The 139,590-nt window shown below is 59.0% G+C and overlaps 2 protein-coding genes across 3 annotated transcripts; one reads left to right on the top strand and one right to left on the bottom strand.

The window, feature by feature from the left end:
• The first annotated feature begins 19,320 nt into the window (after nucleotides 1-19,320).
• On the top strand, nucleotides 19,321-30,895 carry SLC29A4 (solute carrier family 29 member 4). Of its 2 annotated transcripts, none has more exons than XM_068968886.1 (11): nucleotides 19,321-19,492; nucleotides 19,972-19,977; nucleotides 22,308-22,433; nucleotides 22,716-22,829; nucleotides 23,286-23,414; nucleotides 25,875-25,949; nucleotides 27,170-27,417; nucleotides 28,095-28,230; nucleotides 28,336-28,523; nucleotides 29,150-29,390; nucleotides 30,377-30,895. In XM_068968886.1, exons 1-11 carry the CDS (start codon nucleotides 19,321-19,323, stop codon nucleotides 30,517-30,519), a joined length of 1,578 nt encoding a protein of 525 aa, XP_068824987.1. In that variant the 3' UTR covers nucleotides 30,520-30,895. The 2 variants fall into 2 exon arrangements, with proteins under 2 accessions (XP_068824987.1, XP_068824988.1); XM_068968887.1 differs by having other exon boundaries at nucleotides 23,323-23,414; nucleotides 25,880-25,949.
• A 3,976-nt stretch (nucleotides 30,896-34,871) lies between these two features.
• Nucleotides 34,872-115,663, bottom strand: TNRC18 (trinucleotide repeat containing 18). Its single transcript, XM_068967339.1, has 29 exons — nucleotides 115,477-115,663; nucleotides 96,547-96,702; nucleotides 93,969-94,127; nucleotides 91,808-93,550; nucleotides 84,334-84,436; nucleotides 83,885-84,090; nucleotides 83,206-83,352; nucleotides 82,569-82,759; nucleotides 80,901-81,330; nucleotides 78,398-79,387; nucleotides 72,242-72,417; nucleotides 71,682-71,818; nucleotides 71,381-71,509; nucleotides 69,765-69,936; nucleotides 67,938-68,298; nucleotides 64,384-64,659; nucleotides 59,874-60,116; nucleotides 53,808-54,226; nucleotides 50,050-50,202; nucleotides 49,663-49,804; nucleotides 47,861-47,978; nucleotides 47,363-47,438; nucleotides 46,954-47,062; nucleotides 41,737-41,853; nucleotides 41,294-41,458; nucleotides 39,672-40,963; nucleotides 36,284-36,520; nucleotides 36,105-36,179; nucleotides 34,872-35,775 (listed from the first exon to the last, which is right to left on the bottom strand). Exons 1-29 carry the CDS (start codon nucleotides 115,661-115,663, stop codon nucleotides 35,569-35,571), a joined length of 8,916 nt encoding a protein of 2,971 aa, XP_068823440.1. The 3' UTR covers nucleotides 34,872-35,568.
• Between the last annotated feature and the right edge of the window lie 23,927 nt (nucleotides 115,664-139,590).

Below are 139,590 nucleotides of genomic sequence, written 5' to 3' on the forward strand. Positions count from 1 at the left end.
CGCTGGGCCAACCAGGATTCTCCCCTGACTTGGCCCAGGGGAACGGGCAAGGGTCAGGCGTCTTGGGAGGGGACAGTGGTGGCCGTGAGCCGGAAGCTGTGGGCGGCCAGAGATGGACCCTCACCCTTGCTGCCAGGATTCTTGTCCCTGATTCCAACCGCTTCCGAGGCCCAGCTCCACCCACCCTGGCCCCGGCCCCGGTTTGATTACATGAGCTGGGCTGACATCCCCTGAAACTTCCCGAGTCCTGATCTGGGCCCCCAGCTCGGCCCAGCCCAGCCCGCCCCGTGCAGCCGGAGTTGAGGTGTCCCTTCCACACACTGACCCATTTCCTGGCTTCAGCGTCACCTCCTTAGGAGTCTTCCCTGAACGCCAGTCCACGAACCCACTCCAGCATCCTCCACCGTGTTTAGTGGAAGTTGTCACCACAGAAGAGAGAGACCCACTTGCGTTCATCTGCTCCCTGTTACTGCGAAAGCCACGAGGGCAGAGGCCTCGTCTGTCTGCGTTGATCGGGACCCCTGGCGCTGCACGTTTCAGAAACCCAGTTCCAGCTGCCTTGAGCAAGACAGCGAACGCGTGGTTTGCGTAGCTGGGGCATCTCCAGAGATGTCGCCAGGCCTCTGGGGCTCTGTCCATCCATGAGCCTGTCTGTGCAGCCCTTTCACGCTTGCAGCCGGGGTACAGTGGTCACAGAGGCCACGGAACAATCTCCCCAGGCAGGGGGCCCTCTCCCACATCCACGTGACCGGGCTCAGAGGGGCTTCGGTCTCCTGGTCACTGCTGAGTGAGTCACCACAGCTTGGGGTTGGAGCATCACGGCTGACCCGCTGTCACGGGACTGGTTCAGTGGAAAGACATAAGGTCACTTAGGGGCTCCTCCAGCTGAAGGACAGCTGTCGTATTCTCTACAATGACCATGTGACTCTCCAGTGCCCACACCGGCTGCATAGGTTTGGCCCACATGTGCACTGGACTGACTGCGTCCTCCTAGACTCAGCGGAAACCCTAACCCCGGGTGTGATGGTGTCAGGAGGTGGGGCCTCTGTGGCCATCAGGTCACGAGGGTGGCGGCCTTGTGAATGGGACTTGTTTAATCGCTCAGTCGGGTCCGACTCTTTGCGACCCCATGGACTGTAGCCCGCCAGGCTCCTCTGTCCATGGGATTTCCTAGGCAAGAATACTGGAGTGGCTGGCCATTTCCTTCTCCAGGGGATCTTCCCCACCCAGGGCCTGAACCTGAGTCTCCTGCGTTGGCAGGCAGATTCTTTACCACTGAGCCACCTGGGAAGGCCCCAAGAATGGGATTAGTGCCCTTATGAAAGGGACCCCAAAAGAACCCCAGAGGGCCCCCTCGCCCCTTCCCGCACATACTCAGGGAGAAGCCATCGTCTATGAACCAAGAGCAGACACGGGACAAGCTGCCCGCACCCTGACCTTGGACTTCAGCCTCCAGAACCGCAAGATATAAATCTCTGTTGCTTAAGCCTCCCAGCCCGTGTGATCCTGTTAGAGCCGCCCGAGCGTCTGTGACTGATTGGAAGGCGGGTAAAGGAGTGAACACATAGCTGGCTCCTCCTTGCCCACCTCCAGCTCTCAGGGAGGCCTCGGGGGACCCGCAGACCTGCTCCGCTGTGACCCGGGACGCAGGGCTCAGCCCCCGCTTACCAGCGGGAGAACCCGAGCCCAGTTAGCGGAGGTCACGTCTGTCCTGGTCTGGACGCGGGTTGGAAGAGAATCTCCAGACCCAGAGTATTTCAGAAAGGAGTGAGTTTATTAAGAACTGAGAGCAGAGATAACGAGGGCACCGTCAGCTGACCTCCCACCAGTCCCGGGAGAGCCGACCTCCTTCATGGGTTAGTAGCCGATGTTTACAGTCTCAGGACAAAGAAAATTTCTGCCGGAAGGGTGGCATCAGGAGATGGGTGAGGGTGGGTGTTTTTACTTAATACAGGGTTAGGAAGCTGGCCAGATTCGATCAGGGGAGCCCATGGCAACGGTTGCTATGGGGCTCAGTCAGATCCAGAGACGACCCTGGTGTGGGGCTTTGCACCTGTGACCTCGGCACAGGGCTCCACAGCGCTGTCAGCACTCCAGGGCCCGTGGCCTTGCATGCCTTCCCAGAGCTGGAAAGAAAGCCAGGCCGGGGCTGGGGGCTGGGGTCGCTGACCTCCGGGGCCATCAGTGCAGGAGGTCACGGGAGAGAGCACAACTGGGAAAGAAGCCGGGGGCTCCGCTCCAAGGGGACGTGTCCTGCGATGCTCAGGCAGGGGAGGGGGAGCCAGCAAACCCAGAGCGGCGCGCGCAGGCAGAGACGATGGCCCGGGGCAGGCCTGGAGAGGCGTCTGGGCACAGGGAGCCGGGGGTGGAAGGCCTGCTGGGAGAAGACGGGGTGCGGGGCGGGCTGACCATGGATACGCCTGGCGGGGACTCCAGATGGTGCCCGAGCAGCTTTTGGCCCGTAAGATCGTAAGATAGCCCTGGCTGGTGGTTCAGAGGATCAAGACTCCACCCGCCCTGGCCCCGACAGCCCACTGTCTCATGGGTGCAACGACCAAGGCCGGGGTCAAGGCGTGACCCGCCCACGATCACAGGCTGGGAAGCTGGGAGAGAGAGCGCCCCAGAGACCCTCCTGGGCGGCTGCCACCTCCCCTCAAACCGGAGAAGCCACAGCTCCCCGAGCCCCCGGGGGCTCGGAAGGCAGCCACCGCCATCAATTATTAAACATCCCTTAAAAGCCCAAGAAAACTGAGAGGGGCTGAGACAGGGCAGGCTGGAAGCGATCAGACCCCACGCGGCCTTCGGCTAAAAAGGGAAAATTAGGCCCGTGTGGGGGTGGGGCATCAACCCACAAACCTCAGAAGCTGGGAGCTCCCAGGTTTGAGCCTCCCTGGGCGAAGGACAAACCTGCTGCGAATGGAATTTTGCAAACCACGGGAGGGTGTCTGGGTCTCCTGCGTCCCTGTGACACCCTGAGACCAAGGCGCTGTGACATGTGACCCCCATGTCAACCACATGGGTTGGCGGGTGGGCGGAGGCCTTGTCTGAATCCTCCGCCCTCTTGGGCTCCACAGACAAATGCCCGAGGACCCAGAGGTGAATGTTTGGTCAAGGTCAGGGCTTGCTCTTTCTTTTTTCTTATTTTTTGGCTGCTCCACGGTAAAGAATCAGCCTGCCACGCAGAAGCTGCAGGAGAGGTGGGTTCAATCCCTGGGTCAGGAAGATCCCTCTGGAGGAGGACACGGCAACCCGCTCCAGTAAGTTTCTCTGCCTGGGAAATCCCACGGACAGAGGAGCCTGGCGGGCCACAGTCCATGGGGATGCAAAGAGTTGGACAGGACTGAGCAACTGAGCGCTCACACACATGAGGTCGTGAAAGTGGGCCATCAGGAGAGAGATCCTTCGAGAAGGAGGAGGTTAGGGCAGACACACGGAAGCATGACCCGGTGAGGACCCACGGAGAAGACAGCCGTGGGCAGCCAAAGAGAGAGGCCTCAGGGGAGACTGACCCTGCTGACACCTTGATCTTGGACTCAGCCTCCAGAAGTGTGAGATCACAAGCATTGTCTTTAAAGCCGCCCGAACTGTAGTACTTGGTCACAGCGGCTCCAGGACACAAATGCAGAGCAGACATCGATCGTCTGTCCCGAGGAAGGCTCTGGTGGGCCAGACTCAGGCCGTATGCCCGTCCCCACCCAACCACCGTGCTCCAGTGGGTGCTGTCTGTGACCGGCCCCCTGCTGTGTGACCAGGGGCAGTGGGACGGGGAAGCTCTCTGAACCAACACACATTATGGCAACCCCAGCCCACCCCCAACATTTCAGGGCCTGCAGACCACCATCGACCCCTTCCTTTACAGGCGGATGAATGGAGACAAGATCAAGGTCACCCAGAGAGTCAAGGACAAGTCTGGGCTTTCTCTGGGAAAGCCTGAATCCTATTAAGTCCTTAAACGCATTATCAGGGGACCTACGTGCATTGAGTTCCTAATCCTCCAAGAGGGTTAGGAGAATTCAGCCAAGATAAGCTCCTTCCAGGGACAAAACACCGCCCTCCCCCAGCACTTGCTTCTGGGAGCTGGCACCAGCCCCTGGAGGATAGAGGCCCCGCAGCAAACACCCCTGGGCCTAAGGATGCTACCGCCCATAACAAGAGCCACCGAAAACAGCAGAGGTGTTCTGAGACCAGCAAGGCTTCCCCAAGGACAAGGCGTTCTGGGCTGGGAACCCACGAAAGAAGGTGTGGAGTCCGTAATTCCCAGTCAGATCTGCTCCTCAATGTGCAGGGACTGAGGCAGGGGTCAACTAGGGGAAACAGAGCCAGCGTAAGGCAAACGTCTCCAACTTCCTAAGGACCTGGAAGGCCAGGTATGAGTGGAGCTCCCCGCCAGGATGTGGGTGTGGCAGGTGGCACTGTGTTGACCTCCGACCTCTGGACCCTGATCCTGGCCAACCCCAGTGGGTGAAACACAACACATGTGTGAAACCAGGCATCGCAGGCTGCGTGCACACGCACGCAGGGGTCCCCTGGGTCCCCCCCGGGTCTCAGGGTCCACACACCAGCCATGCGGCCGATCATCAGGGGCCTAGGACTGCTCAGACAGGGGGAGCCAGGGAGTGGCCTGGGTCAGGGGTCCCTGACCGGAGCTTAGGAGAGGTTCTCCTTGGCAGTGTCCGCCTGGCAGAATCTGGGAATGAAGAGTGAGGTGGATGGAGCTGGCGGCGGCCAGCCCTAAGGACCCCGAGAGCCTGGCTAAGGAGCTTGGGTTTGTCCTGAGGGCAGGTGGGAGCCATAGACGGCTCTGGAGCCGTGAGTAGCACAGTCAGCTTTATGCTGGGAGGGACGCCACAGGCAGAAGAGACGGGGGTGCAGAGCAGTGGCCAGGGACCAAGGAGACGGATGGAGAGGGGACCCCGGGCTGGAGTCCAGGGCTCAGGAGTCAGGAATGTGTTGAGGGACCCTCAGAGGAGAGGACTGCAAGACCCTAGACGTGGGGTGGGGGTGGGGGGGAAAGAGCGGTGTGCTGGGACACCTTAACAACTGGCTCTCTGGGGTGACAAGCCCTGACCTGTAGCCTCTGCCAATGCACCCGCCTGGGCCGATTTCAGGGCACCCACACGCCGTCATGGAAAAGAGTCGGCAAGAGGAATGCGGTAACCCACCTGGATGTTCCCGCCGTCCAGATATAGTGGACATGGTCTCAGAAGCTTGCTGTTGTTGCTGTGCAGTCGCTAAGTTGTGTCTGACTCTTTTGAGACCCCACAGGGTGCAGCCCGCCAGGCTTCTCTGTCCATGAGATTCTCCAGGCAAGAATACAGAGTGGGTTGCCGTTCTCTCCTCCAGAGGATCTTCCCAACCCAGAGATCGCACCCACGCCTCTGGCGTCTCCTGCGCTGGCAGTTGGATTCTTTACCACTGAGCCATCTCTGGCGTCTCCTGCGCTGGCAGGTGGATTCTTTACCACCGAGCCCCCGGGAAGCCCCGAGGGTGTGGTGCCTTGATGGTTGTTGTTCCCTTGCTCAGTCGTGTCCGACTCTTTGTGACACCATGGACGGCAGCACACCAGGCTTCCCTGTCCTTCACCATTACCCGGGGTTTACTCAAACTCAAGTCCATCGAGTCAGTGATGCCATCCAACCATCTCATCCTCTGTCGCCCCCTTCTCCTCCTGCCCTCAATCTTTCCCAGCATCAGGGCTTTTTCCCAGTGAGTCAGCTCTTCTCATCAGGTGGCCAAAGTATTGGCGCTTCAGCTTCAGCACCGTTTAATTAATTTTTAACAATGGCTGAGTTCAACAACCGTCGAGCAGAATTTCCTAAGAAGGTAATTGTCGGCTCGCAGAGCTGACAGGAGTACCTCCAGCACGGCGCTGGGAAGCTGGAGTGTGCAACCTAGAAGTTTCCCTCACTAAGTTCTTGGAGGGGTAGGGGGTGGGGGTATGGAGGACTGTGCCATTGCCCTCCAAGGACCACCTCCAGCCTCGTCCCCTGCCTGAGGGACTGCCTGGCCCCAGATGCCAACCACGCCCAGAGATGCAGATGCGCGCCCCTGGTGGAGACCCCGCAGCCCAGCCCACACCCCCTACGTGCTCTGAGAGCCCCAGCGGCTCCTCTCCCCACCTGCTGCACCGCAAGGAGAGGGGGACCCCCAGCTTCAGTCTGCCCTGGCTGTGGTCCCCCCACCCTGCAGGCTGAATATTCTCCAATTGCCCAGGGGGAGGGGTATCTGCCACCACCAGACCACGCCAGACACTGGTCAGCTGTCACAAGCCCTCTGCGCTGAAGCTGTTACCCTCAACAAAGCAGCCCCAGGGAAACAAAGTGGACTTGGACAGACTTGGACACAAGTCTGCCCCGGGAGGGACAGCTCAGCCTTACCAAGAAGTCCTGCTCGCCTGGCGCTGGCTTCGTGCACTCTGTTGTTTCATTGTTGGTTCTGCAGATCGTGGTCAAGAGCCCCAGTGGCAGGCTTGACGGCTGTCACAGGTGACTAGCGCAGTTAGCTGCGGTGACACAGATACTGCTGCCAGCCCATTTTACAGACGGGGCACAGAGCTCAGCTCAGCAAGGCTAAGGAGCGTCACAGGTCCCACGGCTGGGAGGTGGAAGACTCAGGTCAAACCCAGATTTGTCTGATGGCAAGGCTCAAACCCAGGCTTCGCAGGTGGCTCAGTGGTAAAGAATCTGCCTTGTCAGTACAGGAGACATGAGACACGGGTTTGATCCCTGGGTCGGGAAGATCCCCTGGAGGAGGGCATGGTGACCCACTCCAGGATTCCTGCCTGGAGAATCCCATGGACAGAGGAGCCCGGTGGGCTACAGTCCAGGGGGTCGCAAAGAGTTGGACACGACTGAACGACTTAGCACGCATGCACACAAAAGCTCAAATCTAGCCTCTCTGCTCTCCCGAGCAGGGGCAATGACAAGGCATGGCGGGGCGCCGCGTGCCGCAGGCCACGGTCTCTGGGGATCTTAACAAGCAGCGAAACGGTCCGGGGATGAGGCGGGCATCGATAAGTCCCTCCCTCTCTCTGTCTCCATCCCCATCTCTATTGCCATCTCTGAAACATCCTAGTCAACGACCTCACCCCCCCTTACAGGGACCACCGCCCCCTCCAACACTGCTTAGAGAGCGGTCTAGACAGATGCTCTCCTGGATGGATAATCATCCATCCAAGGAGAGGTGTACCTTGCTTGGTTGACTTTTCTGGATCAGTGAATTACCGTCTTTATAATCAGAGGAGACAATAAAGCTATTTTCAGCTCGGGAACAAATGAGTGCAGTGGCGAATCCAACCCCAAACTCTGTCCTCGTGGCTGGCAGCCTCCCCCTGCCGGGGAGGGGCGCGTCTACACGGCGAGGACGAGCGAGGCAGGCAGGAAGCCTTCAGGAGTGCCAAGGCTGGATGGGCCCCCCTCAGCGTTACCGGGGCAGGTCCTGAGAGGGTGGGGGCGCAGCAGCCCGCAGGGCCCCAGGGCACCCCGCACGGCTCTGCTGGGCACGGCAGCCCCAGAGACTGACTGCTCGGGTGTTTTCTCAGCACATGGGAACAGATGGCTCCAACTCCCACCCACGGAAGCCAAACATTTCCCTGGTTACCCTGCTAATTTGCTCACAAGGCTCCTCTTGTAAATAGAGAGTACAAAGGCTCCTTCGCACCGCGTGTCTGACGAGCAAATTCTGACTCCACGGGGGAGAGGCCTCAGAGAGAGCACAGCAAAGTCCCAGGTAAGCCCCAGGTAAGGCCAGGCGTGGGCCAGGTGTGGTCCAGGCGTGGCCAGGAGAGTCGGCCATTCAGGGCCATCTTCCTGCCACTCCCCAGAGCCTGGCTGGGAAAACTTGGGCCAGCCTGTGGCACATGTTTCCTCATCTGATCTGTGAAATGGGCGTGTTGATGGCAAGGGACCCGGATGCAAGCCATCACGGGTGCTCCAGGAATCCGAGGATCTGGGAGTCTGGTCGCCCTGCCTGCCTTCCTCTGGGGTCAGCTTGGTGGCCCCAGGGTCCAGTGCCACTCTGTCCCCAACCCCAGTGGTAGCTGGTTCACCCAGACCCTTTTACTGACCGAGACCTTCTCCAAACCCAGCCCCTAGGCTCAGAGACGGGCTGACTCCTTGAGGCTTCTCAGCTTGGGCAAATGTTCGACCCTGGGCCAACGCCTTCCCTCCCCTGGGCCTCATCTGTATACTCGGGAGTCCTCAAGCCTCCTTCAGAGGCCATGAGGGTCCAGTGACCCCCAGTGAGTGCCCAGGGTCACCCTCAATATGCCCAAGCCAGGGGGAGGCTCCAGGCGCAGGGAACAGTGGTGCTGAGCCTTTGTGGGTGGATAGCAGTTGGCGGGATGGGGAGGGTTGTGTGGACGGGGGTGGAGGGAACTAGGTGGGCAAAAGCTTGGGCAAAGAGTCGCCTTGTTGTTGGGGGAGGGGAAGCCTCAGGAAATAGGGTGTGGCTGGGACCTCAAGGGAGGGGCTGGGGGGGTGGGCGGGAGCGTCATGGCGGGTGGCTCAGAGCTGCAGGAGGCAGAGATCAGAGCTTGGGGTGCAGCAGCCAGCCCAGGGTCCGCCAAGGCTTCCATCCCCCACCGTCCTCAGTGGCTGTAATGAAGAGCTCTTCCAGCTAAAAGCTCCTGGAGCCTGGCCAGCAGCTGCTGCCGCCCTGGCCAGCCTCCAGCAGGGCCCCAGGGAGCCTTTATGCCTGCTCACTGCCTGGCCTGAGGTGTCCTGAGGGGCGGACCCCAAGATGCCACTGATGGCTTGGGGCCCTGGTCCCGGAAGCCTGGTCCCCAGGGCGCCTCCCTCTGATCTCCAACCCCAGGGGTCTGGGGGGGCTCTGGGGAGCAGTGTGCCCCCACCCAGGACAGACAGGGGTGGCTGAGAAGGGACAACATCTGCCTGGCCTTGCTGTGTGACTTGAGCAAGGCAACTGGCCTCGCTGAGCCAGGCCCCTCCCCTCCTAGACTCACTGTGAGGATCTGAGCAATGACCTTGGCCCAGGACTGGCTCCTAGCGCTGTCAGTGCCAACCTCCCCCGACCCCGCCAACCCTGTCCTGCTCAGCACCACACACGCCATCCCTGCCCTCCTAGGAGAGAATCCTGGGGGTTTATTTATTCAAGTTGCCTTTTTAGCCCAGAGGGTTGGGTCTCATTTTCTCTAAGTTGACACCACGATGCTCAAAGGCAGAGCACAGCCAGGGATGAGCTGAAGGTGCGCGTCCCAGCATGGGACGCCTGCAAGGCTCGGGCGGGGGGTCCCGGCCAGCCCAGGGGGCCTTTCTGCCCAGGTCAGAAGCCTGGTGCCGGAGCCTGCCCTGAGGTGACCGACACCACCCATGTCCTGGGGTCACTGTGAGCGTGGAATCCGGCTCGTGTATGGCGTGACTGTGCAAAGACACGCTGTTCCCTCACCCCCACCTCCCCACTGCCCCACTGGCTTCCCCAGCTCTCAAAGGGGGCTCCCGGGCCCCTGCACAAATTAGAGGAGGTGAGAGGGGAGGTGCCCCGGGGGGAGACCCTCGCCCCTCCGCCGTCTGTGGAGGCCTGGCCCTGCCCAGCATGGCAGCTGGTGGGCCCGGGTCAGCGCCCAGCCTCTGTCCGGGGGGCCTTCTGTCTGCCTCTCCCTCCCCAGCCCTTCTCACCGGTCTCTGCCTGACTCTTGGCTGCATGTCCCAGTCGATGGGAAGATTCTAATGGGCTTTAAGTTAATAAGTTGAAAATAAATTAGGTTTGGGCTCTGCGGGAAGCAGATGGACTGGAAGAGCCGTGGCAGGGGTGGGGCGGGGTGGGGAAGGGGAGTGGTGGGGCGCACCACGGGGCCCCTTCTCCCCCCCCGCCAGCATCCCAGTGCATCACTGAAAATATTCTCAACATAAGGAAGAGGCGGAAGAATCATGCTGGGGCCCCCCAGCGGCCCCCCAGAGGAGCCTGCCTGGACCCCACTCTATTTCTGAGAGTACAACTCTCCACCCAGCAACCCACCTTCCTTCAACGCAGTCCAAAGCCAGCTGCAGACACCGAGACACTTCGCCCCCACACCTGGAGAGCGGTAGCTAGAGGTCAATATTTGGGGATTTTTCAGACAAAATTTACCAACAGTGGAAGGCACGAATCTAAAGTGAACATTTGCTGAGTTTTGACAGATGGACATGTTGGATTAGCCAAATCTCTATCAAAATAGAGAGCATTGCTCACCCTGATGCCTCCCCCTCCCCAAGGGTAAGCCTCGACTGGATCACTGGGCATTCTTCTTGTCTATTCTAGAATTTCATGTGAATGGAGCCACACGACGGAGCTCTGCACCTCTCTTTCCTGTGTCTGTCTTTTCCATTCAGCATAACTGCTCCTGATGTCATCCGGTTACTGGGGGGAGCAGCAGTGTGCCCCTTTTCGTTCCTGAGTAGGAGCCCATGGTAGGGCTGGACCACAGCCTATTTAGCCATCTTCCCTTGCAAGGCCCCGGACTGTTCGCAGTTTTCTACTATTATGCATAAAATCTGTATCTGCCTTTTTGTGGACATTTATTTTTGAGATTACCTTGAGTCCGTCCCTCCCTCCAAAAAAACCAAGCCCACTCTGTAGCTGGAGGGGACAGGAAAATACCCCAATACACCTGCTGGTCTTTGGGTTGAGCACATCCCCGCAACACGGAGTCCCACTGGGGGGCCATGGTGGTCTAGGAGGCACCTACTCCCTGGGAAGGGATGGACAGTGAGTAGGCAGGCTTGGTAGCTGTTGTCACTGCAGAGGTGGGAGTTATTCTAAAATGTTCACCTTGGGCCCAAAGTGCATCCCCCGAGATTCATGCACAAGGGCACCCACCTGGAGGGTTGGTTAGACAGGCCGCCAGCAGGAACAAACCCAAGAGCCTCCAGGAAAGCCATCACCCGAGGGAAAGATCAAATGTAGAGCACTGCCAACAAAACATGGTCTTGGGTCAAGCAAAATCTCAAAGTACCATTGTCAGGGGTAAACGACGTGGTTAAGAGATATTTAAGGGGACTTCCCTGGTGGTTCAGTGGCTGAGACTCGGCACTCCCAAGGCAGAGGGCCCCAGTTCGATCCCTAGTCAGGGAACTAGATCCTACATGCTGCCACTGAGATCAAAGATACTGTATGTCTCAACTAAGACCTAAATATTTAAGGTAGTGGCTTGAAATGTTCTCAGTTAGATGAAAAAGCTTCTAAGAATCTTAAAAGCAGGCACCTCAGACTTTCTCTGTTAGACTAGAGAGCTTCTAAAAATGGTGGGGACCTTGTTCCTCAGCCTAGCACTGAGAGATGTGTGGGTGTGGCTTTTACTTACTAATAGTGGAACAGATTACAATTTGATACATAGGAAGCCCACAGCATTTTTTTTTTTTTATATCAGACTGGGCTGAGCAGCTGAGCCAAATCTCTGCTTCTGGGACAGAGCCCACTAGCCTACCCACCTTCCCCCCCATTCGTGACGTGTGGGGAAGGTTACAGGGTGGGCTCTGGGTGTTACCCCTGCAGACCCTGAGGGATCCTGGGAGAGTCAGTACGAGCAGGTCAGCTTTCAGGAAGCTCGCTCTGTCCATCTCGCGAGCTGGGTCGGAGGGCACAGTGGGGGAGGCCAGGAGACCAGGGAGGAGGCCCTGGTAGCATTCCCCCGACAGGTGACTTTGCAAGGAGCTCTCGAGGCCGCTGAGAGCAGCGCCCAGCGCTTGTCGAGCGCAGGCCGGGCAGGGGCCTTGGTCCCCGGCGGTGGCAGCCGCTGGTCACTCGGGCATGAAGCAGACCCCACCCCGGCCTCTCCCTGTGCCAACTCGCGCCTTCACGAGCCTGGGTGACAGAACAGGGGTGACGGCGGCCCCTCCCTCAGCCCCTGCCACAGCCCGTCACCTGCTTGTTCCAGGAGGCCTTAATTGGCTGCGTTTTTCAGCCTGGCAGATGGCGTTTCTCCAAGGGAAGGCTACTCACAGGGATGGGAGGACAGGCATCGACGAGCAGGGTCTTTGCTGCCGTCAGCGAGGCTGGGGTGTCGTCGGCAGTGACAGCGGGCCAGGCCCTGGGGCTCACCCAGCCCGGCACCCCCACAGAGAACACTTTCCTGGGTGCTGCCACTCACCCCCGAACCCTCAGGAGGCACAGCCAAAGACTCGGCTCTGACCCGATGGCTGGGGGCCTCTCTGGGCCTCAGTCTGCCCGCGGGTAGGATGGGGATGGCTCAGGGGTCCCCGCACAGGGCAGCTGGCGGGGCGGGGGAAGGAGATCTGTGAGCGTGCACTGAGGTCTCAGCAAGTGTCGGTGCCCCCTCCCTGGTGCAGCGTGTTGGGTATTTCACTCCTCACAACAGTCCTTCCAGTTCTCCTTTTCCAGGTGAGACACAGAGAGGGGCGGTGCGTGGCCTCAGGTCACACAGCAGGGAGGCTGAGCTCTCGCCAGCTGCTGAGGGCTGAGGGTCCCCGTGGGGGAAATGAAGTCTTCCTATCTTCCTCAGAGGGTGAAGCAAGGTCCTTGGGCATGAGACCCATGGCATGGTGCACAGCAAGGTGACATTCAAGAGCAGGGCGGAGGGGACAGCACGAGCCAGGGTATCAGTTATCACAGCCACAGCCGTGCCGCGTAACAAACACCCTCCAGAGGCCAGTGGCGTAGGCAGGAGGTGTGTGTGGGCTTCACATGAGCCCTACGGAGCTCGTGGCTGGACTGACCCTGAGGAAGGGTCCTGATATGGCAAGCTGTGGGAGTGGCCTGGCCCCACTCAATCCCGAGCCCTATTCAAATGCATCCGCCTCTCCCAGGCCCACTGGAGCCCCCACAACACAGCCCTGACCACCCCCACAATATCGCCAGCTCCTGCTAAGGTCCTCTGGACACGAGCAACGTCAGTCACCCTCCCAGACCTTGGCCCTCATCTAAACCCCGAAGTCTCTCCCAAGTCTTAGCAAACTGAAACTTTTCTTAGCAAATAGAAAAGGCAGGGAACTTTCCTGAAGAGCCGGCGGTTAGGACTCCGGGGTTCCACCCACAGGGAACCTGGTCAGGGAACTAAGATCCTGCGTGCCCTGCAGCATAACCAGAAACATAGTCAGGAATATAAAGATGGTGATGCCTCTCCAGTCCCCACATTCAGTGGCGACTACGGTTTAACATTCTGCTGCGTCTCCTTCTAGTCTTTCCTCCACGCAGAATACATATACTGTGTGCAAACCGTGTATCAGGCTTGTCCAAATAATGTGAAAAATTCAGTGTACAAGAGGGGACAGTAAAAAAAATCAGTGTCCTTTCTCTGATCCCGCCCCCACCATCTCCTTTCTCAGAAGCAATCGCTATTTGGTAATATTTTATTACGGTGTTATGCTGATATTCACAGGTGAGGCTCGCCTATTATTTTCTTAGAGAACCGTGTTCTTCAGGTTTACCAGGCTCTTTCTTTTCTCCTGTGCTCTGAAAGGATGACGTCGCACTGTGGCTCTCCTTTCTTTAAAAGTTGGGTAGAATTCTGTAATTTTGTGAAACTGCCCACACCTGGGGTTTGGGAGCAGAGAAGACATAGTTCTTTAACAAAATTCTCTATTTCTTCTCCAGTAAATGTTCTATTTAGATCTGATTTCTCATTTGATGGCAGCTTGTCTGCTCATTTTTATTTTCCCAGAAAATCATTTTATCCAGTTTTTCTAATTTGGGCCACAAAGTGCTAAGTATCTTTTGTATTTCTTCCCACTTCCTGTTTATATGTCATTTGCTTTCACATGGCCAGTTTCCACACTAAACGGTACATCCTAGTGGTGACAAATTATTCCACTAGTTTTCTTGTCTTTTTTTCAAATGTAACAATCATGTCATCTGTCTCCCACCATGATGAATAGTCCTTATCTTCTCTTCTTGGATAACGAGACTATTTGCAATGTCTGGCTATTATGGCGAATGTTTTTGTTTAGAAAGCCTTTTCTGTATTTTTAGAATTATTTCCTTAGGCTAGATTTTCCAAATCAAAGGCATCTTTTTTAAGCCAATTTACTTTCTGGGAGGATTGTTCCAATTCACACACCCCTACCCCAGGAATCTAGCCTTAAAAACCTCCTCCGACTAAAACACTCCAGGGACTTTCCTGGCAGTCCGGTGGTTAGGACTCCTTGCTTCCACTGCAGGGGATATGGGTTTGATACCTGATCAGGAACTAAGATCCCACATGCTGCTCAGTGTGGCCAAAATAAAGAAATAAGACACGCCAGGGGCTCCAACAGAACCCCTGCTCAGGCTGGTTTCTGCCCTCTGCCCCTCTTCTCCCCCTCCCCCCACCCAGTGGCTTCTCACTTTCTCTGTTCCAGGTACACTGATCTTCTTTCTGTTCTTGAATAGAATGAGGTTTTCTGGCCTCGGGGCTGTGCACTGGCTGTTCCCTCTGCCCAGAGCACCCTTCCCGCAAACCTCCCCCCCAGAGGCAAGTCTCTCCCACCCAGTGTCACCTTCTCAGAGCGGCCTTCACTGACCTCTAGACAGTGACACCCACCCACCCCCGTAGGCACATGCTGCTGTCTCTCCCACCACTGTTTCTCTGTCTTCCAGGCATTTGGAGCTTCCAGAAATGATTGCACTTGCTGATTGCCTGTGAAACCCCATGGAGGCAGGGACCCTGATGGGTTCCCTGCACCTGGAACAATGTCTCACAGGCACCAAATAATTTTTCCTTGCACCAGGGCAGCTCCACCAGGGCCTCCTGCATTGGCCCTTTCAAAGCTCGAGAGCCCTGGGAGACACCAGGCTCATTAACTCTGAGATTAACGACTTTGAACCCCTGGCCCTGTCTCCCAGCCCACCCTCTGCTCACCAGAGGTGGGTCACCAGACAGGAGGAGAGGCTAGTCTGGTGGGGAGTGAGGGAATGGCGTCCAGGTAGGAACTTGGCATGGTCTCTGCCAGGCACCTGTGTGGATCCCTCCTGGGGGGCTCAGCCCTGAGTGCAGGGCTTCCCACGGGCACGTTCATCCGCCTCCCACCTCTCCTCCCCTTGAGGTTGGACGCCTCTCCTGACAAGGAATTTTCCCTCCCTTCTCCCGTCATGGTGGGCTCCTCCCAGGTCACAAATGAGCAAACCGAGGCTCCCAGAGAGGTGCGCACAGAGACCAACAGCCCTGGGGGGGTTGTAAGTCCATCCACCTGGGAGGAAACTGAGGCTCCGAGATGGGAAGCCGCCTCCGCAGCGTCTGATCCCAAGCAAGCGAGCAGGAGGACCCCAGGGCAGGAGTGGGGACGGAGGCTGCAGAAGCCCCTAGACCTGCTTGGAATGCACAGGGCCTCCTGCTCGCGGACTCCTACTCATCCTTCAAAACTTGAATCTGGTCACCGGGTGACCTGTCCCACCCACTCTTCAAGCACCACAGGCCTCCATGTGAGGGACCCAAGTTGGGGTGGTGAAGGGGGCAGAGGGGATGGGGAGCGGAGTGGGCCTGGGCACCCAGGCAGGGAGGTGGGCATGGGCAGTGGTAGCTAGATCAGCCTCAGGTCACCCCGAGGTCGCCGGGGCGGGGGTGCCCCCGGACCTCAGTCTCCGCCCCTCCCCCTCCCCGCGGGCTCGGAGGGCGTGGGGGAGGGAGGAGGGGAAGGGGCGGGGCTCCGTGCGGGGGGCGGGCCGGGGCGGAGCGCGGGGTCCCCCGCTGTGCTCGCCGCGGCCGCTGCGCCCCCCGGACGCGCTCGCCGACCCGGGGGCCGGCGGACCGGGACCCGCGGAGGACGCCGGCCGCGCCGGGCCCGAGGCGGGGTGCGGGGAGCGGGACGCAGCGGGCTGGGGCGCGGGCGCCCAGGGGTCCCGGCGCGGGGGCGTCGGGCGCGGGCGAGGCCGGGCTCCCAGAGGACCCCCCCACCCCCAGACCGGACCGGACCGAGGTAAGCGGCCATCGCGGGGGCGGCGGGCTGGGCGCGGGCCGGCCGGGACGCAGGGACCTGTCGGAGCCTTTGTCTGAGGCGCGCGCGGCCCGGCTCCGTGCTTCCCCCCCACTCCGCGCCGGCTCCGGCCGCCGAGTCCAGGGGCGCGGACACCGGGCACCCCGGGCACCCCGGGACCCTCATCCTCCCACCTCATCCCGGGATGAGCGGGCTCCCACGCGCACCCTGTCCAGCCCCCGGACCGGGCCAACCCGCCACCAGCCCCTCTAGGAGCGCAGGACCCAGACCCGGGAAGTGGAGAGTGGCCGGCGGCTCCAGGCCCTGCCCGGCCGGGCGCCACCTCCTCCTCGGGCACATCCCAGCATCCTTCCAGCTGAAGTTCCTCCCTGGAAGTTCCTCCGCCCTACCGCGCCCCTACCCCTGCCCGCCCCCTCCCAGCTCTTAGGAGAGCGGCTGAAAGAGGTGGGGCCTGCGCCCAGAGGTCACCTCCCAGGGGTCCTACCGTCTGTCCTTCGCCCAGGAGCGCCGGCCTGCGAAGCGACTGCGTTGCTGTGGGGCTGGTCTCGCCGAGGGAGCCGGGGCTGGGGGCACTGCAGCACCAAGGCCAGGGGCCAGGGGCGGGGCCAGGCACCCCGGGCTGGCGCCTGTGGCCGGTTGGCCAATGCAATTGCTCCAGCCTCCTACCCTGCTCCAGGTAGGGGGTGGCCCGAGGGCCTGGAAACCCACTTTCCTGTGGGCAGAACCACCAGGGAGGACTTTGGGCCAGTCTGGAAGGCTTGGCTGCGGAAAGAGCAGCAGAGAACTCACAGGCTGGCTCAGATAGGGGGTCCGGGTCCAGGGCCATGCAAGGGCGTCCAGCTAGCCAGGGCCAGGGGCTCACAGGAGCCTGAGGCCCCAGGGAGACTAGCCGGCTGGCTTTCCAAGCAGATCCCAGGCTCCCTGTGCCCTCTGGCTGGAGCGCAGCCCCTGAGGGGTGTCGGCCTGGCCTTGGGGTTCACACACCCAGAGCCTTCACAGTGCCCTGGGGGCACAGTTAGAACTCAGTTGCCTCTGAAATGGGGGGAGCCAAAGACTGTCGGCCTGGCAGGGCTCCAGAACACGCTGTGTGGCCCCTGGACCTGGCTCTCTGTGCCTCAGCCTCTCTTTCTGTGAAGCAGGGGCCTTCAGGTCTGCTGGGGTGTGGAGAAGACCCCCGTGCCCCTGTGCCTGTCCGTAAAGTTTAATTAAAGCGGGACCCAAGGAGGAGGGGCCGGGGGAAGAGCTAGGCTCAGGCCTGCCTGTGTGCGGTGGAGCTGGGCGTGGGGGGGTCTGGGGGGACGGCTTGGAGACTTGCAGCCCAGGAGAGGGAGGGGCAGCCCCCTCCAGCCAACCCCCCTTGCCCTGCCAACATGAGAGGTCATATCGGGGGTCCTGGAGCCACTGAGCACCTCCCAGGAGGGGGCCTGGAGGAGCACAAGGGCACAGTGGCCCAGGCAATGTGAGTGGCGGCTGCCCGTCTCGCCTGCAGAGCGTCTGGGAGCAGCGGGGTGGCCTCCTGGCTCCATGCGGAGCACGTCCGCCTCCCGGGTGGTGTGGCTTCTCGGCCAGGCTGAAACCTCAGCACAGAGGCCGGGCGTGTCCCGGGCGCCACGTCTGTCTCAGGAACACAGGCCAGGGGGTCGGAAGCGGACATCGTCCAAGGCTGGAGGGAGAGGTGCTCGTCGTTGCAGACCCTGTCCTGGGCCCACCTGGGAGGCTGGGTGGCTGGGGGACCCAGGGTGTCCAAGCCTCCAGGGCAAGACCCTGCCCAGGGCCACAGCCTTTCACTCCCAGACTGAGCTCCATCCTGAGTCCTGTTCGGCTCCCCAGCTCCGGATGTGGCAGGAGGTCCAGGGCTGAGCCTGGAGGGGGGTCACGCCTGGCTTCCCGGGTCCCCCAACACACATTGCTCCTGGGTGCCCATCTGCCGGTCAGCCTCCAGCCGGCAGGGACAGAATTTCCCCAAGACCCACCTGGAAGCAAAGAAGGCTCCAGACTCTGAGACCCCAACTAAAACTCTCTATGGGGAGCAAAGAAGCGGGGGGAGCCCGCCGGAGGCTGGGGAGCAGGTAGGCAGGCGGGGCTGCTGGAGGAAAGGAGATGAACCAGGCAGAGGCGGGGATGGGCGTGGCTATGGGCCGAGCTCAGGGAGAGTCAGAGCAGCTGTGGGCGCATGGGGTCCCTCGGGGAGCGGTCCCTCTCCCCGCTGCTTCTGTGGGTGCCCTGACCCATGCTCCAGGGGGAGGGAATCAGGAAGTAGGGGCGCCACACTCAGTGCCCGATGCTGCCACGTCCCATCTCGGTCTCCGGTTCCCTACAATGAGTGTGTATCCTCTTCACAATCAGATAAATGATTAAAGGTTGTTACAAAAACAAACTGGTCAGTATTTTAGGGAAAAAAGCTAGACACCGAACTTCTCCAATGGTGCTGGAGAAGACTCTTGAGAGTCCCTTGGACAGCAAGGAGTTCAAACCAGTCCATCCTAAAGGAAAGCAGTCTTGAATATTCTTTGGAAGGACTGATGCTGAAGCTGAAACTCCAATCCTTTGGCCACCTGATGGGAAGAACCGACTGACTGGAAAAGACCCTGATGCTGGGAAAGATTGAAGGCGGGAGGAAAAGGGGGCGACAGAGGATGAGATGGTTGGCTGGCATCACTGATGCGATGGACATGAGTTTGAACAAACTCTGGGAGATGGTGAAGGACAGGGGAGCCTGGCATGCTGCAGTCCATGGGGTCACAAAGAGTCGGACTCGACTGAGCGGCTGAACAACAACGTCCATTGAGGATCAGTTAGCTCCTTTCCTCCAAAGATACAGATTTGAACTGAGGCAAGAGCCAGAGAGGAAGGGCTTCCCGCCACCCCACGGTGCTGGCCCCACAGCTGCCTGTGAGACTGGGGTGGCAGGACAGAGGAACTGTTCACCCAGGAACGTTCATTTTCATCAGCTATCAAATGAGTGGATGTTGGAACCTCCTCCCAGAAGGCAGTGGTTCATGGGACACTCGAGCGCCGCACTGGCACACAGAGTGCTCAAACCACCCCTCCCCCCCACCGCATCTGTTTCCCTCTCAACCGTACCCGCCGCCGCCGCCCTCATGCAGTCCTCCAGTCTTGTTCCCTGCTGCAGCCTGGGAGCATCTTAAGACACAAGTTACGTGACATCACGTGTCCGCTTAGGTTTGCATCCAGCGCACTGTTTCAAGATGGGCGGGATAAGGACTCTGCAGTTTCAGTGCTGAGGGCCCAGGTTCAGTCCCTGGGTGGGGAGCTAAGATCACATAAGCCATGTGGCATGGCAAAAAAAGGAAAGAGAGAGAGAAAAAAAAAGAGAGATGAATAGAGAGGACAGATGGCCCTGGGGGGCGCGGGCCTGGCAGCAGGGCAGTGGGGCAGTGGTCCTCTCCTGGGCTCCCCATCCGGCCTCCTTTGCTTTCTCTGCAGAGCGGCCACCATGGGCTCGGTGGGTAGCCAGCGCCCCCGGGAGGCCAGCATGGCGAGCACGCCGCACGGGAGCGTGGTGATGAGCTTCAGCTTCGACAGCGGCCACCTGGAGGAGGCGGCGGCCGAGGCCACCCAGGCCCAGGGCAGTAGGACCAGGAGCATCCCGATTTTCACGGACTCTGGTGAGTGAGGGGCAGCGGAGGGTCGGCCTTGGGAGTCCTCCCGAGCCTTCCTGGGATGGGGAGCCTCGGTGGGGGGGATCACTGAGCCCGGGGGGCGCACTGGTCAGGATGGATTAGACCTGCTGCAGTGACAAGGGAGCCCACGGTCCCGGTGCCTTCACCAGCGCCGTGTGTCCAGGCGTTTCAGGGAAGCCTCCGTCTTAATGTGGGCTTCCACGGGGGCAGGTGCACTGACCCGTGTGCAGACTTCTGTCTGCAGGCGACGTATGTTGTGTTGGCCACGTTCATTAGCCAGAGCCAGCCTTGCTTCACTTCAGCGAAGTACCCAAAAAGACTGATGTGAGATGCCAGGAGCCTGTTTACTCCCTGAATGTGTGTCCTAGGGCAAAGACCTCAACCTCTCTGAGCCTCGGGTTCCCTCGGTGGAGGAAATAGGCAGACTTGCAGAGTGGGCAGCATGCGGGTCTGGAGGCAAGCAGATTTGGGTTCCAAAGAGCTCCCGTCTCTTTGTCTGCTCAGGGACCTTAGGCAAGTCATGGAAACACACTAACCCTTTCCCCAGAGGCTGCAAAGTCCTGGTGCGTTGATGTTCACACCTCTTCTTTGCTCCCCGAAACTTAAATACTGAGATGCAGAGTTAACTGTTACGAGCACACCTTATGTTGGATGATTCAGGGGTGAGAAAGTGAATAAAATAAGAGCATTTGACTACTGTAGCCCGCCAGGCTCCTGTGTCCATGGAATTCTCCAGGCACGAACACTGGAGTGGGCAGCCATTCTCTTCTCCAGGGGATCTTCCCGACCCAGGAATCGAACCCAGGTCTCCCACGTTGCAGGCGGGTGCTTTACCGTCTGCGCCACCAGGGAAGCCCTAACACGCATACACACACGTGCTCAGATCAGAATGAGGAAGAAATGCCTGAGCAGCCAGTCCTGTCTGCCTAGTCACACACCTGTAGCCGGTGTTTATAACCCCTTTCTCCCACCCCCCACCCCATATTCCCTGTGCCCTCCAGCAGCACCTTAGCCGGTCAGGGCTCTTTCCTGAAGGCTCTGGAGCGCTAGCAGTCCCGCTAGACTTGGGTTGGTGTCGTTTTCCATGGACTGTATCATGTAGAGCGGACATCCTGAGAGAGGCCGTAAGGAATCTCCCGTCTTCCAGACCCACACATCTGGGAGCACCCGGATGTCCCGGACGGTCAGGATCAGCCCCCCTGCCCCCAGTGGGCACAGCAGTTCTGTCCTCTGCAGGATCACTGTGTCTTGGGGTGGAGCCATCCCGCCCTTTAGAAGGAAGCCCCCTGCACCAGTGGAGCCTGGAGACATGGGGTGGGGAGCGAGCGTTCTGCTGTTGTTCAGTCCCTCAGTCGTGTCCGGCTCTTTGCGACCCCATGGACTGCAGCACACCAGGTTTCCCTGTCTTTCACCATCTCTCAGAGTCTGCTCAAACTCATGTCCATCGAGTCAGTGATACCATCCAACCATCTCATCCTCTGTCGCCGCCTTCTCTTCCTTCCCTCAATCTTTCCCAACATCAGGGTCTTTTCCAGTGAGTCAGCTCTTTGCATCAGATGGTCAAAGGATTGGAGCTTCAGCTTCCGCATCAGTCCTTCCAATGAATATTCAGGACTGATTTCCTTTAGGATTGGCTGGTTTGATCTCCTTGCAGTCCAAGGGGCTCTCAAAACTCTTTCCAGCACTGCAGTTTGACAGCATCAATATCACTAGTTAGGGGACCTCTGCAGGTTGTAGTGATTCCGCCTGCTCTAACTTCCACCGTGGTTCGTGGGTATGAGAACACTAACTCTAGGAGAACCAGCCCCATATATTGGACACGGACTTAGAGTGTAGACAGCCTCCCAGAGAACACTGTCTCAGCCCCACTAGTTCTTGACACCCAGCTGGCCCTGTACTGAGTCCGCAAAAAGCCATTTCAGCGTTCTGTCCAGCTAGGCGCTTCGGCGGCCATGATGATGAGGGTTACGGAGGCCGAGAGGGTCGCGGAGGCGGTGGTGAGGGTCAGGGAGGTCGGGAGGGTCACGGAGGCGGAGAGGGTCGTGGAGGCGGTGGGGGTCGTGGCAGCGGTCAGAGTCGCGGAGGCGGTAGCCTCTTGGTGCCGGCGGCGGTGGGGGTCGTGGAGGCAGCGGGGTCACGGAGGCGGAGAGGGTCACGGTGGCGGCGGGGGTCGGGAGGCGGTGGCCTCTTGGTGCTGGGCAGCGGCGTGGTGAGGGCTGCTCTGGCCTGGCGTGGGTGGTTGTGGATCTGGTGGCTGCAATGGTGATGACTCCGGCGGCAGCGGCCGTGAGGGTGGACAGTGGCCCGGTGACCATGGCCCTGGCTCTAGTGGCTGCCGTGGTAATGCTCTGCCAGCCTCGGCCCTGGGATGGACGGCAGCCATGGCGACTGCCGCCCGGGTGAGGAGGGACCACGGTACGGTGATGGTGGTGGTGGTGGTCCGATGGTGGCAGCAGCCACAGTGTTTTGTGACTTTCGATACTGGCCGTGCTGGCAGGGGTGTGGGCAGCCGCGGCCACAGGGATGGAGAGTGCCCACCGTTGGCGTGGCTTCAGGGGCTGAATGTGGCAGGCGTGGCCATGCTGATGGCGGTCACGGTGGCGGCTTCGGTGGCAGGGACACCAGATGGTGGGATGCCGCGTCTGCGGTTCGGTGACACTGAGTGGCTATGGCTGTGCTGGTCACGGAGGGGGGTGGCGTGGTTCACCGTGCCCGTGGCGGCGGCCTGCAGCCCAGCCTGGTGGCCACTGCCACACACGGGCCTGTCCACCTCTCGCCCAAAGTCTGGGTTTGTCGGCAGAGGAGCCGGTGCCTGACGACCGCTACCACGCCATCTACTTCGCGATGCTGCTGGCTGGCGTGGGCTTCCTGCTGCCCTACAACAGCTTCATCACCGACGTGGACTACCTGCATCACAAGTACCCAGGTGGGCCCCAGCTGCGCCCTGCCGTCCCCGCTGCCCTGCTCGCTCGGCTCGGGCCTGCTGCCTCCAGAAACCCTCGGGCAGCACCCTGCTCTGGGGGCCCATTGTCTTCAAACTCTAGCTCGGCTGTGAATTGCTGTGTGACCCCAGGGCAGCCCCTCGCCCTCTCTGGGCCGTTAGCCCCTTTGGGGCAGAGGGAGGAAGCAGTGCTCTGTGGGGGCAGGGGCAGTGGGCGGGGCTCCTTTGAGCCCCGGCTGCCCCCTCAGCGCCCCCCACCGCCCGCAGGAACCTCGATTGTGTTTGACATGAGCCTCACCTACATCCTGGTGGCGCTGGTGGCTGTGCTCCTGAACAACGCGCTGGTGGAGAGACTGAGCTTGCACACGAGGATCACCGCGGGTACGCTGCCCGCTGCCCACCGGCTCCCAGCCTCCCCTCTGGCCACCACGCACCCCTCCATTCCCTGCGCCTCGCTCTCCTTGTCAGTCAGATGGGTGCGCCTCCTCCTAGGAAAGGAAAACCAGGTTGGGCTCGTGGGGTGCAGCGCATGCCGGCATGATGCCCGTACCTGGGGAGGCTGCTGTGTGCCCCACATGTGTCCCGGGGCCCTTGCTCTCCTTTGCTTTTTCTCTACCATTTGTCTCCATGGTAACATTCAGCTTCAAAGTCCAGCTCAAAAGGCGCCTCCTCCAGGAAGTCTTCCAGGTGCCCCTCTGAGACCTCTAAGATGTCCTGCCCTCGCAGTCCTAAGGGGAACAGCAGAGAGAGAGCACTCAGACCTGGCCCTGTGTGGGGGTGAGGGGGCTCCCCCAGCCCACTGCTCACTGCTCTCCGCTCTGGCCCCTCCCCACCCAGGTTACCTCTTAGCCCTGGGCCCCCTCCTCTTTATCAGCATCTGTGACGTTTGGCTGCAGCTCTTCTCTAGGGACCAGGCTTACGCCATCAACTTGGCCGCTGTGGGCACCGTGGCCTTCGGCTGCACAGGTAGGGCCAGGGGGCTGAGGTGGGTTGAGTTGTGTGCTGGGGGAGTGTTATACAGGGTGAGCCAGGCTCAGGGCTGGTGTGTGTTCACATGCACACGGGTGTGTCCACTTTCACACATCACACACTGCACACTCACAGGGCTGTGTGCGCTGGGCACGCAGTGTCGGAGCACCCGTGCCGCGCACATGTCCACATGCCCAAGTCTTATGCGGGCATTAAGGCAACTCCCTGGTTTTCTCAGGCATCAGCTGTGCTTCACAAACTCTCAGGCATATATTTCCGTGTCAGTGTTTCTCTTGGGCAGTAGCTTTCCAATTTTTTTTAAAAAAAAGCTTTTTATTTTGAAACTATTTCACACTTGTGAAGTTGCAAGAATAATATAATGAGTTCGCATATACTTTTCACCTTATTGTTGTTCAGTTGCTAAGTCACGTCCAACTCTTTGCGATCCCGTTGAGGGCAGCAGGCCAGGCTTCCCTGCCCTTCACTATCGCCTCGATTCACCAGTCGTTAATATTTTGCCACAAATGCTTTCTTTCCTTCTCTGGCTTTCTCTGTCTCTCCCCACTTCTAAAGTAAGCTGTATGTATAAATTTCCCCGTTCAGTTCAGTTCAGTCGCTGAGTCGTGTCCAACTCTTTGCAACCCCATGAATTGCAGCACGCCACGCCTCCCTGTCCATCACCAACTCCCAGAGTTTACCCAAACTCACATCCATGGAGTCGGTGATGCCATCCAGCCATCTCATCCTCTGTCGTCCCCTTCTCCTCCTGCCCCCAGTCCCTCCCAGCATCAGGGTCTTTTCCAATGAGTCAACTCTTCGTGTGAGGTGGCCAGAGTATTGGAGTTTCAGCTTTAGCATCAGTCCTTCCAAAGAACACCCAGGAGTGATCTTTAGAATGGACTGGTTGGATCTCCTTGCAGTCCAAGGGACTCTTAAGAGTCTTCTCCAACACCACAGTTCCAAAGCATCAATTCTTCAGCGCTCAGCTTTCTTCACAGTCCAACTCTCACATCCATACATGACCACTGGAAAAACCATAGCCTTGACTAGACAGACCTTTGTTGGCAAAGTAGTGTCTCTGCTTTTGAATATGCTATCTAGGTTGGTCATAACTTTCCTTCCAAGGAGTAAGCGTCTTTTAATTTCATGGCTGCAATCACCGTACATATATATAAATGTAAAATAATGAACGTTTTCTCTTTAAACCATTCAGGAGTTACTCCAGACATCATCACACTTTTTGCCATAATACTAACAGTTCAGGGTGTTTCACTATAGTAACAGTAAACCTAAGACCTTTCCCCATGAACCGTGTCTACAATTGCCCAAATCAGGACACTGCACACTGACACCACACTGTCATCGAATCTATAACCCATGTTCAGATTTCACAGGCCGTCCCTATAATGTCCTCTATAAGTTTTGTCTTTCTGGCCCAGGACCACGTGCTGCATTACTGGTCTTTAATCCAAGTGGCCTTCAGTCTTCCTCTTTTACGGCAGCAGCGTTTGCAAAGGTCCAGGCCAGTAGTTTTGTTGATCACGACTTCCATGAAGAAATGCATTTCACATTATGACTCAGCAAACGTGTGTGTGTGTGTGTTTATAAATGGAATCAAGGCTTTGTGAAATCATATTCTCAATCCAGGCTTTGTACACAGGTCTGCTCTATTTTTTAAAAAATCCTGGTGACAACCACGAGAGCCTAGGTTGCCAGTCCTGCTCCGGGGCTTCCTTCTAGACGTGGAGTCATTAGACTGTAGGGTGTGAGCCAGGGTGGCTTTATCATCCCCAGAGGCTGCTGCAGTTCTGTCTTCAAATATATATATACTTGCTTGCACCGGGTCTTAGTTGTGGTGGGTGGGTTCTCTTAATAGTTCCCTGACCAGGAATTGATCCCAGGCCCCCTGGATTGGGAGCGTGGAGTCTTAGCCACTGGACCACCAGGGAAGTCCCTGCACTCGTGTCTTATTGGTCAGGATGAGAGAGGTTATGCTTGGTAACAAATGAGCCCAGAAATCTCAGTGGCTTCGCAGAGCCAGTCTTACTCCTGACTCTTGCTACACATCCAGCCTGTCCCTGGGGGACCTTCCACACTCGCTGGTACTGACGGTGGCGCTCCATTTGTAACACGTGGCCTTGTCTGTAGCTGCCCCTGAGGGGAAAAAAAAAGACTGGAAGGCCAGGTGGGCTTTTCCTGCCTGGTCCCGGAGTGATGTGTGTCATTTCTGCTGGGCTTTCAGTGATCAGAAGAGGTGGGGGAGCCTGGCTCGCCCAGGGTGGGGACACGGAAGGCAGGCCGTGCTGTTCCCGCCACCCTGCACAGTGGCTGGGCCACATCCCTCTGCCCCCAGCGGTGTTCATGTCCTTTCCCCACCCCTGCCAATACAAGTGTTCTTGAACTTCTGAACAGGGGATAAGTGGTGTCTCACGGTTACCGCTTTCTCTCTCTCTCAAGTGCAGCAATCCAGCTTCTACGGGTACACAGGGATGCTGCCCAAGAGGTACACACAGGGGGTGATGACAGGGGAGAGTGAGTATCTGCAGACCCCAGGAGTGGGCGCTGGGCTTTCTGGGCTCTGAGACCCTCTCCCTGGGACTGAGGTGGGGCTCAGGAGCCCTGGGCACATGGGGCAGGGACGCCTGGCTGGAAGCAGGGGCGGGGCTCCCAGACGAGGAATGTGGCTGTGACAGGCATGGCCTCCTTGGTGTGCGGTCCTCCGGGATGTGAGGCAGAGGTGGGTCTAGAGTGTCTCGGAGCGCCTGTGTGAGGCATGCGCTTTGTGTCTGTGTGTGCATGTGTGTGCGCGTGTGTGGGGTCAGCCCATCCACACACGTGATGTCAAGTGCCATCCCTCAGCACCAGGCTCTCCTCGCAGCCCCAGACCCATGAGCCACCGCCGCTTGGCATCTCAGACTCACTACCCCAAGCCCACCGTGTCATTTCCCAGGGCCTCAGTGAACTGCACCCCCACACTCAAACCTGAAAGTTACTCAGCACCCCATCCTTCTGCAAGTTGTGTGGGCCTGCCTGCCTGCCCTCCGGCTGAGCCCTTCTCTCCAGCCCCCAGTCCAGGCAGCTGACCCCCTCATGCGGTGCCCCTCTTCTGCACAGCTGCAGCTCCACCCTCCACCCAGCCCCAAGCAGCAGGGGCCCCCAGGAAGGTACCTGGCCTGCTGTGACTCCCCACCCACCTGGTTCCAAGCGCACAACTTCCTTTCAGCTCCTCAAATAGAAACACGCAGAGCTCATGCCAGCCCCCTGCCAGGGATGCTCGCCCTGCCCTCCTCCCCCGTCTGTACCCCCAAATCCTGGTGTTCTTCTATGCGACCTTGGGGCCTCTCCCCTCCAGCCTCATAAGGAAAGGGCCTGTGTGCACCGTCCGCACTGTGTCCTCAGGGCGGGGCGGTACTAGGCACACAGCAGGCACTCCATCTATGCTTCCAGTCGGGCGGGAGGGGGTGTGAGCAGGTGGCGGGCTGGGGAGGCGCGGTCTGCGTGGATGCATCCTGTGGGCAAGTCTTAGGGCTGCGGTTTAGCTTGTGGGGCGGGGCCGAGCGGGAGGGCGGGGCCGAGCGGGAGGGCGGGGCCGAGCGGGAGGGCGGGGCCGAGCGGGAGGGCGGGGCCGAGCGGGAGGGCGGGGCCGAGCGGGAGGGCGGGGCCGAGCGGGAGGGCGGGGCCGAGCGGGAGGGCGGGGCCGAGCGGGAGGGCGGGGCCGGGGCGGGGCGGGTGTCACGGCCCCTCCTCCGCAGGCACGGCGGGAGTGATGGTCTCGCTGAGCCGCATCCTCACCAAGCTGCTGCTGCCGGACGAGCGGGCCGGCACGCTCATCTTCTTCCTGGTCTCCGCGGGCCTGGAGCTGCTCTGCTTCCTGCTGCACCTGCTGGTGCGGGGCAGCCGCTTCGTGCTCTACCACACGGCGCGGCCCCGCCACTGCCGCCCGAGCCGCAGGGCCGGCTACCGCGTGCACCACGACGTGGCCGCCGAGGACGTGCACTTTGTAAGTCGCGAGGTCGGGGTCTGGGGGCTCCGGGCACGGCCGCCACCCTGTCCCAGCCGCGGCTCCCCTCCCGCTGCCGTCTCAAGCTCCAACTCCTGTGGCCTGAGGCCCTTTCTCACGGGCCCTCCTTCCTCACGTGGACCACGGTTCCAGTCCCCGGCGGCACACATGTCTGGGTCCTGAGCCCCCTCTGGCTATGACAGCCCACCCCTGAGGCCCTAACATTCCCCCCCACCCCCGCCCACGCCGGCTGTGATGTGGACCACACCTGCGGCCTGAGGTCCGGGCAGAGCTGTCCTGGGGGCTGGGGCGCGCTCTGGTGGTGGCAGGGCCGCCTAGCCCGTAGAGGGCCCAGGGATGGCAGGTGTGGGGGCTAGGCACAGGGGAGCCGGGGAGCCGCCCAGGAGGAGCGCAGGGCAAGGGGAGCCAGAATGTTCTCAAAGGAGTTGTTCCCGCGAGTCGCCCTCACTGGGCCCTGGGCTGGGGACACAACAGTGAGCCAGAGACCGGCCCACTGGAGGCCCCCCTGATGGTCAGGGAGGTTCCCCAGATGGCTCTGGGCTGAGACCTGACCCGTGCGGCCGGAAGGGCGTGGGGGGTGGAGGGGAGCACAGACCCAGAGGCTCGGAGGCGGGGACCCGCACGCAAATCCCGTCCCCCTTCCGTCCTCCCTCCAGGAGCACCAGGGCCCAGCGCTGGCCAACGGCGGGTCCCCGAAGGACAGCCCGGCCCACGAGGTGACGGGCGGGTGCGCCTACACGCGCTTCGACGTGCCTCGGCCAAGGATCAGGCGCAGCTGGCCCTCCTTCCGAGGTGGGCGGGCCGGGCCCCGTGTCGGGTCTGCGCGCGGGGCGGGGCGGCTGCTCCGGCGGGTGCCCCCTGGACTCGCCGCCCTCTGACCCCGCCGGCCGCCCACAGCCCTGCTCCTGCATCGCTACGTGGTGGCCCGCATCATCTGGGCGGACATGCTCTCCATCGCCGTGACCTACTTCATCACGCTGTGCCTGTTCCCGGGTCTCGAGTCCGAGATCCGCCACTGCGTCCTGGGCGAGTGGCTGCCCATCCTCCTGATGGCAGTGTTCAACCTCTCTGACTTCGTGGGCAAGGTGGGCGCCGCCCCGGGGGAGGGGAGGGCGCCCCCAGTTGAAGATGCACGTGGCTCCGGGTGGGGAGGGTGGACCAGACCAGGGCAAGAGGAGGGGCAGATGGGGCCCCGGGCTCACTGGTGAGGGGTCTCTGGTAGCACAGGTGTGGACACACGCAAGGGGGCAGGAGCACCCAGAACTGGCTAGCCTGTCATTGGGCTTTTCTAGAGGAACGCAAGGTTCAGAGAGGGAGAGCCATCTGCCCGCGGTCACACAGTGGGGAGGTCTGAGAAACTCCGAGCCAAGCTTAGGTAGCGGGTGCAGCTGCCGCTGCTTCCTGCAAAGTGATACAGGTGGGCCTGACTCCTTGGGCTGCTGTGTCCTTGTTTCTCAAATGGGGTCACGAGCTCACCTGGTGAGGGCGCTGTGAGAACTGACGCAGGACACGACTCGTGTTTAGCTGGGTGCCGAGCACACCGAGCACACCGCAAGGCCTGTGTGTCGCCATAGTGAGGGGTTTGGTTGGTTTCTGGAGGCAAAAATGGGAAAGGACAGGGACACGGCCTGAGCCGGGAGCGTCCAGGGACAGGAGTGGGTCTGGAGAGGCGAGGGCAGAGACTGGGGCCCACAGGTCCGTCTCCCTGCAGATCCTGGCAGCGCTGCCCGTGGACTGGCGGGGCACCCACCTGCTGGCCTGCTCCTGCCTCCGCGTGGTCTTCATCCCCCTCTTCATCCTCTGCGTCTATCCCAGCGGCACACCCGCCCTCCGCCACCCGGCCTGGCCCTGCGTCCTCTCCCTCCTCATGGGCATCAGCAATGGCTACTTTGGCAGCGTGCCCATGATCCTGGCGGCAGGCAAAGTGGGCCCCAAGCAGCGGGAGCTGGCAGGTAAGGCGCCCCCCTCGGCCCACTTGCCTGTGAGACTGTCTGCCGCCAGACAGGGAAACCCAGGCCGGTAGAAGTCAAGGCCACACCGCAAGCAGTTGTGTTTGGGTCCCAGCGACGAGCCAGCTCACAGCGCGTAGGCTGGGACGTTCGTCAGCCCCCTTCCTCATCTGTCCCATGACGACTCCGTGAGCCCCTGCCTCGAGGCAGGCACTGTCCTAGGCTCCAGGGACACAGCGATGATAGACGCAGTCCCTGTGGTGATGGGGTTGACCGTGAGAGCCGACAGAGCACACAAAGACGTGCTGTGCTGGAGGAACGCAAAGCAGCGATGGGACGGAGGAGTCGGGGTCGGGCCTCACGGTGGAAGCAGGGCGGTCTGGCAAGGCATCACCGGGGAGGCGGCTTGAACAGAGCCCTGGAGGAAGGCGTGAGGGGCCAGCCACGTGATGGTGCAAAGGAAGTGGCGGGACTAGTATGTGCAAAGGCCCCCGGGGGCCAGGGACGTGGCGGGAAGAGGGGGGGAGCCTGGAAGGAAGCGCTGGTTCTGGGATCTGTTTTGACTGTAGGGCCTGCAGGGCCAGCTGACTGACTGGGAGATGGAGCATGAGAAGGGGGCGGGGGTGTGGTCAAGAAGGACTCCCAAGTTTGGGCCTGTTTCCAAGGGCAGGAAGGCTGGACGGTTGTCAAGTGAGACAGAGGGGGGGTGAGTAGGGAAGGGGCACTGGAGGTGGGTTCTGGTCAGGGTACCTGTGGGAAGCCCGGTGGACACTCCAGGTCATCCTTGACAAGGCAGGAGGCTGGAGAGGAGGTGCAGGCCAGGCTGGGCCGCCCAGCACATTCCGTCAAGGTGGGGCAGCCCTTGGGCGGCAGGAGCTGGCCGTGGTCACCAAATCACCCCCTGAGGAGCAGGGCTTCGGCTCCAGTGCGGGCTGTGGCCCGCCACCCGCCAGGACCCCCCACCCGCTGAGGCCCGGTCCTGCCCGCAGGGAACACCATGACCGTGTCCTACATGACGGGGCTGACGCTGGGCTCGGCCGTGGCCTACTGCACCTACAGCCTCACGAGGGACGCCCACCGGAGCTGCCTGCGCCCCTCCGCCGCCAACGCCTCCTTCCCGGCCGGCCTCTGAGCCCCACCCGGGGAGGGCCGCCGGGACTCCCCGCATCCCTGCCTGTAGTGCCTGGGGGCGCCCAGCCGCCTCCCTGTGCCGAAGCCACCACCTTCTCCGGGCGCTCCGGCCCCAGGGCTCCGCCCGGCTCTCGGACATGCTGCCCAGGGTGCGGCTGTGCTCCGCGCTCCGTCTCACGCCTGCCCCCGCCCCCCACCTCTGTCTGGCGGGCCCTGCTCTGTGGGGTTACTCACAGCCATCCCTGCCCGGGAGAGCAGACCGCCAGCCCGTGTCCCCTCCTGGGTCCGCTCTGAGGGCCCCACAGCCCTGAGCCCACTGTCCGCGGCACCTCCTCCTCCACTGGGGACCCCGCTCCCACAGGCTTCCCCCCACACCCTCGCTACAAGGGAGCTGCAGCCTGGGTGCGCCCACCCCGCGCCAGCACCACCCAGGCACCCTGGTACCCCCCTGACGCCACAGGCCTAGGGGTCTGTCTGCCCAGGGAGCCCGGTCGACCTCCCCGTTTCCTCCAGCCACCTATGGTACAGGAGGGGACAGTTTGAGAGCCACAAGCAGGGCCCACAGCCTGGCTGGAGTCACATCCCCTGACCTAGGCCTTGAGCCCTGTCCAGAGAGGGACAGATGTGCCCAGGGGTCCCTGGCAAATAGAAGGGGGGCTGTCCCTCCAGAGCTCCAGGCTGGCTCAGCGCCCCTAGCTGGGGGGATTCCCCGGGCATCCTGCCAGCAGCGGGCTTCTCCAGGGGCAGGACAGGCGCCCTCCCACCCCCTCCGGGTCCCGTCCACCTGTCAGTCCACTGACTGTACCGCACTGGCCATTAAAGATGAAGGCAGAGCCTCTGCCCCACCACCGCCTCCAAGTCACGTCTGTGCTGCTGCCGTCTCTGCCCGCCGGGGTGGGAGGAGGGATCCTGGTGGGGCAAGGCTGGCAGCGACTGGGACCAGTCTTCCCCGCACGCACGTGGCGGGCCCAGGGCGGATCTGTGAGGAGGGGCGCAGACAGGATGCACCCTGCGCTTTCAAGGGCGCTTGGTGCCCTTTAGCCCCAGGGCGGTCAGAGGGGGCGGCTGGCACCCACTGGAAACGGGGGCGGAGAAGGCCCGGCAGCTCGGCCGTCGTCTGGGGTCAGAGCGAGGAAGCGGGCGGGGGGCGTTCTGGGGTCAGGCCTCGGCTCTGTCGCTGACTGTGGCTGGAGCAGATTCCTCCACTGTTCTGTGTCTCAGTCTCCCCAGAGCCGGGTCGGTCTACTCTCTGACGTGGGCGCATGGGAGGAGGGTTGGGGAGGCGGGGACCCGGCCCAGCCCATGCGGGGCGATGCCACAGGGTCCGCTCCTCGGGGCTCCGGGGAGGGGAGGAGGAGGAGGGATGGGGGATGGGGGAGCGCGCACCAGCCCATGACTCAGTTTCTCTAAAGCGCGAGGACCATCCTGGATGGAGGAGCCCATCCCCGGCTCTGCAGACGCTGAGCTCGCCGCCTTCGCCATCGGCGCACCATACTCTCCACGCATCGCCCTCAAACAGCAAAGCCATCCGTGTCCCATGCACGCCCGGTGCGCTGAGGCGCTGGGCGGGGGCCCGTGGGGTCCAGCCTGAGCTGCCCAGGGCCGGGCGGGGGGGGGCGCCGGGGTCAGCGGCAAGACCCTGGCCCAGCCTCCCCTGAACCTGGCAAGAATGCGGGTTCTCCATCTCGCGCCGGCACAGGGCCCCGCAGAGCGTCAGCACCCTCGTTCTCTCTTCCAGAGTGGATGCAGCTGGGAGCACTCAGCTCCATAGGTTTTTGGTTTTTTTGGCTGCGCGGGCCGTCGTTGCAGTTCAGGGTCTCCGTTGCTGCGCGTGGACCTTCTACAGTTGCAGGGCCTATTCTCTAGGTGCAGTGAGCAGGTTGCTTGGTGCAGAGAACGGGCTCATTAGTTGCGGAGCGTGGGCTTAGTTGCCCCGAGGCATGTGGGATCTAGTTCCCTGGGCAGGGATCGAAACTGCGTCCCTTGAATTGCAAGGTGGATTTTTAACCACTGGGCCAACAGGGAAGTCCCTAAGGTAATTATCGATATTTTCTTATAGCCCTCTTGCTAATTGCCTGGGAGTTGCGTTTTATAGGTCTCTTTTTTAAACTTTCTTTTGTTGTGATTTGATGCTTGTTTTTAATGTTTGTATTCCTGTTTCTTTTTGTGTGTGTATTATAGATTTTGGGTGCTTTTTTTCAGCTTTAACATTTTTATTGAAGTATAGTTGACTTGCGATGTGTTAATTTCTGCTGTACAGCAAAGCAATTCAGTAAATATCTTTTAACATATTCTTCCCATTATAATCACAGAATACTGCGGTTACCTGTGCTGTCCAGTAGGACCTTGTCACTTATCCATTCTCTATGTAAAAGCTTACGTCTGCTAACCCTAACCTGCCACTCGGCAACCGTCAGTCTGCTCTCTATGTCTGTGACTGTTTCACAGTTTCATTTGTCATATTTCAGATTCCACGTGTGATATCATATGACATTTCTATTCCTGAGTTCACTTCGTATAATACTCTGGCTACAAATGGCGTTACTCCATTCTTTTCTACGCGTGAGCAGCATTCCATTGCATGTGTGGACCACATCGTTATTCATTCATCTGGCGATGGACATTTAGCCCATGTCCTGCCTGTTGTGAACAGTGCTATGAACATAGGCGTGCATGTGCCTTTGAGTTCTAGAGTTTTGTCTGAATCCACGCCCGGGAGTGGAATTGCTGCATGTGTGGCGTGTGCCCCCTGGTGGGTGAGGCTGGCCCGAGGCTGCAGCCGGCTTCCTGGAGGGCAGGGCCAGAGGCTGGCGCCCGGGAGCTGGGCTCTGCTGGCCTCGGGTCCGCAGGCCTCCTGTCCGCTGATGGGCCGGGCTGCGTCCCCCACCCAGTTAGTTGTTCAGGAGGCGGTGTCCTAGCACTGGGGCGTGCAGACTGTTGGGTAGGACCAGCTCTTGGAGAGGGTGCCCCACGGCTGTGCGCACCAGCATCCACGTGGTTGGAGTGCCCAAGAATGGCTGCTGCCCGCGTCTGTATCCCCAGGGTGAGCCATAGCTGCCCACCCCCTGCCTCCCCAGGAGACCTGCCCCCCGCCAAGATGTGGGAGACCTGGCCAATCTCCCGTCAAGGTACGGCTTTCGCCCCCGAGGCCTGGAGCACAACAGATTCCATGTGTGCCCTTTAAGGGTGAAGTTTCTCCCCCTAGCCTGTGGAACTCCCAAAATTAACCCTTGCTGGCCTTCAAAGCCAGATGCTGGGGGACGTGTCTGCCCGGTGTAGGACCCCGAGCAGGGGAGCCTGGTGAGCAGCTCAGAGGCTCACTCCTGCAGGGGTCTTTCTTCTCCAGTGCATGGCTCAGTCCCTGGCGGTGTGGAGTGGGCTGTATCGCACATCCACCCCTCCTGCCTGTCTCATTGGGGTTCCTTCTTTGCATCTTCAGTTGCAGATCTTTCTGGCAGGTCCTGGTCCTTTTCACTGGTGACTGTTCCGCAGAGTTGTGATGCTGGTGTGCTCACGGGTCATGCTCTGCCATTTTGGCCCACTCCAGCCTGGCCGGGAGAACTCCACACTGACGGATACAGGCCAGCCTCCGCCCGGTAGCCACTGACCGTGTCTGCTGACCAGCATCAGCGAGGACAGCGTCAGTGCGGCTCAGGAACTTTCCATTTCCACTAGACTGTCGCTCGCCAACAGTCGCAGGCGACCGGTGGCTGCTCTCCTCCTGGAAATGTCAGCCTCCCTCCAGGAGCTGCATCCCAACGCCAGGCCCACCCCAGCCCCTGAAATGAACCATGCCAGACAACCGTACTTTTCCAATTATAGCTTTTTCTTTTTTCTTTTCTTTTTTTTTTTTATGAAAAAGATCACACAGAATTCGCCAACAAACAAAATTCCAAAAGAAACTTAAAAAAAATGGAAAACAATAATTCCCCCAAAAAACAAAACCGAACTCTGGCTTTTCCTTCCCTTAAGATTGTCTGGACGAGGCCTCCCGTCCCCTGGAAGGCGCGGGGGCTGCTAAGTGCTTTCGTGGGCTGAACGGGGCGTCTCCCCTCTCAGCCTCTGCTCTCCCTAGGTCCTTCTCTATCGTGGGGGCAAGTACAGTACAACTGGGCCGGGGGCGGGTGGGGGGTGTGCTTGGGACAGGAGGGGGGCCCGTGAAGCAGGGTGCTAGACACTCACAATCTAACAGGAAATAAAAAATAATATTCTGCACGTCAGAATGTGTTCGCTTTTTTTTTTTTTATAATTTCGTAGCTATTTTTTCACAGTTTTAAAAAGTTTATATTTATATATATTTATATATATTTATCTTTATATATATAATTAAAAAGTTGACTCCATTTAAAGGCGTATGATACAGGGGAGAGTCTCTTGGTACAATAAAACTGTACAGGCTAAGAACTGCCGCCTCCCTGCGGGCATGGGGACGAGGCTTCAGCACCATGGGCTTGTCTGTAGTGTGAGGGTCTGGACCGGCGGGTGGGCCCTCCCCGGGGCCTCAGGGCATGCAGCCCCCTCCCCCTGGCGCCTGGCCAATGCTGCTGGACCACCCTCCCACCTGGCTCTACTCCCCGAGTCCAGGCCATCCTGAGAGGGTGGAGGGTGGAGGCTGGACCCCAGGCAGGCCCGGCCAGGTCAGTGAGGCTGGGGGCAGGAGGCCAGCCCGGCCCCGCGATGGGAGGCTCAGGGTAGGCGCTGTGCTGAGGGGGCTGGGCACCAGGAGGACCCACCAGTGGTGGGAACCTCCGAGCAAGCGTGAGTCTGGTTGCTCAGACACCCCCTCCCACCAAATCCCCAGCTGGCATCGGCCTGAGGGTCCTGGGGCCTGGCCTGGCCAAGTGCTTACAAGGTGCTGGGGGGCCCCGAGGGGCCAGCAGAGCCATACCCTGATCGCTGAGAGGGGAGGGGGTCTGGACGTGTGCACATGTGAGCACGCACGTGCATGCATACGGGCACACACATGTACACACGCGCTGGGGAGTCCATGGGCACCCCTGCATGCACACAGCCCGCGCACACGGCCGCCGAGCCCAGGCGGGCCGCCGGCTCAGCAGAGCACGGGCACGCCGTCGGTGGAGAAGATCATGCCCGTGGTGGGCTCGTAGGTGCCCGCCAGGTAGTACAGGCCCTCGCTGTCCTGGTGCTTCTTGGTCTGGAGCATCTGCTCGTACTGCTCCAGGCCCACCACCAGGCACTTGTGCGACACCGTCTGCACGTCGTTCTCGTCCACGTGCGAGGACTGGTACAGGGCGCGCTGTGGGCACACGGCGGCATCAGGGGGCAGCAGGCGAGAGGGGAGCCCCGGAGAGAACCCAAGAAACACAGCGGGCGTAGGAGGAAGGCAGCCGGAGACCCAGAGAGAGCCCCTGGGACAGGGACACAGGCAGAGGCGGAGAGAGCCCCAGAGACGGATACAGAGAGATAGAGACTGAGATATCAAGGAAGGGACAGACGCACAGAGACCCAGGGACCTGAGGAAGACGACAGCAAGGGCGACAGAGGCGGAGACCGGACAGCAGTCAGAGAAGCGGGTGGGAGCCCGAGTGGGCGGGGTCACGGGAGGCCCCACCCCCGCGCTCCTACCTCCATGAAGTCCTTCCTCTGGCTGGAGGCCCGCAGGGAGGCAGGGAGGCTGCGGCCGGACTTCTGGTCCCAGGGCTGTGTGCACAGACAAGGGGCTGCTGTGAGCCTGGGCCCGGCCTTGCCTGACCCCTGGCCCCTAACCCGGCCCCCAGGCCCCAGAGCGGGGCAGCCCGGCCCACCTGGCCCTCGTGGAGGCGCTTGCCCGGGCTGGTCTCCTCGGGGTGGTAGAACCACTTGACGCGGACCACCATGTTGCTGCCCCAGGACTCCCACATGCTCTGGATGCGGCCGATGTAGGGCAGGTTGGGGCGGCCGGCCGACAGGAAGACGGCGCAGTCCCCGATGCGGATCATCTCCTTGCCGCGCACAATGGCCTTGTAGAAGAGCTTGCGGGCCTTGCCCTTCATGCCGCGGCGCTGCAGGCGGGCGGGCGGGTCAGGGCGGGTGCGCCACCCCCACCCCAGGCCCTGGGTTCTGCAGCGGCAGTGCAGGGCGAGAGGCCCCTGCCTGCCCCGTTCGGGAGCCCTGGCTCACCCCCGCGGCAGAGTGGGCCTCCAAAGGGACTTTACGTGAACTAAGACTCCGTGCTAAGAGCCGGGTCGGCGGAGGGCTCCAGGATGCCCCCGCTCCCCGCCACGAGCTACAGCGCTGCAGACGCCACACCTACTGCTGAGTCCCAGCAGGACCCCCACTCCTCCCGCGGGGTCCTGACACCAGCCTCTGAGGCAGAGCCGGCCCCTGCTGACCTCCAACTTTCAGACAGGGATGGGGAGGTCGCCCCAGCCCCGTGCTCTCTGCTCCACTGGACATCGATTCCACTCAACACTCCCAGAGCCCATCACCCTCCGGGCAGCCTCAACCTGCATACACCACCCTGAGCAGCAAGCAGTGCCGGGTCTCTGCACCAGTGGGCTCTACCAAGGGCCAGGGAGGGAGGCCTGGGCAGTGTCAACTTCCAGGCACAGCCGACTGCCCCCCACATTACCCCAGGAAAGCCACTGACAGAGATCACAGCTTGGCCAACAGGATCCAGCCCTGGGCTGGTGGCTGGACTGGATTTCTCTTAATTCTCTCAACAAACACTCCCTGACGCCCTCTCAGCGCTCCTGCTGGGACAGGCCAGTGTGCTGCCAGCTCCAGCGCTGGGACAGGCCGGTATGCAGGCTCCAAGAAGTCAGCAGACCGGCCATCGGAGCCCAAACTCTGCCCCAGGCAGCCCCGCGACCAGTCACTGGCCCCAGGCCAACGCTGCCCAGAAGCCAGGCCGGCGCAGCTCTGCTCTGCCCTCCAGTGGAGCCCGCGCGCCTTCCCTTCAAACCGAGTCCTAAAACCCGCCTTTCCCTTCTCGGATTGGCCACTAGGCGGTGCCAAAGGTGTGGGGTTTTTTTTTTTTGTATAAACAAGGAAAACCTGCATCCTAGTTTCCTACCTTACCGAGCTGGCCCTTTTCTATTTTTAATTCACTGAGTCCCTGGTGAGACTTTTTTGTTTGTTTGTTTAGCCACATCACAGCATGTGAGATCTTTGTCCTCGACCAAGGATCGAAGCTGTGCACCCTGCGGTGGAAGCAGGGAGTCCTAACCACGGGACGAGGAGGGAAGCCCCTGGCAGACTTTCTTACCTGTTCTGTAAACCGCTCAAAGTGTTTTCAGCTCAAGGCATGTTACAAACTGATTCAAGGTGAGATGGGTGGCTAAGACCTCTAAGCCGGCTCATCTCTGACGGCAAGTATGTCAGGCCTCCACGGCTACCTTCTTCAGACTCAGCGATGCCCCCTTGATCCATGGAGTGCCTAGTGGGGCTGACCCCGTCCCTGTGGCCAACACGGGACCTGATCTGGCCAATCCAAACAGCCCACCCTCCTTCTGGCCACTGTGATTGGCTCGGGGTGTGCTCAGGCCCTAAGCCAAAGAGGCTCCACCCACTTTCCCTGGAACCCTAATTTTTAAAAAAAGATCCTTCCCTCCCACTGTCACTTCTGAGCTAGCAGGTCAGCTGAAAGCTACGGGGCTGACTACTGCCAAGAGGAGAGGAGCTGCCGGAGAAGGAGAGCAGGACAGAGAGAGAAGGGAGCACAGGTCTGAGAGGGATCTGAAGACAGCCTTTGGGCTGCTGGATCTAGCTGGACCTGAAGCTGGGAACTGCAGACTTTTCTATTGCGTTTGGCCCTGTGCTCAGACCTCTGCAGCAGTAAGTGCACTCAGTAACAGTGACACTGGAATGTGCACAGAACAGATGCTAAGATAGGGAAGTGGCCAGTCGCCCTGGGGACAGGGTGGTGAGGGTGGGCCTGTCCTTGGCTCAGAAACCACCGCTCCTTGTTAAGTCCCTGGATAAAGTGCCTGCCTGGATCAGGGCTCTGGCGGGCCTGGTCAGGAATGTCTGAGTGTGGCTCATCAGCAAAGACCCTAAAAGAACCCCTATATCCCAGTTTGCTGTCTCGAGTAGTGGCCTTGCCAAGAGAGGCGCTTTCAGCCTGGAGCCCGCAATCCAGTGTGGATGAAAGTCAGATAGCTCACGCCCTGCAGGGTCAAGAAGCAGATCTTCTGCCCCAGATGACCCCAGGTGACGAATCAAAGGCAAGGATGTTGGAAGGAGAGCACGAGCTGAGGGAGTGGGAGGACATCCCCTTGTCTGACAAAGGGATCCCCCACCCTATCCTACAGTCTTTGGGGGTGCAGCCTGGGGCCAGGTGGAGCTGTCTGCCCCACACCAGGGGATCCAACCGCCCCTGGCTGGCACGGTGGCTAGCCCTAAAAGGCTGCTGCCAAGACAGAAACCCCCAAGTGAGTCTCGATACATCACCATAGAACCGAACCCCTACAGCCTGCCTGCCTGGCAGCACTGGCGTTACGGAGGCCCACACCCAGCAGGGCACCTGGCTCCCGCGTGGCCTCAGAGGACCCTGGCTCAGGGCAGCGGATGCTGTGGGCAAACCTGACCTGACTGGCTATAACCATGGACCAGGAGCCCGGCTCTTCCTGCCCAGGGGCGTGGGGCGGACTGGTGGCCTCTGGGCTGCTCCCCTTCTACATATAGAAGCTTCACGTATGTGCGTGCATATGCAGTGCATGTGTGTGTACAAGTGTGTCTGTGTGTGCACAAGGCACAGGGTGGGCCAGGAGGGGTCCTTCTGCAGGACTGACCCCCACCCACTCCAGGGGCGGCCACGAACGCTGGGCCTTCTGGGCCACCCTGACTAGCTCAGGGCGGGCAGGGACCCAGCCAGGCCCAGGAGACTCAGCCCTGGACTTTGACCTGCCAAGAGGGAAAGAAGTGCCTCTGCTAAACTGCTAACCTGGCCAGCCAGAGAGTGAAGACCAAGAAACTCAGGACACGCGGCCATGTGGCTTTGAGACCAGCTGCCCGGTCACTACAGGCCTGCCACAGGAATGTGTGGGTCAACCGGGTGCCTCCAAGGTGGGCCTAGGTCCCCGGGACCAGGGGGGCAGTGCTGCTCTGGGACGGGTGGGACTCGGGAGTCACATGGACTCCACGGCCGTGACCCAACCCTCCACCGTGGGGCTGCTGGGACGACAGGGAAAGACGACCCCTCACCGCACTTACCTGGGTGGGCTTGCCGAACCACTTCCAGAGCTGCCGGGCGGGCAGGAAGGCGGCTATCTTGGGCCGGTTCTCCACGGACGGCAGGCGCTGCCGCTTGGCCAGCTCCTTGGTAGTGGGGAGGTGGACGCCCTCTCTCTTCTTGGGCCGGCTCTTGGCCCCGGCCTGGGCCTTGGGCGGCAGAGGAGGCGTGGGCTGTGGCGGGGGAGCCTGGGCCGCGGGCGCCGGCGCCTTCTTGCCGGGGGAGTGGGCCGAGGAGCGGGCTTTGCCCGCCTGCTTGGGCGCCTTGCTGGGGAGGGCCGGCGGGGCAGAGGGACCGGCCGTGGGGGCAGGGGCGGCCTCGTCATCCGAGCTGCAGGAGGAGTCGTCTGTGGTGGAGGAGGAGGAGGAGGAGGAGGAGGAGGACGAAGACGAGGAGGAGGAGGACGAGGACGAGGAGGAGGAGGAGGACGAAGACGAGGACGAGGAGGACGAGGAGGAGGAGGAGGAGGAGGATGAGGATGACGAGGAGGAGGAGGAGGAGGAGGAGGACGAGGCCCTGGAGCTGGAGGCGCTGCAGTTCCGCCCACCGCCGCCCTGGCCGTCCTCCTCGCCCTCCGTCTCGGAGCTGCTGCTGCTGCTGCCGCTGTCGCTGCTGCTGCTGCCGCTGCTGCTGCCGCTCTCCGACTCCTCGGCCCCGTCCTGCTCGGCCTGGCCCTTGTCCGGGCTCTTGGGGGTCCCCGAGTCCTCGAACGCGAGCCCGACCGCGGGCTCCTGGGCCAGGTCGCCATCCGCAGCCTTGGGCCGGGCGGCCTTGGGCTCAGGGCTCCCGGCTGCCGGCGCGTAGCTGCCCAGGCCTAGCAGGCCCTTGGGCTCCTCCCGCAGAAGCAGGGCCTCCTTGGCCTTCTTGCTCTTGGGTGACGTCACGCCCTCGTGGTCCAGCTTGACGAGCAGCTCGGCCTCCTCCCCCGGCCTCCGGGCGCCCTTGCTGGCCGACTCCTCCGCAGCCCGGGCCTTCTTGGGCTTGGGGCGGGTGGCGGGCATGGCGATGGGCACGGTCACGACGGGGGCGGGGGCCAGGGCTGCCGCAGGGGCTGGCAGCTCCCCAAAGGGCTCGGGAGCCGGGCAGCTGGCAAAGGTGGATGGTGCTGGGCTAGGCTGTGGGGGCGCCGGGCGAGCCTTGGGGGTCTTGGCCCGCTTGTCCACGGGTTCTGGGGGGCTCTTCTTGGAACCTGGGGTGCTGACGGGCTCCAGGGCCAGTGGGGTACTGGGGACGCCATCTGCTGAGCCCCCCTCCTCCAGGACGGCAGCTCTGTCTGCAAGAGAGGAGCAGCAGCCCCGTGAGTCAGGGCGGGGGGTCCAGCGGGCCCATTTCCCTCCTGGCCCTGCAGGGCCGGGCAGAGCTGGGCGGCCTCTCAGGTCCTCGGGATGAGCAACTCTCACACCGCCACTGCCCCGGGCGCCCTGCACTGGATTCTGGAAGAACACGCCTGCCTGGACCTCGGCTCAGCCTCTGAAAGATCCACAAGTGACCTGAGCCTGCTTCCTGTCAGCGTTCCCGCACAGGCGGGCAGCGGGGTCTCTGTGCAGACATCCCAAGAGTGCGGCAGACCCCACGTGCCGGCGGCCCGGCCCCCAAAACGCACCGCTCTTGGCTTTGGTGCTGGGTTTCCGCCCACGACCCCGAGCCTTGGCGCCAGGCTCCTCGGACGCCGGCGCGGCCCCGTCCTTGTTCTCCCCGGCGTCTTTGCTGGTCTTCCGGCTGCGGCGCTTGGCGCTTGGCACCAGGAGTGCCGGGGACGGCTCCGCACCTGCGGGGCAGGACAGACAGCGGCTCAGGCCCGGCCTCCGCCCCCCACTGCTGCTGGAGCGTCACTCGTCATGGGCAGAGGGGTGGAAGGCAATTGGACGTTGCAGCGTGGCCTGGACCAGCTACTGGTCAGGCCGGAGGCCCGTCTGCAGGGACGCGGCTCAGGGGCCTGCACCTGCATGCAGTGGGGCTTCCTTGAGCCGGGATGAGGCCTCTCCCCTCCGAAGCCCGGGTTTCCTACTGGTCAAGGGGCGGGGGGGGTCCCAGACCACCACTCACACTGGATCTTGTAGTCAGGCGGCAGGAGGCGGATGTGCGAGAGGGGGATCCTCCCGGTGTCCCCGTCGTCGAACTCCACGGTGATGAGGTCCCCGTCATCTTCCAGGCCCAGCAAGCCTGTTGGAGGACGGCAGGGTCAGGGGAGGCCCACAGGCCTGGGCCCCCTGGCAGACGCGGGGCAAAGGGGAGCAGACACCAGCCACTGAGCAGCCCCGGGCGGACGACGCGTGAGGGCAGGTGGGCAGTGGAGCAGGACGTGGGCTTTGAGCCGGGCAGTCCCGGGAGTGTGGGCTCCCTGGGTCCAGCCAGGCACGTGGCCATGTCCACCTATCCAAGGCCCTCCCCAGAGTGATGAAGGAACAGCGAGCGTGGGACCACAGAGCAGAGGGAGCAGGCCGGAGGGCAGCAGCTGCAAGAATGCCGCCTCTCGGAAGATGACACCCGAGTGGACGAGCAGGACTCCTCCATGCTGGGCCCACTGCACCAAAGGGAAGGAAGCCAGCTTTCACAGGGGAGCCCCGGGGTCCCCTCTCCTGAGTGCCGAGCGCCTCTGCAGGCAGGGATGCAGGGGTCACTGGGCAGACTAGGGGTCACACGGCAGCTGCAAGCTTCCCGCCAGGACACTGGGCACAGCGGAGGAGGGTGGTGGGCACCACACCAACCCGGGCGACGGGGAAGTCCAAACACTGAATGGTGACCCCAGCCCCACTCCTAGGTGCCGGACACGGAGCCCCAAGTCCCGAAGGACGGCGCCACAGGAGGGCCGGCGGGCGAGGAGCCACCGGTGCTCGTACTTGGCACGCCCGACGTCAGGCCCTGCCCACACACAGCTTCCAGTCCCCTTGCTGAGCACCACCAGGGATGAAAGAACAGCCTCCAGCAAAACACAGCAGAAGGACAGAGGTACGGACCCGAGTCCGCAGAGAGAGGGGAGGAGACTGGAGAAGAAAACGGAGCTGAAGAAACCTCGAATGCAAACACGATGGCCTCAGGGAAAAAAGGGATCCAGGAAACACAGAGAGCGCGCTAAAAACAGGAAAACTCAAAGAGTAAGAAAGAACCTTTAGGAACGTTATAAACAACAGCAGACACATCAAAAGGGCAGCAGGACAGAAGGACCAGAAGGCAGGGGTGAGGAAATCTCCCCGAAAGTAGAACGAAAAATAAAGAGAAAGATGGGCAAAAGACAGCAGGAGAGGGCCGCCAGACTCGTGTGAGGCCCAGGGAAAGAGGGTGAATGAGGGCGGAGACTCTCCAAGGAGAGAGATGAGAGCAAGCTCCAGGAACTGGAAATCTACTTCCAGACCACAGCGCCCTTCCCCCAAATACCCAACAAAACACACTCAGAGAGACAAAGAGACAGAAAGAGAGAGAGACAGGGAGGAACAGACAGAGACACAGAGAGGAAGAGAGAGAGAGACAGACAGACACAGAGGAGAGAGAGAGAGACAGACACAGAGGAGAGAAAGACAGACACAGAGGGGAGAGAGACAGACAGACACAGAGGAGAGAAAGACAGACACAGAGGAGAGACAGACAGACAGACAGACACAGAGGAGAGAGAGAGAGACAGACACAGAGGAGAGAAAGACAGACAGACACAGAGGGGAGAGAGACAGACAGACACAGAGGAGAGAAAGACAGACACAGAGGAGAGAGAGACAGACAGACACAGAGGAGAGAAAGAGAGACAGACACAGAGGAGAGAAAGACAGACACAGAGGGGAGAGAGACAGACAGACACAGAGGAGAGAAAGACAGACACAGAGGAGAGACAGACAGACAGACAGACACAGAGGAGAGAGAGAGAGACAGACACAGAGGAGAGAAAGACAGACAGACACAGAGGGGAGAGAGACAGACAGACACAGAGGAGAGAAAGACAGACACAGAGGAGAGAGAGACAGACAGACACAGAGGAGAGAGAGACAGACAGACACAGAGGAGAGAAAGACAGACAGACACAGAGGAGAGAAAGACAGACAGACACAGAGGAGAGAGAGACAGACACAGAGGGGAGAGAGACAGACAGACACAGAGGAGAGACAGACAGACAGACAGACACAGAGGAGAGAGAGAGAGACAGACACAGAGGAGAGAGAGACAGACACAGAGGAGAGAGAGAGAGACAGACACAGAGGGGAGAGAGACAGACAGACAGACACAGAGGAGAGAGAGAGAGACAGACACAGAGGAGAGAAAGACAGACACAGAGGAGAGACAGACAGACAGACAGACACAGAGGAGAGAGAGAGAGACACAGAGGAGAGAAAGACAGACACAGAGGAGAGAGAGAGACAGACACAGAGGAGAAAGAGAGACAGACACAGAGGAGAGAAAGACAGACACAGAGGGGAGAGAGACAGACAGACAGACACAGAGGAGAGAGAGAGAGACACAGAGGAGAGAAAGACAGACACAGAGGAGAGAGAGAGACAGACACAGAGGAGAAAGAGAGACAGACACAGAGGAGAGAAAGACAGACACAGAGGAGAGACAGACAGACAGACAGACACAGAGGAGAGAGAGAGAGACACAGAGGAGAGAAAGACAGACACAGAGGAGAGAGAGAGACAGACACAGAGGAGAAAGAGAGACAGACACAGAGGAGAGAAAGACAGACACAGAGGAGAGAGAGACAGACAGACACAGAGGAGAGAAAGACAGACACAGAGGAGAGAGAGACAGACAGACACAGAGGAGAGAGAGACAGACACAGAGGAGAGAGAGAGAGACAGACACAGAGGAGAGAAAGACAGACAGACACAGAGGAGAGAGAGACAGACACAGAGGGGAGAGAGACAGACAGACAGACACAGAGGAGAGAGAGACAGACACAGAGGAGAGAGAGAGACAGACACAGAGGAGAGAAAGACAGACACAGAGGAGAGAGAGACAGACAGACACAGAGGAGAGAAAGACAGACAGACAGACACAGAGGAGAGAGAGAGAGAGAGAGACAGACACAGAGAGAAAGACAGACACAGAGGAGAGAGAGAGAGACAGACACAGAGGAGAGAGAGACAGACACAGAGGAGAGAGAGAGAGACAGACACAGAGGGGAGAGAGACAGACAGACACAGAGGAGAGAGAGACAGACACAGAGGGGAGAGAGACAGACAGACAGACACAGAGGAGAGAGAGACAGACACAGAGGAGAGAGAGAGACAGACACAGAGGAGAGAAAGACAGACACAGAGGAGAGAGAGACAGACAGACACAGAGGAGAGAAAGACAGACAGACAGACACAGAGAGAAAGACAGACACAGAGGAGAGAGAGAGAGACAGACACAGAGGAGAGAGAGACAGACACAGAGGAGAGAGAGAGAGACAGACACAGAGGGGAGAGAGACAGACAGACAGACACAGAGGAGAGAGAGAGAGACAGACACAGAGGAGAGAAAGACAGACACAGAGGAGAGACAGACAGACAGACAGACACAGAGGAGAGAGAGACAGACAGACAGACACAGAGGAGAGAGAGACAGACAGACAGACACAGAGGAGAGAGAGACAGACAGACACAGAGGAGAGAGAGACAGACAGACAGACACAGAGGAGAGAGAGACAGACAGACAGACACAGAGGACAGAGAGAGAGACAGACACAGAGGAGAGAAAGACAGACACAGAGGAGAGACAGACAGACAGACAGACACAGAGGAGAGAGAGAGACAGACACAGAGGAGAGACAGACAGACAGACAGACACAGAGGAGAGAGAGAGACAGACAGACAGACACAGAGGAGAGAGAGACAGACAGACAGACACAGAGGAGAGAGAGAGAGACACAGAGGAGAGAGAGAGAGACAGACACAGAGGAGAAAGAGACAGACACAGAGGAGAGAGAGAAAGACAGAGAGACACAGAGGATAGAGACAGAGACAGACACAGAAGAGAAAGAGAAAGACAGACACAGAGGAGAGAGAGACAGACACAGAGGAGAGAGAGACAGACAGACACAGAGGAGAGAGAGACAGACAGACAGACACAGAGGAGAGAGAGACAGACACAGAGGAGAGAGAGAAAGACAGAGAGACACAGAGGAGAGAGACAAAGAAACAGAGAGAGAGAGACAGACAGACCACATGAGACTCCAGATGTGGGAATAGGGTCGGCGCCAAGTCTCCCATGACGATTCGGGAATAACTCTGGTGTAGGATACCTCCAACATCAGAGTCCAGATAAAATAGAACGCTGACTTTAGAAAAAGCGAGGGAAGGTGATTTCCAATGTAGAATTTATACCCAGATGAACTACCTCTAAAGACTGGGGGAGAACAAGGAGGCTCGGACGTGTGTGTACTTGAGGAGTTTCCCTCCTAGGGACGCTTTCTCTCCGGAAGCCGTGAGAAGGTCCTCTGCCACAAGGAAGGAAAGAGACAGGAAGAGACAGACACGAGATGCGGCACAGGCGAGAGGTGGGGTTCTCAGCAGAACTGCAAGGGCAGGTCCCAGCCGCCAGCTCGTGGGGCTCGGGAGGCTGGAGCCCCAGGAGAGCTGGATGGGGAGGCAGGGCTCCCTTTGTCAGGGGACTCCGGCCCAGCGCTCCGTCCCCATCTCCTGGGCACATACAGGTGACCTAGGTGGCCGACAGGTGGACTCCCTTTGCCCGGGTTTGACTTGGGCTGCAACACACACCCAGACTCCTGGCTCCCAGAGGCACTGGCTCTGCACCAGCTCAGTGTCCACCGCCTGCCCACCTGCTAGCTCCGTCTGCGTCCACACCCACGTCTGTGGGCTGCTGTTTCCCTGTGCCTGCCCAGCTGTCAACCGCTTATTCTGCTCACGGGGTCAGATTCCCTAGAGAAGCCGCCTTCCCGGCTCTTCCAGCCACAGGCAGAGCCCGGAAGCTGCCTCACTCCCTAGCAAGGACGAGCGCAAGACACGTAAGCCAGGTGACCCAGGCCAGGTCAGTGCAACTCCATCCTGGGACTCAGATGGGAAAGCGGGGCATTCCATGAGGACAGGGTCTGTTCAGAAGGTGAGAGAGTCCTCGGGCGTGGGGAGTGAAGCCAGCACAGCTGAGAGCATGGCTGACGGTCACAGGGACCCTGAGTCCTGATGAGCCCGGCGGACAGTCCCCGCGCCAATCACGCTCAACGCCGATAAAACTCAATGCTTAAGTCTGTCTGAGCTGGCCTTCAGGAACTAAATGGATCCATGCTGACACGCTGAGAAATGGGGGTGCCGTGAGGGTCTTGGGGGCGGGTCTCACCTCGGACCACCGTGCCAGGGTAGAGGCAGCGGTACTGCTGGCTCCAATAGGCCGCGATCCTGGTCCCTTGCGGCAAGTAGCGCGTGGAGGCCGGCCTCACGTCGATGATCTGGAGACGGGAGGAGTGAGCACCAGGCTGGCTGTGGCGCTGCCCGCCGCCCGGCCCCCTGCCCTCACCGCCTCCTGCAGCAGCCCTGCGGCCCCGCCCTCTCCCCGCCCCCGGCCCTGCCCTCACCGCCTCCTGCAGCAGCCCTGCGGCCCCGCCCTCACCCCGCCCCCGGCCCTGCCCTCACCGCCTCCTGCAGCAGCCCTGCGGCCCCGCCCTCACCCCGCCCCCGGCCCTGCCCTCACCGCCTCCTGCAGCAGCCCTGCGGCCCCGCCCTCTCCCCGCCCCCGGCCCTGCCCTCACCGCCTCCTGCAGCAGCTGCTCCAGGCAATAGATGTGGGGCCGGTTCCCGCGCTCACCCTCCACCACCACTCGGTATCTGCAAAGACGGGGCGAGGAGATGTGAGGTCCCCTCGGGCACCCCCGCTCCAGCCCACGGCCACCTCTACCTCCGCGGCCACCAGGATGGGGTGTGCAAGCCGGGGGGGTTCCTGACTTGCCGCACAAGCTTGGGGCAGGCCTCCCCACTCTGGGCCCATCTCCTCCACACGACCAGGCGGGGTCGCAGACACAGGCAAGGCCAGCATGCCCTCTCCTGCTCCCTCCCACTGAGCCCTGTCCACCTGGGGGCCACCTGGGAGTCTGCCCTGCCCCCTGGCCCGCCCACAGAGTGTGCCCCCATCCTATGGGGGGAGCGGGGAAGCCACAGCTCAGAGAGCTGAAGCAAGGCGCCCACAGCGGCCCAGCAAGGCCCTGGGTGGGGGTCTGAGGCTCTGCGCGGGGCGGCCCGCCCCCACTCACATGTCTGGCGAATGCAGGGTCTGCACGTGCCCTGCGTACAGCAGCTTGTCGTCCATGGGGATGAGCACGCGCAGGCCGTCCTTCAGTTCATCCTTGTCGATGATGCAGGAGCGAGGGGCTGCGGGCGGGCGGTGAGACGGGGCTGGAGCAGGGGCCAGCCTGGCCACCCCAACACCCCCCTCTGCAGTGTGCCTGCGCGCACACATGCCCACTGCGCACAGGCCCCCGTCCCAGCGTCTGCAAAGACCCCAGGCAGGTAGCAACCCGGCTGACGCCCATGCAAGGACCAGCGCTCGCTGAGCCTCAGCCGGAGGGTCCGTGCCATCAGACCCCACTTGCCGCCCTTCCGCCGCAGTCCCCGGCCTTCTCCACCGGGAGCGCTGTCTACTCTGGCGGCAACACCGCCACGGCCGAGCTCCCTGCCCCGACCAGGCCGGCCGAGCCTGCTGCTCCCTCTTCCCCTCCATTCTCCTCCAGGCCCACCCACGCTGCTTCAGCCTCCTGGACCCAGTCTTCTTCTCTGCAGGACCCTGGACGCGGCCCCTCACTGCCGTCACCTCACTCAGAGAAACCCGGATCGCTGGGCGGGATGGACGGAGTGACGGGCCCAGGTCTCGGTCCCTGCCTGCACCCACACCCCTGCCACAGCCTCAGCGTGGGTACAATGGACTTCTCACCTCTTGACCTTGGGCATGGCCATGTGACCTGCTTTAGCCAGTGGTTATGGGGAGAAGCACTTGAATCTGAAGGGAGGCCTCCCTCCAGGGCCTTCCGGTCCCTCTCAAGCCTCTGGTAGCAGGGCCATGAGAGAAACGGCCCTGAGCAGCCCAGCAGCCGAGGTGGGGCAGACCTGTCCCTGGTGTCAGGGGACTGCTAGCCATCCCATTATCACCAGCGCAAGCCCAGCTGAGGTCACCCCGCCGCCCTGCTGGCAGCCTGTTCCACCCATCACTGACTCTGTGTGCTTGGTCCTTACACAGCGGTAGCTGACAAATACACTCCTCAGTAGGTGACAAAGCTCCTCGGGGCAGGCCCCGCTCTTCTCACTGTACTCCCCCACCAATTCACAGTCTTTAATCTCAAGCTCCAGACCCCCAGGTCCAAGTGCCTACTAGAAGTCATCTCCCTGGGATGTCGCCTCCCTGGGATGTCCTCCAGGCACCCCAAACCCCAGCGGCTCCCTCTGTGACCCACCTCGATGACAGCTGCCCCCACCTGCCAACAGCCGTCCACAGGCCTTGCCTCCCCGCATCTGCTCACACAGCCCCCGAACGCTCCATCCCACTGTGTGCCCCTAGCTCCCCCCACAGGGGTCCCACCCCCCTGGACCCACTCCCCGGCCCGCCGCTCCCTCGGATCCCCCAGCAGTCTGCTAGCTCAGCTTCCTGGTGCCCACTCCCTGCCCCAGCCCTCCAGTTCCCGGTCTACACACCAGCCAAAGAGCTCACCATGAAACCGCCCTGACCTCCCTGACCTCCGCCTTACTGTTTTCAGGGCGAAGTCCAAACCCCCACCAAGGCCCTCGAGACAGGGGTTCTGCTCTGCCTGCCGCCAGTCCAAGGCCGCTCGCCCGCCCTGACTGACCAGCTCAGACTCACGCTGGCCTTGCTGCATCTTACTTCGGGCACTGCCATGCTCCCGTCCAACCGTGGGGCCTCTGCACACACCATCCCCACCGTCACCCTGTCCCCTCTGTGCAAGCCCGGCCTGGCCCACTTGGGCCCTGCTGGCAGCCGCCTCCGGGGAACCCCCTGCACCCCCATACTCCAGGCCTGAGCTGACGCGGCACAGCAGGCGCTCACCTGGGGTCAGCGGCCGCTCCGCCGCCCCGCCTCGGGGCAGGTGCTCATCCTCAGAGAAGCTCGAGTCCTGGTTGGGCTCAAAGTCCTCCTCAGCGGCCATACTCTCCATCAGCTTGCTCACAGCTCCCCCCTTGCCCCGGTTCTGAGAACAGAGCAGGACAGACCGATGGCTGAGGCCGGGCCGGACCCCGGGGTCACCGTCAGGCTGCCATGCAGCGTGGCACAGAGAGTAGCCAGGTCCCACCTGAGCGCCAGGAGGAGGACAAGACATGCTGAGGGAGCGCCTCCAGCTGCACACAGATCTTGGGGTGGGGGCACCCAGGGTCACCCGCATCTGTCAACCTAACAAAGCAACTCCGCCGTGCCTGGGCCCCCGGGGAACCTCACCTCCTTCTTCACCTCCTTGCCCTTGGCCTTGGCCTTGCTCCTCTTGGCGGAGGCCGGGGAGCTGGTATGAGGGGCCCGGGCCTCGGTGGGCAGGGCGGGAACGCGGGGCGGTGGCAGCGAGGCTCCAGATCCAGCCTCCTTGCCCTTCTTCTTCTGGGGATGAAGCCAGAGAGTGGCTGTCAGAGGGCAGAGTGGGCCCAGGGCCCACACTCACCCTCCCGCCCCCGGCAAGCATTTCTGGTTTTAATCTTGCTTTATTACCACTATATATTACTTGTTATAAAAAAAAAAAAAAAAAGAATATCGACGTGCATGTAACTGAGTTCCTCTCCAATGATCCCACCAAGTGCAGAGGTGACTAGAGGGAATGATAACAGCGTGGCGTGTCCTTTCCAGAACTTTCCCCAACCACACACAACCATGTAAACTCACAGGCTACGCAAACACATTTGTGCATACACAGTACTTTTTTTCCCTTAAACATGGATGGGAATTTACCGAAAATTCCGCTGTGCAGCCTCCGTCCCCCCACCCTCTGCCAAGTGTATCTGGCAGATACGGAGGAGAGGCCTCCCTTTTTATTGTGACCAGCCGGCCGAGGTGCCTTGGCGTGGAGACCTGAAATTCATCTGGCTGCCTGCCTGCTTCTCCCTCTGCTGAATGAGGCCAAGAATGACGACAGCGTCGCTCGGCGAGGCAGGCACATTCCTGGCAGGAGCGTGCAGAACCGTGCCCCCACTGCCCGGGGCACTTCTAGGGACCAGCGGTTACCTTCCTCTCGCCCCAGCAGTGGGGGACACCTAGCTCAAAGCCCCCAAGGTGGATCTGGGATGCTCCCTCCCCTGGGGGCATGGAAAGCAGGCCAGTGCACGGGGACTGTGCGAGGCTCCACTTATCAAAGCAAAGGAGTGGGAACAACCTAGATGTCCAGCCACCCGGTGTATCCACAGATACAGTTACAAGCTTGTATCCCAGGGGCCAAGGTCCAGCATGGGAAACACACGTGATGATATTCGGGGCAGGAAGCCGGCTCAGACCATATAGGTGACGGGAGGCAAGGGTGGGGGTCACACTGTGCATTTTAGAAGAAACGTGCCTGATACCAATGACCGAGTCATGGGCCAGGGGAGACGGAAATTAAGACAGCAAAAAAGGAGACTGGGCAAATGCTACCAAGACAGCAGCAGAAGTCACAGCTTCCACAGGAGACGGGCGAGCGCCAAAGCCAACAGCGTTAAAGGACAAAGTGGGGAATGTCACACGGACAAATGGGTCCGCTTTAATCTCTATTTGGGGGGAGAAATATATATACACAACTTTATATATGCTGAAGCAACTTGGCACGCACGCACACACACACACACACACACGCACGCGCACGCGCGCACACACACACGCACACACACACACACTGTATTTTCTTATTTCTGATGCGTCTTGTAATTCTGTTCCCATTTCTGAAACCAGAAGGCATCTTGGGGGTGGAAGGGCAGTTTTTCACGTGGCTGTGTCTCCTTTCCCACCTGACTTCTATTACTGAACAGTCAGCCTGTCTTACGGGGCATGTCTTTGCAGTTGCACACGCAGGAGGGAAGGGAAATCGACAGCAAAAAAAAAAAAAGTTATCGCTGCAGGGAATTTAGTTTTCTTCCTTTTCTTTATCATCCAATTACTGTTACAATCAGATAAAACCGGTAACTCTGTCTTTCCCACGAACCAGAAAGCCCATTTCTAAGAAGCATTTCTTCTTTTAAAAGGAGAAAAGAATTCCAAAGGTGACAGGCTGTGTGCACAGAGCAGAATGTTCACTGCTGGGATGAGTGCCATGGCCAGACACCGTCAGCAACCAGATCGCCGGAGGCCAGCGTGGCTGCTGGCAGCAGGTGCGGAAACCACGGGTGGCCAGATGGTGGGGTGCTGTTCCTTCACGTGCAGAGTGGGTTTAAAAAAGAAGGAGAGAAGAGTGAACTAAGAAGCTCATGGCACACGGGGATGCACAAGACCTAACTCCGGACCTAGGAAGCAGGACCCAAGAGTGCATCTCACAGAACGGGGAACTCTGTTTGGCCCTGGAGCGATTTCCTTCGTGTCTGACGTCTTAGACAGTTCATCTGTTCCGCCCGTCTCTGACTGTATCGTCAGCAGGCTGGGATCAGGTGAGCCCCTGGTCCTCTCCTAACGGAAGCTGCCTTTTGGGGAAAGGCTCAGAGGGGCTGGGAGCCCTGTGGTTAAAGGCTCGGGCAGCAGGCCTCCAGTGCTCTAAGTTCAGCTCTGATAATCATTAGCCGCTGGGCTGACTGCGACGGTTCCGGGGCTACCTGCGAGGTGCAGTCTGTAAGACTTCCTTACGTGGTTTGTAAAACCCTCCTTACATGGCCTGTGATGTCAAAAGCAGTATGTACTTGGTCTCTCCCCGCCCCCTGCTGCGTTCCTGATACAGCGCTCCTATGGCACCCTGGCATTTCTGGGCTCACAGGCAAATCCTCTGTTCTACGAAGGGGACGTGTGATGAGCCCGTGGATGGCCTCAGGATGGGGCCTGGTCTGCAGAAAGACCAGCCACGACCCAAGCTTGACACTTCGGCCTCATCCCCGTTCTTGGGAGGGGAGCAAGGGGCTGGACGGAACCTGAGTGACTGCTCTCCATCGTGCCTCTGTGATGAAGCGGCCACGAAAACCCCTCAGCGCTGGGGCTCCAACCACTGGAGGGCTGGTCCACGTGCTGGAAGGGGCACGGGGCTCGGCGCCCCTTCACACACGCCCTGCCCCGCACGTCTCCACCTGGCTGCTCCCGAGCTGCACTTTTACGAGAAACCGGACCAGTAAATCAAGTGTCTTCCCGAGTTGTCATTTTGGGGAATTACTGACCTGAGGGGGGTGGGGTGGAGTCATGAAAATCCTTGATTTACAGCCAGGTGGATAGAGAGCACAGGGAACCACCTAGGACTTGCGCCTGGCCTCGGGGGTGGGGCAGGGGCTCCACCTGTGGGGTCTGCGCCAGCTCAGGGGAGTTGGAGTCAGACGTGTTTCAGCAGACGACATGCACGTCCCTCCACCAGCACATGCAGCATCCATGCAGAGCGGTGAGGACATACCTCGCCCCCACCGTGGACCCCCCCGGTACAGTCGTCATCATTATGTATTATTCCAGCATCTTCTCTCCAGGGACCAGAAAAACCCGGGGTGGCTTTGGCCGTGAGGGGTCACGAATGAGGGGTCCCTGTGGATGCCGCTCAAACGCAGCCCCTGTCTTACTACCGGCCGACGCCGAGTCCCATCTCTGTTGGAGGCTTTCTCGAGAATGACACTGTGGTGTGGGGGACGTGGGGCAGAGGGGTCTGAGCCAGAGACCAGTGTTGTGAGCTGGTTGTGCGGTTATGAGTGCAGCCACCCAAAGCCGGAAGGGCAGCAGGCCTCATCAGTACAGACTTCTCACAGAGTTCTCAAAAGGTAGGTGTTCCCTCGGACCGGGGGAAAAAAAAAAATCCCACCTCGATTTTCACTAACTTCTCAACAAACGAGGTTTTCCTTGTGGTGAGCCTTCGTCACCAACAGCAGTCACTGCCGGGAGCATGCGATAGTTCCCACAGAGGCCTTGGAACACCGCCTGAGCCCACGTTTCCCACAACGGCACTTACTAGCCCAGCTGCCGGGTGTCCTCAACAAAGACGCCCGTCGAGGGGGCACCCAGAGGAGTGCCCAGCACCAACGGAGCTCTCAGCATCGCGCTGCCCCCCGGCCTCCCCGCCCCGGGCCTACCTTCCTGGGGTCCTTCCTGTCCCTGGCGCGGCCGGCGTCCTTGCGCGGACTGGGCAGGCCGGCCTTGGCACAGCGGCCGGGCTTGGCGGCGGGCGCGGCGCTGCTGGGTGCGGGGGGCGCCGAGGCGTCGTGCAGGAAGATCCGCTCGCTGCGCCGGCGCGTCCACAGGTCGTCGTCGCTGGCCTCGGGGCCCGCCTCCGGGCCTGGCTCCTTGGGGCCCCGCGACTTGCGGGCCTTGCGCCCCTTCTCGGCCGCCAGCTTGGCCTTGTCGGGGCTGCTGGGGCCGGGGGCACGCGCACCAGGCGCGGCCAGGGCAGGACCTGGCTCCCCCAGCCCCTTCTTGGGCCGCAGCAGCCCGGTGGGTGACCGCTTCCGCACCTTGACCTCGCTCTCTGAGTCGGTGTACTCGAACTCCGTGCCTGCGTGCAGGTGAGGGGGGAGGCTGTGGACGGGGTGCTCTGCGGCTCTCCACTTCCCACCCTGGCCACCCCACCCCTGCTGCAGGGACGAGGCTGCCCAGGGAGGCTTCTGCCGCTTCCGGGGAGGAACCCGAGGCCCAAGATCAGGAGGACTGTGGCCCACTCCCATCCCGAATCCCCCCAGGCTGCCCAGACTCTGCTCCGGAACCTTCGCCCCGAAGCACCGTCTGGGAATGTGGCGTCTCCTGCCTGGGCACGTGTAAGCTTCCCAGCTCTTCCTGGGCCTCCTCGGGAATCCCGGAGCCCTGGGAGGGTGAGCCGGGGAGGGCCCCACACCTGCACGGCAGCAGCTCTAAGGGAGGCGGGCCGGAAAATCCACACAAAATCCCCAAGCCCCAGTAGGGCCTCGCCTCTCAAAGTTGGGGGATCCTAGACACCCACTCCCCTTTCAAGAGGACAGGAGTCCCCAGAACCCAAACAGATCTGAGACCCAGCTCCTCCCCACAGCCAGGGGGCTACTTCCCTCTGCTGCAGGGCAGCCCCCAGCTTCCGCCCAGCTCCTGGGCTCCCTGAACGCACAACCTCTCCCCAACATCTGCTGTCCTCTGTGCTTGTACGCCCCCCGGTCTTCGCTCCTTCTGGCTCCTCTGCCCAGAGCACCATCTCTCCCTGCCCTCCACCTGGATGACTGCAGCCTCCTTTCTGAGAAGACCCACTCCACGCCCTGGGGAGTCCTCGGGCCACCCCTCCTCACCACAGGTACACGGCACACTGCAGAGGTCCCGAATGTGTTTGTCTATCTTGGTGTGCTCCGCCCCCAGAAATAGATCCCCACCTTCTCCTGAAGCCCCCAGCGTTGTACAGCACAGAGCTTGGCCCAGAGCTGGCGGCCAGGAAAAGACTCTGCATGGGGGTGAATGGTGCTTCTCCCCATCAGGGGAATGAAGAGGGCCTGCCTCCTCCAGGCAGACTCCAGGGACGAGATGTCTGTGACAGTCCTGGGCGGACCGCCCTAGAGAAGGACTTGCCCTGGGTCAGCTGAGAAGCCAGGGCTGAACCTCAGGCCTACTGACCCTTGGGCAGCCAGCAGCCTGGCCACAAAGGCTCTTGCGGGAGGCTGAGACCCATCACCCCAACAGATGCAGCCTCGGCGGCAAGGGCAGGGCCAGGGGAGGGGCCACACTCCAGAAGGAACCGCTTGCAAAGAATGAGGATCCTATTAATTCATCTTTTGTTAACAGACTTCCTGCTGCAGGGGAGACGGCTGGGGCTTTCTTGGCTGATTAGGGTGCAGGCCATAAGACACTCTTGGCCTGTGAGCTCTGCTTCTGGGCATGAGGGAATGAGACCCCACCTGATGACAGGTCCCTTGCAGAAAGCCACCTGAAATCCTGGACATACACAGGACACTGCAGGCTCACTGCACAGGGAGCCGGGGCGGGACAGGGCGGCGACCAGGACTGGACACTCGCCTGGGAGAGCAGAGGTTGGAGCCTCTTGCTCATGGTAAGATTGGGTAGGAAGATAACAGTTAAGAGCTTTTGGGGCAGCACAAGCTGTGCCTGGAACAGAGGACGCGGTCTCGTCAGGGCCCCGCGGTGAGGACAAGCACGAGGCCCGCAGAGACGGAAGCAGGGATCAGAACCCCCACCCTTGATTCCCAGCCAGCGTCCAGAGAAATGTCTCCTCCCCAAAGAAACAGGCAGAAAGGAGGAACAAAGGAACAGGCTGAGAAAACAGAGAAAAAATAGTAGAGAAGAAAATACGACAAAAATAGGCTGAAAGCCAAGGGATTAAAAAAGATGTACAATACAAACAGTAACCAAAATTGAGCTGCACCTTTTTACCAACTCGAGATCGGCGGCAACCCTGCGTCGAGCAAGTCTGTGGACGATAGACTTGTTCCCTCTATGCCTCTCTGTCACATTTTGGTAATTCTCACAAGATTTCAACTTTCTCATCATTATACTCTATCATCATGCTTGTTATATCTGTGACCAGCGATCTCTGATGTTACTACTGCAACTCACTGAAGGCTCAGAAGACGGTTGTCGGTTTTTAGCAATAAAATATTTTTTACCTGAGGCGTGTGCTTTTTTTCTTAAGACATAATACTATTGCACCTTTACGACTACAGTAAGGTATAAACATAACTTTTATCCGCATCGGGAAGCCGAAACATTCACGTGGCTCACTGTACTACAATATTGGCTAAATGCAACATTGCGTTGGTCTGGAATTAAACCCACACGATCTCTGAGGTATGTCTCTACTGTTATCAGACAAAATAGGTTTGAAGACAAAAATCGAGAAATAAAGAAGGACGTTTCCCAATGATAAAATGATCAATCCATCAAGAAGACATAATTATACACAAGCGTAAACATAACGCAGAAACGGACAGAAAGGATCATACACCATGACCAGGGGAGACGCAGGCCAGGAATGCAAGGTCGGCTTGACACCCTTTACAAAATCAATATAATATACCATATTAATCGGATGAAACATAAAAACCACATGAACAGCACATTAACAGATGCAGAAAAAGCAACTGACAAAACCTAGTACCCTTTTGTGATAAAATCACTCAACAAATGAGAAACAGAAGGAAACTTCCTTAACTTGATAAATGGGAAAAAAAAAAAAACAAACACTGTTAACATTATATTTGGGGTTCCCAGGTGGCTCAGTGGTGAAGAATCCACCTGCCAAGCAGGGCACTTGGGTTCAAGGAAGAGATCCTGGGTCAGGAAGATCCCCTGGAGAAGGAAGTGGGAACCCACTCCAGTATTCTTGTTTGGGAAATTCCGTCGACAGAGGAGCCTGGCAGGCTACAGTCTATGGGGTCGTAAAGAGTTGGACATGACTTAGCAACTAAACAACAACATGATACTTAATAGAGGAAGTATGAAAGCGTTCTCACAAAGAAATCTATGGAGCAGGGAAGCCAGGAAAAAAAAAAAAATCTGTTCTCATCGCTTCTGTTCAGTGTTGCACGCAAGATCTAGCCAGAGCAATCAAGCAAAGAAAATAGAGGGAATATTCATTGGAAAGGAAAACATAAAACTACCTCTATTTGTAGATGACATGATCTTATATACGATCAATTTACAAAGACCAGTTGCATTTCTATACATTAGCAGCAAACACTGCAAAAATGAACAGAATTCCATTTATAATACCATCCAAAAGGACTTCCCCCTGGTGGTACAGTGGATAAGAATCTTTCCTATATACCAGCTATGAACAAGTGGGAATCTGAAATTTAAAACATGGTAATACTTACACTAACAATCCCCAAAATGAAGTAAGTTAAAGTTAACAAAATATGTAAAAGATCCAAATGAGGAAAACTATTAAAAAAAATCTGATAAAAGAAATCAAAGCTATTCCATTGTCAGGGACAGGAAGAATTGATACTGTTAAAGTGTCATTTCTTTCCAAATTGATCTATGGACTCAATGTAATAAACCCAATAAAAAATGCAGCAAGTTGTTTTATAGATATCAATTCTAAAGTTTGCATATTGAGGCAAAAGGCCCACAACAGCCAACTCAATATTTAAAGATAAGAACAAAGTCAGAGGACGGAAGGTAACTCATTTCAAGACTTACTGTAAAGGTGGAATAATCAAGACAGGGAGATACTGGCAAAAAAACAGACAGACAGGTCAATGGGTCAGCATAGAGAGCCCAGACACAGACTACCATAAAACCCGTCAGATAATGTTTGACAAAGGAGTAAAGGCGATACAATGGAAAAGAGAGAATCTTTCCAACAAACGGTGCTAGAGCCAGCGGACATCCACATGCAAAAAAAACAGAACCTGGACGCAGACCTTACACCCTTCCCAAAAATTAATTCATGCCAGACCACAGGCCTAAACTTGCACTGCAAAAATACAAGGTTTCTAGATGACGATGCAGGAGAAAGTCCAGATGGCCTCTGGTACGGCAGTAAATTTTTAGATGCAAAACCAAAGGCACAATCCATTAAAAAAAGAGAGAGAGAACTGATAAGCTGGACTTCGGTAAAATTAAAATTTTCTGCTTTGTGAAAAGCACTGTCAAGAGAATGAAAAGATGAGACCTAGTGAGAAAATATTTGCAAAAGACACATATGACTGTTATCTGAAATACAAAAGGAACCCTTAAAGCTCAGTGCTAAGATTTAAATTAAATAACCCAATTTAAGAACGGGACAAAAACCTTAACAGACCCTTCACCAAAGAAGATATGCAGATAGCAAGTAATAAGCATATGAAAAGATGCTCCACAGCATATCATTAGGAAAAATGCAAATTAAAACAATGAGAATGTCCAGAATCCAAAACACTAACACCAAACGCTGGTGAGGATGCTGAGCCACAGGAATTCGCGTTCACTGCTGGTGGGACTGCAAATTGGTGCAGTTAACTTCGAAAGACAGTCTGGCAGTTTCTTAAAAAACTAAGCGCGATCTTAACATATGCATATAATCTAGTGATCACACTCCTTGGTATTTACCCAAAGGAGCTGAAAACATGTCCAGACAAAAGCTTGCACACAGAAGTCTAGAGAAGCTTCAGTGAAAGCTGCCAGAACTAGGGTGCCACCCAGGTGTCCTTCGAAGCCCTTGAGCAGGTGAATGAAGAAACCAACTGTGGTCCGTCCTGACAAGTGGAATGTTTCTCAGCACAGAAAGCACTGGACCATCCAGCCCTGAACAGATGTGGTCCCGGGAGGTGGTGCGGGCCACTGGGAATGCGCTCTGGGGTGCGTGAAGTCAGGGCAGCTGGGAGAGGCCGGGGGGTCGGGGTGGCAGGGTAGCAAGCAGGGCCCATTTCCCATGACCCAGCCCCTGCCAGGAGGGCCCAATGTGTACCACCAAGGCTCAGAAAAGGGCAAGGGGAGCTGACACCCCAAACACATGTGGAGCCATCTTGGTTTCAAACACCAACCCCTGGTGAAGGTCCCAAGGTGTCTGTCTGTCCCAAGAAGACAGAGATACGACTGGAGACGCAGAAAGAAGAGGGACGTGAGGCCAGGACACGGCTGGGCCTCCTGCCCAAGTGTTGGTACCCGCTGCCTCTGTGTGCCCAGTCGGGCAGCGGGATGGTAAGCTGGCACCACTAATGACCTCCGCTGGATTGCAACCCCAGGCCCACAAAATCTGCCCTGTGTGGGCCAACTCATCTCACTGAATAAACCGCCTACTGCCCTAAGTGTCAAGAGCTTCCCCTTCTTCCAGAGCTTTGTGCGGCCTGTTCCTTCCACGTGCACCTCGATTTCGCCTACATCACCTTAGCCAGCTCCCATTTTTCTCTCCTGGCTCAGCCTGGGTGTCGCCAACCTGCAGTGGTCTCCCTTACCCCTGGGCTGAGCCAGGGGCCTCCGGTGGGCTCCCACAGCCCCCAGCGTGCAGATCTGAGGCCTCTGCAGACCCCAGAGCTGCCTCTGGGTGCCGAGGTCCTGTTTGCTGGGAGCATCACCAATGAAGGTCATGGCACAGCTCTGGAGACCCCTCCCCAGGGAGCGGCAGGCCAGGGGTCCCCCATCACCAGGGCCGTCCGCCCAGGCCTGGCCCGGCCCTGCAGGCAGAGTTCCCGTCCTTCTCTTGAGCCCCTCCTGCAGGCGGGGCAGTGGGACCCACCGCCGGGACTCACCCATCAGGCTCTGCCGCTCCTCCTTCTTGCGGGCCTTCTGCTTGGCCTCCAGCTGCACCACAGACAGGGACGGCCCCACGGTGGGGCTGGGAAGGGCGCTGGCTGCAAAGCGCGCCAGCAGGCCCAGCCCGCTCTCCTCCAGGCCCGGCGACAGGGCCCGCTCCCGGGCGCCCAGCCTACAGCCGCCCGCAGCCTCGTCCTCCTCCAGCTCATCGTCCTCGTCCTCCTCCTCGGAGCTCTCATCTGGCGTGCAGAAAACAGGGAACGAGTCAGAGCCTTGGCCACGGCCGGCGCCGCCCCCCCGCGCCGCCAGCGAGGGGGCCGCGGCTCCAGCCCACGCGCCTCCCGGCCCCCCGCCGCCCCCAGCCTTCAAAGCCAGCCCAAGACCTCGGCGTCCTGGGCAGCCCAGAGGTGGGCGGCGGCTTTGGGAGTCGAGTGTTCCTGCAGGGGAGCACCAACATGCACCTGTGCTGTGGGGGGCGGGGACGGACACACAGACGAGGACTGGAGACAGCGCTCTCCACGGTCTCACGCGCACATACGCGCACACACAACCCAACACACACGTGAAAGCTGGGGGAGGAGGCAGCAGGAGGAGGAGGAGGAGGGAGGCGAGGGCAGGCAGGGGGCAGGGGGGCGGGAGGACCCTGAGGGCGCAGGCCGGGCGCTGGCCCCAGGGTGTGTGGGGGCGGGCAGGGGGCGGTCTTGCCCGCGGGAGGCCTGGGGGTCGGCTGGCAGCAGGAGAAGGTGGAGTTCGGTCTCATCTCGGAGTGGGTAGGGGGCTCCCATGACGGCAACCCTCAACGGCCTCTGGGGTCCACAGCTGAGGCCCAGCACCCTGGGGAAGCCTGAGGCAAATCCACAGTCCTCTCTGAGCTACTGTTTCCTTATCTGTGAGAATCTCAGCTCAGCTCAGCCAAGGGGGCCACAGCCCTGCTACACCTCCGGGGCCGGGAAGCGGGAAGGGAGCCGCAGGGCCGGTCGGCCCACTCTGCTCCGCACAGTCAGGTGCTCAGGCAGCAGAGCAGGACTCGAACCCGGGGCTGGCAGCTCACCGCCCACGGCCTAGTGGGAAAGAGACTCTCGGGGAGCCCCAGCCCACCTCGCTGGGTGGTGAGACAGAAAGGCGCTTCTCCCCAAGAACTGGCCCACCTCGGACCATCAGCACAAAGGCAGGGCGGGCAGTGCAGCTGGAGGCCGAACCAGGGAAGGTGACCTTCCGTGCACCTGAATTAAGTCCTCCGCCAGAGAGAGAGACGGCCTGGAGGTGCAGGCCAGCTTCCCCGCCTTTCTGGGGAGACAGCTCAGCTGACCCCACCAGGGCGGTGGGTGGGAGGGCACCTGGCCTGTCTGCCCATGAGGTGCTGTGGCCAAGGAGGTGCCCGTCTGCCCGGGGCGCTGGGAGCCTGGAGGGGACTCACCAACAAGAAGAGGAAGGAGGACTATGAGCCACTGCCTCTCTGCACCGTCTGGGGGCCGGGAGTCGGGGTCCAGGGGCGGGTGAGCCCTAGATGGTGGCCAACTCCACATTCTCCTGCCAACGCCCCCAGGCCGCCTGCTTGCTGTGCTGCAGCGAACGGCCCAAAGAGGTGGCCTTGGGGGTGCCAGGGAGGACGGGGGGTGGGGTTGGGGGGGTCTGGTTCGCCTGTCCCAGCCGAGGGAGCCCTCGGTGAGGGAGGCGGACGAGAGCTTGAGGGAGGCCCGGAAGGGGCTGAGAAAGGAAGGAGGCAGAGAGAGAGGAGGGCTGTTAGGAGGGGTGAGCGGACGGAGACCCGGCTCCCTGAGCGATGGGGGCAGCGGGATGGAGGCTGGCGGGGCGGGCAGGCGGCAGGCAGGCAGTGCACACTTGCGATCCATTCACATTGCGGACGTCACATGGTTCTGTCTCCGCCCAGTGGGCCACAGCGGCAAAGCAGGCTAAGTGTAGGCAGACTTTTGGCAGCGCCTGGGTCCCCCGCTTCGGGCAGGCCCCCCTCCACCTTGGGGCTTGGCCAATCTGAGCAGGGTGGCGGGCAGGGGGCTGGCTGGGCGGGGGCGAGGGGCATGGGGTGGGACGTGGGGCTGCTCAGGCGTGGAGACTCCGGCTCTCTCCCACCCAGGGTTCTCGCTCTGGCTCTGGGTTTCTGGATGTCTGGAATGTCTGCATTGGATCCCAGAAAGCCAGGAGTGGCCTGAACCCAGCACTGTGAGACGGAAGAATGTTTGGAAAGCAAAAGGCCAAAAGAAAGGGCATGTCTTCCACAAAAGAAATGCCGCCTGGGTCACTCTGGTCTCCCGAGACCCTTTCCCATCTCCTGCTTCCGCGAGCCTGCGGGCCCGCCCTGGCTCCCTCCCAGGGTGGCCAGCCTGCTCAGGCCAGAGCCCAAGGAGGTAGGGGAAGCTGAGAGAGGGAAGGTGTCTCGGGACCAAGGAGCCTTTCTGGAGTTATCCACACCTGAGGCGACAGAGCTTGCCAAGGGCAGGGGGAGGAAAAAGTCCCAACAAAGAAACCTGAGGAAATGCAGAAAAACTTTTCCCCAGGGGAAAAAAAAAAACCACCTGTTGGCTCAATATGTGGGGGTTGGCTCTTGTCACTTGGTTTTTCAAAACCCGATCCGTAAATGCCAAAGTGATCCGCTGCTGCCATAGCCGATGGGGGCAAACCCCGAGGGGTGGGGGGTGCAGAGGGGACACAGAGAAAGGGGTTGTGCCTACCTACGGAGCAACGAGCCCGGCTCGCACCCAAGCTCAGTGACCCGCTGCGCGTCTGCCCTACTCCCAGCCTTCGCTGTGCGTCCAGAGTGCAGCGTGAGAGCAAATGCGAGAGACCAAAACAGACATTCAAAGCGTCATGGGGAGGGGTCAAGGGTGAAGGTATGGCCAAGCTGCTGGGGGGAGAAAGCAGACACACCAGAGAAGCCAAGCCAGTTAGGTGTTTTAGTACCAGGCGTCAGGAAGGCCCTATTACCCAAATATCCCTTTGGAGACCTGACCAGCGGTCTGGGTGCAGCGGAGACCCGCCTGCCCCCTGCACGGGCTCTGTCTGATGCTGGGTCTGGTTCTGGTGGGTGGGCCCCTGGCTACCAGATCTGGGATCCTGCCTGCTTCTCTGTGGGCTCTGGGCTAGGGCGGGAGAGCTCCAAACCTTGGAAGCTGGAACTCTGGCCTCTGAAGGGGAGGAGGCGTGGGGACCCAGCCCCGGGAAGGCGAGAGGGGAATAGGGAACCAGCCAGACGTGTCCACAGAGGCCTCGCAAGACGAGGCAGGCGGGAGACCTACGCCCCAGGCTGTGCTCGCTCAGGTGTGGCGGCCGCGCAGGGAGCCTGAGCCCCGAGGCCCTGGCTCCACCCTCTCCTGATCATCCAAACGCTTCCCAGTCAGGCTCAGACCCCCAAGGCACTGCAATCCCCGCCCAGCTCTGGGGTCCCTGAAAGGGGTCTGCCCTGAAGCAAACCGTAACCCCCACCTCAGGACATCTGGGAGTGGAGGTTCTGGAAGACTGAGACCAGTCAGTCTACCAGGGAGCTCACAGGGTCGCTGAAACCAACCCTCTCTGCCTAAGTGAGGCCGGGGGGGGCAGACCAGCCTGGGACTCCTGGGGCTCCTCTGAGCTCTGCCCCTAACAAGGCAATGAAGCCTTGGGATTTCACAACAAAACCCGGGGACGCAGAGTGCTCTTGATCCTGCACTGCCTATATGCCCTCCAAAGCAGAAACACGTGTTAGAAAACGAGCGTTTGCAAGTATTTTTTAACCACTGTTGCATAAAAAGCTTTAAGAAAACAAAAGACAAACAAGCAGCTTAAAAAAGAAAAGAAAAGATGAAGCTTGAGGTGACAGCAGCTGACTTTAAACCTGGGAAATGAAAGGCATGCCGACAGCTCCCAGGGATATTTGAATAATAGAGAACGCAGACTGCGATGTTCCATCTACCCCCTTCTGGGGTGAGGGTGGGGGGGTGGGGGTGGGGGGGGAGGGGGGAACAAATGAAGGAAGCGGCAACCTAATGGTCCAGTCAGGACACAGCAAGAGAGACAAGGCACACGGGTTTAGTTAAAAATGAACTCGGTATGTTTAATAAAGCTTGGTATTACCAAAATCGCGGTACAAACATCAAGTCACACGCCCACACGACAGAATTCCATTTACAAAACGTCCCCTGGGAGGCCTCCGCAGCCACGGCCACGCCAGGAGGACCCACCCAGGCCTGCGGTCCGGGGGGTGGGAAGGCAAGGGTAGGGGGGCGGGCGGGCGGAGGTGGGAGAGGGAAGAAGACTAGAAACAGTCCGTATAAAAGCTCAAAAAGAGCCAGCCAATGGTATTATCACAATGATACAGGTACAAATAAAAACAAAAATAAAAGGACCCAGGCTGATACAGCAGGCTACGCTGCCAAGACCCGGACGGCCACCTGGCCGGGCCATCCCAGCGGCTCCCGGCCGCCCTCCCTGCGCTCGCGCTCCGCTCTCGCTCTCGCACTCACTCGCTCGATAGGAAACATGGAAGGTTATTTTGTGTTTGGAGCTAGTAACCTTGGTCAAATGAGTCCTCCGAGGAATCGCTGAAGGAGGAACGGGGCTCGACCTCTTGAAGCAGCAAACAAAACGGCTGCTTCCTGCCGGCGGCCGGCTTGGGCTTCAGAGTCCGGGCGCCCGCCAGGCCCCTCTTGGTCAGCTTGGGGCCGCCGGCTGGCTTGCTATTCTTCGCCACCATGCCGCACAGGAGGGAAGGTGTCAGTTTGGAGCCGGAGGGGCCCTGGGCAGCCCACTCGTCCTTCAGGAATTCCTCCTCTTCCTCTGAATCCGTATCTGCAGTCAAAGTAGTTTTTAATAAAGATAAGTCACAGAGCCAGGGGAGGGAGGGGGCTAGGGTCTCTTCCATTAGCCTTGGCGCCTTTGAGGACACTCTGCCACGTGCCGGAACCAAGGTCCAAACGCCCACCGGCCATGGAACCGGCAGAGTTCCACCGCCTGGCGCGCTCTTCCCCATCTGGCCTCATCTCTCACCTGGGAGGCCTCTGAGCCGCAGGCCCCACACAACCCATCTTGCATGGTTTGGACCCAGGCCCTGGCTGGGCCGTCGCTGCTGCCAGCACCACCCACCACACGGCCACAGGGCGAGCAGTCTTTCCCGGCCCTGCAGGAGGCAGGAGCCCCACTCTCAGGAAGGTCTCTGCCCTGTGCGGGGAGGTCACTGCCGAGTCCAGTCCACCCCACAGGACTGCAGCCAGCTCCCTGTAGGGAGGGAAGCAGCCTAAGAAGGGAAGGACTCAGGTAAAGCCCTTCTTTCCCAGAACACCAGCTCGCAGTAGTATTCGGGGCAAGCGTGTAAAGACTCACAACCCAGCTTCCTGCTCAGCAGTCAGCACAGTGGCATCTGACGAATGACACTGTGGATCCCAGCCCTACCCCGTTTCTTATCAGAGCCGGGTGACCAGCACGCTGGTTCTGGCCTCCCACACGTCTCCAGCCTTGGAGCTGCATGAGGCTTTGGGGAGGGGGGTGTCAAGTGGGCACAGTTCTGGCTCCTTCCAATCCCTCCCCAGGCAGACTCACACCACTTTGGTCTGTTCTACACAAGAGGTTGGTGAGCAAGATTCCATCAGACAGAAAGGATCTGAAGCCAAAGGCTGTAATCCCTTCACCTCATCAAATCCGTTCCAAAGATGGGGAGCGTTACAAACACATCTGTCCTCCCCAAGTCCAAGAGAAGGAGGGAGTGAGACAGAGAGAGAGAGAGAGAGAGAGAGAGAGAGAGAGAGAGAGAGGGAGAGTGTGTGTGTGTGTGTGTGTGTGTGTGTGCGCGCGCACGCGCACGCGTGTGTATTCTGAGGGGCAGGGTTCTCTGGCTGCCTCCTCCAACATCTATGCTTTCCACTCAACACCCAACTGCAGGGTGGTCTGGCAACTCTGGGTGGGACGAGGACACGCCTCTGCCCGTCGCCCAGCCACAGCTCTCCCTCCCGTGTGCTCCATCCTGTCCTTCTTGAAGCCACTTGCTGGGCTGGACAAGTCCATGCGTGACAAGGACCAACTTGGCTTCCCACCAGAACCCACCAAGCAAGCCACCAGATCCCTACAACCCACAGTGAAAGCGCAGGAGGGCGACGTTCTCTCTGCCCATCTCCTCCTGGTACAGCATCTCAAAGCTAGGAAACACCTTGACCTCTTCGTGACCCTGCTTGCATGCATTTACCGGAAAGGCAAAAAGACTAACGTGAAAAACAGAAGAGACGCACTCTCTCCACAGCCAGCCACTCTCTCCACTCTCTCTCACATCACAGCCACCAGCTAACTGCAGACAGGCCTCCTGACCACCCTGTGGCAGCATTAACCCACTTCTCTCAACTGAACAGTGCAGTTTTAGACAAGAGAGTAACAGAGATGAGCAATCTGAACACTGCTTAGCATGCCTACACATATCTGCCACAGTGGACTTGGCAGCCTTGAGTCCCCCCTCCCCCCTGCAAAGACCTCAGCTTATCTCTGGACTCTAGCCTGAACCCCACCTCATCCCCCTGTAAGCGGGGGAGAGCAGAGGATCCTTCCACCACCAGCCAGGCCACACCCACTGAAAGATCAAAGGAAAAGCAATCCCTGCTCTCTCTGTGATATTCCAGAACAAGCAAAGGAAAGCTCTTCCCTTCTCCTTCGGAGCGACAAGTCTTTAGAACTGGTGTGAGGCGGCCAGGGGCCTGGGCAGTGCCGCTCAGCTCACACCCACCTGAATCTGAGGCATTTCGGCCTCCGAGCCCACCCAGGGGACATTAGGCACAAAAGTAGATCCTCACCCCCACAGCCATGAGCATCAAGGCTGGAGACCAAGGGCAACCAAAACCAGAAACGTTAGAATCCAAAGACACCAGCAGCAGCTTCATCTCGTGCCAGATGCCTTCTCCCAGCTGTTTACCCACCCAGGGAGCTCACTTAGGGCTCTGGACAGCGCTCGGGTGGGGGGGGGGGGGGCAGGCCATGGTATCTTAACTCTACAGAGACTTTCTTTCCTTAAGAACACACACCATTTCTTGCCCTTAACAGTCATCACCTACCCCTCCCCGCCCCGACCCCATGAACTAGGCATAGGCAGAGCCGATCAAAGGCCCAGTCACACAGACGCACGCAGTCACCAAACAGAAAGCTTTCTACCCCAGTCACGGCCTGGGGTCCCCCTCGAAGAAACCCGCAGACAGATGCCTGGAGGCAAACAGCCCCTCCCCGGCCTTGCTGCGGCGGAAACAGCCCTCGGCACCCACGCATCCTGGCATTACGCGTTTCGCCCAGGTACTTACTGAGCACCTATTAGGCGCCAGGCGGCGGACTCTGGGCCAGCGGACGGGCGTCGGGGACGGGGGTGGGGACAAGGCCGTCCGGGCTCCGGAAACCCACGCTCCCCCAGTTCTCAGACAAGAAGAGCCAAGGCCGCAGGCTCCGCGTAAACTCGGCCCCTCAGCGCGACCAGCTGTTACGTTTCAGGGGTCCGAAAGCAGCATGGGGAGGGCGGCTGCCGCCCAGGCAGCAAATAGGCAGCGCCCATCGCGACGGGCCATCCCGCGCCGCTGAATCTGATGGGCTGGGCCCTGCCTCAGCATCTATCCTCAGAAACAAACCCGGTAACCACGTGGAGGGCGGTCGCAAAGACAATAGGAGAGGCCGCCCTGGTGTGCGCGCCACAGACGCTTTCCCCACTAACACGGACCTCGAGGATTGGCAGCTGCCTGAGGGCGGGAGCGACCCCGCCAGCTCTATGGTTTTCACGAGCGACCGCTCTAGGCTGAGCAACCGCCAACTCTGTAGCACAAGGCCTCCACACCGATGGCCTTAGCGCGGACCAACAGAAGGCGGGTACAGGGGGGCTGGCGGACTTCCGCTCCCACCCGCCTGCCAATCACGAGTACCCACCAATCACAGGTGGCCGCCCAAAGAACAGTGCCCCTGCATCTCAACCACCTCCGTTTCCGGCCTGGTACCGGCGCCGAAGCAGAAAAAGAGACCATCACCAGAGACCATCGAGCTTTCGAGGCAGAAAGAGGAGGAAAGGAAGGAAAGGGAGGAAGAACAGCCCTGAGGCGGCGCGGCCCACTACTTACTGTAGGAGTAACTGCTCACTTCCGAGGCGAAGGGGGAGTGGGTCGACTTGGGCTGGCCTCTGGCCTTGAAGCCCACCTCCATCTTCCTGGCTTTGGCGGCCCTTTTGTGTTTACCTTCTCGCGAGGCTTTCAGAGACAGGCTGAGGCCTTTGGCCAGCGCCTTCCTGTCCTTGCCCAGCAGGCTGTCGTAGGGCGTCAAGTACCTGCCACAGCCCCCGCTCGCTTTTGATTTCCCCCCAGAACCATCGGAGAACTTGAAGGGCGACTTCAACTTGTCCTGCTTTGTGAGGGAGAGGGCTTTGTCTAGCTTGCTTGCCAACTGCTCCTGGTCGCTAGCCATCTTCTTCTTCTTAATCTTTAGCTGGAAAGGGAAGTTGGGAAGTCGTGGGGTTAAGACATTTGACACCCACAGTGGGTCTCAGTGCACGAGCTCAGACGAACCTGGCCTCCTCCTCCCCGCCTCTGTGGCTTTCTGACACGCTGCTAAATTCCTCTTAGCCTCAGTTCCTCTACTCTGTAAAATGGGGGTGATCACGCACAGGCAGCACTGGGTTGTGCTGAAGATGAACTGGGAAAAGCCACGTGAAGCACTTATTAAAGAGCTGTTACTGTGGTTACAGTTATCCTCGCCGCCGGCTGGCTGTGCTGCTGTGCTTCCTAGGGGGGAGCGCCGCAAACAAACAGCGCTGCCAGGGAGCCAAGGGGGAGAAGGTGGCTGGATTAAGGGAGGAGGAATGAACCCAAAGATGGAAAACCAGATCGCAGCACAGCTGATCTGCTTATCTCAGCTGCCTAAAGCAGGTGATGAAGATGGCCTCACAGCCTAAACCAGGCCATCCAGCTAAATGGGCTGAAGCTGCCAAGAAAATGCCTTGAGTGTGCCTTGGACGCCTGAAGCAGAAAGAATGATTAGAGATTTCACAGATAAATTCCTGCTTGCGCGCCTCCCATCAGCTGGAGTCATTTGCTGTTGAAACATGCAGCTTCAATGGTCCTCATTTGAACATTTCATTGCTATTTTCTCTCTAATCAGGTAACATTTCATAAGGAGGGAAAAAGTTGGGATAGTGTCAATTAGACAACAAGAGTGCCCTTCACGGTTCGAGAGTACAAAGGGTGCTGACGTACAGACTACAAACTGGCTCTCTTCCCCTCCCCACGGACCCACTCTCCCCTATGTAGGTCCTTTCTGACGCCTGAATCAACCATAACAGCCCCCTCCCACAGGGCTTTTCTGGGAGGGATGACAAGGTATGTTAGTATTCAGCAATAAGGGCCTTCAAGTGGGTGATTTCAATGCTCTGCAGAAACAAGAAAATTCAAGGCGTTGGCGCTCACCCCTTTACCTCAGGAGAGTTCCCAGAGGAAATTACAATGGCATCAAGCCCTTGTTTCTTCAAACTCCAGAATGGTGAAGCTGCTCATTAAATAATTATACATGAAACAACTGAATAATTGCACTATTGGGGTGAGAACTTGCAGTCTCTCCTCTGCGCTTCAGCAGAGGGTCACGGAGCACACACACAGGACGGGCTTTCAGCCTCAGCGCCACCTGGGGCTGTGTTACTTTGCCAGCTCTCTGACCTCCCCTGGGCCTTACTTTCCTGCTGTGCCCAATGACCAGGATTGGAGGAGTGGCTCTGGCACTAAGGCAACCACCCTCAACAAGTGTTTGCACCCAGGTTACTATTCCATTTTATCCATAGTGATTCCACAGATCAGTGTATCCCAAAAGTGTCTGTGCAACAGGGGGTGTGTGAGCCCCAGCAGCCCTGTCAGACCCTCTGCCCCAAGCCAACAGCACACCTGAAGGACGAGGCGACCAACCTGACTCATGAAGTCTGACGAGGTTTCGTGCTCGTCCCAAGGCTGGTTCCTCCCCCGGGCTTTCCCCGCTCCGCCGAGGGTGTCGTGGTCCTCCTCAGGCCCCTTGTGTCTCTTCCTCATCCCCGCTCCCAGCTCGAAGTCGTCTGAGGTCAGCAGGGGCTTGCTGCTCAGCCTGAAACCCAGACATGAAAGTGGTCAGCGCCCCGGCCAGGCAGCATTCGGGCCGGGGATCCGCCCTTATGGCCCTGAAGAGTGGGCTCTGGATGCTGAAGCAGACTGTGATGCAGACTGACGGGTCTGAAGCACTGTGGTGCCAGGACTCTGGGACACTTGTGAAGGAGGCAGAATGAGCGTTTAATGGGGGGAAAAAAAAAAGAACTTCTTGAAAGCAGTGTCTCTGCCGGCCCCTTTCTCTCTCATACTCCTCCACGTACACACACACACATCTTGTCACGGTCAGAGACCTCTGTACCCAAGCATGCCAAGAACACGGATCAGAAATGCCACGGACATCCACCAGGATGGGGCAGGGGTTACGATCAAGAGCTGCTGTGAAGGAGGAGCGACTCGTGTGCTATACCCGAGCAGCACAAGCAGTCAGGCCACGGTCCCGGTGGCCAGCTTGACACTAAAGCCTCACAAGTAACAGTAAGATAGAAGTAACTTTTCCCTGGTCTTTACTATGTGTCTCAGTCCATGTCTGTGCTTTGTATTTTACCTATAAAACAACACTTGGTTCCACATACTGCTCTTTAGAGAGGAAGGCGCTCACCTAGAAGAGCTAACACCAGGCCCAAGGTCGCAGGGCGCACAGACCTGGCACTCGGCAGGAGGCGCACCCACCTCCGGGGTCTGCGCTCCTACCCAGCAGCTCCACGTGCGGGCAGCCCCAGCCTCTGCTCGCTCCTCCAGGAGCAGCTTTCCCCACCCACCTGTGGCTGGTAACAGGGTATTTCTCTCTGCATCCTCTGGTCAGTCAGGGACATCCAAGCTTAAATGCAAGACGGGGGGCTCTTGGGGCTATCTTCTCCTGAGAAGACCACGGCCTCTCCTGCGGCTGTGAAGGTGCCCCGTGGCCCCTCTGCTTCCTCACCCAAGCCCTGCTGGCCGCCAGCCCTGCTGGCCCTGGCTGAGGCGTGCTACAGGGGCCCAGGGAAACCACAGCACCATTCCTCTATCCACAGCTAACCCAGAGGAAACGCTCTCACTCCGGCCACATGTGGCTCCAAGGAGGCTCTCCCCAGCGTGCATGGAGGCGGAGGCCCCGGTCACAGGGAGCACCCCGGGCACAATGCGCCAGGAGCCCGGCAGTGACACCGCCCAGCACGGAGGGAAGCAGGCCCTCGCCGCAGACGACGCCGGAGCAGCAGGGAGACGGGCCTGACTCTGGGGTGACGCTCGACTTGCTGGCTGGGGTGAGTGTGCCTGTCCGCTCCACGCTCGCCCTCCTGGCCGGCCCAGGGCAGCGCGCCGTGCTGCCTGCGAGCGGCCGATCCCGGCGGGTCAGAGCCTGAGGGACGCCAGGTCCCCGGCGCCGACACAGGCCCCGCGTGGGCCCGCGCGCCTCCCCTCCGAGCTCTGTGCCAGTCCCCGACCCACCGAGGGGCCAGCCTTACTTTCCGCTATGGATGCGGCTCTTCCCTCTCTTGCGGGGGGGCGACAGGGCGCTCAGGGCGTGGGTCCGTTTCCGCGGCCTGCCAGGGCCTCTGCGTGCCAAGCTTCTATGGGGTTCCTCGCGCCTGTCCCTTAAAGAGAATCACACGCTGGGCTGTGAACCTGGGGGTGGGGGGGGCGCGGAGAAGGGGGCGCATGGAGCGCACACGTCACTGGGGGCCACGCACACCTGGCGGCCTGCACGGCGGACCTCCTGAGCGCGGCGCCTACAGAGCCCGGGCCGCGGGCGGCGGGCGCACTCACTCGGAATCACGACGCCGCTGCAGCTTCACCAGCTCGCGCTGCTTTTCCTTGTACTGGCGCTGCACCTCCGCCAGCCGCATCCGGAAGTCCAGCTCCATGGCGTCCATGCTCTCCAGGGAGGACTTCATGGCGTACATCTGTGGGGAGTGGCGGGTGAGCGTGGGGTCTCGCAGCAGGGATGCCACCCTCACCCTCACCAAGACTCCCCGTGTGCACGCCAGGGACCGGAAAGCCAACCCTGTGGGGCCGTGTCCAGGCCGAGGTGGCCCGCAAGCACCACTCGGGCAGGGCCGGCATCTGTCATGCACACATCTGCTCTCCCCGAACCCCCAAGCTGCTGCCCATGGGACACACCCTTGACACGTGATTACGTGGTACACGGAGGCCGGGAAGAGGAGACAACTCGCTGGGGACCGCCCCGCAAGGTGGTAGCAGAATCTGGGCCTGCAACTGTTTCCCCCAGGCGTGCAGCCTGCCAAGACCCAGGCCAGGCAGCCTCCCTGGGCTCACCTCGTCCTCCCCCGAGCCCGCTCCCCCAAGCCACACCCGGGACGCCTCACCCGCTCATCCTTCTTCTGCATCCAGCTGTACTTCTTGTTGGGGTTCAGCTCGCGCGGAAGCCGCAGGTTCTTGAGTGGATCCACGAAGGGGCCGTCCAGCACCTCCTTCAGCACGTGGCTGCTGGCCACCAGGAGGCTCTCCAGCGAGGGCCGCACGGGCGGGCCCCGCTCTGCGCCTGCGGGAGGAGGCAAATGAGCCCACGCTCTGGGGGCCGGGCTCACAGGCACCTCGGCGACCTGCCTCAGACCCCCACCTGGGAAGAGGACACGGGCCAGAGTCCCGTCCTTCACAGCACATCCGCTCACAGACGCGCAGGCAGTCAGCCGAGAACGGCAGAGCCGCACTCTAACAAGGCGACTCTTTCTGCTTATCTGTCCTGAAAATCTTCCACAAGGACTATGCGTGGTTTTCACCATCAGAAAAAAAATAACCCCACGATAAGTTCTGTAAATTGCGAAAGTCACATGTGCACACGACAGAAACCACAGACCAACCAGAGCAGTGTCCTGAAACACAAGCCTCCTTCCTCCCACCACCTGGGCCCTTCCCCGGAGGATGCCTCTGCCGACACTGCGTGGCAGGTGGTTCCAGAAACTTTTACACACATTCAAACACGGGTAACACCCAGGCATCCTTCACAAGCAGAAATCGGCACCCATCAGTACACACCACATCACACTCTGCTCGTTGCTCCTCAACGTGTCTCCGCATTAGCACAAAAATATGCATTCATACTGTAGCTTGAACTCGAACAGAAAGTGCTATTTCTGTAAGTCAGAACCACTAGAATATCAGCAATTTTACGCAGCAAAACCGAGGAACAGCAGCCGAGTTTTCTCTCGGATCGATAAGCTTTTAATTTGCCTTAACAATCCCCCACTGATGGCATTCAGGTGGCTCCAGATTTTTTTGGGATTTTTTTGGTAGTGAACAGATAGGCACCATCTCCGGAAAATTCCTGTCTGTGCAATTAACATGATCAAGGTATGTATGTTTATCTTTTATTAATATTCCGACTGCCCTTCAGAAACGCTGTAGCAACTCAGGATCTCAGCGGTGGTCCCTGAGAACCTATTTCTCCACAGTCTTTTTAAAATAATATGAGTTTTCATTTTCCAACTGATGTTTCCTTTGTGATCTAACATATGATCAATTTTTGAGAACGGTCCGTGTGTATCTGAGGGGAAAAGTACATTCTCTTTTTAAAGTTTTTAAAAGTATTTATTAATTTAGCTGCACTGGGTCTTAGCTGTGGCACGCAGAACCTTTAGCTGTGGGCATGTGGGATCTACCTCCCTGTCCAGGAATCGAACGCGGTCCCCCTGCACTGGGAGCCTGGAGTCTTAGCCACTGGACCACCTGGGAAGTGCCGGTAAAGTATATTGTTTACAACTAACGTGCAAAATTCCCTAACGTCAACATTAGCAAGTGTATCGCCCAGATCAGGGCTTCTGAACCCTGGCACCATTCACATGGCCGTGGGCTCGAATGTCTGCTGCAGACGTCCTCGCCTCCACCACTAGGCGTCAGCAGTGCCCCCCTCAAGTCACAATCACATGTCACCAGCGGCGAGTTGGGACAGACACTGAGGCCACAAAGCAGTGAACCCCACCAGCCTCAAGCAGTTGGCACTAGACTGAAGCACGTGGCCCATACCCCAGGTGACACACCCCACCCCAATCCCTTCGAGGTCCTCCGAGCTGTAAGTTTCTCAGTCGCTGGGTAAGGCAGGGCAGAGCTGCACCATCAGAGGGGACCACACAGTGACTCCATCAGCTGCTTCACCCTCCAACGCACCAGCCTCGCTGGGGTCCCCAGGACACAGAGGGCAGCCTGGTGGCCCGAGGGCAGCAGCTGCGTGCCCCCAAGTCCGCATGGAAAGCCCTAACGCCATCACAGCTCAGAAGGCAGAGCCTTTAAAGAGGGAACCAAGTTAACGTGAGGGTGCCAGGGTGGGCTCTGTCTGATCCAGCGAGACTGCATCATCATAAAAGGGGATGTTTGGCTACACAGACACACATGGAACTATTCCACAGGGAAAGGATAGCTGTCCACAGGTCTGCTGAGGAGAGATGCCTCAGGAGGAACCAACCCAACCCTGCTGAGACCTGGATCTAGAACGCCCAACCTCTAGAGTCAGGAGAACACATGCTCTTGTTACTCAAGACTCGTCCCCCTGCCCCACCCCACTGCACGTGTATATTACAGCAGCCTGAGCTAATACCCCAGCCCTGCGGCTGTACCAACGCGAGGTGACTTGGGAACCGGCCCGACATGCACTGGAACCTCCGCGGGACCAAGCGTCCATCAGAGACTACGGTGCTGGAGGGAGGGAAGGACGGCCGCTCGCCTTGGGACACCCATGCTTGCTGCCCACGGGCGGCTGCGTGGGGCGGGAGTGGGGAAGCGGGAGGGCCAGTGGCGCCAGGAAGTGACCAGGACCACTCACAGCCCAGGCCTGCAGGCCCTCTGCAGAGCACCAACACTCAGGGTCTGTCCGTGACCGTCGGAGTCAAACGGCCCCTAGGCCCTCCCCTGCACGCCAGCGCCCCCAAGCGCCCGCTCCAGCCTGACGCCGCCCCCCACCCCAGGATCACAGAGCCTACGCTCAGGCCACCAGACCTGCACTGCAAAGTGCCTGGGGCACCGCAGGGCACCACCAGGAGCATCTTGAGTCCACGCCGGCCACCAGGCTCCCCATGAATGCGCCCCTCCCACTGCTTCCCCGCCTCAGAAACCTTTCTTCTCTTCCAGCAACTCGGGTCAAAACCCTCAGCCTCGTCCTTACACACCCAACTGCAGTCCCTTCACAAAGCCTGCTGGCTCCGACTTCCACCCAGAACCCACCTGCCCGCACCTGTGCACCCCTCACCACCCTGGGCCTGGATGCAGACGGGAGCTTCTACTGGGTCTCCCACCCCGGCCCTCACCCCAGCATCAGCCCCCCGCACAGCCCCCAAAGAGACCGCAGTGAGGTCTGATCCTATCAGTGCAACTCAAATCCTCCTCATTTCACGCCAAGTGAATAAAAGATGACCCCCTCCCCAACAGTGATCCCACTTCCCGGCAACCACTCTCCCCTCTGGGCTCCCCTCCAGTCCCTGGCCTCACCTTTGTTCTACCCTGGGCCAAACAGTCACCCCAGGGCCTTTGCACGTGTTCTTCCTTGAGCCTGGCATGGTTTTCCCCAGAAGAATCTCCCTCCCCCACCTATTGAGAGGGGCTTCCCTGGCCATCTGCTATGGGAGACCACCTTCCCACCCCTGCCCTGTCCCCCTCCCACTGTTTGGGCCTCCCGCTTGTCACCCCAACAGTGCTGAGGGCTGCACACGGATAGCCTGGTTCACTGCTGGTACCCAATATTGCCGGGCATACAGGAAGGAGCTAAATGAACGCACGAATCAGGCAGCAGCGAGAAGACGGGCCAGAGCAGGCAGAGGCCCCCAAACTTGGTGACCCACCCTCAGCCCTCTCCTTCGCAGAGGCCCCTTGGCCTGCGTGGTCCCCACTGAAAACCCACCAGTTGGCAGGATCAAGAGAGGTTTGTCTTCTTGGGTGGGGGGTGGGAATTTGTACTGAACTATTTAAATGAAAGAAAAAAACAACGACCTTGAACAACAGGACTCCCCTGGTAATCTAGTGGTTAAGAATCCACCTGCTGATGCAGGGGACACAGGTTCGATCCCCGGTCCAGGAAGATGCCACGTGCTGCGGAGCAGCTAGGCCCGTGCGCCACCATTACTGAAGCCTGTTCGCCTAGAGCTCATGCTCGACATCGAGAGGACACTGCAGCGAGAAGCCCCCCACCCCCTGCAACGAGAGAAAAGCCCGAGCACAGCAACCAAGAAAAGAAAAGAACCCACAAGACAACAGATGCCTGCGGGGAAGGAGGTGTCACTCGTCCGAGCTTCTAGGAAAGGGGGCACTGGACCCTGATGATGAAAACGATCTGGTTCTGGACCAGCAATTCCAGCCTTGGGAACAAACCCCTAGGAAAGCAGAGGTGCAGACAAAGATTTTTCTCCAAGAGGAATCATCACGCTACTCACAGCAGCAAAAGGAAGGGAGGAAAATTACAGAATAGAAGGCGAATTAAAATGCCTGACAGTTGAGGATTGGGACAACTGAAGTCTGGGGGCCTCCACCGGGCAGAAAACTGCGTAGTTCCAAAAAAATGTTTAAGAACGCACAGTTCCTGAAAATGTTTAATAAAGGATATACTAAGGGAAAAAGAAGGCTGAGCGCCGAAGAACTGATGCTGGAGAAGACTTGAGAGTGCTTGAGAGCCCCCTGGATGGCAAGGAGATCAAACCAGTCCATCCTAAAGGAAATCAACCCTGAATACTCATTGGAAGGACTGATGCTGAAGCTGAAGCTCCAATACTTTGGCCACCTGATTCGAAGAGCTAACTCATTGGAAAAGACCCTGATGCCGGGAAAGACTGAAGGCAGGAAGAGAAGGGGACGACAGAGGATGAGATGGTTGGATGACATCACCGACTCGATGGACATGAGTTTGAGCAAGCTCTGGGAGTTGGTGATGGACAGGGAGGCCTGGCCTGCTGCAGTCCACGGTGTCACAATGAATTGGACAAAGAATCGGACATGACGTAGCAACTGAACAACAATAAAGTGGAAAAGGCAGGTAACAAAACATTGCTTACAAAATGATCTTAATTTTAGAAACTTGTGCAAGTGTAGAAAAAGTTCTAAAGGAAATACAGCTGAACACCCGGCACTGCTCTTATGACCTCCCCCCAGCTGTGCACCACCCCCAACGCCGCGAGTGTTCTGGCTGGAGTGCAAACTGGCAAGGCTGCGCCTGACTCTGGCTCTCTACATCTTTCTTGGAGCACTTCGATTTCTATGCTGAACATCAGTGGTTTTGTGCCAGCCCAGAATTCACTGAAGACACTTCTTTTCTGCTGAAGGCACTCCATTACTTCTGAGGATGACCACCCACCGACACACACACCTACATCCTGGAAGTGACCACTCCCCCATCCAGGGCTGGGCAGGATCAGCCCAGTCCATCCCATCTCCTGGGATACAGGCTTTGCTTCTGCAAAAACCATGAACCACAGCCAGCCAGCTAATGAGTGAATCACAGCATCTTCGCCAGAGCTACCAGGAGAGAGGTGGCCTCTTCTGTGTGTCTGCTGGCTATAGTCCACGGGCCCGAGGGCTTGGGGAGAAGTATTAGTGACCCCCATGAGGAAAGTGGACCCACCCTGAATGAAGCCAATAGAAAGCAGTGAAGCTATGAGAGGGAGGGACAGGGAAGAGGGAAAAAAGAATTGGACTTGACTTGGTTTGAGCACCTGGATCCAGCCATACCTGAAACATTACCTCATTACTGACAAATTGTGATTCCACAAGCCAATAAAATTTTCCCCGACTTTTTCTAAGCCAGTGAGTCTTGGCTGCTCCCAGTGCAGAGCATCCTGCTAATTCACCACTGACAGAACAAGGAGAGACTTCACACTAAGAAACCCATAAGCTGGTCGCACGGCAATGTGACTACATACCACCTCCCTGTGCATTTAAAAATGGTTAAGGCGGGGCTTCCCTGGTGGCTCGGTGGTAAAGAATCTGCCTGCCAGTGCAGGAGACACGGGGTCCATTCCTGATCCAAGAAGATCCCACATGCCCCGGGGTAACTAGGCCCATCCAACTAGAGAGCCTGGAGCTGCAGCTGCTGAAGGCCAAGCACCCTGGATCCGTGCTCTGCAGCAAGAGAGGCCACTGCAATAAGAAGGCCACGCTCTGCAGCTAGAGAGCAGTCCCCGCTTGCTGTGACTAGAAAACACCCAGGCACTGGAAACCCAGCACAGCCAAAAAAGAGCAAACAAAGCAGTGAAACTCACGATGTGTATTCTACCACAATGTTTAAAAACTAACTCACAAAGGGAAGAACGTGAAGAGAAGTAAACCATATTCTAGAGATTCTGAAACTTTGAAAACCCCACTTAGAAAAATATATGTATTTTTTTTTACAGGAAGGGAAAAAGCAGGAATTTCCCAGTGGCCTAGTGGTTATGATTCTGTGTTCTGGTCGGGGAACTGAGATCCCAACAAGCCTGGTGGCACAGCCAAAAATAAATAACAATTAAAAAAGAGGCCAAGGAGGGGAAAGCAACCCCCAGAAGCCTCACCTGCTGCCTCCTGGCTCCTCTTTTCCAGCTCCAGCTCGGCAATCTCGCTCAGCAAGGTGATGCCGTGCAGGAAGCTCTGCTCCAGGACGAGGGTCTGCGCGGCCTCCAGCGTCTCCAGGACTGGGGCTCCAGTGCCCGGGGAGGGCAGGGGCCGGGCCTGGGGCAGTTCTGCAGCGGCCGCCAGGGCGTTCATGCCGGCCAGCGGGTCCTCCAGGCTGGGCAGAAACTCCTCGGAGCCCACCTCCTCCAGGAAGCAGGTGCTGCCGGGCACAGGGCCGGCCTCAGGGGCCTCCAGGCTTGGGCACTCGCCCTTCCCAGCAGGCACGTCACAGTCCGGCAGTTCCAAGCTGGGTCGGGGCTCACTCGGGGCCGCCTGGGCCAGGTCCTCCTCGCCGGGCACTGCCTCCGCCAAGGGCACAGCCACGGGCACATCCACGGGCACCTCCACTGGCTCCTCCTTGGCCTCCACCAGCGGCTCTGGCGTCAGCCGCGGCCCCAGGTCCTGGGCGGCCGCACAGGACTCTGTCAGGCCCGGTGAATCGACCCGCGCCTCGGCCCCCTCGGCAAAGTCTGGGCACCCGGGGGGCTCCTCGGGCCCCTGGCCGCCAGCACTCAGCGCCTGGGCCTCCAGCAGGCCGCCCGCCGGGCTCGGGGCCGCCAGGGCATCCTCAGGGGGCAGCGTCAGCGGGGACCCCAGGGAGGGCAGCTGAGCGGGCTCTTCGTCCATGTCCTCCACCTCCGCCTTCACCTCCCGCTCCACCAGAGGCTCTTCGTCCGGGACCTCACGCAGCGGCTCTGGGACCTTGGACGGGGACAGGCGCAGGGGCTTGTCCTCAGGGGAGAGCGCCAGGCGCTCGGGCCCATCGGCTGGGAGCGGCACGTCGGGGGCCAGGCCATCGGCGTCGGCAGCCGCCGTGGGCTGCAGCAGGAATGGGTAGGGCCTCCCATAGTGTGGTGGCAGGGCTTGAAACGGGTACCGGGCTGGGATATCTGCAGAGAACATGCGGGTCAGTGGGGGCCCCTCCGGCCCTGTGCAACAACTGTGTCCCCGTCAACACCCACCTGCCCGCCACCCTCTCTCCTCAGCTGCCCTGCAGGGCTGGAGGCCCTTCCCGACGGCACCTGACGAACCCCAGGGTGTCTCTGCACATCTGGGCCCCAGAGAGGAAAAAAAAAAGACCACCCTACAGTCCCCAAGGGTCTTCGGGTCTCAAAGGCAGAACCCTTGGTCTCTGGTGCCCCTAACCTCAGCGTCTGGTGCAAAGCTGGACCAGAAGAACCTGGTAATAAGATCCTAAACAGGGGGCTTCCCTGCTGACTTAGTGGTAAAGAAACCACCTGCCGGTGCAGGAGACACGGGTTCGATCCCTGGTCTGGGAAGACCTCACATGACACAGAGCAACTAAGTCCGTGGACCACAACTACCGATCCCAACTCCAGGGCAGGGGAGCCGGAACAAAGCCCACACGCCCTAGGGCCCATGCTCCGCAATGAGGGAAGCCACTGCAATGAGAAGCGCATGCACCGCAACAGAGTAGCCCCCGCTCCCCAGAACTGGGGCAAAGCCCTGCGCAGCGACAAAGACCCAGCACAGCCAGAACAAATAAAGTTATTAAAAAGAAAAGAGACCCTAAGTTGTCCCCACCCAGCCCGGCGGACTCTGCCGTCCGCCCCGCAAGAATCCACCAGCCCCACCTCTTCCTCCACAGCGTTGGGAAGTTCAAGTTGTTCAAAAACTGACAGTAACACTGGGCCACCCCCCACCTTTTTACCTCCGACCTCCCCCCACCTGGAGAGCAGGGTGGCGTGCAGCTGACTGCAGCATCAGGCCCCGTCCGGGGGGTGCGGGTGGGGGGCACAAGCAGTAAGGGCTGAACAGGAACCAACGAGGGGAGACAGATACACGGAGCACCCCCACCCCGCGCCACAGCCTGGCCTGTGCACCACCCTCGACTCGACTGTTAGCAAGACATCGGCTCTCCCAAGAGAGGGACGCCACCAGCCCAAGACCACACACAGCATCCCAGAGGCCGAAATCTGAACTCTGGAATTCGAACTCACGTCCTCCCATGGGACGAGGAACACAAGCCTCAGGCCCCATCGAGGCCACCCGCTGCGTGTCCCCATGGGCACAGGACATGTGCATGCCACCCATGGGCGGGGGCACGACCCGGAAGACACGGCCCCTGCGGGCCAGGCATCGTGGTGCCAAACACCTCGCGGACGTTGCTCTGCTCCACGCTCAGAACAAGGCCTCCTGAGCTCAGGACCTGCTTCTAACATTGCACCCGTTTCCCCTGACCCTCCAGGGGAGGGCAGACCAGAGAGGTGATGGCGGACGGTTCGTTCCAGAGCTTGGCAGCAAGCCACGTACTGGTTTGGCCAAAACACCAGAAGGAACTTCCTGGCGGAGCCAACATGGTAGGCACTCAACGGGGAAAGGAAGGAGCAGCTGAACTGACGAGTGACTGGCGCCCGGGACACCCGTTTCACTGGCTCTTACCTGAGAACAAGGCCTGGAAGGGGCTGGGGGCTTCCTTCTCCAGCTCTAAGTCCTTCTTCTCCACGACGTTCTCGGGGGCCTCCTCCTTGCGGGCGATCCCCGGGGTGGGCGGCGGGGAGGCGGGCGGCGGGCTGCTGGGGTGGGAGCTGGGCGTGGCAGGGTATGCGTAGGCGGGCGGCTTAGACACATCCTCCAGCTTCTGAATGACCTTGGCCTTCAGGGCAGCCACGGGGGACGCACGGGGAGAAGGCGGCGGGCTCATGGCCTTGCCGTAGGTGCCCGTGGGGCCGGTGCTCAGGCCAGGGGGCTTCCGTGGCAGTAGCCCCGGGCCTGCAGCGCCCAGGCCGGCCTTGCCCACAGCCTCCAGGCTGCGCTTGCTCACCTTCTCCTCCATCTCCGCCCGCTGTTCCTGAGCCTTCAGCCGCTCCTGCTGCAGAGAGGGCCGGCAGGCAGGGTCAGCGTGGCAGGACCCATCACCCAGCACCGGCTCTGTCCTCCCAGGCTCCCCCCAGCCCACGGAGAACGCCAGGCAGGGTCGGGGCCTGCAGGACCCTGCCTGAGACAGACATTCCGTCCCGGCTCGCATAACAAGCACAGCATTCCTTGTAGAATTCCAGCACATGGGGCTGGGGGAAACTCCGGTCTAGACCCTGACCCTCCCCTAGGAGCCCCAGAGACAGAGCATGGGGGGCCAGGCAGAGGTGGGAGACCTCTGAAGATGCAGGACTGTCCCACCCCCCGCTCCACCATGGGCTGAGGACAGCTGCCTGCACGGAGGACTCACTACCTGAGAACCCTCTCCTGCTTTATCACAGCGAGGTCTCAAACACCTCCGACAGTAAGCCCTTCCTAGGCTGTGAGGAAACGGCTCAAAATCAGCCCGGGCCCAGCAGGCTGTCCGCACACAAAAACACCGTTAAGAAGGGCTCCGAGCCCCCAACCCTCACCACTGTGAAATCTCAATAAAGAACTCGATGACACAGAAATTAACAGCCGCTCCATTTCCACAGGAGGAAACCTGGAGCCCAGAGAGGTGAATTCACTCGCCCGAAGGCACTCAGCCAGGCACAGCAGAACTGTGGTTCAAAACCAGGGCCCCTTTCTCTGTATATCATCTCTGTTGACTCCTTCAGAGCGGCTGCCACACGAAAAAAGAGGGACGCGGCCGGGCAGAGGACAAGCGTCCAGGAACACCGTCAAGAAGGCAGGAGGGCGTGGGCTTTGGGGAATCCACCCACACAGGAGGAAACCAAGTGTCGCCCATCTTATGGGACCAGGCAACGTGGGTGGAGGCCAGCCCTGGCCCAAGCTGGGGCAGGCGGGGCTCAGGAAACGGCAGGAGCCCACTGGAATCCCTTCAGCTCCCAGGCAAACACCTCCCATCCACAGGAGGGGCCACCTCTCCTGCCTCGGTTTCCCCATGGCTCCCCAACCCTGCCAGGCTCTGCCTCTCGGGCTTGCTCACCCCATCCCCTCTGCCCAGAGGGCTCCTCCACAACTGACTTCATCAGGTCTCTGGACAGACGCCACCTCCTCCGGGGGGCCCTCCCTGACCTCCCATTTCTCCCTCCCCGTCCAGAACTGGACTGTCTGCCAGCTGACCCCTCTGCCGCGCCGTCAGTGGGAGGGGGCTCTGGGAAGGGTCTCCACGGCCCCACCCCAACTCACCACCAGCTGGGCGCTCCTCTGCAGCTCCAGGGCCTGGGCCGCCTGCTGCTGCAGGTAGAGGAATTCCTGCTGCCGCAGGAAGTGCTGCTGCGAGAAGAGCTGCAGCTGCTGGGCGTGGTGCAGGGAGCTGCGGCCCGGCGGGTACAGGGCGGGCCAGAGGGGCGGCACGGCGGCCCGCTCCATCAGCTCCGCTGCGGGCGAGAAGACCGTGAGGCTGAACCCAGGTCCCAACTCCCGTCACCCCGCTTCACAGCCGAGGCCCAGAAAGGGACCGCGCGCTCACACAGCAGCAGAACGGGCTCAGCTGGGCCTCCGGGTGCTTCCTGGGGGCCCCGGAGGCCACACAGCGGGAGTGGCCGACGCGGCAACTCCACACCTCCTCCCACTACACCCAGTGTGCCGCAAACTGGATTCCCGAGGGCTGGGGGCACCGCGGCGGAGGCCAGGCCCCTCACCCGGGCAGCCCTGCCTGGGTTCTCCACATAGGCGTTCTGGGTAGGAACTCATCAGAACAAGGACCCTTGTGGCTCTGTGACACCCCCACCCCTCCCCACCACAGGAGGCCCATGGCCTTTGGGACAGTCTCACTGTATGAGGCCATCACAGCCCCTGCCCCCAACCATGGACCACCACTTACCAAAGTGAGGCAGGTGGTCGCTGGGAATGACCACCAGCTGGCCTGACTGGGGGTCCCTGACAAACTGGTAGGCTGAAGGCAGGGAGCCCCCCAGGCCAGGCGGAAAGGCAGGCGTCATGCCCTGGTGCAGAGAAGGGGGGCCCAAGCCTAGGAGAGACCCGGGCCCAAGTCAGTGCTGGGGGCCACTCCCTACTTCCCCTCCCTTCCTGGGTCTTCACAGAGGAAGCCGAGGATAAGGGCTGGCTGGCTGTGAACCCTCCCCTGTCACCCCTTCTGACCACTGTCCACCAACAGGCCTGGCAGAGGAACCCCACGAGGCTGCAACCATCAATAATGACCCTGCTTGGGCATCCCTGGTGGTTCAAATGGCAAAGAATCTGCCTGCAATGCAGGAGACCTGGGTTCAATCCCTGGGTCGGGAAGGTCCCCCAGAGAAGGAAATCACAACCCCATTCCCATATTTTTGCCCGAGAAATCCCATGGACAAGGGAGCCTGGAGGACTACAGTCCACAGGGTTGCAAGCGGAGGACACAACTGGGCGACTAGCACTTTTCCACTTCGGACAAGTGAGAGAGGTGAACTAGGGGGATGAAAGGAGGGGTCCTGCCCCACACGAGCCCCCAGCACAGTGCTCTGACGGAAACACTCAGGCCTCCACTATCCCCAGCCCCCACTCACCGTAGGGGTGTCCGGCGAGCCACATGGACGTGCTACCCGAGCGGGGCAGCCAGGGATGAGTGGCCAGGTGGGCCGCAGGGTCGGCGGACCAGCGACCAGAGCCCGCCAGCGCCGGGCCCCCGGTCACCATGAGGTTGGGGTTCAGGCCATTAGCAGCACAGCTGGTAGGGTGCAGGCGAGCCAGGTCTGCCAGCTCCTTGCTTTCTCTGGAAGGGGAGCGGAGGCGTCGGTGAGTCTGGGACGGCCCCGGGACGAGGGGGAGAAAAAAAGGGGCGTCCCAAGGGACCGGTGGACACCAAGCCACTGCTCAGCACCCGGGGGCAGAAGAGCCAGCTGGGGCTCACCATAGGGGCCCCAGGCCTTCCTCAGGAGAGGTCCCACTCGCTCAGGACCACCCCGCACCCACGCAGGGCCACCCACCCCGCCCCGGGGGGCCCCCCAGACCTCACCTGAGCAGCTTCTCCTGGTCTCGGTCCAGCCGCGCCCCCAGCAGCCTCTCCTCCCGGTGCCTGGCCCGGTCATCGCCACAGTCCTCGTCGGCTCGGCCGTGCCCTAGGCGGGCAGGAGGGCAGGAAGTGAGCCCCACTCAGAGCCCCCAACAAGCTCTCAGCATCTGAGGGGGTCCCTCACCCTGGCCAGCGCCCAGAAACGACCCTCCACTGCCCTCAAGAGCCCACGTGTAACTCTCCCAGGTAAGCGGGAAGCTGCAGGAACGCGTAAAAGAGATGGCGCCGCAACCCAGGATGAACGGAGCGGCACTCGGGGCGGGGTTCCCTCCTTTAGTGCCGGAAAGGCAGGTGCTGGGGGCGGGTCAAGACGAGGGAAAACCACAACCCAAAACAGCAGTCGCCATGCAGACGCGGAGCCAAGCCCGGGTCACGGGGGAGCCAGCCCGGGTCACGGGGGAGCCAGCCCAGGTCACTGGGGAGCCAGCCGCCACCCTGAGGCCCTGCCATGGTTCCGGCGGTTGCACACGTGTGGCTGATCTCTTCAAAATCAAGACGGAAAACTGAAACCGGAGAACCCGATGCGCGTGGGGTTGAGGTGGGGAGACTGGAGGGTGTGGGGCTGCCCCCCAGCTGGCCTATCTAGGCCCTGGTGCCCAGGAGGCACCCCCAGCCCCCCACAGCTGGCCCCACTGCACCTCTCCTGGGCTCCCCGCCCCTCCCAAAGCCCTGACCGACTGCACGGGAGCTCAGCCCTCCTCGCTCGCCACCTTCCTCAGCCCCTCAGCCCCTCAGCCCCTCAGCCCCTCAGCCCCGGGTTATCTTCTACACTGTGAGCCAAAATTTAGAGCGTGCACGGTTGCGGAGGCAGGCCAGGGCCCAGGAGGCGGGTACGGCCACTGGTGGCAGAGACCACTCAGCCAGCAGCCAAGACTTTTCTCAAAAGAGAAACCAAGGACTTTGCTGGTGGTTCAGAGGGGAAGAATCCACCTGTCAACGCGGGGGACATGGGTTTGATCCCTGGGCTGGGCAGATCCCACAGGCCACCGGGCAGCGAAGCTCGCGCACCATAGCTGCTGAGCCCTTATGCTCCAGAGCCTGGAGGCCCCAACTACCGAGCCCCCGTGCGCACTAGAGTCCGTGCTCTGCGACAAGAGAGGCGACAGCAATGAGAAGTCAGTGCGTGCAGCTAGAGAGACGCCCCAGTAGCAGCAACTCGAGAAAGTCCACGCGCAGCAACCAAAACCAAAAGAGAAACCCACTGAGGCTGGACCAATTCCTTCCCCGGGATCAGCCGCCCCGGGGCCAGTGTCCACCCACCCGGAGCTGCAGAGATGCGCTCAGGGAGGAAGGCACCCCCGGCCCGCCCGCACATGGACCTTGTCAGTTACTACTCTGCTGCAGACTAGTGTCCCAGTCCCCTCTCCAGGGTCCACCAGCAGGCCCCCCACCCCCACACGGCCCCTGGGGGGATCCAACACGGCATGCTGCCGTCGGCCTCTCCCTCATTTCTTCCCTCCTGCACCCCCAACACCAGGAGCTCCCAAAGACCTCCTGAGAACTGTTCCCCAGGAGAGGCTTTCCTTTCAGGAAGGTGGGAGCCCACCATCGGGAACAGGAGGCGACCACGCAGGGAGGGACAGCCATGAGCCCATACGCCCGATGGACTAAGCAGGTCGGGGAAGGGATACCCCTCAAAAGACAGCTGGAGACGGGCTGGGGGGCAACCAGGGGCAGGCCCAGGAGGTTCCAGAAGCCCCTGGGGCAACGAGGAAGCAACATGCACGGTTAAGCAGAGAAGAACCAGTGAGCTGGGGCACCGGGCGGGCGGGGTGAGAATGGGTGAAGAAGTCTTTGCCACCTCGCCCCCGTGGGTCACAGAGCTGAGTCCCAGGCCGCCCGCCACCTCACTCCACGCGGGGCCAGAGCAGACCCTCTTGTTTGTGCCAGCGCCCAGGCCCCATGGCTGTGCCCAGCTCGTGGTAGGAGGCCGGGAAGCACAGGGGAATGGTGGGCAGTGGGAGAGAAGGTGGGACCCAGCCAGCGTACCCAGGCCGCCAGAGTCAGTGCGGTTCCCAAGTCAAAGGGTAGCCTGCACCTACCCTCCCGCCCACCCCCTTCACCAAGGGCTGGAAGGGGCCCTCCTCACAGGCCCCACCTCAGGAATGAGGCCCTAAAGGGCGGCCACACTTCTAGGCAGGGCCACTCAGAGTCCTGCAGCTGGACCGAGACACCAGGGCACACGCCTTCTCTCGGGGGAGAGCCTCCCAGGCCCACAGAAACCCCAAGGGCCCTCCATGCATGGGGCCATGCTGCCCTGGGGGAGAGGCTTTGGCAAAGAGCTCCTGGTGCTCCCAGAAGGGTCACGTGCCTGGAGTGTGGCCTGTCCCCAGGAGCTCAGTCCTCAGGCCTGACTCCTCTCCACCGCCCTGGTTGCCACTGAAACAGGCCTCAGGGGCTTCCCACTGCAGGCCCCACTAGAAGCCTGCACCCAGGCTAGCCCAGCTTGGAGAAGCCACCACCTGCAGGGTCCCTTAGTCCAGAGCCCCAGACCGCTCCCTCTAAATTCAGCTGTCCAGAGAAATGTGACGTGCCCTCCACCACCGTGGCCCGGGCACCGCCCCGACCTCCTGCCTCAACCCGTTCCCCCTAGCCCCTGCTCACCCTGTCCCTCCTAGAGTGCCAGGCCGCCCAGCTGTCCTGTCCAGTGCACCCCCAGTCGCACTCAGGGCCACACACACTGCTCCCTCCACCTAGAGTGCTCGTGCCCGGCCCCTGCAGCAGTCTCCCCAGTAAGACCTCGGCCCATATGCTGCCTCCTCCAGGAAGCCCTCCCAGACCACCTCTCCTCTATCATGCTCCCTTATTTGTCTCCCTCACTACATTGAGCACATCACACTCTGCCTGTTGGTTATTCACCGTCCGCCTCCTCCATCAGACGGTGCACTGCTCTGGCTTGAGCAGTCCCACTCCGAGGAATCCACCTCTCCCCTTACACGACGCCTGGACAGGAAGGTGCCCAGCACATCGCGGGAGTGCGAATGGCAGAATGCGAGGGCATCCAGAGGGCGATGCAGAGAGAACAAGCAGCAGGCGCAAAGGCCCTGGGGCAGGAGTGCGCCTGCCTCACCAGGGTGAGAATGCCGAGGAGGAAGCAGGCGGGGGGAGGGCAGGGGGCAGACTGCATTCAGGGTCTTGCAGGCCGTGGAAGGGAATGTGGTTGAGATTCCGTCCAAGGTGAAAGGAGAAGCCAGAGGACATGCTGAGCAGGGATGAGACGTGATCTGACTAAGGCTTTGAAAACTGCCTGCGAACAAGCAAACCAAGAGGGCCCTTAGCTTGTCTCTGCTGAGCTCAGGTTGGCGGGGGGCCAGTTCCTCCAGGAGGCACGTGTGTGGGGTAGAAGGGAGCCAAGCCCAAGGTCCCACACACACAGAAGACCCCCTCCTCCTCAGCCCTGGAGGCACGAGCAGGGTCCGAGGGCCGCTCCGTGCACACGTTCATCCAGTGGCCGTCAACCCAGGAGAGGAGTCCCCGCCCTCACCCCAGCCGCCCCAGATGAGGAGACCGAGGCACAGACAGGCAGAGGCACTGCCCAGGTCACGCTCCTGACTGCTGAGGAGGCGCCCAGCTGGCGTCAGGGCCTGCATGAGCTGTCCGGCCGCCCCCGACACACGTGCAGGCCCCCAAGCAGAGAGCCTTTACAGGGTGAGCACCGGGGCGACGGCAGCCCCACAGCCACTGCCTGTCTGCAGCCCCGCCCCGGGCCCGCGTCCCCGGCAGTGACAGCTTCTCTGTGGGTCACAGCCTCTAATCCCAGCCATTACTGCCCCGGCTGAGGCCCGGTTCCCATGGCAACCTCCTCCTGGACTCCCAGCTGCACATTTTCACGGCTCCGGCTGACTCTGCGCTCGTTCGAGTCTGGGGTCGACGCCTCGGCTTACAGCCAGTGCAACCCCGGCTCTGCCGGGTGATACGGACAGTGGAGCAGGGTTCGGGGGGCACCATCACAGCCCCCCAGATCTGGTCCCCAGTTTTACGCCACCACAGAGTTGACAACGGGCAAAGGGGAGAGGTGGGAGGCACAGCCCTGGGCTTCAGGTTCAAGCTCAGCCCACCTGTTCTAGCCCGCGTGACCCAGGGCATGTCACTCCACTTCCACAGGCACTGCTCTCCCGTCTGGAAGCTGGGGGATCAACAGATCCTCCGCTTGGGGGCTGCGGGAGGAGACGCTGGCCAGGGCTATGTGGGGCTGCCTGCACCTGCCCCCAGCTAAATGGCAGGGACAGTGCTGGTCTGCTGGCCTCTCGAGCATAGGCACCACTGCCTGGGGGCTCACAGGCATACACAAGGCCCATCCTTCATCCATCTCAGGGTCTGAGATCCCGGTAGCCAGACCAGACCCTGAGTGAGCCCCCTCGAGACATTTCTCAAAAAAGATCTCAGGCTTAGGGCAGAAACTCTGAGCCCTGAAGACTCTGAATGTGAGCACAGAAAAGGGAGGCCTGTGTATGAAGCACCTGCTGCCCATCAGCCCACCTGGCGCCCGGGAACGAGGCAGCCCTCCCAGCGCCACGCAGTGAACGTGGACACCATGGCTCAGGGGGCTTAGGCCTCTGGTTCAAGGGCACACCGCTGCAAGAGGCAGAGCCTAGACTTGAACCCACTGCCAGGGAAAGGGCTCACTCCCCAGGAGGAGCCAGGAGGCTGGGAGGGCCCAGCAGCGCCAGTCAGGGTGGTGCCAGCTCCTTCCTCCCTTGAGGCCATCCAGAGTAGGGGAAAGCCCACTTCTTATGGGGACTTCTTTTTAAGGAAAGGTGGCGGCTCAGTCAGTAAAAAAAAATCTGCCTGCGGTGCAGGAGACCCTGGTTCCACCCCGGGTCGGGAATGGCCACCCAAACCAGTGTTCCTGCTGGAGAACCCTATAGACAGAGGAGCCTGGTGGGCTATACAGTCCATGGGGTCGCAAAGAGTCAGACACGACTGAGCGATCAACACTTTCACCTTTTTTCACGTCAAGGTTCCAAACACCTACTTTCCAACTGTCGTCAGCAAACAGGAAAACAGCCTCAGCCCCAAGGTTCCTGAAGGCCGTGTCCCCAGACTGTCCCCTCCTCGCTTTCAGCTCCCACTCTCTCTTACACACACACACACACACTTAAACACACACATTCTCACCTACACTGTCTTACACACACACATTTCTTCATACACATTCTCTCACACACACACTCACACACATTCTCACCTACACTCTTACACATTCTCACCTATACTCTTACACACATTCCCTCATACACATTCTCACATACACACTCACACATTCTCACATACACACTCACACACACATTCCCTCATACACATTCTTTCACACACATACACGCATTCTCACACACATACACGCATTCTCACACACATACACGCACATTCTCATCTACACTCTTACACATTCTCAGCTATACGCTCTTACACACACATTCCCTCATACCTTCTCACACACATTCATACACACACAGGCCCCTATACACACATTTCCTCACACACATTCTCACATTCACGTTTCCTCATACACATTCTCTCTCTCTCTCACACACACGTTCCCTCATACACAAACATTCTCACATACACACACTTAAAGACACACATTCTCACCTATACTCTTACACAAACACACATTCCCTCAGACACATTCTCACACACACACTCACAACCACAGACACAGATCCCTGGGATAGAGACAGGTAAGCTAGGTATCAGGAAGTGATCCCAGCAGGAGGGCCATATCACTTCTCATGAGCATTCTTCTACAAAAAGGACCTCCAAAAGGTCTTTTCTCTCCCAGAAGGATCTACCTAGTAAGAGGGCTTATCCACTACCCACCCAGCCACCTCCAAGCGAAGGGCTGATACCCAGACTTTCGATTGCAAACTAAGTAAGGCAAGGCCTCAGTGAGCTTCTAGGATCTGAAGGCAGGCCTCTCTGGCTCCAGGCAGGGTGCTCCACACAGAACCATGGCTTCAGTCGGTGATTTAATAAAGCTTCCCTAAGCATCACTGGCTCTGAGCCTTCCAGGGCTCCGACCCCAGCCAGCCACGCCCACACCTCCACACACTAACACACCTGGGGCAGCAGAGGGCCCTCGGCGCCCAGCCTGCAGGTGGGGGCCTTTGGCTCAATGCTGGGCTCTCTCTTTGCGCCCCTGGTAGCTCAGATGGTAAAGCATCTGCCCACAATGCGAGAGACCTGATTTCGATCCCTGGGTTGGGAAGATCCCCTGGAGATGGAAATAGCAGCGCACTCCAGGACCCTTGTCTGGAAAATCCCACGGACAGAGGAGCCTGGTAGGCTACAGTCCACGGGGTTGCAAAGAGTCGGACACGACTGAGCGACTTCACTTTCACTTGGGCTCTCTCTGGGCAGCCGAAGCCCAGAGTTCCAACCAAAATGCCATAAGTATCAACTATGTAAAATTCCAGGAAGGAATCCAACTGGGAAAATATGCAAGGGACAAAACTAAATATAACCAATCAACCCCCTTCGGACAAGATATTCAACTTCACCAGTAATTAAAAGAAATGTACCATTACTGCCTACCCAGCTTACCATTTGTTTTTTTAATAAAACACAACTCTGAGTAGTCTAAAATGAAACAGACTGCAAACAAGCATACAAAATCTCTAACTACCTAAGAAGTCACAAAGGCATCCACTGTCGAGACCACAGGGACGCCAGGGGGCCCTGGCTTCAAACGGTCACGCTCAGTCACTCATTCCCCCACTTATCAGACACCTACTATGCACCAGGCCCCACGCTAGGTATTGGGAACACAGAACTAGGTAAGTAAGGCACGATTACCTCCCTCAAGGACTTAGAATTGAAAGCTTAAAGCTAATCTATTCGTCGGAATCTATTCTTAGAAAATGACTCAAGATATCAGGGAGGCGCAATGCACAAAAATATTCAGAGCCACTTCCTAAACACAAAAACATCAGAGCGAAAGCTGAAACGCCACTAGGGAATGGCGAAGGTAGCTATGGTGAGTGCTCTGGACGGAACAACAGAGGCCATCAAAACTGCTACTTATAAAGAGTTTGCAAAAGCAAGAGCCTACCTACCTGGGCAAAAAAAAAAAGCAGAACCCAAGAGCACAGCGCACTGGGAGCTCTGCAGATCGGATGGGAAAATGAATCTGGCAGAAGACCTCTAGGTGTTCAGGGTCACGGAAACAAACCTAGCGGTCCCTTTACTTCCCTCTCCTTTCCTGCAGTTTACACATTCTTCCACGTGCATAACAGAAGAAGCAATAAACCCTAAGTAGCAGTCATAGCCCACAAGGGGGATAAAGGACAAAAAGAACCAGGACGGTTGCGAGAGAAGGGTGTGGAAGGGGGCGGTGGGCAGGGAGAAAGGAGCGCAGAGGTAGGGAGGTGAAGGGGAATTAAAGGTGCAGGGGGCGGAGGTGGGACCCAGGACTCACCTTTGACGTTGCTCAGCGACAGGGACCGCTCCTGCTCCGCCAGCCCAGGTGCCAGCCGGCCATTGCCGCCACTGTCCTTCTGCCGGGCCACGGCCACGGCAATGCCCACAGGCGGGTGCCGCACTTCCGCCTCACCCTGGGCCCCGGAGCCCTCACGGCCGAAGGCCTTGGCACTCTCGGGCCTCTCCGGGTCCCGCTTCAGCTGTCGGCCACTGGATGCTGCAGGGCCCCCGGGGTGTGGGAGGCGCGTCTGGGCGCGCGGGGTAGCTGTGGGTGCCGGCTCGGGTTTCATGGTGCCCAGGCCTCCGAAGGGGCTCTTCTTGCCGCAGCCGCCCGGGCGCACGGTCACGGCCTCGCGGGCGAAGCTGCCACTGTACTTGATGAGGCTCTGCATGGCGGAGGCCTCTCCGGGCCCGTGGGCCGCGGCATGGATGTCGGCACCTGGCCTGGCACAGGTCGCGGCGCGGGGCAGCGCACCCCCGGGGTCCAGGTAGGCCTTCTTGGAGGCGGCGGCAGCGGCCTCCTCCTCGGCGCGGCTGGCGTGGTGGTGCTGCGCGGCCAGCACAGCCATCTGCGTGGTGGCGAAGTTGCCCAACTCGAAAGGTTTCCACTTATGCTCAGGGCCGGCGGGCGGGGGCGGCCGCCCGGGCTCCAGGCCGAAAAGCTTGGCGGCCTGCTGGGAGGCGGCGGTGGCAGCGGGGCCGCGCAGGGCGCGCTCGCAGGGCCGGGGCTCCGCCTCGGGCTTGAGCAGCTCCTTGGCGGGGAGGTAGGCCCGGGGGTCCGGGGAGGCGCGCGCGGCCCGCACCGGTGGGGCCTCGGCGGGCGGCGGCCGCTTGAGCGAGCGGATCACGGAGCTCTTCTCGCGGAGGCTCTCAGGCCGGTCCGGGGGTGGCCGCGGAGACCCGGGCGGGCCCTGCAGGACCCCGGGCCGGCCCACCTCGCGCTCCCGAGCCCGGGAGTCACGCGCCTGCGACGCGATTTGGATGGGCCCCGGGCGCTCGTCGAAGGCCTCCACAGAAGGCACGAAGGTGGGTGCCACCACGCGGTGCTCGCGGCCCGGCTCCCGCGCAGCCGCCGCGGGGAAGATGGTGTAGACGCCGGTGGGGGCGGGTTGCGGTGCGGCGAAGGCCCCGGAGGCGGCGGGGGGCGCAGGCGGACCCTTGCTTGGCGGCGGTGGCGGCGGCGGGAGTGGCGAGGGGCAGGGGCAGGGCCCGGGCAGCAGGGCCTCTGCGCGCCGCAGCCGCGAGCTCTCGTCCTGGCGCGCAATGTCCTTGGTGCCGCGGGCCCCCTCGGCCACTAGTGCGGGGAGCCCCACGTCCCCGGTGCCGGTGCCGGTGCCGTTGCAGAGGCTCAGCGGCAGTGGCGGCGGCGGGTTTTTGCCCTTCGACTCGGCGGTGGTCGAACCCGGCGCTCGCAGGGGCCCCGGCTCGGCCAGGAAGGGGGACAGGCGCTCGAGGAGGCGTGGGGGCCCTCGGTCCTGGCGGCCTTCCGCCCTTGCCTCTTGGGTCAGGTCCACCACGCCGCGCAGCCCAGCCGCCTCTTCCCGGGCCCTCGGGTCCTTCTTGCCGAATAGTGGGGGCGGCTCCCCGCTTCGGCCCGTTCGCTCCTTGGCTGGACCTTCCCGAGAAGAGCCTTTGGTCGAGGCGCCGGAGGAGTGGCCTCCAGGGGTTCTGGAAGAGGCCGTATGAGAGTGCAGGGCGCCCGGGGCGCCCGGAGCCCCCGGGGCAGGCAGGTAGAAGCCATCTGCAAAGAAAGAGCACAAACGTGAGCCAGTGCCCCCACTGCCTGGTCCAGAGCCAAGGGGAGGCCGCGACAGGTGCCCTGGACCCCGGGGCACACAGGAGGAACACGCATTGCTTGCGGTGTGGCTTGGGACAGGACAGCTCTGGAAATGGATGAAAAACAAGTTGAAACCTCATCTCGGCCACCTACTAACCTTTCTGAGCCTCAGTTTCCTCATCTGTGAAAGGGGGAGAGGCCAGAATTTAGAGCTGCACAGAGGGCCCAATAGGATTAGATGAGGACCCAGTAGCTAGGAGGTCCCAGAAGGCTATGGGTGGGCCCCGGGAGCCTCTCGGGGCTGGAGTCTTGGGAAACACAGCCAGGGTGCAGTCTGGAGTGCTGGGGTAGTGGTTCCCCCCAACCCCTCTCCACAGCCCACCCCCAAGTCTCCCCACCACTCCTCCCCTCTGACCTTTCTGGGTATCGAAAATGCTGGGCTGACCCAGCTGGCTGAGGAGGGGGCTCCCGCTGCTGGGGGGCTCCAGGTGGCTCAGGTGGAGATAGGGTGGGTACAGCCCGCTGGGCAGGTGGGAGAAGCCTGCAAGAGAGAAGACGCGGCTGAGACCCCTGCGCCTCCCCCAGGGGGCTCCCCCAACTCTCTCTGTTTCTCATGGCTGTCAGGCCCTGCCCCCTGGTTCTGGAAGCCCAGGTTTAGCACCAGCTCCCCAGAGCGGGGATGGGCCCCTCCCAGTCCTGGCACGCCAGGCCTCCTTCCGGTCCCAGGCAGCCCCTGGGACTCCTGAATCCCCCGGGAAGGGAATCAAATTGGGTCCAGGGGAGGGCAATGACGACGATGATGCAGACGGCAGTTCTCGTCAGAGGCCAAGCCCTTCAACTGCTTTGCCTATGTTCAATTCACATTCACATTTCAGAGAGAAAAAAAAAAAATTCTATGAGGCAGCTACTCTTCATATCCCCATTTTACAGATGAGAAAACTGAGGCTCAGAAAGGCCCACTTGCCCAAGGCCCCCTCCGCAACCCACCCCTAACAGAGGAGCCTGCCTTTGAACTGAGGTCACCAGGGCTCTTAACCTCACCCCAACATGGACCTTGTTTGAAAGGTGGACTGGTTTAACTCCTCTGCTGTGTAACCCCAGCAGGTCCCTTGCCTTCTCTGAATTTCAGCCTACCCAGCATAATCTCCAGTTGCTGGGTCTCCCAGGCAGGTGTTGCTAAGAAGGAACTCTTCCTGCCGGGGATCCTCCTAACCTCTCGAGCCCCCTCCACTCCCACCCATGATGCCCAGAACCAGGGCTGTAAGTTACAGGGCACAGAAGACAGGAAAGAGTGGCCACAGAGAAAGAAACAAGAGGCTGAAAAGGGTACAAAGAGGAGAAGGCCCGGGAGGCCCGGGAGATGGGGAGGCCCGGGGCCCTAGGGGCAGCCTCTCAGCCTGGGCTGTGGGTGACACAGGACCCCGGGCCCACTGGCACCCCCTTGCCACGCCCTCCGAGGCCAGGAAGGCAAGACTATCCCCGGCCACACTGGGCCCGCCTCTCCTCCCACAGCCCCAACTGCAAGGACACTGACGACCATCACAAAACAATGAGGAACATGATATGGGTCATTTCATCACTGAAACAGCGCTTGGTCCTGCTGCTTTTGCATCTGTAAAATGGGCATGACGGTCCCTCCCTCACAGCTTGTGCTGAAGATGAAGAGTTCCACTGCGCCGCGCTCCAGGCAGCGGAAGCACACTGCGTGTTCAATATTGTTGCTATGGTTACTGGTATTTGTTGGCAAAGGAGAAAAGGGAGTCAAGGAAGGCAGAGCTCAGTTGCTTCAGTTGTATCCGACCCTTTTCAACCCTCTGGACTGTATGTAGCCTGCTAGGCTCCTCTGTCCATGAGATTCTCCAGGCAAGAACACTGGAGTGGGTTGCCATGCCCTCCTCCAAGGGATCTTCCCTACCAAGGTATTGAACCCGTGTCTCTTATGTCGCCTGCACTGGCAGGTGGGTTCTTTACCACTAGCGCCATTTGGGAAGCCCCAGGGAAAGCAGGGGGCAAGCAGATAGCACAAGGCACCAGAGGTAGCCCCTACTTCACCCCACCCTCCCGGGGCTGGTGGAAGCAGGAAGCTCAGATGGGACCCCAGCCCAGAAGGACTGCCCAGCGTCCCAGACCCAGAGGTGGATGGCCCCCTCTGTGTGGGACACCCACGAGTCAGGACAGTGACGGAGGTGCTCCGTGACAAGGCACAGCGGAGGAAGCGGGGAGACAGCAGGCGGTGAAAGGCCCAGGAAAGCCTGAACCTGCAGCAGCTGCTCCTAAGACCCCGATCTTCTGGGAGCCGGGCACACACCCCAGGACGCCCAAAGAGGCACCAGGTGCCAGTGAGCACCCAGCATGTAAATCCACCAGAGCCCCAGAGCCGGGAGGAACACGGCGACCCCCAGGCCCATCCCTTCAGGGACAGAGGGGAAACTGAGGCTTCAGGGAGGCCCAACAGGAAGCCAACCAGCAGACCCCCCGCCCACATTTAGGAGTGCCACTGCAGAACGGCAGCAAGAGAGCCCTGCGGTGCCTGGTCCCACTGCTCCCACAGTTACAGTTACTGTTGAGCTAAGCGCCAGGGGGACGGCGGTGAGGGAACAAACTAGGCCCGGCCCTCGGAGCTCGGCCCACTGGGAAGACAGGTATTTCATGAAAAAACACACAGATAAAATGTGTGGTCACAAGCAAGCAGGAGAATGCACGCAGGGGAGGTGAGCCAAGCCCTGGAGAATGAACAGGAGACAGCCCGTGAGCTGGGGTGAGGGGCTGCAAGGGAACAGCATGTGTGAGGCCTTCAAGTCACCGAGCGCTCGAAGCACAGAGCGGAGGCCGGAGGCTCAGGGCTGGGCCCCGCAGGCCACACGCAGCCTGGAGGGGTGACCGTGGGGCGAAGGGGAGAGGGCAGGCTGAGAAGTGCTGGGGACAGCGGCCCGGGCCCGCCCGCCCGGCTCGCTCCTTACCTTCGTGGGCGTGCGCGGCCCACAGCTGCACCATGGGCAGGTTGCTGGGGGTGGGGGAGCGGAAGGAGAGGTCAGAGGGCAGGGGCACCGGGCTCCCATGGGATGAGGCCGCTGGCCCCATCCCGCCAGCCACAAAGCTGCCCAAGAAGGCCTCGCCTGCAGAGAGAAGGGGGCCGTCAGGCAGCCAGCAGGCCCCCGCCGCCCAGCCCACCGCCCCAATTCCCCGCCTCCGCCCTGCCCCACCCCAGTGCCTTGGACTTTAGGACCAGCCTGGGTCAATGCAGCAAGACTCCAGGCTGGAGAAAGAGACCCCAGGTGCCTCCATAGCACCCAGCACTCTTGGCAGACTGGCGTTATTTTCCCTATACCGGAGGGAGTGTGGTTCTCCCCATCTGCAGCTGAAAGCTGAGGCTGGGGAGGGGGAGTGGGAGCAGGGACCTCCAGAGGACACAGAATGAGGGGGTGGCAGGGGACTCAGGTTCTGAGTGCCTGGCCCCGGGGGAACCCCTGGTTCAGTTGGAGAAGGACCTCCGAGGACCCCACAGCAACCCTGGACAGGCGCCGGGATCAACTCTCAGCCAACCCTGTGTGGGAGGAACAGTGTGCCCATTTAACAGATGAGGATGCTGAGGCTCAGAGATGGGATGTGCCTGACCCCCACGACCTGTGAGCAGGGACTCTGAAGGCAACCCAGAACCACAGGAATGAGCCAGTGAGCCGGGGAAGGAATGAGAGCAGCAGGCAAGGGAGCCCCGGGGGTCCCTCCACTGGGGTCTCTCCAGGGGAGGCAGGCAAGACAGCCCGCCTGCCCCGGTGGAAACCACACCCACCCTGGCCACGCCCCTGTCGGCCAGGCCTCGGCCAGGCCCTGGCCACAGGGAGGCCTCCTCCTTCCTGCCCCACACCCACCCTTAGGGGGAGACCCTGGCAGGGGCCCTGCTCACAGCCCAGGGGGATGCCTACAAGACCTGGCAGGCGGCTTCCCTTCCCTGGACTTTGCTCCTCAACAAAATGGAGAGAATAAGACCTCCCTTGATAAGTGTAGTGAAGCCAGAAGAGTGCACTTAACGATAATAAACTTCAGCACTGCCACGGAGGGCACCAAGTGCCAGCTCTGGCCGTCCGAGAGGAGCGCTCCCCATGTGCCCCCCAGGTAACCTCTCCAAGCCCGCTGTTTACATCGGCCCAGAGCGAAGTGGCCGTGGGGACGCAGGCAACATAAGACTCGGGTTAGCCAGGGGGCCCCAGCCCAGCCCTTGGGGGCCTGCAGACCCCACCCGACCTGAGCCCTCAACCCACCCCGAGGGCCTGCAGACCCCCCTCAGCACCTCCTGGGGGGCACAGGGCACCCTGAACGGCCACTGCGTCCCCCCAGGATGCAAGGGGCAGGGCCTTCTCCCTGTCTCCCAGAGCTATGGGAGGACACCTTCTGGCCACACGTGGCGTCACCACCGCCCCGTCGGTGCCCCCCAGTGCCAGCCCCGCCGGCCCCCTCACCGGACTCCAGCGCCAAGCCCTCGGGCCCCAGGGCCATGGTGGCTGGTCTGGCGGCCCGTGTGGCCCCAGCCTGGGCAGCGGGGCCTCGGGGCGCCCAGGCCCCGGCTTCCTCCTTGGCAGGCAGGCGGGCGGCCGGCTCCGGAAGGGGTTTTCACAAGGGCTTACATCAGCCCCCGGCTCTTCCTGCCCCGGGCCTGCCCCTGCCCCGGCTTGTGAAACCCGCCCAGCGGCACCCCAGGCCCGGCAGGGCGTTGGGGCCCGGATGCCACCAACGGCTCCCGCCTGCCACAGTGTTCAACGGCGCCCCAAACTGCCTCCCCTGGGGGCCCCTGGCCTGGAGACGCAGGCGAGCCTGTATCCCCCACTCCCCCGGAGCAGCATGCAACTCTGTAAGACGGGCTCGCCAGCCCCAGGACGCTGGCGTTTATTTGCACAACTGCAGTGTCCCCACCCGCTTCCCCAGTGACACCCCTGAAGCAGAGGGTCAGATCTCAGAGCCCACAGGAGATAATCCCAGCCGCCGCCTCCTTTTCCACCTGGACCCTCCGCTCATTCCCACCTCAGGGGGCCTCCCCGGGGCCTCAGAGAAGCCCTCTGCCCAGGACAACCTGGCAATGGAGATGCCATGAGCCCAGGGGAGGATGCCCTCCCTGTGAGCGGGGCTGTGGGCTCTCCAGGGGCGCCCAAGGCCTGGCACAGAGCAGGCATCAACTCTTGGCCTAAAGGGGCCGCGTTGTGTGTAATCTGTCAGGGCCAAAGCAGACGGACCCATGTCAGGGTTGGGAGGGGAGGCACACACAGCCCAGACCCCCGAGGATACACGTGCCAGCCCAGGCCTCCCGCCTGGTCCCCCTGGGGTGGGAGTCGGGCAGCTGACCCCCACCCCAGCCCCACGAGCGTCTCCAGACTGCCTCTGAGCTCTGCACACACACCCCCAGCGCTACCTTCAGCTCTCCTGAGAGTCTAGGCACGCGTCTTCCACTCCTCACATCCACCCCTGGGGATACAGCCATAGCCTCCTGGGTTCCCCGAAAAGGGTGAAGGGCCCCCCAGGGCTCCGGAGCGGGGGCAGTGAGAGTCAAACAAGAGCCCACCGACTCCATGAGAAATCCTCCGGCACAGCCTGCAGTGGGGGGCTGGGGGCAGTCTCCACCCCTCTCATCACAGAGTGAGGTTGAGGGGGGCCTGGTCCCCCTGCCTGGTCCCCGGCCTCTGTGCCACCTGCCCACCCACGCAAGCATCTTAACTCCAGGCCCATGGAACACACAGGGCGCCCATCATGAAGAATCATCATTCACAATCAGAAAGGGAAACCCAACCCAACTCCAGCGAACCCCAGGCTTCACGAAGACGCTCAGAGTCTCCTCCCAGGCCTTCCACGGGGCACAGAGCCCTGGGCCGGGGGCAGAGCCAGGGCTGAACCGGAGCCCTGCAGCCCACACCCCCTCCTACAGGGTGGCCCCCAGGACCCCCATGGTAGAGCCTTCCCGCTGGCCGGCCCGCCACCCTGGACAGACCAGGGCCTGGCCAGCCAGTGACACCCGCCAGCCGGTGACCCGCAGGACCTGCGCCTGTTTTGGATCTTTGCTGGACACTCAGGAGCCACCGAGCCCTCGAAACACGTGGCTGATGAGACTGAAGAACTTCATCTTCAATTTTATTAAATTTTAATTAATTTAGACTTAATTTAGCCACAGCCTGGGTGGAAGGCTTCCTCCTTGCCGGAACCCGGAGCAGGCCAGGCCCCCACCAGAACAGGCCGTGATAGCGGGGCCCCCAGGAGACAGTGAAAGACGAACCCTGGCCCCCACGCCCAGGGCGTTGGGACTCTGCCTTTACCCCCCCAGGCTGAAGAGCAGGGTGACAGGAATCTCGCCCCCTCCACGGGGGGGTGCAGACTAAATGAGTTCATATTTGCAAAATACTTTCATGAACTGCCTCATTATTTATAGTTACACAACCTGTGGCGCTTTTGAGCTGCGGTGTTGGAGAAGACCCTTGAGAGTCCCTTGTACTGCAAGGAGATCCAACCCGCCAATCCTAAAGAATCAGTCCTGAATACTCATTGGAAGGACTGATGCTGAAGCTGAAGCTCCAATGCTTTGGCCACCTGATGCGAAGATCTGACTCACTGGAAAAGACCCTGATGCTGGGAAAGACTGAAGGTGGGAGGAGAAGGAGACGACCGAGGACGAGATGGTTGGATGCTATCACTGAGTAGATGGGCATGAGTCTGAGGCAAGCTCTGGGAGTTGGTGATAGACAGGGAAGCCTGGTGTGCTGCAGCCCATGGGGTCACAAAGAATCAGACTTAGCAGCTGAAGAGCAACAACCTGGGGTTCAGAGAAGGCCAGCAACTGCTCAAGGTCAGGGTCTGGGGACTTCCCTAATGGTCCAGTGGTGAAGACTCAGTGTTCCCAAGGCGGGGAGGCCCAGGCTGCATCCCTAGTCAGATAACTAGGTCCCACATGCCGCAACTAAGACCCAGAGCAGCCAAACAAACATTAAAACAAAAAGCTCAGGGTCTGAGCAGAACCACCACCTCTACCCAAATTCCATCTGTCATTCCTTAAAATAAAATTTTAATTCTGAAACTCAAGAGAACTGGTGATTGCCCCTTACGAATGCACCAACTGCCACAAAGGCTTCCCCAGTGGCGCAGTGGTAAAGAGCCCACCTGCCGATGCAGGAGATGCAAGAGACGTGCTGTTCAGTCCCTGGGCTGGGAAGATCCCCTGGAGGAGGAAATAGCAGCCCACACCAGTATTCTTGCCTGGAGAATCCCATGGACAGGGGAGCCTGGCAGGCTGCCGTCCACAGGGTCGCAGAGTCGAACATGACTGAAGGACTGAACACACACACACACACACAGCTACCACTGAACCACATGCTCTGAAGTCATGAACTGCATACTGTGTGAATTTCACCTCAATTTTGAAACACACACACACAAGCTCCTTCTCTCTGCCTCTGAATCCCTCCCTGGGTCTCCCCGACCCCACTGCCCAGGGTGCCTCGAGGCTCAGGGTTCCCCAGACGGGCACCTTTCCATCCTGGCACACCCTCCCACAGACCTGAAAGTACAGGAATCTCATTACACCCATTTTACAGACTAAGAAACTGAGGCTCAGAGAGATGATCCAGCATCACCAAGCCTGGGCAATCAAGTCCCACGGGTGATGCTGCAAGCACTCCGCACACCAAGGCCTCAGCTCAGGAGTCCCACCCAGCTGCACCCTGAGGGAGGAAGCCCCCCACACACGCGCAGGGCCTGGCCCTCGGAGGTCTTCTCTTGTCCCCAGTGAGAGAGGAGGACATCCCGGGGGCAAGAAAGGAGACCCCGAGCCCTGGCTATGGGGCAAAGCGCTCCTGCCGCTGCCTGGGGAAGGGGTCTGGGGTCCCTCTGGAATGTGAGCAGCAGGGAGCTGGGCACTCCATCCAGCCTCAGTGCCCCCAACCCCATCTGTGTGCCCTCCAGCCCTGAGCTAACAGGCCCGCCCCTCGCTGGGACCCACCACCACCCAGCCCTTCCCACCCCAGGCCATGCCCCATGGGAACACAGCAGAGAGCCACGAGTAGGAGGTGCGGGCCAGCCTGTTCTCCGCCATCGCGACCCCCTGCTTATCGACACCCTGAACAGAGGGCGGGCTTCAGGGCTTTGCAAGTCCAAGGCTGGCCCAGGTCACCAGGAGACAGAACTCGAATCCTGAAAAGATGCTTTCTTCCTCCCGTCACAGCTCAGGCAGGGCGGCTCCTGGATGCTCAGGGCTGGGGAACAAGACCACCAGGATGCACCCCTTAAGGGGCTGCACGGCGCTCACCTGACAGCAGTCCCCAGAGAGGACGCCGGGGAGGCCACCTGAGCCAGCCAGTGGGACCGTGCCCCTGAGATGCATGGAGTCCCCGGGGATCCTTCCAGAAGCTGACTGTATCAGCATCTGACTATGTAAGTGACTATAAGCTGACTATATAAGTGACTATTCAGGCACCTGAAGTCCTGGCTGGTGGGGGCAGGGAGGGGACTCAATGACATCATGGTGGGTACAAAGGTCTGGGAAACAGAGCTGGGCTCAGAGGACTTTATCACAGCCTAGACTGCAACATGGACCAGCAAAGCCCCACGGCCCCAGGGCCTTTGCACAGCAGCCTGGAATCCATTCCTCCTTCCAGATACAGAGTTATCTGTTTACTCCCATCTGTACATACATCATCCCTTCTCTTACAGTCTAGGTGATGCGGCGGCCTTCCCTAACCAGGGCTGTCTTGAACTGCAACCCACCCCGCCCCCTCCACGCCCTGTCCTGAATTATGTTTTCCACCACGCTTATCACCACTTATCAGACCACATCCAAGCTAGCTCCTTCCTCACTGTAGTCCCTTGTTTATTGTCCCTCTCCACCCACTGAACAGCAGTGGAAAAGCAGGGTTTTTCTTGAAAGGGCCAGATAACTAAAACTTCAGGCATTGCAGGCCTATTCTGCCTGCCTGACAATACTTAAAAGGACTGGGCATTGTCCCAATAAAACTTTATTTACAAAAACCAGGAGATGGGCTGGATTTGGCTGCAGTTTGCAGACCCATGCATTACAGTGAAGGTTTACTCCATCCTGGAACCCCCTCCGGGTCCCCCCCCAACTGTACACAGTAGGTGCTCAATTAATATTTATGGGTGGGAGGGATGGGCAAGGTCATGACAAGCAAGGACTGAATGAAGGACGCAGAGACTTTCTCGGGTCCCACTTTACAGCCAGAGGACAGTTTCCACCCTTCATTTCATTCTCTCTCTGAGCCACCCCCCAACCCTACCATCAACTCTGGGGGGTGGGGAGGATTCGTATCCCTTTTATAGAGGAAGAAATAGGCTCTGACCTGGAAATCTACACTTTTCCACTCAGCCACACCACCCAGACTCAAGACCCTGTTTGCATCTTTTTACTCATCAAGAACCCTCCCCAACCAAACAAAGAACAAACATGTTTTTCTTCCCCCTTCCTATCTTAAAAGGTTTTGGCCTCAAAAAGGAAACTACATCCCTTAAAGATGTCACCAAAGGCTATCAGAACATCTTATGAGCACAATCCGATCAGGGTTATCACCCAAAAAAAAGAGTCCATTCTAGCCCAGAGCATGGACATGTGACTTAGCCGTTTCTATGACAGCGCGGAAAATAGTTCAAGGACCCTCTGGATAAAACGACCTTCAGACTCCCATTCACTCCAAGAGACTTCTGGAATATCTAGGCGGGAGAAAGGGTTAATGCTCTGTCTTATAAAGAGCCTTATCATTCAGTAAGAACCCCGAGCAACTCACAGATGAAGAACAATAAATAACATCAGAATTCAGGTAAAAGTATCGCTATCAAGACAGGATGACATCATATTTATGTACCAAATCAGCATATTTTTGGTTCAGTTGTGGGGAGGGGGAGGGTGGAGGGGAGCAACCCAGGGGCAGTAAGGAGGGAGCCAACATCCTCAGCTTTCGGAAATAAATCAACAAATTACCAATAGCCCGGACCCATTTCAGGGGGTCCCTCCTGAGAATGCCCACTGCAGCCAAACTGACCCAGAGATCTAAAGCAATCCCGACCCACATCTCAGCGGGCAAGAGGGGTGTGCCGGGTAGGGAAGGATGGAAACTGGACACCTGTCTCCAAAGTGACACAGGAATTAAAAGCGGGGTGAAGACTTGTACAGATTCCTGCATACCCATGTTTATAGGAACATTACTCATAACAGCCAAAAGGTGGAAGCAACTCAAGGGTCTATCAGATTAAAAAATTTTTTAATGTTAAAAATGTGCTCTATCTTTATTCAGCCTTAAAAACAATGCAAATTCTGACACCTGAAGCAAGGTGGATGAACCCTGAAGACAGGATGCTAAGCGAAATAAGTCAGACACAGAAGGGCAAATATTGTTACAATGATTGCACGTCTAGGAGGTCCCTGGAGGAGTCAAACTCACCGAGACAGGAAGTCGAAGGGTGGGTGCCAGGCGCTGGGGGAGGCGGCCTGGGAGTTAGCGTTTAAGGGACGAGAATGCCCTAGAGATGGATGGGGTGACGGTCATTCAACGGTGTGAAAGCACTTAATGCCACCGAACTGTCAACTTAAAAATGGTTAGAATGCGACGCGTACGTTACATGCGTTTTACTAGTTAAAAGAGAAAGTGACATAGAGACACACAGTCAAGAGCCAAGGCCACGCTGCCTTCCAGATGAAGAAAACGGGGGAGGGCTTCTTGCTCATTTGCTCAGTTGTGTCCAACTCTGCGACCCCAAGGAGAATCAGGTTATCAGACGCCAACAATGCAGCCGTTGCGGCGTGGGCGTGTGGGTAGGGAGAAACAGGACCAGGGCGACAGGAAACAGGCCCACGAGGTGGAGAAAGGCAGTCTTTTCAATAAACACTGCTGGGCCCCTTGGCCACCCATCGGGAAAAGCCTTGAATCCCGACACCCTCCTTCACACCATACATAAAAACCCACTCCAGGAGCACTGCAGACCTACACAGGAAGGCACAAGCTCCAGAAGAAAACGCTGGGAAACTCCTTCGTGGATCAAGGGCAACCAAGGCTTTCTTAAAGACCCCATAGCAAGCAGAGACCATGAAGATAAGACCACTAATACTGAAGTATATGAAAATTAGGAACATCTATTCATCACGTCACACTACTGGATGAATGAAAACGTGAACCACCTCGTGGAAAAAGACCTGTGCCCTGGGATTTCCCCTGTGGTCCACTGGTTAAGACTTCACCTCCAATGCAGAGGGTACAGGTTCGATCCCTGGTTGGGGAACTAAGATCCCTCATACCTCTTGGCCAAAAAACCAGGACATAAAACAGAAGCAATTATTATAACAAATTCCATAAAGACTTTAATAATTGTCCACATTAAAAAAAAAAAGACCTGTGCCCCCAAGGAAGGGCTTGTATATATAAAGAGCACCTGCAAATCAATAAGCAAAAGACAGACAACTCAATGTAAAAACTGGCAAGATTCAACAAGAGGATGGCAAATAAGGACGTCCAAGTTAGCAATAACTCCTCAAGGTACTCAGCCTCTTAAACCATGGAGGACGTGTAAATGAAAACTTCTACATACCCACCAGAAGAGTTAATATGTCAGAAAAGTTAAAATGGACAGACAACATTAAAAATACACAACCTGAGGGGACATAAATTATTAGTACAACCATTCTCAAATAGTTTGGCAGACTCTAGACACCTTTCTGACGCAGTAACGCCCTCGCAGGTATGTGGAGAAAAGATTGCAAGTTGGAATTCAGAGATCTTCCCCACTAGTAATCGCCAAAACTGGGAAATAACCCAAATTCCAACGAAGAGCTGGATAAACTGTGACGATGTCATAGGAGGGAACCCGTTCGGTGAGAGAAGGCACTACAGCGACCAGGGCAGGATAAAGCTCACGACCTCACACAGACGAGAACACACTATATGCTCCCACAAATGTGAAGGGCACCAAGACACAACTCGGAGAGCTGGAGGTTTCAGGCACAGTAAGGGTCACCTTGGGACAGGGTGACGGGGCAGGACGCCTGGGTTTCTTCCTTAATCTGGTTCCGTCGGTGAAAAAACTAACTGAACTGTACGCTTATGATCTCTGCTTATTTCTATGTCCCTTAAGCCCCAATTTAAAAATATCCTTTAAAAAATGGAGGGCAGAGGGCGGATCTGAACACAAGTGTGCAAAGTGTTACACTCTGAGTAATTTCCATGGAACTCTGACATGGACAGAACTTGCAAAATCCAAAATAAATAAATAAAAATGACCCCCAAAAGGAAGAGGGGACGTGAAAGAAAAAATTTTTTCATACCCGCTACCTCTGCTAAGCCCCTGGCTCTCTGGCCAGAGAGCTCAGGTCTGGCCCCCAGATCCCACACTTCCTGGCTGTGTGACCTTGGGGAGGGGACACAACCTCTCTGAACCAAACTTTCCTCCAAAGTAAAACAGGGAGTCCCCCTGTGGACTAGTGGCTCCCGGTGGTCACTGCCGGCCTGGGTTCAATCCCAGGTCGGGACACAGATCTCGCAAGTTGTGTAGTGCGGTTAACAATAATCGTGCAAAGCTCTCCCCTTTAAAACATGAAATTAAAAGTAAAGCAGGACGGGCAGGCAGGAAAGGAAGGAATCTGTGACAGGCCATGCCTGTCTCCTCTATTTGGTGTCATTCCCCTTTCCTGGAGGAAGGTGACCCCAGACAGACCAGCAAGGCTAGGGTCAGAGCGAGTAGTGGGGGTGCTCACCTTGCGCATTCTCGCCCCTGTGACTGGCCCACAGGACCTGTGGCCACGGTCGACGTCCCCAGGCTCCCATCCCTACGTGTTTCTCCTCTAACCTAAGCAGAGACTCAGAAGCCACGCGATCAACCTGCCCCGCCCCCTCTAGGTGGGGAGGGGTCCGGCTGGGCCTGAGGGCTGGCCTGGGGGAGGCAGGAGGGGCTTTATTCATCCAGCTCCCCGGATCCAGCCTCCCTCCCCTCCAGCTGGAGCCCGCCACGACCCCCTGACGGTCAGATCCCGACAGGCACCTTTTAGTCACCCAAGACCTCCCAGCCCCTCGCCAGCAAGAGAAGGGCGATCTGGGTGTAACCCCAGCCCCTCCCCCAGCCCAGAACCAGCCCCCGACCCCTGGAGGCTAGGCCTTTACCTAGCTCCCACCAGACGCCCAAAGTAGAGGCTCAAATCTAAATAAAGGGAATCCCCAGGCAGGCCGGAGTGGTCAAGGTCTCAGCCCGGCCAATGATATGCAAATGAATCCACCCCAGCCTCGCCCCAGGGCTCCAGACGTTCCCAATTCGAAAGCAATTACAGAGGATTTCCCCATTGATTTCTCTTCCCACCACCACCCCCCCCCCACTCAAATGGAGAGGAAGGAAGGGTAGGAATAGAGGGAGGGCGTTCTAGGAACCGTGGGGGCGTCTGTCCCAGCGGGGAAGGCGGAGACAGAGAGGGACTGGGTCTCTTGGGCACCCAGGACAGGAGGCTGGCTCCCACAGAGACCGAGCAGGACAAATTCTGTCCCAGGCTCTTCCCTGGCCATCCAGTAGTTAGGATTTCCGCACTTCTCCAGCAGGAGGCGGGGATTCAGTATCAGGTTGGGGAACCGAGATCCCTCAAGCTGCACAGCACAGCGCTCCCACCTCGCAAAAAAAAAAAAAAGAAATCCCCTCTCGAATGCTGGAAGGTCACAAAAATAACAGTGACAGGGTTTAAAAAAGGGAACGTGCTGATCACTAGGGAGCCCTTGAGGGGCCTGGCTAGATTCTCAGGACTGGTGTGGGGACCAAAACGCAAACGCAACCAGAGTACAACCCTTTATCCTTGAAATATACACTCAGTTCTTGGAAGAGGGGCGGCCAGTGTTAAATTCCCTGCAGCCAGTTAGGGCTCCTGCCTGGGAGACGGAGAAAGACAAAAGTTCCACAAAGGTCAACAAGTCCCACACTTGGATCCCAATCCATCAGCTTGTTAGCATTGCTTCCTTTTTTAAGATGTACGCTTTCTAAAATATTTTGTTTATGTGGCTCTTCCAGGACTTAAGTTACCAGAATTGTCTATCTTCATTGTGCCCTGCAGGATCTAGTCCCCTGATCAGGGATCAAACCCAGACCCCCTGCATTGGGAGCTCAGAGTGTTAACCAATGGACCACCAGGGAAGCTTGGAGCCCATGTGCTTGACTATTATGTGGTTCTAAAAGATTTAAGTACTTGTAAAAGGGAAGACTAAAAGTTCACATACAAAGAACAAGAATCAAAATAACATCACACCCTCAAAAAGCTGCACTGGGATTTAGGAGGTGGCATTGTAATTCCTTCACATAATTTCCAAACTGCCAGTCAAGTGTGAAGGTAGAGTAAAGGCATTTTCAGGTATATGAGGCCTCAATAAAATGTGCATTCCGTGTACCCTTTCATAGAATGCTACTGCAAGATATGCTCCAGCAAAACAAGGAAATAAAGCAGAAAGGGGGGGATGAAAATCAGGAAACAGGAGATGCAACGCGGCACAAAGGGACAATGAGTTTGAACAGACCTAAGCACCAGGCAAACCAGACTAGAGCAGAAAGAAAAAGTGCAGAAAGGAAATCCCCAAGAAAAGAAAGAGGCAGTTCAGCCAACAGATTTAACCAAATGAAAAGTACACCAAGAAATGAGAAGACAGGGATTCTAAGAAATCCCTCCAAATGAGGGGTTTGGGGGGGTGGGTGCAATTAATAACTCAAGGAAATAAAGAAATGAATTTTATTATACCACTTGACTCAAATGCCAACAATATTTACAAACCCAAAGCCGTAATAACAACACTGCTGCTGCTGCTGCTAAGTCGCTTCAAGTCCTATCCAACTCTGTGCGACCCCAGAGACGGCAGCACACCAGGCTCCCACGTCCCTGGGATTCTCCAGGCAAGAACACTGGAGTGGGTCGCCATTTCCTGCTCCAGTGCATGAAAGTGAAAAGTGAAAGTGAAGTCGCTCAGTCGTGTCCGATTCCTAGTGACCCCATGGACTGCAGCCCACCAGGCTCCTCCATCCATGAGATTTTTCAAGCAAGAGTGCTGGAGTGGGGTGCCATTGCCTTCTCCGAATAATAACACTGGTTTAAACAAAACTGTATTTCACAAATATTGAGAGGAGAAAGGAAGCAGAAATGGAGGTGGGGAGAGGACGAGGCAACAAAACAATAGACATTTACTATGTGCTTATTATTTCCCAGATACTGTTCTAATGCTTTACAGGTATTAACGATTCATGATGCAGATACTAATTATTATCCTCATTTCACAGATGAGAAAACCAAGGCAGGAGAGGCAAAGAAACTCGACTTTGGTCTCATGCCAATATTAATAAATGGGAGTCCGAAAAGAAACTTAAGACAGTCTATGCAAAATCCTCATCTTCCATAGGAGTCAGTAAAGAATCTCAAACTCTAAAAAACAGCCAGCAGTAGAAGCAGCTTATTACACAGAAATATGGATGAAAAGGCCAAAAGAAATAGCCAAGAGAATTAAAAGGGGGCGCCAGGAATGGAGAGACAGGAGGCAAGAGATTGCTGGTTCTCTTTATAATCCTAACAACACTATATGACTTTTTTTTTCAATATTTATTTATTTGGCTGCACCAGGTCTTAGCTGCAGGACTCAGGATGTTCGCTCTTCTCTGAGGCATGAGGGACCTTTCTAGTTACGTCATGCCAATTCCTAGTTGCGCAACACAGGATCTTATTTCCCTGAACAGGGATCAAACCCCAGCCCCCTGCATCGGGAGGACAAAGTCTTAACCGCGGGACCACCACGGAAATTCCCCCATCTGACTTTTAAAAGGACACCTAACCTTTACTCTACAGTTTATACCAAGCATAATGCAGAAGTATATGCTTCTCCTGGGTGAATTTTATACGATGCAAAGTATTCCTCAATACAAATACAAGAAAAAAAAAAAAAATTTAAGATACATGCACAATTAGATACTACTACTGACTCACCAGAATGAATAGAATTTAAAGCAACTGACAATCTCACGGGCTGGGAAGACAGGGAATGGACTGTACAACGGTGCAACCATTGGAAAGCTCACCAATACAAAAGCTGAAGCTACACACTCTGTGACTCACCAATTCCAGGTCTAGATACTATATGTATATATATATATCCAAAGAAATGTGCACCTGTATGGGCTAAAAGACCATGCTCATACAATACCAGCACTATTCCTAGTAAATGGTGCAAAGAAAAGAAATGTCCATCAACAGCAGATATGGGCGACTCTTACACACCCAGTGTGAGTGAAAAGAGACAGAGATCAAAAGGTCAGATTTCATTTACAGCAAGTTCAAACACAGGTAAAACTAAGGTACAGAAATGAGCCTGGGGGTTGGGGTGGGTAGTGGCCGGAAGAGCACAGAGGGAACCCTCTGAATACAGGAACCTTGAGCTGGCTGGTGGTGATGTCACCCATTTGTAGGATTTGTGAAAGAACACGTACTGACCTTTCGAGACTGAAGCGTTTTCAGAATGTTCACCACACCCAAAGATGAGAGTAATAACAATGACGGGCTCCAGATGGGACCCTGGAATCTAAGGAGCCTATGGACCATCCAGAGGGGCCAACAACATCCTAGAGGCCCTCAGAGAGGACCAGACTAGAGCCAGGGATTCACGGTGAATGACATATTTTAATTGCAGCAATCACTTCTACTGCCAATTCTGCAGAGGGCTATTTGTGTGCTAGACACTTCAGGGCCACTAAATGAACCCATTTCATAGATAAGAAAACCGAGGCTTAGAGTCATCACCCAGCAGTCCCTAGGCCCTCCAGCCTTCAGCAGTTATCTGGAGACTGCGGACAGAGCCCCAGCTGGTGTATGGAGACCCAGCCCATAACACAATTATTCATGACAGTGTGCGAAGCAGGTTTTTCACTCTGAGCTAAGGGTCTATCTCTTCGTTACCTGGGATGCAGATGGTAAATGCATTCGCAGCCTGCAGAGGCAGTGAGCTTTTATGATCCCCACTAAATGGCCTTGACTTCCTCCAAAGTCAAATGCCAGGCCTCTGCGAGCAGCTGGTGCAGCAAGGACCCTAGCCCTGGGGAAGCCAAGGCTGACCACTGGCCAGGGCCCCCCTGCCCCGAAGCCCCTGGGCAGCCTGTGCCCTCCAAAGTTGGGCGGGGAAGCGAAGGACAGGGGAGGTTCATGACAAGACCCCAAGTGACCAAAGAGAGGGCTTAAGGGACCTGGTGGCAGGTCAGTAAGATCAGACTGCAGACTGGTCCACACCAGGAGCCAAGCGCGCCCCGAGCTGGCCACGTTCAAATCAAGAATGCTCCATCACTGCCATCTCAAATCCGCTCCCCCCAATTCCTGCAAAAGCAGCACCGACCAAAAACCCCGTCTGTTGTCCTCCTTATCAGCCCCTCCACATCTATCTCCGAGGCCCCGCCTTCCCAAGGAACCACACCCCAGCGCTCCCCTCCAGCCCCCCTCCCGGGTGTCCATCATCATCCTGATAGCCTCCTCATCACGGACAAGTCCCCAGCTTCCCTCCCTTCTACCAGCCTCCAGCAATCCAGACTAACTTTGTTAAACGCCTCCCTGGAAACAATTTCAAAGGAAAATCTGAAGTAGTACAGCGAGCAAACAGTCCAACTGCCCTACGACCTCCCTGAAGTTCAGCAACTGTGAATCGCTTTCTCACCCGACGTCTAAGTGTTATCTGAAGTCATCTGACTTATCATCTCCCACATCTAAACATTTTAGATGGGTTTTTTTTTTTCCTCTTCCTGAGCCATTCCTGAGCCTAAGCTGCAGACCTCACACCCCCTGCCCCTGAAAGCCTCCCCTCTGAAGAGCAAGGCCGCTCTCTTACATAATCACAGTACGACTTCATGAAACGTGATCCTGACTGGGTGCCATCAGCTAATCTACAGTTCATATTCCAATTTCGTCAACTGCCCCAGTGATGTCCTTTCGAGCAATTTCTTCCCTGATCCAAGATCCAATCGAGGGCCACACAGGGCCTCCTGCTGTCAGTTTTTTTTCGCCTCCTCTAACCAGGAACAGTCCTCAGCCTTCATCTTGCCGTCCACAACGTGTTTTGTTTAAGAGTCCAGACTGGTTCCATAAAATGTCCCTCAATTTGAGTCACTCCCTCCATTTAAAACCCTCCACTGCCTTCTCACTCCTCACAGTTTGAAATTCCAAGACCTCATTACTGGTCTTCAGGGACCTGCAGGGTCCCATCCCCTCCCCTTCCCCTCCTCCCACCCCCCCACCCCGCCACCCCGCCCCCGCCAAGCTCTGGCTATTCTCAGGGCTCCAGCCAGTCACCACTCTGGCCAAAAAGAGACCCTTGGCATTTCCCTTCCTTCACAGCCTCTCTCTCTCATTAAAATGACTTCCTTGGCGGACTTACGTTTACCGCCTGGGCCCCGCACACTAAGACGGGACATCCAGTGACACCAAAGACTTCTGTGTTTGGTCACCACGGAGCCCCAGGGCCAGAGCTGTGCCTGGCACGAAGAAGGCCCTTGGAAATCCCTCTGCAGAACAAATGAACAAGTGCAGAAAGAAGAAAGCGTGGGGTTGAGAGCTAAAGAACCAGGAGGCTCAGAGAGCAGGACGGGAGGGCTGCAGAGGCCCTTCCAGATTCTAGAACCTCCCTCGGGCCTCCCTTGGGCCTCTGCCCAGAGGAGGATGCACCCAGCAAATCTCCCTTATCTTGGGGATCGCATCACTCCACCAGCCAGGCCCACTGATTAAGCTTTTTAAATCAATCCCAGTAGGCCGACAGGCTGGATTCCAGAGATAGAGCTGATCAGACCCTGGAGAAGGCCCACAGCCAGCTATTGTCCACCAGTCAGTCTGAAGTGCAGGACCTGACCCTGGGTTCCTACCTTCACATTCACACAGCCTCCAGGGGCCCGGCCCGGGTGTGGGGGCAGGGAGAATAAACATCCAAACACAAAATCCTGCTAACAGCTCTTTAATTGCAATGGTGAGGAGGACTGACTCCAAGCCTCCCAAACCCAGAGCAGAGGGGCTGGCGGACCAGGTGCTTGTCACTTACTTGTCCATTTCACCAACTGCTGCGAACATTTCAGGGCTCACACACCTCACGATACTCAAGGATATGGGGAAGAGAACTGGGACTCTTCATCCCAAGCCCCATCTATTCCTGATTTCACCTCCTCTTGAGCAGAACAAGGAGTCATCCCTCTCCCCCCAGACATCATCGCCTCCCTGAAGACCCTCACTCGCCACAACCCCCTGTCACTACCTGCCTGAATGGGGCCCCAGCCGCCACCACCTCCTCAGCCAGGGGGCCCTTCCAGCTCTGAGCTCTCCCCACTCGGCCAGCTCCCTCTTGCCTTGGAAAGCTGGACCTACCCAGGAGTTCCCACCCACACTGGAGTCCAGAGGTAATTGGGCCTCTCTGGCTGTGTGACCCCAGGCAAATAGCTCAGCCTCTCCAGGCTTCCCAGTACAAAAATAAAGAAAGATGAGGCAGATAACGCTGGCGAGACTTGGAGAGCTGACAGCCAAGAAGGTGATGCGCCCGTTGAAAGAGAAAATTTAGCACCTGCACCCCGCAAGAAGGGCGGGGACGTTCCCGGTGAAGGAATTTGTAATCCGGCCCCACCCCAAACAGTGAGTGGGGAGCCGCTCCCCACTGCTGGCTAATGGGATTAGCCCTGGGCTCGCTCTGGGCATTGGCCTGGGGTCCCTAGGTTTCTGGGGTCCCTAGGTCTCAGTACGGCCACCGTACTGAGAAGGTGCGGGGAACGAGAGCCAGCGCAGCCAGCCTTCCCTCCTCGGCCGCACCGGCCTGAGCGGCGGCCCCCGCGCCCTGCCGGGGTGGCGCTTCCCGCGCCGGGCTGTTTCCTCCATGACCTCAGCCGCCGAGCACGCAGAACTCAGGCCGCTCCTAACGTACAAGGCGCCGGCACAGGCCTCTGCGGCCACCTCCCGCTGCACTTCCCCGTCCTGCCTGCCCCTTCACCAAGCCTCTTCGCCCCGTGCCTCAGTCTCCTCATCTACCTAATGGGTCTGGCTGCTGCTGCTGCTGCTGCTGGACTCAGCGCGCCGGCCTGGTGTTCGCACTCAGGGGACCCCTGGAGCAGCGGCTGTTTTCCCCCGGCTTCTGGTTAGAAGACTTGGCGGCTGCCAAGCCAGGCCCAGACTGGAGACCAGAGGCTTGCGGCGCCCTTTCCCAAGCCTCTTGGAAGGCGAGGGAAGGCCCCGCCCGTCAGAAAGACCCCGAGGTCTGATTCCAGCAGCCTTGCCACCTCCCCAGGCCGGGCCAAGCAACCCCCGGAGCGCAGACACAAAAATGACCGCGGCTTCTGGGGGCGCGCGCAAAGGGGGGCAGCCCTGGCCCTTCCTCTGGCTAGGGTCTCCGGCACCCCTCCCTGGCCCGCAGTGCACCACTTGGGAGAAAACCCTGGCCCTCACTGTGGCAGCTCTTGGGGGACACGCGCGCCCCAAGGCCACGACCCGGTTCCTTGCCCACCCCCCCCCCCAGACAGACACACGCCCCCGCAGGCAGGGATCTTTGCGCGCGCGCCCCTCCCCCGCCCGGTGCCTCACAAAGGCCCTTTGTCCCGCCGAGCCCTGGAACTCAGGTTCCTGAAAAGTTTCAAGAGAAAAATCAAAGAAAGAGGAAAAAAAAAAAAAAAGGCGAGCGCAGCGGAGGGGGCAGGGTCGGTGGGGCAAGGCCACGGCGGCGGCTGCGGCCGGAGGTGTCCCTTCCAAGACCCCAAGGCCAAGGGAGCGTCAGGGGGTCCCGAAGAACTCACAAGAGTCCTAGATTACACTTGGTGGTGGGAGAGGTGGGTTTTTGTTGTGTTTTTTTTTTTTTTTAAGCCAGGCACTGAAGCTGGAGGCAGCCGGAGAGCGGGGTCTGGATTTCCTGCAGCGGCCAAAGGCAGGTCTGGGGTCCCGGCCTCTGGGAGTGCCCCCACCAGACCGCAGCGGCCCCGGCAGGCTTCCCCCTCTCCCGTTCGGTCCCCACCGAGCCTGGGCAGCCCCGCTGGGGAAACGGCAGGATCCAGCGGGCCTTCTCCGCCGCGCTTCCATGTCAGACCCAGGGTGTTCCCGCCGCGGATCGTGCCGGGTCGATCGGCTCCCGCGCCGCTTCCGTCCCCGAGCTTCGGGATGGCGGCCGCCCAATATCTGCATCCCTGCGGCGGGGCCCGCCAGCCTTGCTGCCAGAGAATAAGGGGTCCCCATGGCCCGTGGTGCTACCCTCCTCCCGGGGTACGGGTCCTGCCACCGTTCCCCGGGGACGCGGGGTCTTCTCAAGGGCAGCCGGCCGCCCACTGAAGGCCGAGTTCCCAGTGTTGGGGGTCTCTGTTCTCTTGCCCACCACCCCCCCACACACACATACACCAAGGGCCTCAACTAGCTGGAGACCCCACATGAGAGACTAGAAGCTAAGGACCGACTCCTGACGCCGGGCGCCTGAAAGGACATTTGCCAAGAAAAGCGTTGCAGCTCTGGTGCAGACGTCTCCAAAGGCTGTGGAGCGGGGTTTGTTCTTTTCTCGCTCAGATTTTGAAAACTCCAGCCCAGGCTCCAACTGCAGGAGCCCCGGGTTTGGAATCGCCCCTGGTGGCTCCGATTTCGGCCGACTGGAGCGCCTCGGGAGAGCCGGACGCGCGGGGGAAGGCTACAGAGTCGAGCGCCCCTGTCCGTTAGGGCCTCCAGACTGGGCTCTGCCCCTGGCGGAGAGACCCCCTGGGCCTGACCGTACCCCGCGGTCACCCAGTGTGTCCGGGTCGGGGGAGGAGGAGGGGCCGAATCCCCAGTGCGAGCTCGGGGATGGGAGAACAGACCTGGTAGTTTCCCCGGGGCCGGCCTCCCCCGCAGGATCCCGAGGGTACAAGAGGGGGCGGGCACTGCGCTGGGCACTTACCCGGGTGCGGGTGCAGGTTGAGGCCGGCCATGTACTTTCCGGGCGGCAGCGGACCGGGCAAGCCTGAAGCGGGCAGGCGTCCGGCCGTGGCCGCGCCCACGCGGTGGCTGTCCATGGCCAGGCCGGACAGCAGCGGCGGCGGGGGGCCGTGCACGGACCGCGGGGGCCCGAAGTCTCGGCCATCCATCCTCCGCGGGAGTGCCGCGGCCAGCCCCCCACCCGGCCCGCGGGCCTCGTTCAGTGGGACCTAAAAGTTCGGCGTCGGCGTAGTCCCAGAGTCCTCTGGCGGCGGGGGCTCCGCGGCGTGCATGGCGGCGGCGGCGGCCAGCGGGGCTTGCGCTCGGCTGCGGGCCCGCGGCCCGAGGCACACGGCCGGCCGGCGGTGGGGCCCCTCCGGGCGGCCAGGCGGAGCGGCGCGAGGCGGCGCACAAGGCGTCTTGGCGGGGAGAGGAGACGGGCGGCGGAAGAAACAGAAGGGAGGAGAAAAGAAAAAGGAGGGGGGAAAAAAGAAACAAAGTTCAGAAAGTCGTCTTGCCGTTAGGGACCAGGGGCTGCCGAAGAGGCAAGAAATGAAACCGGGAGGAACCCCTTTTCCATAAAAAGTTCAATTCCATGCTCCTCCCTTCGGCGGCTTCAGGCTCCTGCACACCCGGCTCAAAAAGTGGCCAGCCCGGACTCTACTTTGGCTGCTCACGGGTGCTCCAGAAACTGAGGAAGGCCCCTCGGCCGCGCCCGGAGCGCGTCAGTACAAACCTCCGAAGTGTGTTGGATTCCTGGGCGTCACATGCTCCAGGGTTTCAAATCGTGAAACCTTCCCGTGAGCGGTGCGAAATCGCTCCCTAAACACTATGTGACTATCTGATCCGAAAAGTTTAATATTTAACCTTTGGGGGCCCTTGTCTTCCTTATCTGAGTTTGGCTTCCCTGAGCTCGCCCCTAGCCGCGGGATTAGTTTTTTTCACGACAGAGGGTACTAAGTGGGTTTCCTATTTTTAAAGAGATTCATCGCCCCCTCTCGCCACCCCAACTCGGGCCACTATGAGTCGTACAGTCTAAGTCCGAGGACCCGAGACGTGGCATTCTCGGCTGAGGACTGGAAAGAATCCTTCAAAACAAGCTTTGGTTTCATTTTCCAATGCCCTGGCCTGGGAATCTCGCGGCCCGAGGACGTGGCCTAGCGCGGGGGATTTGGGGGGCGTCAGAGAGGAAGGGAGGCACTCAGGGGTCTCGCCCCTACCCTAGCTTGCCCCCGACCCCAAAAATAACCTACAAAGAAAACCTTGGCGGCGCCGGCCGACCGAGGGGCGCCTCCCCCAGCGTTAGGCAAATCCCCGCGTAGTTCCAGTATAAAGCTGTTTGTTTAAAAGATTTGCCGATTCCCGTGGGGGCGGGAGGGGGGTCTGGGAGGCAACCCTGCCCTCGCCCTCCGTCTGCCCTCGGCAGCTCGGATTCCTGATTCCAAGAGGCCGGGACGCTCCTACAGCGGCCGATCTCGCCAAAGCCACCAGGCTCACGGCTGCCCGCCCTGCGCCCCGCGACCGGCTGCCTCCCAGGCCCCAGATCTGCAGACCCTCTCAGCCACAATCCCCCGCCCCGGGGTCCTCCAGACTCCCTCCCCAAGTTTGCTAAGGGTGCTTATTTTAACCCGGTCTTGGTTACAAACACCCGCTCCCTCCCTCGCTGCCTCCCATCAGGCTCTGGTTACCAGATCCGCGTTTACTTTGGAAAAAATCTAAGATCGCCACATCCGAAGATACATGTCTTAAGGAGGCGATGAGCTTTCCGTGATTTTTTTTAAATGTTCTTTGTGTAGCTTTCCTTTAAAAGCCAGCGTTTCGGGGCATACCCCAGCGCCCCACTTTGGGAAATCGGGGTGAAGCCCCCCGCAACACCCTTGCTCTGGTAGAGAAGCTGGTTCGGCCATCTGCGGGCTCTGCTGCGTTCTCCCTACTTTTCTCCCCCTCTTAAATGCAGTTAAAATGGCTGAATTCCGGCTTTTAATTAAAAACAGCCTATAATCGAAAACGTCTAGGCGTCCCTGGCTCCCCCGCCGCCTGCCGGGAACCGAGAAGGGAACCGATGCCCCTCGGCCGGGCTGGGCGGGCTAGAGCAAGGCTGGGGGCTCAGGCGGGTGGCCCAGGGTTCGGGGACTCGCCCCCACCCCTCCCAGGGCGCCCCACCATGCCGGCCCTGGTCCCCCCGATTCTGTTCTCCAGAGCTGGGGAGCTGCGGGAATCCCCGGCGGACCCCGAGGGAGAGGTGGGGTGGGGGCCATCTGGATAAGTTTGGAGACCATCGTGCCCGGCCAGGGGGCAGGCGGACGGCCCGGCGGCGTACCTGGCGCGGCGGGGCTTCCAGATCCGGGCTCCGGCGACGGTGACTCCGGTGGCGGCCCCGGCTCCCGGCGCAGCTAGGCGCCCGTGCTGCCCGCCATCCCGCGGCCGCAGCTCCCCTTCGCCACCCGCAGCCGCCTCACACTTTTTGCCCGCCTTTCCTTTTTTTGGTAGAAAACCGCTCCCCGGGCCGAGCGCTCGGCGCGCCAACTCCTCCGCCCTCCCGCGGCCGGGCTCCCGCAGCCCCCGGAAAAGCCAGCTTTCCTCCCGCCGAGCTCCCCGCTTTTTAATAAAATCCAGGTAGCGCCGGTTTAAAGAATCCCAAATCTCCATATACAGCCCGGGATTGGAAAAGGTACATTACACAACCCCCCTTTCAAGTTCCTCTCGCTGGATCTAAAAAAAAAAAAAAAAAAAAAAAACCAGCGGGGGGGGAGGGGTGACTGGGGGAGGGGAACACTCTCCGGCGAAGAAACACGCATTGTTCCCGGGTGCCCGCCTCCCCGCAGGCCGGCCCCCGGCCGCCACCCATTGGCCGCGCGCGCCGCCCATCACGCGCATGTAAACACCCTGGCCCTCGGCCATTCCTATAAAACCAATTACGGACCAAGGGGCTCCAGCAGTTTCCAGGCTCCCCTCAGCGGGGCTGAATGATCAAAACTGGTGGTGAGAATTTTTCCCGGCCGTTTCTAGGCAGCCCTCCCCCTCCACCAGCTCGGATCCCCCCCTTCCTCCTCCTCCCTTTTCCTCCCCCCACCCCCAGCGTCTGGGCTGAGTGATCCGAAGAGAGGAAGATGGTTGTCGCCGCAATCCTGGGCTTTGCAAGGCGCGGTTTAATGGGCCGCCTGTCAGCTTCCTGCTCGCGGGAGGAGGTGACAAGCCAAGCGAGCCAGCAAGGGCCGAGGGCCCGGCGGGCTTCGCCCCGCGCCCGGGGCCCCCCGACTCCCCACCTCCCCCAAGGCGCGCTTTCTAGAACGCGCGGTGGAAGACGCCAAAACGGACAAGGGCGGCTTTTTCCCTCCTCCCCCCACCTCGCTTTAAAACAAAGCAGCGGTTCATTCCCTCTCCCCGAACAGCGCGGTTGGGTGGGATGGGCAGGCGAGAAGGCCGTTTTCCTAGCCCTGGTCTGCGGGTTCCTCCCTGAAACGCGGTGTCAGATGGTTACTGATTAATATTTTGGAGAGGCCGCGGCGGCGGGCAGCGGGTGAGTTTCTAATCTTCTAAAAGGGGTTCCTATAGAAACGCGGGCCAGGGCGCGCCCCCCGCTCGCCCCGGCCGGGGCTGCGGCGCTTTGCCTCGCGCCCCTCCCCAAAGGCTCTCTTTGCGTGGGCGCTCCCCTCCCTTTCTCTCTCCCCCCGACCAAAAAAAAAAAAAATCAGAGCAGAAAAAAGGATTAGACCGGCTGAGCGCGAACTGACTCCCTCTCGATTCTGACATTTCAGCCTATTAGCATTTCTCCATGGGGCCTTCTGAAACCTATTAAAGTGTAATATTAAAAACCTCTTGGCTGGGGGCCTCTCTCGCCTTCCATCCGCCGCGCCCCCTCCAGGGAGGGCGAGACCGGGAAAAAAAAAAAAAATGTTGAGCTCAGAGGAAGCAGCAGCCAAGCCCAAAAAGTGCTTGGCTGGCCGCAGCGGCCGGAGGGGGAGGGGAGCCCCAATCCCCCAGACTTTGTACTTTTATTTTGCGCTTTCAGCAAAATCCTTTCTGGGTTGAGTAGCCGGGAGCTGCCCGCGGCAACCTACTTGGCTGCGGGCGCGAGGAGTGCGGACATGGTCGTAGGGGCCGTCCTGGGCGCCCGCACCCTCCGCAGCCCCGCAGGAACCCGTGCCCAGCTAGGCATTACCTACCCTTGAAAGGAAGCTTGGAGGGGCAGAAATCTTTTCCGATCCTGCCTCAGAGACCGACCGTGGTGATTAGATTTTAATTAAAACAAGAGGAGCCTGCTCTTTCGCCCCTCGCTGCGGACTCAGCGTTTTTGCATCGTTCGTTCTGTTTTTTTTTCCCAATCCATTTTTAAGGCAACTTTTCTGGAGGAGGGGGATAATGGGCTTGTTAGCGCCCATTCGTTCTATTTTCTTTACTCCACTTTTAGAAAAAGAAGGGGGTAGGCTTGGAGAGCCAACTGGGGGTGTCTTAATTTAATTCCAGTATAAATTTTTGGGAAAAAAAAGTTCAGCCTCCTGAGGGCAGTTTCAAGTTGCCCTTCCTGGAGCCTCCTGCGCTGGTTTCTAGGCTGCCCTCTTTTGGAAGCTGGAGCTCTGCGTGCGCGGGGGGAGGAGGGGAGAGAAGGAAAGAAAGCCTCGAAAATAGCCGGAGCCGAGGGGAAGGAGTGGTGGAGCAGGGCAAGCAGGTCTCAGTGGCGGCCGGAGGCTCCCGGTGCAGCCCCGGGACGCCCGGGAGCACAGACCGAGAGGAGAGGGGGGTTAGAGAAAGGAGGTATTGTGTTGTGTGCCTTGGGGGAGGGGGGTGACTGCAGAAGTAAAGTGAATGCAGCTGAGCCGCGCGAGGCTGCTGGAAGCCAAAGCCGGAGAAGGGGCCCTGCGTGGGGGCGCAGCCCGGGTGGGCGCCGAGTGTCTCCAGTCTTATCCAGAGGCCTTTGTGGGTTCCTAGTAAACCCTCCCACTCCCGAGCCCCCATCGCTCAGTATTCAGACCCCAAACACTGATCCCCCATCCCAACACCCCCACCCGGGATATGGAATGTTTTTCTTTAATAGTTCAAGAAAAAAAAATGTCGAGAGTTGGGGTGGGGAATACAAAGGGCTTGCGGGGGTGGAAAAAAACAAAAGCCTATTTTTATAAATGTTTAATGTTTTCACCCCTGGATGCTCCAAGACGCCGTAATTGTGCCGGCGCGGTATGTGTGCCATAAATCATTTAGTTGCTAATAAAAATTGTGCCTGTTTGCCCTGGATTTGCCAATGGCGTCTGCATTTTCCAAGTGTGCGCCTGGTCGGCGTGGCGAACCAAGCCTGCATTTCATTAGGGCCAAGGTTTGGGGGGCAAGCGTAGGCCCCCTCCCCTCCCCATACCCCGGACCGCTGTGGGCTGCAGCCCCCTTGTGCCGCCCTCCCCGCGCATAGCCGCGGCCCGCAGAGCCCCTGGTGTAGGGCCTGGGAACGCAGAGGTGGCGGCGGCGGTTTCTCCTGGCTAGCCGGACCGGCAGTGCCGGGTCTCCGAGCTACAGCGCGGGTCGGGGTGCGGGCCGACCTGCGTGCGCCCGGATCTTTGCCCCTCTCCGCCAGCGCGCCGCCGCCCGCACTCGCCGGGTAAACAGGCGGCCGGGAGCCATCTTAAGGGCGGGGGACGGATCCCAAATGGAGAGGTGGGCGCAGTCCAGGCTGCTTTTAAGACCCCCCCGCCATTCGTAGGGGGCCTCGGGGGCGCCCCCGGCCGGCCCTCGCGGTCTGGGGAAACACGCTGCCCGCTCTGGTGGCCACAACTCAACGTAAACCCGGGCCTGGGCGCCCCGCGCGGAGCGGGCCACAGCGCGCGGGCTCCGCAGCCCTCCCGGGTCCAGCCGCCATCTTCCACCCCTCCCCCCGCATACTTGTGTTTACTCGGCGGGATCCGTGGCCAAAAAAGAGTGTGTTGACGCAGTGTGTGTGTGTTTTGTACTGGCTGGGCGGAAAATCGGCTGAAGCGGGGAACCTCCTCGCAACCGCAAACCTCAGTCTCCTGAGAACCCGCCCAGGCCCGCGCTGTTGTCCGCGGTCATCTCCGGGGACGCCAGAGCCGAGGCCTTTTGTACGTTCCCGGGTCTCCAGTTCGGTGGACGCAGCCCGACTGACAGTATTCTTTCGCTTTGTTTTAAAACCAAAGGACAGGCCAACCTTGGACTCAGCGCTCCCTGGCCGCGCCTTTGTCGCGGCGCGGGCTGAGCGTTCCGCGCTTTGGGGCAATCCTGCCCAGTTCAGGGTCAATCCCTGCACTCCCCAGAATGCTGGTGTGGCTGGCCGCAGGGACGGCTTTCTCCCCCAACCCACCCCCCCCCAGAAAGAAACCATCGTTTCCTAGGCCCGAGCCACCTCCACCACTTGCCCCAAGCCGCCTTGGGCAGCGGGACCGAAATCCCCGCGCTCCACCAGCCTCTCCATGAAGGCAGCCCCGGGAATTCGCCGGCCTCCGCTGCCCGTTTGGGAAGCTGTGCGCCTGTTTTTAGGTTCCAGATCGGACGACCAGGGAGCTCCTGGCCCGGGTGCTGCTAAAACCCGGAGAGGCCCCGCCCGGGAAAGCCAGGCTCGCCATCCCCTTGCCGGGACTGGCCCAGTCACGACTCGGTGCCGAGCCGAGGTTCGACCAGCCCCGCCGAAATCAGTCTCGACCCGCCAGGAAGCCTAAGGACGCCTCGCCAGAGCCCGGAAAGCCGCAGGGGCCAGGACGCACTGCACACAGAGCCGACACCCTGGAGCGTCTGGCCGTCCGGCCGGTCCCGCGGATCCCTGCGGCGCTCGGCTCCGCCTCCAGCCCTGGCCTCTTCCCCAGGCCGGGTCGGGTCTTCCACTCGACTGTTTGGCTCTAAAGGGACGGAGACAGTCTCCGGCGCTGGGGGCCGGCTGGGGCCATAAATCTGGGCGCGGGGGGAGGGAGGCCTTCCCACTGCCTGGGCCGGTATTCCCGGTGAGGCCGGCGTCTGGACCGCACCAGACACCCTATCCTCCAGGTCAGGGCGTGGGGGCCCTGAGATTAAGCACGGAGTCAAGTCAGAACTTTCCTTGTTGGCCAGAGGGAACGAACAGCCTTGTCCAGTGGGCACCACCAGCTTCCATCCCTGTGGCCGCGGGACCCTGAGGGGGCCTGGGCCTCCCCTGACCGCTCCCTGGGGTAGGGGCGCCCAGCGACTCGCTTAATACTTGGAAGGCGAGGTGAGGGTGCAGTGGACGCGCACCGCCACCTGCCTGAGCCCAGTTCGAGCTCTGTGCGTGCCAACCTGGGGCGACGACTGGGTCACAGTGGCTTCTCAGAACTCAGCCTCGCAGCGCGGACTCTGCGGCCGTTCTGGGCCACGCTTCTGCCCTTGGAGCGCTGTGGGTGCACCATGTGGGGAGGGGGACTTTTGTGTGCATCGAGGAGCTAACAGGGTCTCCAGGCGCCTCGCCTGTAGGCAAAGGGCTCGTCTGGTTCCCCACCCGGTGCCAGCCCCATCTCCTCTCTGCTGTTCCCTCTCTGGACCCAGTTCGGCCCTCTCGTCAGCCACCCTCTTTGTCGAAAACAGGCGAACCAGCGGGAAAGCAGGAGTGGGTCCTGCGCTGGAGACAGCCTGGCAGGGGTGGCAGTCTTTCTACCCCATGCAGGAGCAGGGCGGGTAGAGGGGGCCTGATCCAGATGGGGCGGATTTGCCATAATAACGCTCAATGTCACCAGCTTTGTGTGTCTCTTTGCCAGAGGGGCGGCGAACGGGCCTTCGCACCAGTACTCTGCGTCCGCCGACAAGCAGGCAGTGCAGCTGTTCATCAGGACAGCCACCTCCGGACAGCCTCTTGGACTTTGGTGGGGACAGCCGCCGAAGGGGGAGGCGTTCACACACACACACACACACCACTTACACATTCACCATGCCTCCTGGGATCCTCCCTGTGCCAGTGCCACGACAGCAAACTGGCACGTGGAAGATGCCGGAGGCGGAGGGTTTGGAAACCTCGCTGCGAGATACTCACCCAGGGAGCTTCGGCTCCTTCCTAGAATTTCTAAAAGCACAAGTGAAGGGACCGAGGCCTCCGGGCCGAGCCCAGAAGAATTTGAGCGCTCCCCTCGGCGGCGGGAACGCAGCCTGGGAGTGGAGAGGCGGCTGAGCCGCATTCCAGCCGCGCCTCCCCCGGCCCCAGCCCCGCGGCGCCCCAGGAAGCGCCTCCGAAAACAAAGCGCTGCGGTTTCAGCCCAAGGTTAAAGTCCACCGCGAGCGTTTTCCCCCCCACCCCCAGAATCCGAGAGCGATAGTGTTTCTCCAAATAAACCGCCAATAAATCAGCCCGGGGGCCGCCTGCTAAGGAGCTCTGCTGACCTTGGGGACTGGGTCTTCTGCTAGACCCGTCGGGGGAGAGGCACCGGGAGGGGCCCCGTGTGCCAGCCGAGCCCCCCTCCCGCTCCGCAGAGGAGCAGAAGGACTGGCCAAGCGCATTCAGGGGCGCTTATTGGGGTACTAGTGTTCCAGGGGATGGGACAGCTGTGGTTATTTGCGGGGGGTGGGGGCTGGCAGTATCTGGAGGGTGAAGCTGACCACGTGTCCACTGAGCGCCTAGGGTCCCCGCACTGTCCTAGGCACCCAGGGAAGGAACACGGGGCACAGCAAGGCCTCTGTGGGGGCCTTCTTTGTCTGGGTGTGCCTGGGTGTGCTCCACAAGCCTGTGTGTGTGCCTGTGACTAATGGGATTTATGTATGTCAGCGGCCAGGGTGACTAATGGAAGGCTTGGCAGCCTGTGTGCTTGTGGGGGGCTGCCGGGGGAGGGGTGCTGCACCTCTCGATGGGGAGTCAGGGCCCCCCAGGGCCCTCGATGGGGAGTCAGTGCCCTCCAGGTCCTCTTCTGCTACCGGTTGGCAGCTCCATTTGGGCCTCTGAACCCCTGCCCGGCAGGCCTGTGCATGCTGAGAGCTCCGGAGTAAATTCCGAGGACAGCCTGGCCCCCCAGAGGTGTCTCCGCCCCTGCCCGCCGCCCTGCCCCACGTGGCCCCTGCACACCCAGCCCAGCCCACCTGCATCCACAGCAGGACGCTCAGGCTTCCTCTCCTTCCGTCTGAAAATTCCTTCTGATGCGAACCTCTGCTCCGTGCAGGCTTGGACGGTCCTCTGACATGGGTGCTGTCGGGCTCATTTAACAGACCAGAAACCCAAGGTGCAGAAAGCAGCGGTGGGCCCACCCGGGCATGGGGGGATGGGGGATACCAATGGGTAGTCCCAGCGCCCCTGGGAGCTCCCAGCCTGACCACGGCTAGCTGAGAGAAGGTTCACAGCCGGCTGCACTGACCCAGCCTGCCACCCGCCTCCTGCCTTGCCTCATCCACCCTCTCCACCTCCTGGGGCCTCTTCTGCCCTCGCCTGGGACGGGGAGGCAACAGGGGTCAGAGGTTAATGGGAGCCCCTTTGGCCCGGGCCTGGTAGGGGCAGGGTAAGGTCAGGCTAACTGAAGGAGCCTCGACCCGTTCCCGGCTGGGAGGGCTCTTTGGTCAGGAGTTCAGGAGGCCTGGGGCTCCCTGTACCTGGAGGAGCTTGGGCTCAGCACATCCTTGGAGAATCCCACCTCCCGTCTCCCTAGGGGTCTCCTGGTCTGACATGCCACCCCAGTCTGGGCATTCCTCCAGGTATTCATTCCTCTCCTTACACACACCTTCTGTTGCACACGTCTGTGCCCCGGTTAGAGACACACTCATCCAAGGGGTCCCCGGGAGCCACAGAAGTGAGATGCCTTCCTAAGACCACCCAGTCTGGGTGACAACAAGCAAGCCAGACAGGTTTCAACCCAGCTCTGCATCTGCGTGCTCCTCACCGGTCCTCCGAGGCCCGTGGTGGCCTCTCTAGGGAGGGGACGGCAGGACCAAACGCTGCTTCCCAGGCCTCCCAGGAGCCTCCTACCCCCACAGGCTTCCAGGATGTGTATGCATGTGTGTGTGTGTGTGTGTGTGTGTGTCAGTCACACAGGAGCCTCTCTCACTCTCTTCACCCCCTCCCTCCGTTTTTTTTAATCCTTCTTTGGCATTTTTCTTTCAAGCAGAAAATAAAAACATTTCCCATGGCTACAGCTTTGAAAGCTTCCCTCGCCTTCCTGCCTCTTTCTCACCCCTACCCCTGTCAGTCCATTTCCAGAGTCAGCAGAAAGTCAAAAACAAACCCACAAAGATCAAGCCTCACAGCCACCCCCCCCCCCCACCGCCGCCTTCCCGTGTCCCTCCACTTTCTCTGCCTGTCTTGGTCTGTCTCCACCCGGAGTGGAGGGAGAGGCAGCCCCACCCCCACACACATGCACGCACGCACTCACATACTTTGTGCAGCCGCAGGGAGTCTCTTAAGAACCTTCTAGAGCCACCCTGCCAGAAAGGCCTGCTTATGCTGTTTCTCCTGCTGGAAATATGTGGCTTCTCCCCCACCCTCCTCTGTCCAGCCCAGCTCACCTGGCTCAGCTCCCCTGGGCCTTCCTCGTGGAGCCCCTCTGCCGTGTGTTGAATACCTCCCCCCCAAAATTCATGTGTTCAAGTCCTGGCCCCCAATACCTCCAAGTGTAACATTACTTGGGAAAAGGGTCGTTCTACCTAGTGACGATGAGATCATACTGGAGGAGGACTGGTGTCCTAACACGAACAGGACGCAGACAGAGGCAGAGGCCAGGAAGACATCCTGCCCCTTAGTCCAGAAGGAACTGACGCCACCCACACCTTGACCTGGGGCTTCCTGCCTTCAGAACTTAGAATCCATTTCTGTGGCTTCAGTCAATGGCCTTTTGTTATACCAGCCTTAGCAAACCAATATACCAGCCCAGTTTTTCTTTTTCTTTTTTTTGAAGGATCTTGGTTCCCAAACCAGGGATTGAACACACAGCCTTGGCAGAGGAAGCACAGAGTCCTAACCACTGGACTGCCAGGGAATTCCCATACTATCCCAAGAGTCAGGCCTGAAACAGAAGAACAGAAGTGGCACGGCACCTAGAGGGGCGAACGGGTTGCAGTCTAGCCAGTAGTCCGCAGGGAGTCAGGTCTCCTCTTGTTCATGGTGCATCGTCAGAGTGGGCTAGGTTATGTGGCAGTGACAAAAATCCCCAATATCTCAGTAGTTCCACACAGCTCATACGAATGTGTTCTCCGCAGCACGTGGTCTGCTCTGAGCCTGGGCAACCCTCCAGGGCAGCTGAACTCCATGTGGTGACTCAGCATCCCAGGCCACTTAGATTTCCTGAGGTGTCCACCTCCTTGTAAGGTTATCCCGGGGAAGAGAGGATCATCACAGAGGACTCTCACTGCCAGCGCATTTATCATTCCTTGTATTTATTCCCTTGTGTTTGTTTAACAAATACGTACACGTCAGGATCTGTGCTAGGGCCTGATAAAGTGAGCACAGTGAACCAGAATTCCCCTCCCTATGGGGCTTCCAGGCCAGAGAAGGGGACAGCTGGTTAACAGAGAGCCCTGCGCGTGGTGAGCACTGCCAAGGAAAGAGCCCAGGAGCAGGAGGAGGAGCCACGCCACCCGGGGCCTCCACCTAAAACAAGAGAGAGAGGTTTTAAGTGGGCCCCAGGGACTTCCCCGGCAGCTCCCGAGATAAGAATCTGCCTGCAATGCAGAACACCTGGGTTCGATCCCTGGGTTGGGAAGATGCCCCGGAGAAGGGAATGGAAACCCACTCTGGTATTCTTGCCTGGAAAATCCCCACAGACAGAGGAGCCTGGCGGACTACCGTCCATGGGGTCCCAAGCAACTGAGCGAGTAAGCACAGGGACTCCCCTGACCCAGAGATGAAGAACCCACCTTCCAGTGCCCGGGATGTAGGTTCAATCCCTGGTCAGAGAACTAAGATCTCACATGCTTCGAGGCAACTAAGGCCACACGCCTTACCTACTAAGCCCACATGCGACAATGAAGGTCCCTCCTGCTTTCAACTAAGAACCGACGCGGCCAAAAATAAATAAATTGATATTTCTGTTTTAGTAAAAAGGGGGCTTCCCAGGTGGCTCAGTGGTAAAGAATCCACCTGCCAATGCAAGAGACACAGGTTCCATCCCTGATCCAGGAAGATCCCACGTGCCACGGAGCAGCGAACCCCGTGCACCCCAACTATTGAGCCTGCGCTCTAGAGCCCAGCTTGTGCTCTAACAGCCTGGAAGCCACAGCCACCGAGTCCGCGGGCCTCAACTACTGAAGCCCGAATGCCCTAGGTGGGTCAAGGTCGCCCTCCCTCCCCCTCAGGTTTTAATTATCTTTCCATTGGCCCCATCCTCTCCTGCGAACCTCCATTTTCTCTACGTGGTAGGCTACGGCCACATGCAGCAGGAAAGAGGCAACTCCCCAGCAGCTCATCCGGAAAGATGGAGACGCTGGACAGAAAACAGACTGCCAACGAGCTGTCTTCCCATCACACTCTTCTCTAAGGGCAAGATCTAATCAGACCTGAGGAATGACTGATGGATGAGATTTTTCCACAAAGCCTTGCCCAGAGGCAGAGCTTCACCAGGGGCGGGGCTTGTTACCAGCCGCAAACCTGGAGGCTTTCTCCGGTCCCTCCCCTGCCTTGGCCTCCCTCTTCTCCTCTTTCTCCTCCTCCTCTCTGGTTCTCTCTCTGCCAGTCCCTCGCCACACCCCACCCACACCGGGTCACCAGGTCACAGTTCCAGCTCCAGACGATAAAATGCCACGGCTGCAGGGGCCTGGGGCCAGGCCCCTCCAGGGGCTGTCATGACACATTGTATCCTCCAAGGATGTGTCCCCTTTCTATGCTGTGACCTTGACATTTCTCCCAGTGGAGGTGGAATCTTGCGTCTCTATCCAGACACGGGAAGTGATACCATGACTTCCAGAGCAAGGTCAGAAAAAGAAGACGCGGTGTCATCCCTTCCGTGGTGGGGTTTGAACTCAATGCTGTCTGTCCCTAGCCAGGCTGCCTGTGCTGGGGGTGCTGATGGAATGACCCTGGAAGGAAGCAGGAGGGATCTGAGGAGCCAGCCGACCTGGGTTCAAGCCTGATTCTGCCATTCACTTGGTGTGTGACGTTCACAAGCCGTTTCCTCTCTCCGAGCCTCAGTTTACTGGGCTGTAAAGTGGAGCTCCTTTCCTGAGAGCAAGCAGGAGGGCTGTGCTTACAATGACCATGCAGCTGGGCCTGAGATGCACACGGTTCTGAACGCTCGCAGGCACCCAGGTAGCCAAGGGGCACAGAAGCCCCATGCTCCGGGTAGCCACCACCTCACTCCCTCTACTACCAGCTGGGTACTGAGCAGGTGCTCAGGAAAGGACGGGTTCCCAGCTGGCACTGTGTGGACTGTGGTCAGCCCTGTCCCCAGGTCACTGCCCCGGCACTTTTTGACCAGGATACAACTGAAGTCAACTCTGTTGCTGGCCTGGGGCCGCCATGCCAGCGGCCACAAACTAGGTGGCTGTTGCTGTTGTTCAGGCGCTATGTCGTGTCTGACTCTTTGCGACCCCATAGACTGCAGCATGCCAGGCTTCCCTGTCCTAAACCATCTCCCAGAGCTTGCGCAAACTCATGTCCCTTGAGTCAATGATGCCGTCCAGTCGTCACCCTCTGTCACCCAGACAGCAGAAATTTACTCTCTCACGGTTCAAGCCAGAAGTTCAAAGTCAAGGTGTCAGCAGAGCTGGTTCCGTCTCCGGGGCCACGATGGAGAATCTGCTCTAGGCCTCCCTTCCAGCTTCTGGCGGCGGCCAACGTTCTTGGCATTTCTTGGCTTAAAAAGCCGCTTTACTCTGACCTCTGCCCCCATCATCCAAGGCCGCCCGCCCTCTGTCTGTGTGGCCTCACCTGGCGACCCTCTCTGAGCGGTTCTGTCTCTGGGTTTCTTCTATTTGTTTATTTTGGCCGCACTGGGTCTTCCTGGCTATGCACCGGCTTTCTCTGGTTGCGGCGAGTGGGGCCTCCTCTCTGGTTGCTGCTTGGACTTACGGTGGTGGCTTCCCTTATTCCGGACCACAGGCCCCAGGTCCACGGGCTCCAGGAGCGGCAGCTCGTGGGGCTCTGGAGCACAAGCCCAGGAGCTGCGGGCACGGCCTTCGTTGCCCCGAGGCATGTGGACTCTCCAGAACCAGTGATGGAACCCATGTCCTGGCATTGACAGACGCATTCTTAACCACTGAACTGCCAGGGAATCCTTGCCTCCTCTTTTTTTATTATTTTTTTTATTTTTGGCTGGGCTTTTGCCGCCGCACACGGGCTTTCTCCAGTTGCAGTGAGTGGGGGCCGCTCTTTGCTGCCGTGTCCGCAGGCTTCTCATCACGGAGCTGGCTTCTCTCGTCTAAGCTCGCAGGTGCGGTAGGTGTGGAACAAGGGCTGAGTCGCTATCCAGCACGTGGGATCTTCCCAGAGCAGGGGTCGAAGCCATGTCCCCTGCACTGGCAGGTGGCTTCTTAATTACTGGGCTGCCAGGGAGTCCTCATCTCCTCTTCTCACAAGGCCACCAGTCGCACTGGATTAAAGGCCCACCCTACTCCAGTGTGACCCCCTCTCTTAACTGACGACATCAGCAATGACCCTCTGTCTCAATAAGGCCACATACCGAGGTTCCAGAGCGCAGGACTTGAACACATCTTTGTGGGACACAGAATCCCACCCACAACACCAACCTTGGGCCTTTGACCCCCACCTTATCCCAGAGCCAGGACACAATTGGAAGCCCCTCCCACAGGAGGACTGGGGTCCTCCAGCCAGCTGCGAGACGGGAGAGGAGGCTGACGTCCCATAGTGCAGGGGCAGCGCGCACATTCCCCTCCTAACGGGAAGGTCTGCAATCAGAAGCTGCCATGACCCGGAGGGCTTCCCTTGGTCAGGGCAGGTGGGAGGGGCAGGAAGTCGTTGCCCACCCAGCAGCCCTTGACTAGAATGAGGGCATCCACGCCCCCTGCCAGGTTCTACACGGTCTCCAGGGTCCCTGGCATGCTGAGCCCTGGTGGGGGGAGGGAGAGAGGGACTGAGAGTTTGGGGCTGGTTGGTGGATGCAAACAGTCTGATTTAGAATGGATAAACAAGGTCCTCCTGGACAGCACGGGGAACTATATCCAATCTCCAGACAGAAACCACAATGGAAGAGATTATTAGAAAGAAGAATGAGGACGTCCCTGGTGGTCTTGCCTCTTACACGGCTACAGATAACACTGGCTAAGATGCTGCCAATGCAGGGGGCCCCGGTTCGATCGATCCCTGATCAGGCAATCAGAATCCCACATGCTGCACCCAAGATCCGGCACCACCAAATAAGTGAAAATAAATATTAAAGAAATAAATTACCACCCTTCGGAAAAAAAATGTATATATGTGTGTAACTGAGTCACTTGGCTATACAACAGAGATTGGCACAACATTGTAAATCAACTATACTCCAATTGTTTAAAAAATGATAAAGGATTTCCTGGTGGTACAGTGGTTAAGAATCCACCTGCCAATGAGGAGGACACAGGTTCGATCCCTGGTCTGGGAAGATTCCACGAGCCTCGGAGCAGCTAAGCCCATGTGCCACAAGGACAGAGCCCGCGTTCCGCAACTGTTGACGCCGCGCACCCTAGAGCCCGTGCTCCGCAGCCAGAAACGCCACTGCAGTGAGAAGCCCGCAAGTTGCAACTAATGACTGCGTGCAGCAGCAAAGACCCAGAGCAACCCGAAAACTAAAAGTAATAAGCGAATAGGCGATTTTTAATGATCAAAACCCAGTTGCACACCGTGTTCTGGCTGTGTTTCCTTGCCTATGCCACTCCCCTATCTTTCGTGGGCAGCCCCCCAAATAAACTGCTGGTGCCCACATCCTGAATGCAGGGATCCGCCTCTGGGGTCCCTTCCTATGGCCACCTGCTGCTGACCCTGCTTCAGTCACATCGTCTCCACCTCCAAGAGGCCAACAGGGGCTCAGAAAGGGCCACCTCTGCCTGGGTCACTGAGGCTGCAGCTGGCAGGCAGAGGTCCTCCTGCACAGCCTTGGCTGGTCTCCCTGGGTGTGGTGTGGGCGGCCGCACTGCTATGCCTTAGAATCTTGTTACGACTTGGAGACAGAGGCCTAGGTTGGGGAAGGGACGCGTCCAAGGTCCCAGGGTGGAATGGTGATAGACGATGGAGGAGGGACTTGAACTCGGATCTCTCGGGGGCTCCAGTCAAGATGAGAGAATAGGGCCTTCCCTCACGGCCCAGTGGTTAAGACTTCACCTGCCAACATAGAAGGTGTGGGTTCGATCCCCAGTCCAGGAGCGAAGACCCCTACATGACTTGCGATCAAAAAAAAACAAAACATAAAACAGAAACAATATCAAGACTTTTAATTATAAAAAAAAAATCTTTAAAAAAAAAAGATGGCGGAGTAGGAGAAGTGAGTTCCCCATGGACTCACCTTCTTTCACAAATCCATCAAGAATACATTTATGAATGAAGCAGTTCTCACAGAACGCATTCTGAACACGCAAAGACGACCTCAAACACCTAAAGGACAAGGAGGATCTCTACATAACCAGGCAGGACGAAAGGCAGGGCGGGGATAAAGAGGAAGCAGGATGCGACCCGCGGCCCTGAGAGGGAGCTGAAAAACAGGTCCCTGACCGCCTTGTTCCCTCCCAGCGGGCCCCACCATCCCTCCTGCAACTGTCTGCAAGCCTGAGACTGCTTCAGTCCCCCTGGGCCGCCACAACAGACATTTGTGCTAAATCGCTCCAGTCGCGTCCTACTCTTTGCGACCCTGTGCACCCCATGGAGCCAGCCAGGCCCCTCTGTCCATAGGATTCTCCAGGCAAGAATACTGCAGTGGGTTGCCATACCCTCCTCCGGGGGATCTTCCCAACTCAGGGATCCAACCCGAGTCTCTTTCGTCTCCTACATTGGCAGGCAGGTTCTTTACCACCTGGGAAGCCCCACAACAAAGACAGGGCGACTGAAACCACAGAAGCGTATTGGTCACGCTTCTGGGGGCCCGAGGTCCGAGGCGTCAGCAGGGTTGGTTTCCTCTGAGGCCTCTCTCCTTGGTTTGCAGGCAGCCATCTTCTCCCTGCATCTTCACACGGCCGCTCCCCTGTGCATGTTTGTGCCCTGATCTCTTCTCGTAAGGACACCAGTCCTGTTGGATTAGGGCTCACCCCAATGACCTCATTTTAATTTAATTGCCTCTTTAAAGTTCCCTTCTCTTGCAACTTCCCTGGGGGTGCAGTGGTTAAGACCCTGCCCTTCCACTGTCGGGGCAGGGGGCACAGGTTGAATCCCTGGTTGGGGAGCTGAGATCCTACACGCCATGTGGTGCAGCCAAGATAATAAATAAATAAAGGTCCCGTCTCCAAAGACAGGGCTTCCCTGGTGGCTCAGACAGTAAAGAATCTGCCTGTAATGCAGGAGATCTGGGTTCAATCTCTGGGTCAGGAAGATCCCCTGGAGAAGGGAATGGCAACCCACTGCAGTATTCTTGCCTGAGAAATCCCAAGGACAGAGGAGCCTGGCGGGCTACAGTCCATGGGGTCACAGAGTGGGACACGACTGAGTGACTAACACACACACACACACACACACACACACACACACTCCAAGGCACTGGGGCTAGAATTTCAACTTATGGATTATGTGGTGAGGTTGGGGGGAATTCAGCCTGTCTTAGCTCATTTGGGCTGCTGTAACAAAAATACCCTAGATTGGGTGGATTGGAAGGAATGATGCTAAAGCTAAAACTCCAGTACTTTAGCCACCTCGTGCAAATAGTTGACTCATTGGAAAAGACTCTGATGCTGGGAAGGATTGGGGGCAGGAGGAGAAGGGGACGACAGAGGATGAGATGCCTGGATGGCATCACTGACTCGATGGATGTGAGTCTGAGTGAACTCCGGGAGTTGGTGATGGACAGGGAGGCCTGGCGTGCTGCGATTCGTGGGGTCACAAAAGTCAGACACGACTGAGTGACTGAACTGAACTGAACTGAACAAAAATACCATAGATTGGGAGACTTAAACAATAGAAATTTATTTCTCCCTAGAAATAGTTCTAGAGCCTAAAAGTCCAAGATGGAGGCATTGGCAGATTTGGTGTCTCGGAAGGCCTGCGTCCTGGTTCACAGAGGGCTGTTCTTCGCTGTGTCTGCATGTGGGGAAAGGGACTGGGGACTCCCTAGGGTCTCTCTTACAAGACCACTAACCCCATTCGTTTGGGCTCTACCATCGTAACTTCATCAACTCCCTAAGACCCCCACGTCCTCATCACCTTTGGGGGTTAGGAGCGCAACATGAATTTGGGGGACCCCACAGACATTCAATCCTTAATGCAGCCCAGGGACTTCCCTGATGGTTCAGTGGGTTCGATCCCTGGTCAGGGAAGTAGATCCCACGTGCCACAACTAAAAGGTCACATGCCACAACTGGAGACCCCACAGGCTGCAGCAAAGACTCGGCACAGGCAAACAAAGAAAACACGTAGAAATGATACATACAGACACGCATACTATAGCCCATCCCAGAAGCCCCATACTTTAGTATTACTCTCGCCCCCACGCCCAGCCCGGTAGACTGCAGTGAAACGTCCACCCGATGAATGAGGGGAATGACGTCATTCTGGCAGGTTTTCAAGGATGAAGAGACATTTACTAGGCAGAAAAAGCAGAGACAGGCATTCCAGGCTGGAAGATCAGCCTCTGCTTAGGCCAAAAAGGTCCCAGCAGGGCCTGGGGGAAGGGAGAGAGTCGGGCAAGGCCTCCCGTCCCAGGCAACCGGCTGTCCTGGGCCAGCACAGGCGACGGGGGACCTGCCTGCCCACCGTGGCCCTCCTGACTGCCTGCCCACGAGCCGTGGCCTGTCCCCGGGGAGCAGGACCCTACCGCCTCATCCACAGGAGCCCAGCTCTGATGATCCCAGGCATCTCTTCCCCTTCACGCCTGGGTGGGCTGAGTGTCATTTATTCAAAGGCTCCTTTTGTTGGTGTTCTGTTGAGAACACAGGAATTATTCATGGTGGGTTTCGGGTCTCTTCCGGCGACAACCGCGTCTTCGTACTCAAGGTACAAATTACGGTGTCAGCTCAATTCACCATCAGTCGGAGCTGTCCCCCGAGCATCAAGCAACAGAGGCTCAGAATATTCTGGAAGCTCAGTCTGGCTGGAGCAGCAGGGGCCTAAGTCAACGGGGACCGGGCTGTGGATGGGTGCAAAGGAGGGTGATGGGGGAACAAGCCCCACCTCCGTCCGTTTCTCCTCTGAGAGCCTGGTCAGCCTCAGTCTTCTCATCTGTCAAGTGGACACTGATGTGAGTGTTTCACACCGGGAGCCTGGCACCCGGGGGCCCTGCTTTGAGGAAATGGGTGTTCAGTCGCTAAGTCATGTTCAACTCTTGGGAGCCCAAAGACTGAGCTCCTCTGGTTGCCGGCCTTCATCCCCAGGGGTCACCTTGGAGGTGGGCGCCCAGCCCCCGGACACATCCCAGCAGATGCCACGTCGGGCAGGGCTGAGCTGACCCCACCGAGAGCTGCCCAAACTACAGATTCACAAGCGAGATAAATGCCTGTCCTGGTGAGCCAGCAGCACGGGGATGGCTTCTTACCAGGCCACAGATAACTAAGATGTGGGGGCCAGCTGCAAAGGGCTTCTGAGGACAAGCTTCATAAACCCCGCACCGGAGGCCTGCACCCCAGGCCACCCACCTCCCAGACTCGTCCCGTGGGCACCACGGCAGTGGGTGCTAAGGGCTGGTGAGCGCTCAGCACGGGTTGAACTGGTTCAGAGCGTCTGCTGATCCCTGTGCCTTCAACACTTCCGACTTTGAGCTGCCACTGAACGCGGACTTGGACAAAGATGGGCAGTGACCTACGTTTATGGGGTGTATTTACAGACACAGTAAATTGGAAGAGCCTCAAAAGCATAGCAAAAGGAAATGGTGGGGATTTTCCTGGTGGCCTGCCAAGGCAGGAGACACGGGTTCAATCCCTGAGCCAGGAAGATCCCACTTGCAACCAAGCCTGTGCACCATAGCTATTGAGCTCCAGAGTTGGCAGGCCGCAACAAGGGAAGCCTGTGTGCTTAGCGCCCGTGCTCGGCAACGAGGAGGCCACTGCAATGAGACGCCGGAGTACCGAAACTAGAGAAAGCCCACACACAGCCACGAGGACCCAGCATGGCCAAAAAAAAAAAACTAAATAAATAAAATTATACAAGAAATAAAAAGAGTAAATTGTCCTAGACTTCCCTGGCAGTCCAGTGGATAAGACTCTGCGTTTCCACTGCAGGGGGCACAGGTTCGATCCTTGTCAGGGAAGTTCGGCATGTCTCACTTTGTGGCCAAAGTGGGAAAAAAAAAAAAAAAAGTAAACTGTGGGAAAAGAATTAGAAAGCAATGAGTTCTGAGTCCTCACCATCTTTGTTTTCCATGTAGTTTATTTAACTGAAAGTTTTTATCTTCTAATTTTCTGGGGGGCGTACGGGCCATGAGGGACCCTAGTTCCCTGACCAGGGATCGAACCTTCGTCCCCTGCGTTGTGAGGTGGATTCATGGATTGCCAGAGAAGCCCCCTAACCTCTTCTTAAAGGATACAGTCATGCTGGATTAGGGTCCACCCTAAGGACCTCCTCTCACCTTGTGTGTCTGCTCACTCTCTTAGGCGTGTCCGACTTTTTGCGGCCCCATGGACTGTAGCCCACCAGGCTCCATGGGATTCTCCAGAAAAGAATACTGGAGCCGGCTGCCATTTCCTCCTCCCGGGGATCTTCCCGACCCAGGGATCGAACCCAGATGCTCCTCCACCGCGCCATCCACCTGGAGGAGCCTGGCATGTGGCTGGGAAGGTAGGCAGGGGGGCCCAGCCAGCCCCAGAGTGGGGGCCAGTGTGGACAGCCGTCCACATCTGGGGAGGTTCTTTGCGGCCAGTGTCAGCTTCAAAACACGCCCCCACCAAAAGGTGGAACGTGCATCCCCGCTCTGAACCAGGGCAGGCCTGAGACTTCTTTGACCAAAAGAACAGGGCAGAAGCATGGCCTCTGGGGTCCGAGGCTGGGTCAGGAGAGACCACATGTTTCTGCCTGGCTGTCCACGCGTTGGGGACAGGCAAGAGAGGGGTCTGAGGAACTTGGGGCCACCAGGTTGGTTGCAAGGAAACCCTGGCCACATGGAGAGGCCATAAATCGGGGCCCCAGCCCAGAGCCTCTGCTGGGCCCCCACCTCCGCCAGCATCACCTGCCTGCCCCACCGGCCTTCCTGGGTCCAGCCCGCAGAGCTCTCAGATGACTGCCAGGAACTGCCCAGCATCTTCCTGATTTCTTGACCCACAAAATCCTGAGCCTAGTTAAAGATGGGGCCGCATGCTACGTTTTGTATCGACTGGTGGCACAGCCATTGCAACCAGAGAGACCGCTATGCCCAGTGTGGGATAAGGCTGAAAATGGGGTGAGGGCGGGGCTTCCCTGGTGGTCCACTGGTTGAGACCCTGCGCTTCCAAAGCAGGGGGCACAGGTTCGATCCCTAGCTGGGGAACTAAGATCCCACATACCACTCAGCCAAGATAACTGGGTGAGGGTGGCCCAGGGGCCAACGCAGGAGACAGAGAGATGTGAGTTCGATCCCTGGGTCGGGAAGATCCTCTGAAGGAGGGCATGCCAACCCACTCCAGCATTCTTGTCTGGAGAATCCCTTGGACAGAGGAGCCCGGTGGGCTATAGTCCACGGGGTCACAAAGAGTGGGACACAGCTGAGCACAAAGATGGCCAGGCTAAGTCAAGAGCCTTTCTGCCACCCCCTGGCTGGGTGAATCTGCACCAGTCTGATTTGCTAGCATCCTGGAGAGAAAGCCGGCCACAAGGCTGACACCTGCAGGGTGGGGGATCTCTCTTGGGTCTCAGCGGGTGCTGCTCCTGGGAGAACGACCCCACCCTCACCCTAGACAGGGCCTCCGTGGGAGCCAAGGAGCCTGTTGGGCAAGCGACCACCCCGGGTTCTCTCCACGTCTACGCCCACCGCCGCCACACCAACACCCGCCCGGCGCACAGCGTCTCAGACGCAGGGCGGTGGGGCCAAGGCAGCCTGGCCAGGGGCCCTGGCTAAAAATAGCCGTCACCAGGCCTTTATTGTGTCTGCAGCGCGGCTCTGCCCACCCGGCTCCTCTCAGGCTGCTTTGATGCTGGTATTTAAACATCACGCGGAGAACCTGAGCCTTCCCAGAGCGTGGCTGACACCCGCGTGCACACACATGCATACACAACCCCCCACACACACCTGCTCCTCCAAGAAGCCGGTAGGGGTCACTCCAGAGCAGCCCCCACCTCTGCCCAGCCACCCTGCACATCTGGGCTGGTGTGCGGGGGCCGTCGTAACTCAGCCCCACACTGGGCAGCTTCGAAGGACAGAAACGAGCTCACCCCCAGTCTAGAGGCCAGGAGTCCGCGATCAAGGAGCCAGCAGGGCCTGCTCCCTCTGAAGCCTGCGGGGGTCCTCCCCGGCCTCTCCCCCGGCTCCTGGGGGCGCCCGGTGCCCCTCCCGAGGCGTGGAGTCACTCCAGTCTCGGCCCCGGCCACCACCCGGTCTTCCTTTCTGCCTCTTCCTCCTCGTTTAAGGACGCCAGTCACACTGAGTAGGGCCCACCCTAACGACCTCATCTTAACTGGATGGTCTCTTTGAGGACCTGACTCCCCAGTAAGGTCACACTCACCTGTAATGGGCAGGAAGTGGGGGTTAGGACTTCACTGGATCTTTTCTGTGGGGGACACAGTTCAACTCACAAAAGCATTCTCCAGGGACTCCCTGGTGGTCCAGTGGTTACGACTTTGCCTTCCAATGAAGCGGATGAGGGTTCAAACCCTGGTCGGGGTGCTGAGATTTCACATGCCTCTCGGCCAAAAAAATAAAACAGAAGCAATATTATAACAAATTCAAAAAAGACTTTAAAAACTGTCCACATCAAAAAAATGTAAAAAAAAATAATAATAATAAAACAAGAAACATTCCTCAGATGGTTCTGAGTCCAGGCTCCCCCTCCTCGGTGGGTGCCTCTTTGTGACTCCTAAGGCCCCTTGATGCCCAATCCCAGCCTCGACTCAGGTGTCCCCTGCCCAATTGTAGGAGTCTTGGGGCAGGAACGGCAGTGTTCCTCTCTGCCTCCAGGTGCTACATGGTACCCAGAAGTGCTCCTGGCAGGGAGTGGGGGTGGGCAGGCAGGTTAGCTCAGTAGCTTATTCACCTCAGACTTTGATGCTCTTCTCTTTTGCCACTGCCTCACAATCACAATATGGTTGCTGAAGTTCCAGACATTCTATCCCACATCCTCTTACCGTTATCGTTTTGGTGTGCATCACGCCAGTTGAACTTTAAACTTCCAGCATCAGTACCTCTGAGGGATTTCTCAGTACCCACAGCTTGACTGTGGGAGAGGATTAACACCCTGACGGATGGGAGTTAGTGGATCAGGTCAGTGTTTTGCTGATCTAGCCCTTAGCTGGCAGAGCTCGGAGGTATGTGACCTTTGCTATCTCCCAGGGGGCTTGAATGCTGGTTGCCCATGGTGGTCACCTGCTCACTTACACTCCTTCCCATTCCTATGTCACTTCCCACTTCCCCACAGGGGTTCCCTCACTTTCCCTCAACTCCTCGGCCGCAGTCTGCAGGCTGTCCCTGCAAAGGCCAGCCAGGCTGTGGGGGAAGGGATCTGGGCCTCTGCTCCCCTGGGACCTGGTTTCCTCATCTGTAAAAGGGGACTGAAGGTTCCACCTCTCGAAGGTGATGTCCAGGAACCGACTTGCAGGAAAGGTTGTCGAGACGCAGGGCTTCCGGGGAGCGGGTACGCGGACCCTCTCTTTCTCCACAGGCCCCTGGTGTCAGCTAAGGCTGTAGCAGTGTGAGCAAATGAATGACATGCATGAGTTCAACAGCTTGGCCGGTTCCGCCTTCCTTCCCTCCCATCTGCCCAACCTCAGACCTGAGAGTTTACTGGGGACAGTGGGGCGGGGGCAAGCAATGGTGCCCTAAGAGGGTGGCGAGGGCTTCCCTGGGGGCTCGGTGGGAAAGACTCCGCCTACCAACGCAGGAGACTTGGGTTCAAACCCTGGTCCAGGAAGATCCCACACGCCGAGGAGCAACTGAGCCCGTACAGCTATTGAGGCGGCGCGCTAGAGCCTGGGGGCCACAGCTACTGAGCCTGCGTGCCC

The sequence above is a fragment of the Capricornis sumatraensis genome, chromosome 3 (assembly GCF_032405125.1).
Source record: "Capricornis sumatraensis isolate serow.1 chromosome 3, serow.2, whole genome shotgun sequence".
NCBI lineage: Eukaryota > Metazoa > Chordata > Mammalia > Artiodactyla > Bovidae > Capricornis > Capricornis sumatraensis.

Bases quoted from the DNA above. Each gene is read 5' to 3' on its own strand.
- SLC29A4 (XM_068968886.1), top strand. From the start codon at position 19,321: ATGGGCTCGGTGGGTAGCCAGCGCCCCCGGGAGGCCAGCATGGCGAGC. The intron at 25,950-27,169 runs GTGAGTATCTGC...CCTCCTCCGCAG, and splicing joins GGGGGTGATGACAGGGGAGA to GCACGGCGGGAGTGATGGTC. The intron at 28,524-29,149 runs GTGGGCGCCGCC...GTCTCCCTGCAG, and splicing joins TCTCTGACTTCGTGGGCAAG to ATCCTGGCAGCGCTGCCCGT.
- TNRC18 (XM_068967339.1), bottom strand. From the start codon at position 115,663: ATGGATGGCCGAGACTTCGGGCCCCCGCGGTCCGTGCACGGCCCCCCG. The intron at 96,703-115,476 runs GTAAGTGCCCAG...TTCTCTCTGCAG, and splicing joins CAACCTGCACCCGCACCCGG to GCGAGGCCTTCTTGGGCAGC. The intron at 41,459-41,736 runs GTGAGTGGTGGT...CCTGCCCCGCAG, and splicing joins GCCTGACTACAAGATCCAGT to GTGCGGAGCCGTCCCCGGCA.